Here is a 144,179-nt window from a genome sequence, read left to right as displayed (position 1 = left end):
CGGAGATACGGAAGGGTTGCCCAGCCAATAGGGTACAGCAGTTTGAATGCGAATTGGATAAGACCATGGATCAACTGGTTAAGAAGATCTAAGATACCCAGCTAACAAAATATAACCGAGATTTGAGACATTATCAGACCAAGAAAGTCTACCTAAGGAGAAATATAAGCAACTCCAATTTGAGCAGAGTGCCCTCCAGAATCTCAGTTTATTCTTTGACATCTCTTCAGCTTCAGCTGCCTCATATGGGGCTAGTGAGACCCATAGACTGCGGGATCATTCTTACCATCCCTATTAAAGACGTCTGATGAACCCATCCGAAGTGAATCTGAGAGACAATAAGGTGATCAATCTGAGCAATTATATACTCACAGATGTGGATCTCTCCCTGCTGGGCAATTGTCTATCCTTCTCACCCACACCAGGGTATGATACCTTTACTGCGGTGAAGGACTTGCACATCTTTGCTAGATCATTGCTGTTCAGGAGACATTTCTATGGTAACGATTTTCAACATCTTTTCCCTACAGAGGAGGAACAAGAGGCAATAAGAAATCTGGAAGAGCTGGAGATTGTACGTGATAATGAAGGAGGTACGATTCCTCCATCCTTCTGTGCACGTTCGTTAAGTTCCCTCCATTTACATTCCCGTCCCAGCATTGATTTGTTTGTTCGAGTGGTGACGGAAGAATTTCTAAAAATTCCTAAATTTGGTGGAAGAGATAATTTAACTAAGGAAGAAAGAGTCCGCCTAAAATTCCTTTAAAATTTACCAGATGTGGTGCTGAAGCCAGCGGATAAAGGTGGCAATGTGGTAGTGTGGCCCAAGCCAATGTATGAGAGGGAGGCTTTCCGACAGCTCAATAACATCACGTGTTATAGAAAGCTCACATATAATCCCCTTTCTGCATTCAGTGCAAAGCTTGACTCTATTCTCAAAAGGGCTACCAATGACGGCATTGTCACCAAGCAGCTGGCTTTGGTGAAGGAACCTACTATTCCCACGTTTTACCTTCTACCAAAAATTCATAAGGATATGACGTCACCGCCCGGCAGACCTATCATTTCTGGGAGGGGGAACTTCCTAGAGCACATTAATAGATGGATTGATTATTATCTGCTACCGCTAGTGCCCAGCCTTCCTTCCTTCCTCAAAGACACAGGAGATTTATTGCGCAAGGTCAATGGTTTGTGTCTAGAGAGTGATACACTATTAGCATCTGTTGATGTGGAGTCCCTCTACACCAATATTAGACATCATGACGGTATTCGAGCCGTCCGTTATTTTTTGGGTACTTCCACACTCTCTGTGGGATGCTAATCTGTTCCTGGGGCTGTGGGAGAGGGACATCTTCCTGTCTGACAAACAGGGGTCAATTGAGCGTGTCCTGTTTTGGGCACGTTACATTGACGATTTCTTCTTTGTCTGGCAGGGCACTTCCATCGACCTTCTGCAATTTATATCAGTCCTGAACAGCAATGATCCAAATGTGTGTCTTACCCTGGTGTGGGATCCTGAGAAAATTGATTTTCTGTATGTCACCATCCGGAAGGATAGATCTGGTATAATTCAAAACAATATCTTCCGTAAGAAAACGGCTACTAACAGTTTGCTTCATGCCTTCTCCTGTCATCCTGCTCACATGATTAAGGCCATCCCTGTAGGGCAATTCCTCCACCTACGCCGCATCTGTTCCATGGATGAGGATTTTGAAACTCGAGTGGAAGAACTCAAATTATGGTTTCTGGCACGGGGATAGAGTAGGCGAATAATCAAAAAAGCGTACCACCGTGCCAAACATTCTGTCCGTAATAACTTGCTATATAAAAATCCAAATAGTTGACCAAAAAAGGATGGTAAAACAAGATTTATTACATCTTACCATCCTCAACATGAGAGAATACGGCAAGCTATTAAAAAGGCTTGGCCCATATTGAAGGTTGATTCAACCATAAAAAAATTTCCCTCGGATAATCCATCCATTACCTTTAGGCGGGCCAGAAACTTGCATGACCAACTTACCCTCAGTCATAATATTTTTATTCAACCTGTGCTGACATTCCTTGACAGCGTTCCATTCAGGGGTGGTTGTGTCCCGTGCGGTAGGTGCATTGCTTGCCCCAACATTGAGCGGAGCATCTCTTTTGCAAACTCGGATGGTACAAAAATCTTTGATATAAAACCACGTATATCCTGTATCTCCAGGTATGTTATATATTATGCCACTTGTCCATGTGGACTAATATATATCGGGCTGACTACTAGACAACTTAAAGTTCCCATCGGAGAGCACGTGTTGGGGATACAGGCAGCATCTTTGTGCACGGAGGCTTCCACCCCGAAAACCTTGCCACACCATTTTAAGGAATTCCACCAATGTGCATTGACTCCCTTAACATTAATATTAGAGGAGGGAAGTTGTCCAAACGCCTGGCCCAGTTGGAGACAAGGTGGATTTGGACATTGCAGACTATCCACCCGAAAGGACTAAACGAAAATATGTCCTTCGCTCTCTTCCTGTGATCTCCGCCTGCTGTGCATCAGTGTGCGGCTCTGTTTCCTCACACATGTTTTTATATTTTTTTTAACATTTTTTCTTTCTCTTTATGTTTAGTATTATGAGTTGGCAAAATTCTTGGATAATGAAGAATCATTTTGAAATTTTTGAAGCCTCGTGTGGAGAGGGCGTCCAGCTTCGTCAGTCATGCTGCCTATGTATGGACTCATTATACCATGTACTTGCAGTATATTTAGTGTGTTAAAACATATAGTGATAATATGATGGAGGTTATATGATAGAGTTTAATTCGATTCTTGATTAGGATATTAAAATATACGGGAGGAAACAATTTCTCCACTATGTATAGTAAATACCAATAATAATTTTCTCTGTATCATACATGTAACCACATATATATATTTCAACTATAAGGGTGTAAATAGATGTGTATACAATATGTATTATTCTTCACCACTATGGTTCTTTTGGGCTATGATTTGCTATATGGGATGTTAATATGTGTTTGAGTTCTTCTCATATCTATCCTGCCCTAATTAATAATACAATATGATATACACAGCTCTCCGTGCAATTTGCTATATAATTATGGTTTTTGTATATGTGTCTGTTCATGGGCAGCTTAGATAGCCTTATTATCCAGTTTTCCCCTGTGCATCTTGGCTATACTATGAAGTGAATAGCTTCTTTACAGAGATTTAATTACTTTATGTTTTTACTCTGTTTGTTCGTGTGGGCCCTTCGTGTTGCCCTTATATAAAATGGCTGCTTTTAAATGTTGCTTTCATTGCGCATGTGCCTTTTGTTTCCTCTGTCTTGGCCAGCGTTACTTCCTCCAGACGCCTGTCACTGGATCACGTGGGGTCCCACGTGCTTCTGGTGTTGGCAGACAGAGGAAGCGCAGACCACAGCGGTACATATGGGCAGTGCGTCACATAATGAGGCACCTCCAGCCGGCGGCATATAAATATATGTCAGAAGCGCTCTCCCTCTATGCCTCCTGAGGAAGGAGCTCAGTGCTCCGAAACGCACGTTGGGGAGGGCTGACGGTTCTCCACTCCTGCACCCGTCAGGTATTTACTACGACTATTCATTCATGGCTTCCTTGGTATTTACCATTTACGTCTATTAGCACTAGCTTTGGCATGGCTATAATTTATGGGTTTAGCATTAATATGCTGATGCAGGGGTGGTTGGTCCTGAAAGCCTGTTTTTGATGCGTGAGTGCACTCATTGTCTCCCTCTTTTACTTCTGTACCTGTAGTACTTTTATATATTATATTTGTATTAATAAAGTTTACATTTTATATGGGACCTTATGACTGCTCTTTTGTTGTTTTACCAACAGTTGTTGCCTTCTCACCAAACTGCGTGCCTATTGTCCTGTATTCATCCCAGCCTTGTGCAAATCTACAATTTTGTTCCTGACATCCATAGACAGCTGTTTTGTCTTGGCCATGGTGGAAAAGTTGGCGTGTGATTGATTGAGTGTGTGGACAGGTGTCTTTTATACAGGTAATGAGTTCAAACAGGTGCAATTAATACAGGTAATGAATTAAGAGTGTGAGAGCTTCTTATAGAAAAACTAACAAGTCTGTGAGAACCAGATTTGATGCTGGTTGATAGGTGATCAAATACGTATTTAATGGAATAAAATGCAATTTCATTGTTTAAAAATCATACAATGGGATTTTCTGGCTTTTGTTTTTAGATTCTGTCTCACAATTGAAGTGTACCTATGATAAAAATTACAGACCTCTCCATTCTTTGTAGGTGGGAAAACTTGCAGCAAAATTGGCAAAGTATCAAATACTTATTTTCACCACTGTACAACATCGATGAAATGATGTAATCATTACAAAAATTATTATAGCACCTGGTGACCCAGATGTCATCATGATCACGTCAGATAACCATGGCAACGATTGGGCACCTGCGATGACTTTGCGAGGTGCAAATCGGAGGGCAGAGATAGCCCCCTCTCTTTTCGAAGGTGGTCGCTCACACACAACTCTTGTGAGTGCAAAATTGCCAGTGCGTACCCAGTATGTCTAAGGTCAAGAAGTCATTCCCAACTAGAATATACTGGGTATTTCCAAGATCATAAGGGGATAATTATCATTGATCACACAATTATTAATATAAAAATAGTGACAAGAGATTAGAGAACCTTTCAATGTTCGGTTCAGCGAACGTCCCGATGTTTGCCAAACAGTTCGTCGAACATACCCAAACAACATTTAATTAAATGGGAGACAAAACCAAATGCATAGACAACACCTTAAGTGAGGCCAAAAAGCTTCCCAAACAGCTTATATTAAGGGCACCAGGAAAAGTGGCATCAATTGACCCAGAGTACAAATAGCGCAGCATGGATGCATGGGACAAGACTTGGACCAGCATTTCTAGCTGAAACATTGATCATTAACTGGTGGATGAGTAACAGGTGTAGGCCTGGTGCTCAGACAACCCTGCCAAATTCAGACAACAAACATGAAGGATATCCAACTTGGAATACAAATATTTCAAAAAATTATGGGCAGATAAAAGGACAATTGGCATCAATTGACCCACAGTAGAAATTTGATAATGGCACAGCAGCAGTCAGCCATGGGCCATGCATCAGGAATCAGGCTCTGGGCTAGAATTTATACTTTTTAATTTAATTTTAAACAAAGAGGGACCGGTGAAAGCCTTCTTTCCTGGGATCCCTGATACGTCATTCTACAGATCAAACTGGATTTTTGCTCAGTCTCACTCAGGTGCCTCAAACATAATTTTCGTAAACAACTATTGGTAGAAAAATTTAAGGACAATAACTCAGGTAGTTGACTGATGAGTGATGATAATTTCACCCACAGTAGAAATTTTATAATGGCACTTCAGGAGTCAGCCATGGGCCATGCATGAGGTATCAGGATCTGGGCCAGCATTTAGAGCTTTGAATTGAAGCTTCAAGTAAGAAGATGTGGGTGAGGGACCGGTGTAAGCCTGCTTTGCAACAGCTCAAACTGCTTTTTTGCTTAGCCACACTGAGGTGGCACAAATATCAGCTTGGTAGGCCACAAATGTTATAAAAATTTAAGGAGAGTAACACAAGTAGTTGATTTAGCAATTCACCCACAGTAAAAATTAAAGAAAGGCAAAGCAGCCGTCAGCCATATGTCATGCATGAGGTATCAGGGTCTGGTCCAGCATTTATAGTTTTTAATTTAAGCTTAAATTAAGACAAGGTAGGTGAGGGACCGCTGGAAGTCTTTTTTTCTAGGATCTCTGATACCTCATGCAACAGCTCAAATTGGATTTTTGCTCAGCCATACTCAGGTGCCACAAAAACATCAGTTTCTTGGACTATTATTGGTTGAAAAAATTAAGGATAGTAACACAGGTAGTTGACTGATTATCAATTCACCCACAGTAGAAATGTTAGAATTGCATAGCAGCAGTCTTCCATGGGCCATGCATGAGTTATTAGGGTTTGGGCCAGCATTTACAACTTTGAATTGAAATTTCAATTAATACCAGGTGGGTGAGGATCGGTTTAAGCCTGCTGTGCTGAAAACCCAGATGCCTCTTTCAACAGCTCAAACTGCTGTTCTGCACAGGCACACTCAGGTGGCACAAATATCAGCTAGGTAGACCACTAATGTTAGAAAAATGTAAGGATAGTAACACAGGTAGTTGACTGAATGTAAGTGCAGGCCTGATGGTTTGGGAGCCTTACTGCTACAGGGAACACACATGAAGGAGACTAAACTTGGAGTGTAAACATTTAAAATAATTAGTGCTACACACCACTAAAGTGACATCAGTTTCCCCTAAGTAAACCACCAGATGGAGGCCCAATTTGGAGTCTCCATATTTGCAAATATTATTATCACACACCACTAAAGTGGCATCAATTTCCCCAGCATAGAAATAATATAATGGGCCTCTGACATTCCTTCCACTACAGGCAACACACTAGATAGAGACCAAACGGAGTCTCCATATTTCTAAAAATTATTGTCACACCTTTAAAGTGGCATCAATTTCCCCAGAGTAGAATAGTATATTGGTGCTCAGAGACTCTGACCACTACAGGCAACCCACCAGATGGAGTCCCGAGTTGGAGTCTCCACATTTCCCAAAATTATTGTCATACACCACTAATTTGGCATCAATTTCCCCAGAGTAGAAATAGCATAATTGTGCGCTGAGACCCCTCCCACTACAGGCAACCCACCAGATGGAGACCCAAGTTTGAGTCACCACATTTCAAAAAATTGTTTGTAACATCAGCAGCAGTAGCAACAGTATGCACAGAAGCCACGACAAAGGTGTCACAGAGTGCAATAATGTGAGATCAATGCATCACACTAAAAATGACACCATTGCCTAGTCTGCCCAGTCTGCAACCGGGGTGCAAAAGTCATTGGAGATCCATGACTTGTTCATCTTGATGAAGGTTAGGTGGTCTACACTTTCAGGGGATAGCTGGATATGCCTACCCATCAGGGTACCACCAGCAGTGCTGAAGACTTGTTCTGAGAGAACACTGGCTGCCGGGCATGGTAAAACCTACAAGGCGTGAGAGGCAAGCTCAAGCCACTAATCCATTTTTGAAGACCAAAATGCGAAAGGGTCCAAATTCCTCCTGATGGCATTGATGTTAAGCTCAAGATACTTATGCCCAATCCTCTACAGTCAATCACAATGTGTCAAACTTGTACACTGTTCTGCTGGAGCATAGGTTGGTCTCAAAGATGTGTGAAACGACACACAGAGATGACTTATGCCACTTACACTGCTGTTGCTAATGGTTTTTGCATTGATGACTTTAGGTTCCCAGGGTTGGAAGTCTATAACTGCGATGCACACTGTGTGCATCACTGCTGTTTTGAGGAAAACCACTCTTAAGATTGTCTATAGGCGTGTTTCAATACTTTAGCATGCACATTTTTCTTTTCAGGGGGGAAATATCTGGCAAAATTTTCTCTTGTACTGTAGATCTAACAGAGTGGCAACCCAATAGTGAGCACTATTTCTAATCCTAACAATAGGGGCATCATGTTGCAGATAGTGCAGCAAGAAGGTGCTCATGTGTCGGGGGCTTCTAAGAGGTAAAAGCCCATGGTGTGTTGGTGGCGGAGTAACAATCAAACTTGCTTCCTCCATCCCCTCCCACCAACCATGGACAACAGAGAGGGGATTTTTCTCCTCTTTGGCTCCTGACAGTTGCATGCCCATCACCTCTTTCTCCTCGTCCTCCTCCATTTATTCCTCGTTGTTCCTTGGTTACTGAACCTTCATTAACAGTTTGGTACCATGAGCTCCCCTTGATCACTGTATTCCACCCTCCCATGGCACTCGTCTGTGCAATGAGAGTCCAGATCCTTGAGAAATTGTTATCCCTTCCGCATCCTCCTCGTTAACCATCTTAGTAACCATTTCAAAACTGTGGAGGGTGCAGAGGTACTTCATCTGTGCCCACTCCTTAAGCATGATTCACACCACATCTGAACTGCATTGGCCCAGGCTATGAAAAAGGACATACTGCACTAGGGCTCGTTGCTGTTGCTACAGTCACTGCAACATGTGCAGAGTGGAATTCCATTGTGTCGGCACATCATAAAATAAATGGTTACCTAGTAGGCCGAAAGACCTCTGCAGTGATACAAGTCGATGACCTGCAGGGTGCAAACTGCGTAAGTGAGCACACATCTACGGTGCTTACTGCAGCAGCGCATCCAGGTCAGGATAATGATGGAAAAATTGCTATACTACCAGGTTGAGGACATGAGCCATGTAAGGCACATGTGTAAGGTTGCCCTGGCTTAGGGCCGCTATCAAGTCCGCTCCATTATCGCAGATGGCCTTTCCTAGCTCCAGGTTCAATGGAGACAGCCATTGCTTTAAGTCAGCCTGGATAGCTGTCCATAACTCTTGAACTGTGTGACTGATCTCCAAGCATAATAAGTTAAACACTGCTTGATGATTGCAGTGAGCCCTTGCTTCGCAGTATGGAGGTGGGTGGGATCCTCTCTGCACTGTTGGAACACGTGTCTCAAAAGGGGAGGGGTAGAGGCCCTAGAGGAGGTGGAGGAGCCAGAAGCAGGGAAGGAAGTGTAAGATACAGAGGTTGGTTCCGCAAGTCTTGGGAATTCCAAGACTTGTGGAGCAGCCCCTTGCCCACAAAGCCAACAGAGTCACCCAGTGCCCCGCAGGTGATTTTTAAGGCCCCTGCCCATGTTTGCTTATTCAGGTGTCAGTGGGGAATCGCACCCTGGCAGACATAGTTTTTTTCAGGGAATGGGTGATGTTGTCTGCAACATTTTGGTGTAGCGCAGGCACAGCTTTCTTAGAGAAGTAATGGTGACTGGGCAACTGATACTGGAGGACTGCGACGGCCATCAGCTTTCAGAAAGCATCTGTATCCACCAGGAAGAAAGGCAGCATTTCTGTGGCCAACAGATTGGAGATGGTGGAGTTCAAGCTGTTAGCTTTGGCATGTGTAGGAGGAAACATTCATTTACGTGACCACAACTGGGGGACTGGGGGATGACTGCTGTGATGAGGGAGGGTGAAGTAGTGTGAACAAGACAAACTGCTGAAATGTGAAGTGGAGGCAAAGATATTATGTTGGATTGAGAAAGATGAGGTGTGCTTGGTGAAACAGAAACAGCAGGCATCTCCACCTCCATAACAGCTGACAGGCTCTCATTCACCCCAACTGTAGAGGGTAAAGAAGATGGAGGTTCTGAGGTGAGAGACCTGTGTGAGAACAATTGCCACATTGGTGAAGGAAGAAGCAACAGATGTTGGGAAGGCCGGTGGTTAGCGAGGCCCACTAGTCCTACCTGGCGCTCTAGTCCGACACATCGCTGATCGGGTTGACAGATTACTGGGAGGGGCTGGTGAGGATCCAGCGGTCATGGTGCACATTGGCACAAATGACAAAGTTAGAGGTAGGTGGAAGGTCCTTAAAGATGATTTCAGGGAATTAGGCTGTAAGCTTAAAGCAAGGACCTCCAAGGTGGTATTTTCGGAAATACTTCCTGCACCACGTGCCACACCAGAGAGGCAACGGGAGATTAGGGAGGTTAATAAGTGGCTCAGGAATTGGTGTAGGAAGGAGGGGTTTGGGTTCCTGCAGAACTGGGCCAACTTCTCAGTTGGCTACAGGTTCTACGCTAGGGATGGGTTGCACCTCAATGGGGAGGGTGCAGCTGTGCTGGGGGAGAAAATGTCTAGAAGGTTGGAGGAGTGTTTAAACTAGGGACGGGGGGAGGGTATTCCTTTTATAGGAGGGGAAGACAGTGCAGATAGAGACCTGGGCACAAATAATGACATTGGGGGTGGGGTTAGAACAGTTAATAATTTAAGAAAGAATTGAGGTACAGAGAGATACATAAAGTGCATGTATACTAATGCCAGAAGCCTCGCCAACAAAATGGAGGAATTGGAGTTAATGTTGTTGGAACATAATTATGACATGGTGGGGATATCTGAGACATGGCTAGATGAGAGCCATGACTGGGCGGTTAATTTACAGGGCTATAGTCTGTTCAGAAATGACCGCACAAATAAGCGAGGGGGAGGCGTGTGTTTATATGTAAAATCATCCTTAAAACCCATCCTTCGTGACAATATATATGAATCTAATGAAAATGTAGAGTCCCTGTGGGTAGAGATAAGGGGAGGGGGAAAAATAATAAATTACTGATAGGGGTTTGTTATAAGTCTCCAAAAATAATGGAAGCAGCAGAGAATATCCTCATAAAGCAAATAGATGAAGCTGCGACTCAAGGAGAAGTCATTATTACGGGGGACTTCAACTACCCTGAAATACATTGGGGAACCGAAACCTGCAGTTCCAGCAAAGGTAATAGGTTTTTGACAACTATGAGAGACAATTACCTTTCACAACTGGTTCAGGACCCAACAAGAGGGGGGGCACTGCTAGACCTAATATTATCCAACAGGCCAGACCGCATATCAAATGTAAGGGTTGAGGGTCACTTGGGTAATAGTGATCACAAATTAATAAGTTTTCATGTATCCTTTAATAAGATGTCTAGTAGAAGGGTTACAAGGACACTAAACTTCAGGAAGGCAAATTTCCAACGGATGAGAGATGATCTTGGTGCAATTAACTGGGACGATATCCTGAGACATAAAAATGCACAAAGAAAATGGGAGACGTTTATTAGCATCCTGAAAAGGACCTGTACACAATATATACCGTATGGGAATAAAGATGCTAGAAATAGGAGGAAACCACTATGGCTAAATAGAGCTGTAAGGGATGCAATAAGAGATAAAAATAAAGTATTTAGAGAATTAAAGCAAGTAGGTAGTGATGAGGCATTAAATAAATTCAGAAAATTAAATAAATTCTGTAAAAAGCAAATCAAAACAGCAAAGATTGAGACAGAGAGACTCATTGCCAGAGAAAGTAAAAATAATCACAAAATATTCTTTAACTATATAAATAGTAAGAAACTAAAAAATGATAGTGTTGGCCCCCTTAAAAATAGTCTGGGTGAAATGGTGGATGAGGATGAGGAAAAAGCCAATATGCTAAATGACTTTTTTTCAACAGTATTTACACAAGAAAATCCCATGACAGATAACATGATCAGGGATAAAAATTCTCCATTAAATGTCACCTACTTAACCCAGCAGGAAGTACGGCGGCGTCTAAAAATCACTAAAATTGACAAATCCCTGGGCCCGGATGGGATACACCCCCGAGTACTGCAGGAATTAAGCACATAGATAGACCATTATTTTTAATCTTTAAAGATTCCATAATAACAGGGTCTGTACCACAGGACTGGCGTATAGCAAATGTGGTGCCAATATTCAAAAAAGGGACAAAAACTAAACTTGGAAATTATAGGCCAGTAAGTTTAACCTCAACTGTGGGTAAAATCCTGGAGGATTTTCTAAGAGATACTATACTGGAGTATCTGGAGAAGAATAACCTTATGACCCAATAACAACACGGGTTTACAAGGGACCGTTCCTGTCAGACTAATCTGATAAGCTTTTATGAAGAGGTAAGTTCTGGACTGGACCAAGGGAATGCAGTGGACTTTATGTACATGGACTTTTCAAAAGCTTTTGATACGGTGTCACACAAAAGGTTGATACATAAAATGAGAACAATAGGGATAGGGGAAAATATATGTAGGTGGGTTAAGAGCTGGCTCAGGGATAGGAAAGAAGGGGTGGTTATTAATGGAGCACACTCGGACTGGTTCATGGTTAGCAGTGGGGTACCACAGGGGTCAGTTTTGGGCCCGCTTCTTTTAACATATTTATTAATGACCTTGTAGGGGGCATAGAGAGTAGAATTTCAATATTTGCAGATGACAGTAAACTCTGCAGGGTAATCAATACAGAGGAGGACAATTTTATATTACTGGAGGATTTATGTAAACTAGAAGCTTGGGCTGATAAATGGCAAATGAGCTTTAATGGGGATAAATGTAAGGTCATGCACTTGGGTAGAACAAACAAGATGTATATTTATGTGCTTAATTGTAAAACACGGCAAAACAGTCACTGAAAAAGACCTGGGTTTATGGGTGGACGACAAACTCACATTTAGTAGCCAGTGTCAGGCAGCTGCTGCAAAGGCAAATAAAATAATGGGATGCATTAAAAGAGGCATAGATGCTCATGAGGAGAACATAATTTTACCTCTATATAAGTCACTAGTGAGACCACACTTAGAATACTGTGTACGGTTCTGGTCTCTGGTGTATAAGAAAGACATAGCTGAACTGGAGCGGGTGCAGAGAAGAGTGACCAAGGTTATTAGGGAACTAGGGGGTCTGCAATACCAAGACAGCTTATTACACTTGGGGTTATTAAGTTTGGAGAATTGAAGGCTTAGGGGTGATCTTATTACAAAGTATAAATTTATGCGGGGACAATACCAAGACCTTTCTAATGATCTTTTTACTCTTAGACCTGTGACGGGGACAAGGGGGCAATTTAGATTGTGAGCCCCATCAGGGACAGTGATGATAATATGTGCAAACTGTAAAGCGCTGCGGAATATGTTAGCGCTATACAAAAATAAAGATTATTATTAGCCTCTATGTCTGGAGGAAAGAAGGTTTAAGCATACTCACAGACGCGGATTCTTTAATGTAAGAGCAGTGAGACTATGGAACTCTCTGCCATATGATGTTGTAATGAGTGATTCCCTACTAAAATTTAAGAATGGACTGGATGCCTTTCTTGAAAAGTATAATATTACAGGGTATATACACTAGTTTCCTTAATATTGCGTTGATCCAGGGAGCTAGTCTGATTGCCGTATGTGGAGTCGGGAAGGAATTTTTTTCCCCAATGTGAAGCTTACTGTTTGCCACATGGGTTTTTTTTGCCTTCCTCTGGATCAACATGTTAGGGCAAGTTAGGATAGGATATGGGATGAACTAGATGGACTTAAGGCTGAGTTCACACGTGGCGTTTTTTTCGTGTTTCTGCGGCGGATTTAAACGTGCGATTTTGCTGTGAAAACGCGAAAAATAAGCATCCCATGCATTCCTATGGGATTCCGCAATGCTGTGCTAATGCTGTGGTTTTTACCGCGGCGGAATCGCTTCGCTGTAAAAACCGCAGCATGCTCATTAATTTTGCGGAATCGCGGCGATCCCGCACCCATAGGAATGCATTGTTCCGCTTATTTTCCGCATGTGGCAGTGCACACCATGCGGAAAGTAAGCAGAACATTTGCGGATGGTACCCACGGTCCGGAGGAGACTGTCCTCCGGGCTTTGGGTACCATATCCCTGTAAAAAATAGAATTTAAAATAAAAAATATTGTTATTCTTACCTTCCGGTGTCCTGCGCAGCCTTCCCGCTTCGTTCCCAGTAATCCTTTGCGAAAATGCCCGCGATGACGTCCGTTCTCGCTGGATCGCGAAGTCTCGTGGTCATTCGTGCGACGTCATCGCGAATTACCGCGAGACATCACGATCCCGCGAGAACTGACGTCATTGCGTGCATTTTCGCAAAGGATTACTAGGAACGGCTGCACGGGACGTCGGAAGGTAAGAATAACACCATTTTTTATTTTTTTTTTACATTTTATCTTTTACTACTGATGCTGCATAGGCGGCCTCAGTAGTAAAAAGTTGGTCACACTTGTCAATCACTATGTTTGACGAGTGTGACCAACCTGTCAATCAGTTCTCCAAGCGATGCTACAGATCGCTTGGAAAACGCTAGCATTTTGCAAGCTAAATACGTTTGCAAAATGCTATTTTTTCCGCGGGAAAATCGCGGGAATTTAAAATGCGATTTTCCCGCGGAATGGAATTCCGGAATTCTCGCGGTAATTTCCGTGAGAGTTCCGGTACATGTGCACATAGCCTAAAGTCTCCCTTCAACCTTAATAACTATGTTACTATGTTACATTTTAGTTCATTCTAGCTCTTTCTGGCCCTCATCTACAAGGCGTACCACTGTATAGCTGCCAAAGAAAGGGAGTTGTGTAGCCCGTCCAGTAACAGATGTTGTCAGTTACTCCTGCCTGCACCCCAATATTAGCTCAAACTATTTTGATTAGGAAATGGGGCTTCCTGATTTCTGACTGCAACACAGTATTGGCCCAAACAATTTGGATTAGGAAATGGGTCCTGGTGCCTGCACCCCAATATTAGCCCTAACGATTTGGATTAGTAAATGTGACCTCTTGAGTCCTGACTGCAACAAAGTATTAGTCCCAACGATTTGTATTAGGAAATGTGGACTACTGAAGAAAACCAGAGCGGAAAAGAAACCCCTTAAAAATAACTTTCATTAGTATTTATAAAAAACTACCAAAAAATATTTCTAAAGCAATAAAAAGGAGCAATAAAGGGTCTGATACGGGTTATCCCAGAGGGAATATACACTGGGATACAAAAACAAAGATACCACATAGGGTTTGGCGCTAGTTAGTAATACAAAAGGAAGCATCTAGGGAAGATAGATTTTGTGTTACCCTATATATCCCTTCCTAACAGCAGAGGTTGGCACTCTTTATAGCGAAATGACTCCCATGCTAGACGTCAACTGACCCTCCTTTACCCTCAGAAAGGATTTCCTAGCAAAGGCACCGCCAACACCTACATAAAGTGTTTAAAGTGCATACTATAGATATATGATCCTATGTGCCTAGTCCACAATGAGCCATGCAGGGATATGGCTCAATGTTTCAAGAGGAAGATAGACTCCCATAGAGATATGTTTCATACGTCTTTATATAAAGTGATCGCTATCTCAATATGATGTAGAGAGAAGACGACTAGAGTATTGTCCTAGACCAAAGACAAATAAGGTTGTATATTGAGACAGCACAAAACCTGTCAAACGGAGAAAGGTTTTTAACCCCTTTCCGACAGCGGGTGTAATAATATGCCGATGTCGGACACCCTCCCTTTGATGTGAGCTCCAGCGGTGAGCCCATATCTTTTCTGGTGCATGTCAGCTGCTTTGAACAGTTGACAATTGTTTCAAACAGCCGTGAGTGGAATCGCGATCCACCCACGGTTATGAACTTGTTAAATGCCACCGTCAAACTCTGACAGCGGCATTTAACATGCGCTTCCCGCAAGTGCGCCGGAAATCCACCCATTGGTGACCCACTTCACGTGATCGCGGGTCACCAATGGGTTGGCAGGTCAACCAGAAGTCTCCTGCAGACCTCTATGGTTGACATTGCTGGATTGCTATGAGCGCCGCCCAGTGGTCTGCGCTCATAGCAAGTGAGCAATTCTGCTACATACAAGCGATCTGATCATCGCCTGTATGCAACAGAGCCGATCGGGTTATGAAGAATGCCAAAAGTAAAAAAAAAAGTTTTTAAAAGTATTCCAAAAATTTAAAAGTTCAAATCACCCCCCTTTCGCCCCATTCAAAATAAAACAATGAAAAAAAATCAAACATACACATATTTGGTGTTGCCGTATTCAGAATCGCCAGATTTATCAATGTAAAAAAAGAATTAACCCAATCGCTAAACGATGTAATGAGAAAAAAAGTCAAAACGCCAGAATTATGTTTTTTGGTCACTGCAACAGTGCATTAAAATGCAATAACTGGCGATCAAAATATTGCATCTTCCCCAAAATGGTATCATTAAAGACGTCAGCTCGGCATGCAAAAAATAAACCCTCAGACAACCCAAGATCACAAAAAATAGAGACACTACGGGTATCAGAAAATGGCGCCTTTTTTTTTTTTTAACAAACTTTGGAATTTTTTTCACCACTTAAATAAAAAATATCCTAGACATGTTTGGTGTCTTTTGGTGTCTATGAACTTGTAATGACCTGGAGAATCATAATGGCAGGTCAGTTTTAGAATTTAGTGAACATAGTAAAAAAGCAAAACAAAAAACAATTGTGGAATTGCACTTTTTTTTGCAATTTCACTGCACTTGGATTTTTTTTCCTGTTTTCCAGTACATGATATGTTAAAACCAATGGTGTCTTTCAAAAGTACAACTCGTCTCGCAAAAAACAAGCCCTCACATGGCCACATTGACCAAAAAGTAAAAAAAGTTATGGCTCTGGGATCAAGGGAAGTAAAAAATAAAAATGCAAAAATGAAAATACCTCCAGTCATGAAGGGCTTAAAGACAGTATGGTCATGCAAAAAAAGACATAAATGGCATAGTATATGTACGCATGAAACACAGTGGATCTATATTAAGCATAGGTGCATGTGTAAAAACATGCCCATAATATAGGGCTACACTCACGTGAATGCAGCGTTCCACTGTTATATTCTGCCCGTGGCTTACCGCAACCATTTCCCCTGATAAACCCCATTTGGACTGTCAATAGGGGCGTAACATATCATGATGGGGTACCTGTCCCCTAGAGATAAGTGTAGCCCTTTTTATGGGCATGTTTTTACATATGCACCTATGCTTATTATAGATCCACTGTGCTTCTAGGATCATGCGTCATATTGAGATAGCTATCACTTTATGTAAAGGCATATGAAACATATCTCTATGAGACTTTATCTTCCTCTTGAAACATTGAGTCATATCCCTGCACAGTTCATTGCAGACTAGGCACATAGGATCATATATTTATAATATGCAGTTTAAGCACTTTATGTACAGTACAGTAGGTGTTCGTGGTGGCTTTGTTAGGGAGTCCTTTATGAGGGTCAGTCTACGTGGAGCGGGGGAGCCATTTCTATGTCAAGGGTGCCAACCTCCGCTGCTAGGAAGGGATATATAGGGTGAGGCCGGGGTCACACTTGCTGTAAACTCGCACGAGTCTCGCACCTCAACACCTGACACTGCCACCGGCACTCAAAAGCGGAGCATTTACCTGAATAGAAATGCATGCAGCCGCTCACTCCGGTCCTGAGTGCCGGCGGCAGTGCCGGGTATTGAGACGTGAGACTTGTGTGAGTTTCTCGCAAGTGTAACCCCAGCCTTACACACAATCTATCAACCCTAGATGCTTCCTTTTGTGCTACTAACTAGCACCAAACCCTATGCGGTATCTTTGTATCCCAGTGTATATTCCCTCTGGCATAGCCCATATCAGACCCTCTATTACTCCTCTTTATTGCTTAAGAATAATTTTTTGGTAGTTTTATATAAATACTACCGTATTTTTCGGACCATAAGACGCACTTTTTTCCCCCAAAATTTTGGGGGAAAGTGGGGGGTGCGTCTTATGGTCGCAATGCACGGTACCTGGTGCGCTGGTGGCAGCGGGCGAGGCTCTGCGGTGCGGGGGCCTCCGGGCTGCGAAGAAACGCCGGCGGAGCCGCCGCCCCTGCACCGGAGCACAGCCCGCTGCCACCACCGCACCGCAGAGCCCCCCTGCCCCAGCTGCCCAAGCCCACCTGCCTTAGCACAGCTGCCCCAGCTGCCCCTGCCACAGCTGCCCCTGCCACAGCTGCCCCTACCCCAGCACAGCTGCCCCTACCCCAGCACAGCTGCCCCAGCACAGCCCACCCGCCCCAGCGCAGCTGCCCCAGCACAGAGCCGCCGCCACCGCACGAGCCTGGACCACTGAATGACCCCTGTGACTACTTCTCCACCTGTGCCGGATCCCTTCCCAGGTAAGCTGAATTCGGACTGTAAGACGGACCCCCATTTGACACATTATTATTTTTTTCCCTATTTTCCTTCTGAAAATAAGGGTGCGTCTTATGGTCCAGTGCGTCTTATAGTCCGAAAAATACGGTACTTTAGTAAAAGTTATTTCTAAGTAGTTTCTTTTCTGCTTTTGTTTTCTTCCTACTAAGACCCTATAACATTGTTTTGGTTTTTCATGAAATGTGGAGTCCTACCTGCACAACACTATTAGCACAAACTAGTTAGATGCTAGAAGGTCGATTTCACACAGGACAGAATCCTATCCAACCATGTGACAACTTGCAGCAGCAGGAGCAGCTTCTCTGTGCTGCTACTGTGGCGCCCTCAGGAGTATGGCCGCCACAGTGGCTTTGCCTTCCTCCAGGGAGGGTAATGCCAGGCTTGGAAGCAGTGAAGGGTCTCTCTCGCAGTTAACCTATACATGCAACACAGTTCCACTCCAGGCCAGCAGGGGGGACTCTGAACCGGAATTGAAGGGAGGAGTGCTCTCTGAGGGCCAGGAGGAAGGAGTGTGCAGTTAGTGTGAAGAGGTCCATGTGTGCAGACGTGTGGAGAGAAGCTGGAGGTTGAGCTGAGGAAGGAGCGCTCGCTCACAGTGAGAGCACATGAACTGGAGCCTGGTCTGCACGGTTGTATGGATACTAAAGATCCTGCAACAGACACCAGAGGAGTAGGTGGCTGTAAATGCTCTACCCCATCTAAGACTCGGAGGCACAACAGCACGCAGTGAGCCAGGAGAGGAATAGCGGCTACAGCTGTCTGTCATACAAGGAGCGAGAGTAGAAGAGAATTTAGAGGAACTTCAGTGTAACTCAGTACTAGGAGTACTTCATTCAGATAAGCGCTAGGAAGGAGACTGCACAGCCCATCTGCTGAGAGAGAATCCCTGAGTTGCTTCCAGGCTAGCCTGCTCCAGTACCTTCCGTAATCAGGACCCTGGACTGCATTTATCAAGTAAAGGTACAGAAATTGCATCCCGCTGTGTCTTTGTCTGCTTCATACCCTTCCGGCACTGCTACATCCCCGTGCCAACCACATCTACACTGCCCTGGGACTACAGCTTCACCTGAGGGGAGCTTTTACATCTTTGCTGCACCACACCATCAGTCCCAGTGGATCTGCATGCAGCGTCGGCTTAACATCTCACTTGCCGAACACCACAGGTGGCGTCACAAACTATTCCATTAACTACATCCCACCATTCAAACTTCCCCTATTAATTGGGCGCCCAGGGCCACGGACCGGGTCACCGCAGATGTGACACATCCCGCTGACACCGGCCCGGTACCGAGTACTCCACAGCCCTGGAATGGCGACCCACTACACTTTATTATTTATTATTATTTATTTATTGTTATAGCGCCATTTATTCCATGGCGCTTTACATGTGAGGAGGGGTATACATAAAAACAAGTACAATAATCTTAAACAATACAAGTCATAACTGGTACAGGAGGAGAGAGGACCCTGCCCGCGAGGGCTCACAATCTTCAAGGGATGGGTGATAATACAGTAGGCGAGGGTAGAGCTGGTCGTGCAGCGGTTTGGTCGATCGGTGGTTACTGCAGGTTATAGGCTTGTCGGAAGAGGTGGGTCTTCAGGCTCTTTTTGAAGGTTTCGATGGTAGGTGAGAGTCTGATATGTTGCGGTAGAGAGTTCCAGAGTAGGGGTGAGGCGCGAGAGAAATCTTGTATGCGATTGTGGGAAGAGGAGATAAGAGGGGAGTAGAGAAGGAGATCTTGTGAGGATCGGAGGTTGCGTGCAGGAAAGTACCGGGAGACGAGGTCACAGATGTATGGAGGAGACAAGTAACTTCTTACACTTCTTACACTTACAAAATTGTGCCAGTATAAAAACATGTCTGCTTTTAATATGGAGAGGGACATGTGCCTTCGGCAGCCAATGACAGATGCCCTTGTGTTTGGACATTGTGGATGGTTTCTGCTGCCTGATTGGCTGCCGGAATGTGCTCACATTTAGTTAATTAATACAAAAATAAAATTACACTCCGCCCCTCCCCTGACCTATACACATGACACGCCCAACAGGGCCGTGGGGTACTTGGAACCGGGTTGGACAGTTCTTTGGGGAAGTCACGAGGCCATGACCTGAGTCCGTGACCCTGGCTGTGCCGTAAAATGGGGAATATGTACAGTGGGGCAAAAAAGTATTTAGTCAGTCAGCAATAGTGCAAGTTCCACCACTTAAAAAGATGAGAGGCGTCTGTAATTTACATCATAGGTATACCTCAACTATGGGAGACAAACTGAGAAAAAAAAATCCAGAAAATCACATTGTCTGTTTTTTTTTCATTTTATTTGCATATTATGGTGGAAAATAAGTATTTGGTCAGAAACAAAATTTCATCTCAATACTTTGTGATATATCCTTTGTTGGCAATGACAGAGGTCAAACGTTTTCTGTAAGTCTTCACAAGGTTGCCACACACTGTTGTTGGTATGTTGGCCCATTCCTCCATGCAGATCTCCTCTAGAGCAGTGATGTTTTTGGCTTTTCGCTTGGCAACACGGACTTTCAACTCCCTCCAAAGGTTTTCTATAGGGTTGAGATCTGGAGACTGGCTAGGCCACTCCAGGACCTTGAAATGCTTCTTACAAAGCCACTCCTTTGTTGCCCTGGCGGTGTGCTTTGGATCATTGTCATGTTGAAAGACCCAGCCACGTTTCATCATCAATGCCCTTGCTGATGGAAGGAGGTTTGCACTCAAAATCTCACGATACATGGCCCCATTCATTCTTTCATGTACCCGGATCAGTCGTCCTGGCCCCTTTGCAGAGAAACAGCCCCAAAGCATGATGTTTCCACCACCATGCTTTACAGTAGGTATGGTGTTTGATGGATGCAACTCAATATTCTTTTTCCTCCAAACACGACAAGTTGTGTTTCTACCAAACAGTTCCAGTTTGGTTTCATCAGACCATAGGACATTCTCCCAAAACTCCTTTGGATCATCCAAATGCTCTCTAGCAAACTTCAGACGGGCCCGGACATGTACAGGCTTAAGCAGTGGGACACGTCTGGCACTGCAGGATCTGAGTCCATGGTGGCGTAGTGTGTTACTTATGGTAGGCCTTGTTACATTGGTCCCAGCTCTCTGCAGTTCATTCACTAGGTCCCCCCGCGTGGTTCTGGGATTTTTGCTCACCGTTCTTGTGATCATTCTGACCCCACGGGGTGGGATTTTGCGTGGAGCACCAGATCGAGGGAGATTATCAGTGGTCTTATATGTCTTCCATTTTCTAATTATTGCTCCCACAGTTGATTTCTTCACTCCAAGCTGGTTGGCTATTGCAGATTCAGTCTTCCCAGCCTGGTGCAGGGCTATAATTTTGTTTCTGGTGTCTTTTGACAGCTCTTTGGTCTTCACCATAGTGGAGTTTGGAGTCAGACTGTTTGAGGGTGTGCACAGGTGTCTTTTTATACTGATAACAAGTTTAAACAGGTGCCATTACTACAGGTAATGAGTGGAGGAAAGAGGAGACTCTTAAAGAAGAAGTTACAGGTCTGTGAGAGCCAGAAATCTTGATTGCTTGTTTCTGACCAAATACTTATTTTCCACCATAATATGCAAATAAAATGAAAAAAAAACAGACAATGTGATTTTCTGGATTTTTTTTTCTCAGTTTGTCTCCCATAGTTGAGGTCTACCTATGATGTAAATTACAGACGCCTCTCATCTTTTTAAGTGGTGGAACTTGCACTATTGCTGACTGACTAAATACTTTTTTGCCCCACTGTATATGGGATTTAACGTGACGCCACCTGTGGTGTTCGGCAACGGATGGCCAACGCTGCTAAATGAAGACAGCTGGGGCTCATGGTGACGCAGCTGAGATGGTTCTGCTCCACACAGGTGGAGCTGGCCCCAGGGATACCGGTTCCATTTATGTCAGGCTTCGTGTACCTTGTGGTGCAGGACTCAGGGTGCTAGAGATCACTGGAAGACACAAGGGCTGTAGTTTTATTTTCCTTTACTTGATAGTTGATAGTACAGACTGGGGCACTGGTAACAGATCATAATGGAGAGCCGGGCAGCCTGGACGCAATTTTGGATACACTTGGCCAGGTAGGTACGGAGGCCTTCCTTCTGCGCTGTCCTCCCTTTTGCCTAACAGCTCATCCTCCTGCTGCTAACTGTCTCTCTCTGATTTAAAAAACAAACCATTGCCCGCATGGCAAGCAGCTCGAGCCTATCACAGGTGCCGCTCCTTTGTGTCGGCTCCAGGCTCTGGTATGCTGCTATGCCCTCGTCCCTTGCCCTCTGGATTTAGCTGCCAGGACTTCAGTACCCACGCAACCACGGACTCCGGTATCTGGTTCCTAGCGCTCAGCTCTGGGGCGAATTTAATCACAGCTTCATTCCTCAGGTTCTGCTTGACTTCTCTCCTACTGACACCTGGTAAAGGGTGATTAATGCTTCCAGGCATGACATTACTCCCTGTGAGGGAGGCAATGCCACTGTGGCAACCGGACTCTTGGGGTGCCAAATTCTCCCCTAGTGAAATTCAGTACTCCCGGACTGTGGAAACAAATTAACAAGTGAACAATCATAACTATTTACAAGATTTCAAAAATAAAAATTACAAAAACCAAAGCTCAAAAATAGTTCTGGTGATGATTAGTCCATGCATAATTGTCCATTGTTCATTCCTGAGCCATGTTGGTAACTATATTCAAGTATTGTCCTGGTCACAATGAGTCCAGTGACCCAATCGTCCAATAAATGAAGTAAAATAGGATTGCTCAAGAGTTCTTACAGAGTCTCTGTAGGCTCATATGCTTGAAAGATACGTACTTACATTACATATTTACATATCTTATTTACACAACCTACTTACATACGGAACCTTGCAGGGATTTGACCTAGGGTACTAAAGGTAGACCTTCGTAGCACTGGTACTGGTATTGTGCGCTCTCTATTGGCTGCGCTACGGGTGACTCTACGAGGCATGGATATACCTGATGTTCTACGACCACTGATGCTCACCGTGGGCATGACAGATTCGCTGCTGGAAGGTGGTGGATTCTCTTGCTCTGCTGCTGGTGTGGCATCTGCTGCTTGAGCCCACTGGTCTTCAGTCTGGTCTTGAGTTGCATCTCTTTCTGGCACTACTAGCTAGAGAAAGGTGAAAACGGGCACGACTATGGCCTGATTCACCCTTGTCCAGTTTGGGGGGAACTCGCCGAGTACTGTGCTGATTTTTTCCTCCACCTCTTCCACTGGCTGAGGAATGTCTTGGTCTTCAATCCTTTCCTTTTGTTGGTCAGGGCATGGTTTTAGATGATCCCTCTACACTGCCGCTGAGGTTTCTCCTCCATCTTTACTGATGAGGCACACCTTGGTGTTATCAAAGTCTGAAGGTAAAATGGTGTGTGGCTCAGCCTCCAACTGGTCATCTAATTTGTGAACTCGTATCTTCCTTTTCAGTACCTGTTCTCCAGGTGACAAGGGAACTGCAGGGGCGTGCTGATTATAATTTCTTTCCTGCCTCTGTCTTGCCTGGGACAAACTTTTCTCTACACATTCTTGCACCTTGTGATATTGTTGCTGCCGCTCCTTATCCCCGTCTGCATCTGGTGATGTCATCTCAGGTGTTAAAACTCAAATGTCCAATTCAATGGGTAACTTGCCCTCATCAGGTAGGTGGGTATACAGTTGGTGGAGTTCACCTGTATGTGGTTATATAAGTCTACCAAATCCGGTAATTTCTCTGGCCACAGGTTACGCTCTTCCAGGGGCAGAGTCTTTAACAGGTCTATTACTACCTGGTTCATTTTCTCGCATAACCCATTGGTCTGGGCCTTGGCTGGTAAGCACTCGTTCAGGGTAACCATGTGGGCAACAATAGGTTTGTTGAAATGCTTTGGCTGCTGTCTTCGCCGTCTGATCCTTCACCGACACTACTACCAAGAACCGGGAGTAGTAGTCTACTATGGTGAGGGCATAGACATAGCCTGACCGCTTTGGGGCCAGCATCACGTGGTCCAAGGCTACCAGCTCAAGTGGTTGTTTGGTGAGTATGAGCTGTAGGGGAGCCCTCTGGCTATCATGGTCTTTCCGTCTCCAGGTTGCATGGACCACATTCTCGACACCATTTGACACCATGCTTTCCTCATGCCAATCCAGTAGAATTGCTCACGTAGCAGGACTTCCAAATTCTTCCACTCAAAGTGTCCTGCTCCATCGTGGTATGCTTCTAAGACCATTGGCGCATCCCGCTTCGGTACTAACACCTGCCAGACCAGTTCATGTGTCCAGAAGTTGACGCTTCTCCGACACAGCTTCCCCTCATAGATGAACAGCTTGCCTTTCACCTTCCACAACTGTTGGGTCTCTTGTGGAGAATCTAGACCAGGGTGCGAATCAGCTTGTGCCAGCAATTCCTTTACTAGGTTGACTGCCAGATTGCTGTCCTGCGTTTCTGCCCATCCATGGTGGGGCAATGGGTTAATTGTTGCCTCTTGCACGGCATAGCGCTTGTCCCTCGTGCAGTGGGAGCACTGGGCCGCCCCAGGCGGTGGAAGGCTGGTAACTCGATTTCTTCAAGTTCCTCTGGGTCTTCTCCTCCATCCAGCAAGTTGGGCATCCTGGACAGCGCATCAACATTAGCGTTTTTATGCCCCGTCCAGTATTTGATGGTAAACTCGTAATTGGACAGCCGAGCCATCCATCGCTGCTCCAACGCACCTATCTTCGCTGTTTTAAGGTGGGTCAGCAGATTATTATCTGTATAAATGGTAAACTTCGCTGAAGCCAAGTAGTGCTTGAAGTGCTCCATTAATGCCCAGACTATGGTGAGAAACTCCAGTTTAAAGGAACTACAGCTGTCAGGGTTCCTTTCCGTGGGATGAAGCTTCCTGCTGGCATAGGCAATCACTCTCTGCCTTGCTGTACCTGGGACAGCACTGCTCCCAATCCCACGTTGCTGGCGTTCATATAGAGTATAAAGGGTTGGCCATAGTCGGGGTAGGCCAGGGCTTCGTCTTCCATAAGAGCCATCTTCAACCAAGTGAAGGATTCTTCTTCTTTTTTACTCCACTCGAATGGAGGACTAAGGTTCTTGGCCTTCTTGGACTGGCCTATTAAGAGGTCCTGCATAGGTGCCACTATCTTTGTGAAGCCCTTTATGAACCTTCTGTAGTAACCTACTATCCCGAGGAACTGATGTACTTCCTTGATAGTGGAGGGTCTTGGCCAGTCCTTGATCACGGTGACTTTTTCAGGGTCTGGTGCCACACCTTCGATGTTTACCATGTGACCTAGGTACTGCACCTTGGGCTTCAACAGGTGGCAATTGGACGGCTTTACTTTCAGGCCAAAACCAGATAATGCCTCAAACACCTTGGCCAGGTGCTCCAGGTGGTCTGGTGGTCTTCATACATCTTTGAGTAGACAATGACATTGTCCGGATACAACAAAATGGTTTCGAAGTTTTTATGTCCTAGGCAGCATTCCATTACAATACATTCATTCTTGGACAATGATGGAACTGCAGTGCGCCATGTTCTTTGACTTCTCTAGTGCTTTCATTACCTTACAGCCGCTCTTATTACAAAATAAGTTGACTGATATGGAAGTGGATGAGGGGGTGGTGAACTGGATAAGCGACTACCTGACAGACAGGCCGCAGTTTGTAAGGATGGGGGAGGTGGTATCTGCCGGTGTACCCTCAAGGTACAGTACTGTCGCCCTTCCTCTTCACATTGTATACAGCTGTCTTTCAGTATAAATCTGACTTCTGTCACCTCCAAAAATTCTCAGATGATTCAGTGATTGTAGGGGGCATTGTGGTGGAGCTGGGGAGGAGGAATATAGAAGCGTGGTTTCTGATTTTGTGGATTGGTGCCAGACTAACTGTCTAGAACTAAATGTAAAGAAAACCAAGGATATGGTGATGTGTTATAGAAGGAAAATGGATGATTACTTACCGATAACTATTGCTGGCCATGAGGTGGAGATGGTTGAGAGCTACAAATATTTGGGGGTTCACCTTGACAGCAAAAATGCTGGAAATGTTCTACCAATCCGTGGTAGCAAGTGCCATCTTTTTGCTCTCATTTGCTGGGGCAGTAGTGTACGAGTAGATGACGCGAATAAGCTCAACAAACTTATCAAGAAGGCAAGTGTAGCTGTTGGCTTCTATCTTGACTCTTTTGATGAGGTAGTGGAGGATAAGATTCAAAAGAATTGCAAAGCTATAATGAACAATAATACACACTCACTATACGAGCTGTTCTTGAATTAGAAGAGCACATTCAGCAGCCGTCTAATCTTACTAAGGTGCAAGAAGGAGAAATTCAGGAAATCGATTGTGCCTACTGCAATGGGGATGTATAACAGTTCACTAAGGGTGAAAGATGGTTACAACCTAGGGCTGGCACACTAATGGAAATGATCAGCGATTGGTGTACCTTGTTTGTTATGTACTGTGATTAGTCATGTGCAAGATCTGTGTCTAGAAATTACTCTATGTAATGCTGTTTGTAATGTAGTAATGCTGTTCGTAATGTTTTGTTTGTAATGCTGTTGTAACGCTGCTGTGATACCATAATTTCCCTTGGAATCAATAAAGTGTATTGTGTCGTATTGTATCGTATTATCCACTGGAGCGATCCCGATGCATTGCAGAGCCCGAATGGCATGCAGTTGAACTTGCAGAGGCCCATTTGTGTCATAAACGCTGTCTTCTCTCTGCTTCTGCCACAGGAACCTGCCAATACCCACTGGTGAGATCTAAAGTGGAGAAATAGTTAGCGGATCTCAGTGCAACTAATGATTCCTTAGTTCGTGGTAATGGATAGGCATCTTTATGTGTAATGTGGTTAATCTGCCTGTAGTCAACGCACATCCTCATTGTACCATCTTTCTTTCTAACGAGGACTAAAGGAGCTGCATAGGGGCTGCAATTATCTCTGATTACCCCAGCCTCCTTCATCTCCTGTAACATACCCTTGGCACATTGATAGAGAGCTGGGGGTACAGGCCGGTACCTCTCTTTAATGGACAGATGATCTCAGGTGGGGGTATGGTCTTGGACCCTTTTTACCTGCCAAAGTCTAAAGGGTGTTTACTAAAGACCCGCTCATATTCTTGAACCACCGGGTAAACCCCTTGCTTTTGGTGTGAAGGGGTGGAGTCAGTACCTATGTGTAGCTTCTGACACCAATCCTCCAGCTGCCCCTCAGAGCCATTGTCCTCCGCCTGGTCAGTTGGAAGCAAGGGTTCCATGGCCTTTATTGCATTATTACTGACAGTGTACAGTAAATGGACTTCTTTCTCCTCACAAATCAGGATGCGTATCGGTACCCTCCCCTTGTGGATATCGATTACCCCTCTGGCTGTCAGGATGGTGGGTCTACTATCAGAATACATGGGTTCTACCAGGGCCTGGTAATCTTGACCCCTGAGGTCTATTGCTACCCTACACCAAATCAACATTCTGCTTCTAGGGGGTATTGCAATGGGGAATGGATCACTTACTCTGACACTGCTGATTTCTTCAAAAGCTCTAACTGTTGTCTCTGCATCAGGGCTCTGATTTCCTTTCGCAGTACACGCTGATGACTGGAACTGGCGGTCTCGGCTACCTGTTGTCACAAAACAATAATTTCTCCAAAACAATTCTCTATTACATATTACATTCTCTATTGCATATAATCCTACCCTGGTATGCTCATCCACTCAACTTTCCTGCCTTGTTTGTCTATATTAATTGCATATACTATCCCTGGCATTGCACTGCTTACTCATCTTTTTGTATCCATAATGTATTCATTCCTCTTGTGTCTTCCACGCATAATAATAATAATAATCTTTATTTATATAGCGCCAACATATTCCGCAGCGCTTTACAGTTGAACAGTTTCAAACACAACAGTCATAAGTAACAACGTTAACAATACAATAATTAAAGCGAAATAAGACGACCCTGCTCGTGGAGCTTACAATCTACAATGAGGTGGGGGAGATACAAAGCACAGGTTTGTATTTACAATGATGTATTTACAATGACGGTCCAGCCATCTTCAGGGGGTGGGGGTTAGATGGAGATAGTGACTGGGCTACACACACACAAACATAACATGACTTTGATTACTGAATGTGATAGGCCGCTCTGAACAAATGTGTTTTGAGCGAGCTCCTAAAACTATGCAAATTGTGGATGGTCCTAATATCTTGGGGTAGAGCATTCCAGAGGATTGGCGCAGCACGGGAGAAGTCTTGGAGTCGGGAGTGGGAGGTACGGATTAGGGCAGAGGTTAGTCGAAAGTCATTTGCAGAGCGCAGCGGTCAGTTAGGCCGATAGACAGAAATGAGGGAGGAGATGTAAGGGGGTGCCACACTGTGGAGAGCTTTGTGGGTGAGAACAAGTACTTTGAATTGTACCCTGTAATGAATTGGCAGCCAGTGTAACGACTGGCGAAGAGCGGACGCGTCTGAGTAACGATTAGCCAGATGGACAACCCTGGCTGCTGCATTAAGGATAGACTGGAGAGGGGAGAGTCGAGTGAGAGGGAGGCCAATTAATAGAGCATTACAGTAGTCCAGGCGGGAGTGGATCAGGGCGACAGTGAGAGTTTTTGTTGTTTCCATGGTGAGAAAAGGGCGGATTCTAGAGATGTTCTTTAGGTGTAAGCGGCATGAGCAGGCAAGAGATTGTATATGGGAGGTGAAGGAGAGATCGGAGTCGAACATAACACCCCGACAGCGCGCCTGCTGTCGGGGTGTTATTATGGTGCCACCCACAGAGAGGGAAATGTCAGATTTAGGGAGGTTAGTAGATGGTGGGAGCAGAAGAAGTTCAGTTTTGGAGAGGTTGAGTTTCAGATAGAGAGCAGACATGATGTTGGAGACTGCAGACAGACAGTCAGTGGCGTTCTGTAGTACAGCGGAGGTAAGGTCAGGGGATGATGTGTAAAGTTGTGTGTCATCAGCATAAAGATGGTACTGAAAGCCAAATCTGCTGATGGTCTGTCCAATTGGGGCCGTATAGAGAGAGAAGAGAAGGGGGCCAAGGACTGAGCCCTGAGGTACCCCAACAGTGAGAGGAAGAGGAGATGAAGTGGAGCCAGAAAACAGAACACTGAAGGAGCGGTCGGAAAGATAGGAGGAGAACCAGGAAAGAGCAGTGTCCTTAATGCCTAGTGACTGGAGCATAGAGAGCAGGAGAGGATGGTCAACAGTGTCGAAAGCTGCAGAAAGGTCGAGAAGAATGAGCAGAGAATGGTCACCATTACGTTTTGCTGTCAGAAGGTCATTGGTCACTTTGATGAGTGCAGTTTCTGTCGAATGTAGGGGGCGGAAACCGGACTGTGAAGGGTCTAGGAGGGAGTGAGTGGAGAGGTAATGGGTAAGGCGTGAGTATATCAGGCGTTCCAAGAGTTTAGAGATGAAGGGGAGATTGGAGACTGGTCTGTAGTTGTTTTTGCAGGATGGGTCGAGGGTGGGTTTCTTTAGTAATGGAGTAATGATAGAGTGTTTGAAGGAGGAGGGGAAAATGCCAGAGGAGAGGGAGAGATTAAAGATTGTAGTTAGTTGAGTTGTGACGACTGGGGAGAGAGACTGGAGGAGATGTGAGGGAATGGGGTCGGTTGTGCATGTAGTCGGACGAGAAGAGGAGAGGAACCTGGAGACTTCTTCTTCTGTGATGGGAGCAAATGTGGAGAGTGAGCCAGGGGAAATGCAGGGAAGGATGGGAGTCACTGAACTTGGTGATTGGGAGCGGATTTCCTGACGGATATTGTCTATTTTCTCTATAAAGTGGGAGGCCAGGTCATCAGCGCAAATGTCTGTGATAGGGGCTTGTGCTTTTGGCCTGAGGAGGTCAATCCCTATCCCCTTTTTTATCACCTCTGCTTAACTCTGAACATGTGGTCTGGGCACTCACGCCCACAATCCCCCTCACAGCTGATCCCTCTCAATTGCACGTACATTCAGAGCCATGAGACTGACCAGACGTGTCTGACCAGGCTTATTTCAAATTTCATATTTCAAATTACAGATCTCTCATTACAATACTCTGAATTAGACTAGAATTGGATTGGAATTTGACTGTAAGGTAAAGAATATTTAACCACCATAATGTTTTGGCTTCTTTTCACTTTCACCCCCATATTACTTACTTTCTTCCTATCTCCTGCAATCCCCCCACCCAGTAAGGAACTAGTAATTTCCTCCTCCATCCTCCCCAGCCATCTCGCATTTTCTTTAGAACTGTTCCTCCACATGCAATCCTTTTTCCCCAGACACATGTGGCACCACTGAGGCTCAGTCGCCACAGAGGTACTGCACCTTCTCTTAAGGTGTAGTGCCCCACTGCCTAGGAAAGTTGGGAACTCCTTTCCACACTCCAACATCTGCATTCCACACACAGGATAGTTCAGTAGGTCCGTCTAGCAGCTTCAGGCTGGGGGTAGCGGAGCACCCTTCGTGGAACCCTGCTTCGTAACACGAGATGTGCTGGGAGGTGGGTGGAGTTAGTATAAAAGAGAGGGAAAGTTGAGGATTGTAGGTCAGTCTGGGGTGAGTCCCAGAGAAGTTCAGTTCTGAAGTTAGTTTTGAGTTCAGTTTGAGTTCAGTTAGAAAGAGTGCTGCAGCTGCCTCAGTGATCTGAGCCAGCTGGCACGGGAAAGAGAAGAGAAGGAGAACGACGTAGACCTGCAACCTCAGCTTCCATAAGAGAGAGAAGCAACATTGCGGAACGAAGGAGTAGGAGAACAGAGAGGAGCTGTGGGTCGGAAGAGGAACACTGCCTATAGGTTCTCAGCGCAAGGCCGGGGCCCGGTCCCCGAGGTTGTATGGACACTTATGGTTCTGCAGCAGACACCGGTGGAGTAGTTGGCTGTAAATGCCCTACTCCCATCAAAGACTTGGGACACAACAGCAACTGGATAGAGAGCCAGGACTTCTGAGAAGGGAGTCCCCGATAGAGGCTACAGCTGTCTGTCATACAAGTGAGGTTCTAGGAACATCTGACAGGAGGAATTCCAGAGAACTACGGTACTGGAGTTCTTCACACTAAAAGGCACAATAGAGGAGTCGTTCAGGAAAGGCACATGTTGGCGGAGTGTTGGAGAGGAGAACCCTGACTTGCCCGGGAGGTTGATTGAGTCTCTACCCCAGAGGACACGGCACAGAGGCAGGCACCAGTGGGTACCACAAACTGTGAGTAAAGCGTTGAAACTACAAACCCTGGTGTCCTCCATTCATTCATCGCTAACACCTCCAGCACCGCTACATCTGGGTAACAGCATCTATACCATTCTGCGCCTCTCCTCGTCTATTGCACCTACACTGCCCTGGGACTACAGCTCCACCTGTGGGGGGCTATACCATCTTTGCTGCACCACACCATCAGTCCCAGCGGATCTGCATGCAGCGTTGGCTTACGATCTCCCTTGCCAAACACCACGGGTGGCGTCATGAACTATTCAACTAAACTTCAACACCATTAACATCACCGCCATTGATATTGGGCGCCCAGGGTCACGGACCGGGTCACTGCTGCTGTGACACATTCCCCCTGACACCGGCCCGGTACCAGGTACCCCGCTGTCCTGGGTGTGAGGGCGACCCACACACACGGCCACATCATGTCCTATCCTGCTCCCACTTTCTAACACTCTGTCTGCTACTCCTCATTGCTGGCGACATATCCCCAAATCCTGGCTCTCCTCAACACATCCCCACACTCACTTCTAACACCCTGCCATGATCCTCTACATGTTTTCGCAACCATGATGACCTTATAACCATTCATCCAGCCCCCACTCCCCCGGTGCCCCTACCTGGAGCTCTATGGAACGCACGCTCTATCTGCAATAAACTGTCGTTTATCCATGACCTTTTCATCACCAACAAACTCTCCTTCCTTGGTATCACCAAAACCTGGCTCACCCCCTCTGACTCAGCCTCTCCAGCTGCACTTTCTTATGGCAGATTCCATCTCTCACACCCCTCGTTCCACCAACAAATGTGGTGGAGGAGTTGGCTTGCTCCTCTCCAATACCTGCTCCTTTACCCCAATTCCTCTACCACCCTCCGCTACTCTTCCCTCATTTGAGGTTCACTCCATCTGTATCTACTCCCCCTCCAACCTCCAGCTGGCTGTCATCTACCGCCCCCAGAACTAGCCATCTCAACCTTTCTCGACCACTGTACCACCTGACTACTTCATTTCCTCTCTGCTGACATCCCCACTATCATCATGGGTGACTTCAACATCCCTATTGACGCTTCCACCCCAACAGCCTCTAAACTTTTATCGCTCACTGCCTCCTTTGGCCTCACTCAATGGTCCTCCGCGGCCACTCACAAAGATGGTCACACGCTGGACCTTATCTTCACACGCCTCTGTTCCCTTACTAATCTCACTATCTCACCCCTCCCCCTGTCTGACCACAACCTACTGACATTCTCTTCCATCTCCTCTTCTAGTGCACAACCACCACTCCACAAACTCACTCACCCTCACAGAAATCTCAACACCTCAATTTACAATCACTCTATGAGTCCCTCCTCCCTCTTACAGACATATCCTCACTTCATGACACAGATTCTGCTGCCACCTTTTATAACACTGCAATAACAGCAGCACTTGATTCGGCCGCCACCCTCACGCACAGCAAAACTTGTACAATCAACAGACAGCCCTGGCTGACCAGCTTCACCAAAGAACTGAGACGGGCTTCCAGGGTTGCTGAGCGGAGATGGAAGAAATCCCGCTCTGCCGAACACAACCGAATACAAGCAGTCCCTCTCCAGCTTCAAGTGCACGCTCACTGCCGCAAAACAAACTTACTTCTCATCTCTGATATCCTCCCTGTCTCAGAACCCTAAGCAGCTTTTCAACACTTTCAATTCTCTACTTTGTCCCCCAGCACCTCCTCCTTCTCCTCCCATTACCGCTGAAGACTTTGCCTCTTTCTTTAAGCAGAAAATTGATACGATCAGAGAAAGCTTTGGCCCACAACCCCCAACGCCCCTCTTAGCTGCTCAGCCTTGTTCATCCAAAACCAACTTCTCCACCATGACAGAAGATCAGCTCTCCACTCTCCTATCAAGATCACACCTCACCACTTGCATGCTTGACCCGCTCCCGTCCCACCTCATTCCTAACCTCGCCACAGTCTTCATCCCTACTCTAACACACGTCTTCAACCTCACTTACAAATGGTGTGTTCCCCTTATCCTTCAAACATGCTTCGATCACACCCATCCTCAAAAAGACCTCCCTTGACCCATCCTCTGTATCTAGCTATCGCCTGATATCTTTTCTCCCTTATGCTTCAAAACTACTGGAACAGCATGTCCATCTTGAACTGTCCTCCCACCTCTCCTCCTGCTCCCTCTTTGAACGCTTACAATCAGGCTTCCGACTGCATCACTCAACTGAAACTGCTCTAACTAAAGTCACCAACTACCTACTGACCGCCAAGAGCAAGCGTCACTACTCTGTCCTTCTCCTGGACCTGTCTTTTGCCTTCGACACTATGGACCATTCCCTACTGCTACAGATTCTTTCATCTCTTGGTATCACAGGCTTGGCCCTATCCTGGATCTCATCATATCTAACAAACCAAACATTCAGTGTCTCCCTCTCCCACACCACCTCCTCACCTCATTCCCTGTCTGTCGGTGTTCCTCAGGGCCCAGTTCTAGGACTCCTACTCTTCTCCATCTACACCTTCGGCCTGGGATAGCTCATAGAATCCCACGGTTTGCAGTATAATCTCTATGCCGATGACTCGCAGATCTACCTATCTGGATCTGACCTCACCTCCTTACTTAACAAAATCCCACAATGTCTGTCTGCTATTTCAGCTTTCTTCTCTGCTCGCTTTCTAAAACTGAACACGGACAAAACAGAATTCATAATCTTTCCCCCACCTTACTTTACCCCATCCACCAGACCTATCCATCAATGTCAATTGCTGCTCACTTTCCCCAGTCCCGCATGCTCGGTCCCTCAGGGTGATACTCGACTCTGCCCTCTCTTTCAAGCCACAAATCCAAACTCTTGCCTCCTTCTGTCATCTCAAACTCAAAAGTATTTCCCGGATCCGTGCATTCCTTGACCATGAAACCACAAAAACACTAGTGCACGCCCTTATCATCTCCCGCCTCGACTACTACAACCTCCTACTCTCTGGCCTCCCCCTAGCACTCTGGCACCACTCCAATCCATCCTACACGCTGCTGTAATGCTAAAGGCATTACGGTTGCTGCAGCTGTGCCCGCCGCTGGATCCTCTCCTAGATTAGGCATCTCCTTCCCTCCTAGTGAACCTCAGCCAGGCTCTGGGTATCATTACCTTAGTAAGCGGCTGCTCCGCAGGTGAGGAGGGATTGAGCTTCCAGGGGTTTCCAAGTCAAGGCCTCCTGCTTTCTGCACGCCATGTGGTGTAGTAATCCTGGCTATTATTCAGTTCAATAAAGTCTATGGCACACATTACCTGGTAATACTGGGCTATGAAATCCTGTTCCTGATACCAAAATGACATGCTCACCAGGACAGTGGGGTACTCAGAACCGGGTCGGACAGTTCTTTGGGGAAGTCACAGGGCCGTGACCTGATTTCGTGGCCCTGGCTGTGCCGTAAAATGGGGAATATGTATATGGGATTTAACGTAACGCCACCTGTGGTGTTCGGCAACGGATGGCCGATGCTGCTAAACGGAGACTGCTGGGGCTGATGGTGATGCAGCTGGGATGGCTCTATTCCTCACAGGTGGAGCTTGGCTCCAGGGCTACCGGTTCCGTTTATGTCAGTCGTCGTGTAACTTGGGGTGCAGGACTCAGGGCGCAAGAGATCACTGAAGGACACAAGGGCTGTAATTTCTTTTCATTTACTTGATGGTTGATAGTACAAACTGGGGCACTGGCAACAGATCATAAAGGAGAGCCGGGCAGCCTGGAAGCAATTTTGGATACACTTGGCCAGGTAGGTACGGAGGCCTTCCTTCTGCGCTGTCCTCCCTTTTTCCTTGCTGCCTAACAGCTCATCCTCCTGCTGCTGTCTCTCTCTGTTTTAAAAAACAAACCAATGCCCGCATGGCAGGCAGCTCGAGCCTATCACAGGTGCTGCTCACTTGTGTCGGCTCCAGGCTCTGGTATGCTGCTGTGCCGCTGGGTATTAGATTGGGCCAGGAGACCTGCAGTCCTCTGCCCTTTGGATTTAGCTGAGACTTCAGTACCAATGCAACCACGGACTCCAGTATCTGTTTCCTAGCACTCAGCTCTGGGGCGAATTTAATCACAGCTCCACTCCCCAGGTTCTGCTCGACTTCTCTCCTGCTGACACCTGGTAGAGTGTAAAAAGATGAGTTGAGAAGGAGTCAGTTGTGTGCAGTGCCTTTTAAGGCCGGAACTATCAGAGCTGTCACCACTATTGGCGGGGGAGATTTCCTCTAAAAAGGAGAGACCTTTCTGTCAGACAGCAGGGGGCGTGGGGTACATAAGGAGACCTGGGTGCGTGGGTCAGACTTGGCGGGAAGGCAACAGGAGACGGTTGACTCCCTGTCCTCTGCTTGCACTGACAACTCCACTTTTCCCAGACCTCCATGTGCTGAACTGGAGACTTCTCGTGATGCTATTAAGTTACTGTCCATACGTGCACAGTTGGATACCCCTGTTTTACCCGAAATACAGGACAAACTGCTTAGAGACTACTCCGAGAGACCGCGAGCTGATGCGGCTTGTACACATGCTGAGTCACGACCCGTGCCCGGCGCCATTTCTGAGGAATCCAGAACTGTTTCCACGTTTCAGCGCACCCAAGTCAAGCAGGACAGAATCCATAAGCATTGACGGGTGGCAGTATTAATTTTTTCTCTGTAGCAGAGCCAGAGACTTTGTGCATCATTTAAGACGCCGCTGGGATACTTTCCAGCCTTCCCCTTGCCAGAACTGCAACCGATAAGTTGTCCCATTTTCTTTGTATATTCTTTGTCTGATTGTCTTTACCTCCCTGCGTAGAGTAATACTTGTTATTGATTGTTTAGTAAATCCTGGTTAACCCCTTCTCTGTCTCCGGTTACTCACTGCATCCCACGAACTGTTTGTTCCTTACAAGGTGACCCCTCCTTGCTTCCAGGCATGACATTACTCCCTGTGAGGGAGGCAATGTCACTGTGGCAACCGGACTCCTGGTGTGCCACACATACCTCCTCCAATCATAAAACACATCCCCCCCAGCTATTCATACAGAACCACTATACTAACCAAAGTCCTAAAAAAACTTACTGGAAATGCGATCATTTACCGAACAGTGCCCAAAATTTGCCAACTTTGAGGGTAAATACTCAGAAAAACGAACACGAATCCGAATGAGTTACGTTCGTTCCGAATTTGAGATTGGCGAACATTTTCCGAACAAGTTGGATCATCTCTAATGGTTCATTTACAAGGACCCACTGGCAGCACGATACGATGCAAATGGAATGCTCAATGCAAGAAAATTGTGCGATGCAGTGCTCATCTTGTGGGAATGTGGCCGGTAGTATGCTTATCGCTAGAGTTGCGCGAAATGAGTCGAAAAAATTCAAAAGTCGCCGACTTTCGCCAAAGTTGGGTTTCATGAAACGAAACCCGACCTTAGCGTGAGGTCGGTGACCATTGCGCCAAAGTCACGTTTCAAAAGATGCTTTTGCGCCCTTTTTCAGCCAATCAGGAAGAACGGACACTGTGGGCAACGTGATGACATAGGCAGCGGTTACCACCATGTTTGTGAAGGGCATGCAAGTGATTGGCTTGCTTTGTGTGGCGTCACAGGGGGTATAAAAGGGCGTGCACGCCGACCGCCATGTTACTTATGCTGATCTCAGAATAGGGAGAGCTGCTGCTGATGATGATTCTGTAGGGAGAGCATTAGGAAGGGAAGAAGATTCCAAAAACTACTTCTGCTGCTAGCGATTTTGCCTGTACAACACACCAGTTACTGTGCAGTGCAAGGGGAGGCTATATTTTGGTGCATCAGCTCTGTTGGTTATTAGGCTGCCTTTTAAGGCTCCCTGATATCTGCATTGCTGTTTTCACACTGCTGAGCAAACTGCTTTTTTCAAAGCAATCCAAATTTTATTGTTTTGTCCTGGTGAGCTACTGAGCGTTCATTTTTTCACACACCGTACAGCGGTGTACGCTCCTCACACAGTACCGTGTACCGACTGGTATCACGGCCAAATTGAAGCTAAGTGTGTGACTCTGTAAGGAAAAGCCGAGGAGTTTGTCCGTTCTTACAGACCTACACTCTAGGGAGATTCCAATTCTGCCCAATTCTATATACACCTTGTAGTTACTCCAATCTACAGTGAGATTCAAATTCTCACCAATACTCTATACAGCTTCTGTCTTCTCATACACAAGCCAATTTCTGCCTGTCACATTGCGGTGTAATCTCTACTGGGCCTGAGACAATAGTTCAGCGTCCTCCAATCTACAGTGAGATTCAAATTCTCACCAATACTCTATACAGCTTCTGTCTTCTCATACACCAGCCAATTTCTGCCTGTCACATTGCGGTGTAATCTCTACTGGGCCTGAGACAATAGTTCAGAGTCCTCCAATCTACAGTGAGATTCAAATTCTCACCAATACTATATACAGCTTCTGTCTTCACATACACCAGCCAATTTCTGCCTGTCACATTGTGGTGTAATCTCTACTGGGCCTGAGACAATAGTTCAGCGTCCACCTATCTACAGTGAGATTCAAATTCTCACCCATACTCTATAGACCCTTTACCTTGTTTTACAGTACCATATAGTTGTTGTTATTTTGGGTACCTTTTTCAAAAAAATGAAGAAGTATGGTGGAAGAGGCCGTGGAAGTTGGCGGGGGTTGCCAGCTGGTCCTGATGGTGATGTTGGTGGTGGTGCTTCTGCTGGTTGTGGCAAAAGCACAATAGCACCTAAGGCAGGAGGTGGTGAGCCGGCGTCATTGTCTGGCTCCACAAGGCCTCGTAGGCTCCCTTTTCTGGGAGTAGGTAAACCGCTTTTAAAGCCAGAGCTTCAGGAACAAGTTTTGGCATACATTACTGACACAGCCTCCAGGTCTATCGCCTCCTCTTCTGAAGTTTCAAAAAATGCAAGCACTGAGTTGTCAAGTGCTGGCTTCTGGTCAGGAAGAACCCCTTTCCTTGTGTCCTTCACCCCCACCAAAAGTGAATGATGCAGCAGGCCACACTTCACATTAGTCCATGTAGCTCTTTCTATCATACCATGCCTGGGTTATCAAGTCAAATCATGAATTCCCAAGTCCAAGATGAATCAGACATGGAGTGTGGGTGGCCAGCCAGGGCAGTGGGGTTAATCGGTACCGGACCGGTGTCACACAGGCATGTGTCACGGTGGTGGTGACCCGTTCCGTGGCCCTGGGCATCCATGCAAAGGGGTGAATTACGTTTATAGGTGAATGATACTTGATGCCACCTGTGGTTTCTGATTAGATTGCTTAGCGCTGCAGTGTCGCTTCTCTGGGACAGATGTTGTGGTGCAGCTAAGATGTAGAAGCCCAGCACAGGTAGGGCCGTAGTCGCAAGGCAGATGAAAGAGTTGGTAGATGGTGTGCAGTGCAGGATGTAGCAGAGCCGTGCGCCAGGCGCAGGAGAAAGATGACAGACACAGTCGTGCAGTTCCTTTACCTGTACTTGGTAAGTGCCATCCAGGACCCAGAGCACAGATGGAGAAGGAGTTGGTCAGCCTGGAAGACAATTTTGAATTCTCTCTCTGCAGATAGGTAGTGTGGCCTCCGTTCTAGCGCTTATCTGAGGTACTCACAGTGCTGAGTTCAATGAAGGTCCCCCTGTTGACTCTCTTTTGGAACTTTCTCGTATGGCAGGCATCCGTAGCCTTATCCTTCTGGCTCCCACACGTCGATGCTGGGGCTTCCGAGCCTTAGTTGGATACAGAGCATTTACAGCTGCTACTTCCTCCGGTTTCTGCTGCAGGAATGTCAGTGTCCCTACAAACTCGGAGACCGGAATCCGGACCATGCGCTGCAGCTAGGAGTGAGCCTTAACTCTGCTCATCCTCCAGCTCCCCTTCTCACGTCCACACACTTCCCCTTCCCTGCACAGAGTGCCCTAACTTACCTCCTCCTGACCACAGAGAGCAGCTCCTCAGCAGTCAGGTTCAGAGGTCTCCCTGCTGGCCTGGAGTGGGAAATGTGTTGTTTGTTGGCTGAACTGCTAGAGAGATCCTTCGTTGCTCCCAAGCATAACAATACACTCCCTAGGAGGAAGGTAATGCCATTGTGGCGACCGTACTCCTGGGGATGCCACAAGTGCACTGATGCCCAGCCACTGCTAGATGATTCTGCTGGTACATTGACCCAGACCACTACATTGCCCTCACACTCTACAAAGCCAGAATCTGACCCTGAGGAAACTCAGGTTCCCCTTCCCGCATACTATACCACCTTACAAGGTGACAAAGAGGAAGGTGCCGATGAAAGTGCAGGTTCCTTGAGCAGGTGTGGGGGGCATACTCATGGGCGACGGCACTGGCACAGGGCCCCTCATAGTACGCAAAAGTGTCTCTGCCGGTGGGAGGACCCGCCGTCAGACACACTGCCATACACCGCTGTACTATGAGGGGCCCTGTGCCAGTGCCGTCGCCAACGAGTGGGCCCCCCCTGCTTGCTCCGGATCACAGCACTTGCAAAGTTGAAATACTTACCTCTCCCTGCTCCACCGCCATGACGTCTTCCGCGTGTTCTGACAGTCATATTCTGATGAGAGAGCGCAATGACATCACGTCTGTACGCCCTCTGCCTAAACAGCCAAGTGCAGTGAGATGGAAGATGGGGTCGACAAGGAGTCCAGACTAGTACAGGGATTCCCTAGCGAGGAGACTTATTTAATTGTTTTCAATGTTGGGACAGCAATTTTTGGGGAGCACTATACTCTGGAGAATGATATATGGGGCACACCATACACTGGAGCATTCCAAAGGTGGACATCAGACACTGGAGCAGCATTTACAGGGCCCATTATACACTGGATCATTAGAAGTGGGGCCCATTATATATGGAGCATTATTTGGGCCCATTATATATGGAGCATTATTTGGGCCCATAAGACAGTGGAGCTTCATCCATGGGGACCAACATATACTGTAGCATTATGTGGAGCTCATCATATACTGTTTCAAACATTATATGGGACCAATGATTCTGTATGGAGAAATATATGGGCCTCATTACTCTGTACAGCGCACTATGCGGTGCCCATAATACTGTATGGAGTAATATACTGTCCGTTTTTGGAGCTATTGGAGAATTTAAAATCGATATCAGTCATGAGATGTAAAAAGTGAAGTATGTTTCATTGTACTATACCGCTATTTCTCTACCATATCGGAGCATCATGAGTTGTGGTATGTGTTAAAGGGGCGCTCTTTGGCCCAGGGAACACGAAAACCTGGAGCCAGCCCTACCCCTCCACAACTTTAGCCAAATAACCCCCAGTTTTCAGTGCATAACTATTATTATGAAGTAAATTAAGGTTGACAAGCTTTAGTAATAAAAATTGATGTTTTTGCCATTCTAATGGGCACTGTAGGTGTGTTTAATGTCCTCCACTCCCTGCCGACTTTGCTTCCCCATTGACTTGCATTGGGTTTCATGTTTCAGTTGGCCTATGACTTTTCACGATAACCGGCCGATTTCGTTCTACCCGACTTTTGAGAAAGTCGGGTTTCATGAAACCCGACTCGACCCGAAAAAAGGCAAAGTCGCTCATCTCTACTTATCGCATTCTTGCAGTAACATGACTGACCAGTCTCGCCGACAACACCGAAGATTCCTGACAAAGCACGCTGTGTGTGATGTGAGAATTCAGAAGTTTTTTGTAACAAGATGCAGATGCTCATAACAAACCTGGAAGACCTCTTTAATAGTTGCAATGCTACGCACATCTAAATCTTTTAAAGGGACAGACAGAATGAATGTTCAAACCAAGTACAGATGCTTCAAGGTGGAGCCAAACATTTAGGTGCACCTTCCCACATGTTGTTTTCCATCTATCTCTGCCTTTCCCTGGCTCTGTGAAGTCAGAGTTGTCAATCAAAGAATGGGGGGGGGATATAAAGGGAAAACAAGCAGGTGGGAAGCTGTATAGAAATGAATGGTCTCGCCATGAAGAACTGAGTGGCTGAACTTGTTTTTCTGTGCTGTCAAAGGTCTGGTTTTTACAAGTGTGGCAGAGGATTGTGACAATAGGTCTCCACCTTACCAATAGACTGTGATAAAGGATGCCATTATATGCTAATTCATGCTGTGGGAAGGAAATCCCAAAATCCACAGAGGTGAGACTGGCTGTCTACAAGCAGGAGAGAATCATACAGCTGTAGCCAACTTAGGTCTACACAAGTCCTCAGCACAGCTCAGGAGGCAACTTAACCAGTGGAAACTTACTTGAGTGGACTATGTTTGGTAAGTATCATCATACAATCAACTAAAGGTTTAGGACTTTTTCACACAATGCGTTTTTGCTGTGCTTTTATCCTCACTTTTTTTTCTAAATATAGTATTTTGCTGTACCAGCAAAGTGACTGAGATTTTTTAAATCTCATGCATTTGCTACCTATTTTATTCTGCTTTGTGTTTATCACTCACTGAAGGGGATAATAATAATAATAATAATAATAATAATAATTTTTATTTATATAGCGCCAACATATTCCGCAGCACTTTACAATTAAGCGGGGACATGTACAGACAATAAATTCAATACAAGTTAAGACAATTCAAACAGTGACATTAGGAGTGAGGTCCCTGCTCGCAAGCTTACAATCTACAAGGAAATGGGGGGACACAGTAGGTGAGAAATGCTTGTTAATTCAGGTCTGGCAATTATAATAGGGATTTTCATATAAAGCTGCATGATCCGGTCATCCGAAAGGGATGAAAAATTTATCAAAGACTCCTATTTTATACAGCACTTTAGGCTGGTTTCACATTCGCGCTTTTTAAGCGCACGCACGGCCGGGGGTAGCTCCGCCCCCGAGCCGGCTCTCTGCCCGGCGTGCCCGCCCCTTCCTTGTAGCGCCGCCTCCTAGCGCACAGCGGCGCCTGCGATCGGCGCACCCTATCTTTAGCATAGGGTGCGCAGATCGTGCACAGGCCGTGCGCTAGTTGCGCTTTGACCTGCGCTGCGCACTTTTGACGGTGCGCCGTGCGCGCCAAAATCCGAAAAGTTTGATTTTGGCGCGCACCGTCAAAAGTGCGCAGCGCAGGTCAAAGCGCAACTAGCGCACGGCCTGCGCACGATCTGCGCACCCTATGCTAAAGATAGGGTGCGCCGATCGCAGGCGCCGCTGTGCGCTAGGAGGCGGCGCTACAAGGAAGGGGCGGGCACGCCGGGCAGAGAGCCGGCTCGGGGGCGGAGCTACCCCCGGCCGTGCGTGCGCTTAAAAAGCGCGAATGTGAAACCAGCCTTACCTGACGAGAGAGGTGCTATTAGTGCAGAAATGTCTGCTGCAAATACTTAATGTGTGCACATGCCTTTTTTAAACTTATTTGCTACTAGCTGAAGAGCCCAGCGTTGCCTGGGCATAGTAACCAACTGTGGGTAGTTATAACAAATTATAGTGATTATATTGCACTTAAAAACCGTGCATCTAATCCTCTCCTATGTGATACTGACTGCTGAGCCGTGTATCTAATCCTATTCTGTGTGATACTGACTGCTGAGCCGTGTATCTAATACTATTCTGTGTGATACTGTGTGCTGAGCTGTGTATCTAATCCTATGCTGTGTGATACTGACTGCTGAGCCATGTATCTATTCCTATCCTGTGTGATACTGTGTGCTGAGCTGTGTATCTAATCCTATGCTGTGTGATACTGACTGCTGAGCCGTGTATCTAATCCTATCCTGTGTGATACTGACTGCTGAGTCGTGTATCTAATCCTATCCTGTGTGATACTGACTGCTGAGCCGTGTATCTATTCCTATCCTGTGTGATACTGACTGCTGAGCCGTGTATCTAATACTATTCTCTGTGATACTGTGTGCTGAGCCATGTATCTAATCCTATCCTGTGTAATACTGTCTGCTGGGCCGTGAATCTGGGTTGCCCCTTACACCCAGGGCAGCGGGGTACTCGGTAGCGGGCCGATGTCAGGGTGGAAGGTGTCACAGCAGCAGTGACCTGGTCCGTGACCCTGGGCATCCAATATCATTGGCGGTGATGTCAATAGTGGTAGAATAGTTTATTTAGATAGTTCGTGACGCCACCTGTGGTGTTTGGCAAGCAAGATGTTAAGCCAACGCTGCGTGCAGATCCACTGGGACTGATGGTGTGGTGCAGCAAAGATGGTGTAGCTCCCCACAGGTGGAGCTGTAGTCCCAGGGCAGTGTAGGTGCAAATGGATGAGGAAAGGCGCAGAATGGTATAGATGCTGGTACCCAGGTGTAGCAGTGCTGGAATAACTGGAGGACACCAGAGTATGCGGTTCCAAAGCTTTACTCACTGTTTGCAGATCACACAACTGCCTGCCTCCGCACTGTGTTCTTCAGGTCAGGGCCCCAGCCAACCTCCAGGCAGGATAGGATTCTCCCCTTCACACTCCGCCAACATGTACCTTACTGAACGACTCCAATGAGCCTTTAGGTGCGAAGCACTCCAGTACTTAGTTACCCTGGAATGCCTCTCTCTAGGTGTTCCTAGTCTCTACTTGTATGACAGACAGCTGTAGCCTGCTTTGGGGACTCCTCTCTGTGTCCTGGCTCACTATCCAAGTGCTGTTGTGTCCCAAGTAGAGTTGAGCGACTTTGGTCGGATCGGGTTTCATGAAACAAAATTTGTTTCAGATGAAACTCGTCCGACTAGGGCAAAAAAAGTCGGAGTTTCGTCCGAAACCCGACCCCAATGCAAGTCAATGGGGAATAAAAGTCTGCATTGAGTGGATGAATTTCATCCGCTCAATGCCGACTTTTATTTCCCATTGACTTGCATTGGGGTCGGGTTTCGGACGAAACTCCGACTTTTTTTGCCCTAGTCGGACGAGTTTCATCTGAAACAAATTTTGTTTCATGAAACCTGATCCGACCAAAGTCGCTCAACTCTAGTCCCAAGTCTATGATGGGAGCAAGGCGTTAGTGGCTCACTATTCCTCCGGTGTCTGTTGCCGGACATAAAGATCCAATCAACCTCAGGGACCGGGCCCTGGCCTTTGCGCTCTCTGGACTGGAAGGGTTCTCTCTCTTTCTCAACCTGCTTCCCACCATCCTTCTATTCTCCTTCGTTCCGATCTGTTCTATCTCTTATGGAATCTGTAGTCTCCAGTCTACGTCTCTTTCTCCTTCTCTTCCTTCCCGTGCCAGCTGGCCCAGTTTACTGGGGCAGCTGCAGCACTCCTTCCTCCATCCCTTCTTCCAGGGATCCCCACTCCTCACCCAGTGGCTGTCCTCTCCTACTCCGCCTGCCTTCTTCTGCAGACTCCCTGACTGACTGACTTGAAATCCTACACCTTCCCTCTCTTTTATATCTAACTCCACCCGACTCCCCAGCACCTCTCGTGTTACGAAGCCAGGGACCACAAAAGGCACCCTAAGACCTTTCCAGCATAAAGCATGGATGGGTCCCTGCTGAACTATCCTGTGTGTGGGGTGCAGGTGTTGGAATGTGGAAGGGAGTTCCCACCCTACCTGGATTGTGGGGCACCACACCTTAGGAGAAGGTGCAGTACCTCTGTGGCGACTGAAGCCTCAGGGGAGCCACATATCTAATCCTCTCCTGTGTGATACTGACTGCTGAGCCGTGTATCTAATCCTCTCCTGTGTGATACTGACTGCTGAGCCGTGTATCTAATCCTCTCCTGTGTGATACTGACTGCTGAGCCGTGTATCTAATCCTCTCCTGTGTGATACTGACTGCTGAGCCGTGTATCTAATACTATTCTGTGTGATACTGTGTGCTGAGCCTAGTATCTATTCCAATATTGTATGCTGGGCCGTGTATCTAATCCTCTCCTGTGTGATACTGTCTGCTGAGCCGTGTATCTAATACTATTCTATGTGATACTGTGTGTTGAGCTGCGTATCTAATCCTATCCTATGTGATACTGTGTGTTGAGCTGCGTATCTAATCCTATCCTGTGTGACCAATCAACAAGGAGAAAGGTCCTCCAATAAGAGTAAAAATATATTTTTATTCAGACATATAATACAGAGTAAAACAGAGACGGCAAACCATACTTGAAATGAAATAGCAAAAAAAAACCAAGCCACTGGGTGAAGGACAATCATTCATATATAATTATAGAAAATATGTAATTTCCCAAACGAATATTTGGAGGACCTTTCTCCTTGTTGATTGGTATCTAGTTTCACGGTCCTCCGTGTTATACGGTAACTCTTATTCTTGAATGGCCTATCCTGTGTGATACTGACTGCTGAGCTGCATATCTAATCCTCTCCTGTGTGATACTGACTGCTGAGCTGTGTATCTAATCCTATTCTGTGTGATACTGACTGCTGAGCCGTGTATCTAATCCTATCCTGTGTGATACTGGGCTCCCCCTGCAGTCTGTGTCAGAGGGTGGTCTGTGTTGACACGGTAATAAATTGTGTTATTTCCAGCTCTACAGAAGGACGATAACACCATAGAAATGATAAGAATAATGGGCATCAGTTACCACAACTGTCTACAAAGAAAACTGTTGCTGATAGCAACCAATCACAGCTCATTTTTCATCTTTTAAACAGCTCTGGAGCAGCATGGCGAGTTTTGAGTGGCGACTTTTGTGTTTCGACTTTTATGTGGCGAGGTTGGTGTATGTGTGGTGAAATGTGTGCTGAGGGTGGTATGTGTTTTGAAGCACGTGGTAGTGTGTGGTGCATTTTGGGTGTGTGTGTGTTCATATCCCCATGTGTGGTGAGTATCCCATGTCAGGACCCCACCTTAGCAACTGTACGGTATATACTCTTTGGCGCCATCGCTCTCATTCTTTAAGTCCCCCTTGTTCACATCTGGCAGCTGTCAATTTGCCTCCAACACTTTTCCTTTCACTTTTTCCCCATTATGTAGATAGGGACAAAATTGTTTGGTGAATTTGAATGCGCGGGGTTAAAATTTTGCCTCACAACATAGCCTAGGACGCTCTCGGGGTCCAGACGTGTGACTGTGCCAAATTTTGTGGCTGTAGCTACGACGGTGCAGATGCCAATACATACATACACTTTTTCCCCATTATGTAGATAGGGGCAAAATTGTTTGGTGAATTTGAACGCGCAGGGTTAAAATTTCACCTCATTAATTTTTTTTTTTTTTATTGCAGGGAATCTTAGTATCGTTTATTGATAATTCTGGTTTCCAATATCTCCATACAAGTCTCATCTTACCGCAAAAGGCTCGTTCACATGACCATATTTTTGGTGGAAGTGCTGACAGTGGAAAAGTGGACAGTACTTGTATCAACATTATTGAATGTGTCAGTGCAGATGAACAATTTATTTCACTGACCATTGGAAAAAAAAACCCCATGGCATATACTGTATATGTGTAAAAAGGGGGAGGAGGGGAAAAAAAATAATTCTTCTTTTTTTTTTTTTTTTTTATTTAAATACCCTCAAATGAACCTACCCTAACAATTTTATACCTTTTTTTTATGCTTTTCACTAAATTAACTCTTTATTGCTCCAACATTAAAAATCTTATTCTATAGGAGGGTGTCAAATTCTTAGATAAGTACAACTGCTCATTATCTGAAGGAATGGATGAGGTGAGACTGAAAGAGTGACAACCAACACAGGGAAGGCAGAGCGTGAGGGCGCCCTGGGTCCCCTGTTAAGAGGGGCCCACCCAGAGCTACGCTACCCTTAAGCCTATGTGCACACGTAGTTGGAAGTGCTGCAGATTTTTCTGCACGGATTTTGAAAAATCCGCAGGTCAAAATACCTGCGGTTTAGCCCTGTGGTTTCACACCTCACAATGGTGAAGGTGTGAAACCGCAGCGGAATCCGCACAAAGAATTGACATGCTGCGGATTGTAACCTGCAGCATGTGCACTGCGTTTTTGGTATTACCATTGAAAACAATGGTACTGTACAACGCAGCAGAAACTGCTGCGGACCCGCAGGGCCAGAAACGCTGCGGATCTGCAGCAGAATCCGCATCGTGTGCACATAGCCTAACTACCAACCGCTATGTCCAGCTATCGCCCAATATCATTGCTTCCATTCGCTTCCAAACTCCTGGAACAGCATGTCCACGCTGAACTTTCCTCCGAACTATCATCTAACATGCTCTTTGACAATCTACAATCTGGTTTCCGCCCCCATCACTCCACTGAGACAGCCCTGACCAAAATTACTAACGACCTACTTACAGCCAAATCAAATGGACAATACTCTGTACTCCTGCTTCTAGACCTGTCCGCTGCATTTGACACAGTTGACCACTGCCTCCTACTACAGATCCTCTCCTCCTTCGGCATCAAAGGCCTTGCCCTATCCTGGATCTCCTCATACCTTTCCAACCGCACATTCAGCGTCTCCCACTCCCACACCACCTCCTCATCCCACCCTCTCTCTGTTGGAGTCCCCCCAAGGCTCCGTTTTAGGACCCCTACTCTTCTCAATCTATACACTTGGTCTGGGGCAACTCATAAAGTCCAATGGATTCCACTACCACTGTTAGCAGCGGATTAATCAGCGTAACATCCAGAGTCAGCAACACAGAATGTAGATTTATTCATATCCAGGTTGAACAGCTTACAGCATGAAATGTGATCAGTCTGGTATCTGCTGTGGCTTGCAGCATGGGAGCATTACAACAAGAAAGGAAGAGAAGGAGGGGGCATCCTGTCTGTTTTTTTTTTTTTTTTGTCACTGAACTTTGTTAACAATCTCACTATGCACAATATATAAAACAGTACAGTAGTAGTTGTTGCAATACATACAGATCAATATGCATTATTCCAACACCCCCACTCAACAACTGCTTATCCAAATGTCTGACATTCATCTTTTGTACAGCAGCTACAGCTAACAAAGCTCTGAACGTGGTCTGTTTAGCGACTGGAGCAAACGTAGCATCGTAATCTTCGCCATACTTTTGAGAATATCCTTTTGCCACCCACCTTGCTTTAAATCTGTGGACTTTACCTTCAGAATCATATTTGGTTTTGAAGACCCACTTGCACTTGATTGCCTTTTTGCCCTGTGGCAGCTTGGTGAGTTTCCAAGTTTGAAGTTGATGAAGCGATTTGATTTCCTCATTTGCAGCATTGATCCACTTTGTTCTTTCATGGACAGGTAGTTCTTGCATTTCATCCCATGACTGCGGCTCAGATTCAGGTAGTGTCTTGACGTATGATAGACGTTTAGCTGGTATGCCTCTGTTTGATCTTTAAGATTCACCTGATTTTTCTGTTGTTCCTTCAGTGGTTGAAGAATCCAGCCAGACCTCTACATCCTCCTTGTTATTGTCTTGTAATTGTGACTTCAGCTGGACTACTGGTGTGATGTCACAAAACTTGGGGGACACAAAGTTCTCATCAATCACTACATCTCTACTTATTGTGACCTTGTTTGTTTCTGGGTGTAGAATCCTATAACCTTTCTGGGTTTCACTGTAGCCTACCAGGATCCCTTCCTTAGCGTGAGATTCCCACTTAGTTCGCCTTTCTTTGGGAACATGTACAAGCGCTTTACTTCCGAATATTCTTATGATGTAGTTTTGGCTTTCTGCTGTTCCATTGCTCAAACGGAGTTTTCTCTGTAGCTTTACCTGGTAGTCTGTTCTGAAGATAGCAAGCTGTCATGATTGCTTCACCTCAATATGCTGTGGGCAGATCTGCATCAAACAACATACTTCTTCCACTTTCACAGAGTGTTCGGTTCCTTCTTTCTGCGACACCATTTTGCTCAGGATTGTACAGTACAGTGGTCTGAAATAGGATTCCATTTTTCTTTAAAATGCTCTGTGTCTCATTACTTGTGTATTCAGTCCCATTATCTGCACATAGAATCTTTGGCATTCTCCCAAATTTATTATATACCTCAGCTAGATATACTTCAAGTTTCTCTGGAACTTCTTTCTTGCTGTGAAGCAGATGGACAACTGTATATCTTGAATGATCATCAATAAATGTGAGAAAATATCTCTTCTTCCCAGGAGTCTGAGTGCTCATTGGACCACAGACATCTGTATGTATTAAATCTAGTGTCTGTCCTGTTCTTGTAGTACTTCTCTTAGGAAAAGCTTTTCTAGACATTTTCCCTTTGATGCAGCTAGTACATTTCATTATCTGGTTACCGTATATACTCGAATATAAGCCGAGATTTTCAGCCCAAAAAATTGGGCTGAAAGTCCCCCTCTCATCTTATATTCGAGTCATATACAAAGGGGGTCAGAGGGGGAGGGGGGGGGGCGGGGGTGTCAGGTCATACTTACCCGTCCTGACGCTGTGTCTTGAGCCCCTAGCTTCTCCCCGTGCTCTCTCTTCCTGCCTTCAGCGGTCACGTGGTGCCGCTCATTAAAACTCATGAATATGCGCATATTCATGAGTTTTAATGAGCAGTACCACATGACCGCTGAAGGCAGGAAGAGAGCGCGGAGAAGCTGGGGGCTCAAGACACAGCGTCAGGACGGGTAAGTATAGCGATACTCACCTGTCCTGCGTCCATGGCTGCTTGCTGCTGTCTGTCATCGGTCAGTGACTTCAGACAGCAGAGGGTGCGGTGACGTGGTTAGTGCGCGCCGCGCCCCCTGCAGTCTGACCGTCACTGACTGATGACGTGCAGATAGCGGTGAGCAGCCATGGACGCACGACAGGTGAGTATCTCAGGTGCCAGCAGTGACACCGGCACCTGACACCCAGCGACGGAGAGGTGAGTATGTCTTTTTTTTTTTTTTTTATTTTTTTTATTTTTACATGCAGCAGCATGGGGGCAGCATATGGGGGAACAATCTATGGAGCTTCTTATGGGGGCAGCATATGGGGGAATAATCTATGGAGCTTCTTATGGGGACACCATATGGGGGAATAATCTATGGAGCATTTCCCACCCTAGGCTTATACTCGAGTCAATAAGTTCTCCCAGTTTTTTGTGGCAAAATTAGGGGGGTCGGCTTATACTCGGGTCGGCTTATACTCGAGTATATACGGTACATAGATCAATTGTAATTTCCTCAGCTAGTTGCTTTTGAACTAACTTCCTTATTGCTTCTGGGTCTCTGTGTGCTAGGCGCCTATGCCATACATGAATGCAGTTATTGTGCCTTTCTTCCTGAGCAGTATACACACACTCTTTGCATTTAAGCTGGTAAAGTTCATTTGTGATTTTTTTTTTTCCTTCTGCTAGTGTGTGGGCCTCTTTTGAGATGATGCAGCTATCATGCTTAAATGTAACTTCATTTCCTTGTTTTGTGAGTTTCTTCACAGATAGTAAATTACTCTCAAGACTAGGTACATAGAGCACATCCTTTACTGGGATCTTCTTGCTTTGTGTTGGTGAGATTTGACAATCAATATAACCATCTCCTATACCTTGTGAAGTCATGTACTGACCATTAGCCATAATCACTTTCTCTGACTTACTTTGGTTAAGCTTAGAAAAGAAGTCCCTGTTATTAGTCATGTGACTAGTTGCTCCAGAGTCTATAACCATGCATGCTCTGATGTATTTACACTGACAGTAAATGCAGTTTCAGTATTCACAATCATTTTCTGCAGACACAGCACTTTTAACCCTTTGAAGACTGCTTTGCTTTGTCAGATGATTCATTCTAGCTTTCCAGACTCTGCAGTCGGCTTTCAAATGTCCTGATTTCTTGCAAACAAAACATTCACGTGTTTCTTTTAGGTGCTTTCTGTTATCATTTAGATTTTGTCTGTAAAGCAGATTCTGCATCGCATGTCCTGCTGTTTACACCTTCCGCTTTCTGCTTATATTCATCTATGAGCTTCCCTCTGACATACTCCAATGTAAGCTCATCATCTGGGCGCGCATCTAGTGCGGTTACAAGCGTGTCATAGTTTTCTGGAAGACCACTAAGCAGTAATGTGGCTACATGAAAGTCCTTCAAATCTTCCCCAATGCCTCTCAGGCGTTCTACAATCTCTAGAATGCTTGTTATGTAGTCCTGCATATCCTGGCCATTCTGTAGTTTAGACTGATACAATTTTCTCATGAGATAAAGCTTATTGCTTAAATTTATCCTCTCATGCACCTTTTGCAGCTGCTCCCACATTTCTCTTGCAGTTTCACTTTTACACACATGCACAATCTGATCATCATCTATACTGAGTGATATGGTACTTTGTGCTTTCTGATCCATCTCTATCCACTCCTGTGATACTGGGTCAGGTTTAGGCTCCTGTGTGTATTTCCACGTACCTTCTCTTATCAGCAACATTTTCACTTTAAATTTCCAGGATTGATAATTCTGGTTAGTGAGACTTGGTACTGTAAACTTCATGGAGTTGCTGCTGCTGGCGGCCATCTTTGCTGTCTTCCTTTCTTTTCTTTTCTCTGTGCTCTGGGGATCTGGGACTATAGGACTCTGAGCCCATAACCTGTTAGCAGCAGATTAATCAGCGTAACATCCAGAGTCAGCAACACAGAATGTAGATTAATTCATATCCAGGTTGAACAGCTTACACCATGAAATGTGATCAGTCTGGTATCTGCTGTGGCTTGCAGCATGGGAGCATTACAACAACAAGAAGGGAAGAGAAGGAGGGGGCATCCTGTCTGGTTTTTTTTTTTTTTTTTTTGTCACTGAACTTTGTTAACAATCTCACAATATGCACAATATATAAAACAGTACAGTAGTAGTTGTTGCAATACATACAGATCAATATGCATTATTCCAACAACCACCTTTATGCTGATGACACTCAGATCTACCTCTCTGGCCCAGACATCACCTCTCTGCTTTCCAGAATCCCAGAGTGTCTATCAGCCATATCCTCCTTCTCCTCTCGCTTCCTCAAACTCAATGTAGACAAATCTGAACTCATCATCTTTCCGCCATCTCACAGATCTTCTTTACCTGACCTAGCTATAACAATTAATGACATCACACTTTCCCCAGTGCCAGAAGTCTGCTGCCTCGGAGTAACCTTTGACTCTGCCCTGTCCTTCAAACCGCACATCTAAGCTCTTTCAACCTCCTGTCGCCTCCAGCTCAAAAATATTTCCAGAATCCGCCCTTTCCTCAACCCTCAATCTATTAAAATGCTTGTGCATGCCCTCATCATCTCCCGCCTTGACTACTGCAACATCCTTTTCTGTGACCTCCCTGCTCACACCCTCGCACCTCTCCAGTCCATCCTTAACTCTGCCGCCCGACTAACTCATCTCTCTCCTCGCTACTCCTCCGCTTCTCCCCTCTGTAAATCTCTTCACTGGCTTCCATTCCCTCAGCGTATCCAGTTCAAATTACTAATTCTGACCTACAAGGCCATCTATAGCCTGTCTCCCCCATATGTCTCTGAACTAATCTCCCAATACCTTCCCTCACGTAATCTCCGGTCCTCCCAAGACCTCCTTCTCTCCTCCACACTTATTCGCTCCTCACCCAACCGCCTCCAAGGCTTCTCCCGAATAGCCCCTATTCTCTGGAATTCTTTGCCCCAACAAGTCCGACTATCAACCACATTTGGATCCTTCAGACGGAACCTGAAAACCCACCTCTTCAAGAGAGCCTACAGCCTGCAATGACCCCACTACCTCCTTCTCTCTCACCACTACCGGTGATATCACCTCAACCAACACCGGAACTGCTGCAACCCACCAACCTACTGTCTCCTTCCCCACCGTCCTGTAGCATGTAAGCCCGAAAGGGCAGGGTCCTCTCTCCACTCTGTATCAGTCTGTCATTGTTAGTTTGTTTACTGTAAGTGATATCTGTAATTTGTATGTAACCCCTTCTCATGTACAGCACCATGGAATCAATGGTGCTATATAAATAAATAAATAAATAAATAATAATAATAACTATGTTGGACAGCGTACTGATACGGTTAAGCCCTGTGGTGGAGCAGATGTTTCCTTCCACTAGCTCTTTGCTCTGTAGACTACTTGTCTCTTTAAGCCTGCAATCTTCAGAACAGTGGACAAACGCGCAGGACATCAGAGTCCCAGCGAGGTAACGTCGTTCCATTGGGATTCTAATGTCCTGTGTGTGCTGGCGCGATGGCGGTGTTAGGGTCTGTGCACATGTTGCGGATTCTGCTGTGGATCCGCAGCGGATTTGGCCCTGTGTATCAGCAGCAGATTCTGCTGCATTGTACAGTATCATTAAAGTCTATGAGAAATGAAAAATGCTGTGCACATGCTGCGGATTATCTGTGGATTTAAATCCGCAGCATGTCAATTCTTTTGTGCAGACCCGCAGTGTTTTTACACCTGCTCCATTATAGAAATCCGCAGGCGTCAAAACGTAGGTGAAATCTGCAAGCTAATCTGCACTAAACCTGCGTTTTACCTGTGGATTATTTTACCCGCGGATTAAGCCAAATCTGCAGGCTAATCCGCACCGTGTACACATACCCTTAGGCTATGTGCACACACTGCGGATTCTGCTGCGGATCCGCTGCAGATTTGGCCTCTGCGGATCCACAGCAGTTCTGCAGACAGTGTACAGTACAATGTAAGTCTATGTGATTTGCATTCTGCTGTGCGCATGCTGCGTATTTTCAACTGAGCAAAAGCTGAGGTTTTGAATCCGCAGAAAGAGAATTGACATGTCGACTTTCTGCGGATTCTGCTGCGGTTTGCCACCTATTCCATTGTCCAGGTGTCAAACTGCAGGGGAAAACCGCTGGCCAATCTGCAGGTCATTTTAGCTGCAGTTTTACCTGCGGATCAACAGATGTGAATCCGCAGCATGTGTGTGGTGCCCCTGAGGGTTCAGTCACCACAGAGGTACTGCACCTCCTCCTGAGGTGTGGTGCCCCACCATCCAGGTAAGGTGGAGACACCTGACCACGCTCCAACACAACACAGTAGTGTAGCAAAGCACACTTTGGTGGCTCCCTGCTTGGAACACAAAGCGTGCTGGGAGGCGAGTTTAGTTTGCACCAAAAGAGTGGGAAGAGTTAAGGACTTGGTCAGTCTGACAGAGGGAGAGGAGGAGAGAAGATCCCCTGAGTGGGATGGAGGGAAGGAAGTGCTGCAGCTGGCCTCAGTGACCTGGGTCCGCTGGCACAGGAAAGGGACATTGATAGAAAGCCTGACTCTCTCCATAAGAAGGAAAGGATTTGTACGGAACATGAGGAGAAGAAGGTAAATAAGGACTAGGGTTAGAGCAGAACCCTTCCCAAGTTCACAGCGCAAGGCCGGGGTCCGGTCCCTGAGGTTGTATGGATACTAATGGTCCTGCAGCAGACACTGGAGGAATAGAAGTTGTCACCACTTTATTCCCACACCAGACTTGGGGGCACAACAGCATCGTGAGTGAGCCGGGACTAGGTAGTAAAGAGTCCCCGAAGCAGGCTACAGCTGTCTGCCGTACAAGTAGAGTTCATAGGAACATCTGACAGGAGGAACTCCAGTTTAACTCAGTACTGTGAGTACTTCACTCTAGGCGCTAAGAGGGAAACGTTCAGAAAAGGCACATGTTGGCGGAGTGTTGGAAAGGAAGACTTCATCTTGCCTGGAAGTTGGCTGAGCTCCTGACCCGGAGGACACGGCATGGATGCAGGCCCTTGTACCACAACAGACTGTGAGTAAAGCTTTGGAACTACATGCCCTGGTGTCCTCCACTTATTCCTGCATCAACCTACTCTGCATTGCTACGTCCCCCATGCCTGACACAGCACCATCTACGTGTCACTTCACCTACACTGCCCTGGGACTACAGCCCTGCCTGTGGAGGGCTATAACATCCTTGCTGCACCACACCATCAGTTCCATAGGATCTGTCTGCAGCATCGGCTTAACATTTTCATTGCTAAATACCACAGGTGGCGTCAAGAATCATTCATAAACTTTAATCAACATAAGCACACTGAACTTTTCCCCTTTTACAATGGGCGCCCAGGGCCACGGGCCGGGTCCCAGCTACCGTGACATCTCCCATTGAAGCTCATCGGGCCCGGTACCGAGTACCCCGCCAGCCCTGGGAGGGCGACTCATGTGCACATAGCCTTAGTCTGCTCGGGCCTTGCTGGTGGACTCATCAGGATCCTAGACTAGTGAGTATATGATATGGCTGTTTTTTTTAATTATAACTTAAAACTTTTTTGGGCCACTATACAGCATGGAAGCTAATGTGGGGTTTATCTTTCAGTTTTGGGGGCTATTGGGGGGCCATTATCTAGCACTGAAGATGATGTAGGGGGGCCATAATACAGTAGGGTGACCGGATCTCATATGGGGGGGAAAAAATGTCAGAATCTTGTTCGTCTGGACCCCACAAAATGATTCCCCTTTCCAGATATTGAGAGAGCCAAAATTTGAGCTCGATCAAACGACGTTAACCCATGCCGCTCGTCGCTCAAAGTTTGAAAAAATCCAAATTGAGGTATTTTAAGATTTAGGTATTTTGCATAGTCTGTTAGACTATAAAGAATGTGACAACAACATTGCAGAAATAGTCCTGACCAAATTTTCAAACCATTTGTGGTATTTGAATGCAGAGTTGGTGGGATTATCGTTTTTTGATCCCACCATTACAGACAATGAAAAGTTGTTAATGGCTAATAAATTGCTCAGTAGCACAGATGAACCATCAGAGCACGCTAACCTACATGAGTTGATAATTTTACATAGTTATCTAATCTATTCTAGAGCTTTTGTTAAAGTAGTTTTTGAAACGTCAGAATATAATGCTCGGCATTTGCTTACAACTTGCAGGACATTGCTTTTGTTCTTCATCTTTTGTCAGAAGGTCATTAAAGTCGGTTACTTCCTACCTCTCTTAATTTTTCTTTCCTAACTTTTGGATTTACAACCCTAGCGTGCTCTGATGGTTCATCTGTGCTACTGAGCAATTTATTAGCCATTAACAACTTTTCATTGTCTGTAATGGTGGGATCAAAAAACGATAATCCCACCAACTCTGCATTCAAATACCACAAATGGTTCGAAAATTTGGTCAGGGCTATTTCTGAAATGTTGTTGTCACATTCTTTATAGTTTAACAGACTATGCAAAATACCTAAATCTTAAAATACCTCAATTTGGATTTTTTTCAAACTTTGAGCGACGAGCGGCACAGGTTAATGTCGTTTGATCGAGCTCAAATTTTGGCTATCTCAATATCTGGAAAGGGGAATCGTTTTGTGGGGTCCAGACGGACAAAATTCCGACATCGATTTTTTTTTTTTTGCGGTCACCCTATTATACAGTTTGGAGCTTACTGTGAGGGCCATTATACAGCTGAGGGTGAGTATGGGGACTACTGTGGGGTGCTATTAAACAGTTAGGAATTCTGTGTAGGTAATTATGCAGTGGGCTGCTCATACTATGCATAGAGGATCTGTGGGGGTATCATGCTGTGGGCCCACAATACTGTGTATAGGGGTGCTGTGTAGATGTCCTTCTCTGTATAAAGAATCTATTGGCCCACTATATGGTGTATTGAGGATCTGTACAGTGGGGGACTCGGTGGAAATTATTAAATACTGAGTGGGTACTTGGGAAACATTATTGTCATAGGAACACTCAGCGTATTATGGCCGTCAAAAGGGCAAAACGTGAACTTTTTTTTTTTAATATTGGGGCACTTGCCCTGAGCATTAATATTTTCTATGGGGCAACTTTGCGATCTAGAGGGCACGAAGGAGGCATTATTACTATGTTAGGATCACAGCGGTGGACATTATGTGAGGCACGATAACAGTGCTCCTAATAGCAGGTGCAGTAATGGAGACATTTAGTGTTGGGGTATCAGTAGGGAAGGGAGGTAAAATGTCATCTGTAACTTACACTTGATTAGTGTACAGTTATATATAGTATGTTCTGCTGGACTGATATCTACCACTGTCACCATATGGTGGTAATATCAGTGTGTTACCATATTTGTAATGAAGGTTACCCGCTGGGGGTGCTTTCAGATGTCCCCCCCCCCCCCCACCCTGAGCTAAACACCTATCCACCTATCTACACATCTGCAAAGCATGAAATGGCTGTCATTATCCAGTTAGATCAGGCATATGGTATATGCAATAGATAAAGAGAGCAAATAAGGTAGGTTTGGTGAAATGTTCAACTACTGTGAAGGTATAGGAGACCTATGACTCCTATGCAATTCACAGAAATAGCGGAGAAGTTATATGGGTAATGGCTAATTTTCTGAAAGTTGGAGCCTTCATTATGATTTGGTTGTTAAAGTATTCCTAAAGCTTCAACCTAGTAAAGTCAAAGCCTTATCTCTAAGGTATGAGTAAAAGACTTAATGTAAAGTTTAACTCCTTCACGCCGCCTCCCATTTGTTTCCTTTTTTTTTTTTTTCCCTTCCCCCATGTTCACAAAATGCTAAAACTGACCTGCCATTGCGATTATCCAGGTCATTGAGTTTGTAGATGCCAAACATATACTGTAGGTTGTTTGCTGACATTTTTTATTGACACCATTTTGGTGTGCATATGATATTTTGTTTGCCTGTTATTGCATATAATGCAATGTTGAGGCCACAAAAAAAATAATTCTGGCGCTTTGATTTTTCTGCGCTACGCCGTTTACGGATCGGATTAATTTTATCTTGATCACGTGATCTCTGAACATGGCGATACCATTTTTTTTTCTTTTTTGAATGGGGGGTGATTTAAACTCTTTACATTTTTGTAGTAACTTTTTTAACTTGTTTTAATAGTCCCCCATGAGAGACTAAAAGTTGTGATCATCCGATTGCTTGTGCTACATGGAGCAGGGCTGAAGCCCTGCTCATTGTAGCAGAAATGTTCATGGCAATCCGGCAGTGTCAACCACATGGGCCTGCTGCAGACCCTGGATTGTCATGCCAACCCATCGACGAACTGCGGCCAAATGACATGGGCGGGATTAGTGATCACATTAAATGCAGCTGTCAGATTGACAGTGGCATTTCATATGAACAGCTGCGGGTGGATCACGATTTCACCCACGACTGTTGGGGGGCACATGTCAGCTGACATGAGCCCACATCAAAAGGATACACAAGACATGAGCAGTACTGTACTGCGCATGTCGTGAATGAGGTTAATACATTTAGGCTATGTTCCCCCAATGAGATTCTGGGTAAGTTTTTGATGTTGCAAACTTTCTGCACCAACTAAGTAAATTGAGTTACTTGCAACTTTTTTTTTTTTTTCTTGGTTTTGGTCTCCTGTTGCTATGTCATGTTTTAAATTGGCTTTTGTTTTTGATTTCTTATATTTGGCTTAGACAAAATCTTTTTTGATGGTCATATGTGGATTACATGCCTTCCACCATGAAAACGCACTAAAAACACGTGATTTTTTTTTTTCCCCCCGCATATAAACTTGGTCTACCCGAAGTTGACACGTTGCAGATATGAAACATGCACCGCAGGTCAATTAGCATTGAATAAAAAAGCAGTCGGCATAATAGTTCTATAAATCTTGTCCACTTTGCTGGAATTGTAAGACGCTGTGTTTCGACATGACAAATGCTCATCAAAAACTCATTGTGGGCACATAGCTGAAGGCTACATTTCCTTAATGAGTATTTGGTGAGATTTTAATATTGCAGATTTTCTGCACCAATTCTGTACATTAGGTTACCTGTGTGGGTTCTAATTTTTTTTTTTTCTTTCTTTTTTCTTCCCGTCCCTAGCAGGACAGACTCATTGAGGTGCGCGTCGGCGCGAAAATTACCTTGGGAGCTCAGTGGGATTGACAGGGATCAATCTCTACCCTTCCCTCTGTGAAGGCACTCCAGGCTTATACCTCACTGGGTTAGGGGTCCCTCAGCCAGATTAGTAGAGTGGGATGTTGCTCCTGATGCCACTTCACTCTGCAGAGGGTTCTTGGCACAAAGCTGCAGTTTCCAGCTGAACTTCGGGGAATGTGCATTCCAGCATGGAATGCACTTCAGATCGGGATGCCTTTTGATGACGCTTGTGAGTTTCAGCATGGAACAAACTTGCGGTTAAAAGGGGAACCTCTGATTTGGACGGTGCAGTGTGCATTCCAGCGTGGAACTTGGGGATATTCAAAGGGTGGCATTCCTTAAGTATCTGGGATAAGGTAAGACCCTATAAAAGAGTAATTTAAGGTGTGTTGGACATGCACTATTCTGACCATGGATATTAATCGTAATCGTTCAGAGGCGCCATCCAAGCAACCCCTGGGCAGTGTAAGTTGATCACATTGCCTGTTTAAACTCTCCTGTCTCAAAAAAAAAACAAACTCTCTCCTGTTTCTTTAAAAGTAGGACAGCGGAGCCCCCTTATGATCCGGTTTCGCCTCTCAGAAGAAACCTAGGAGATGTCTGGCTTGTAATGTTAAAATAACAGATGCACATAAGAAACCATTGTGTGGATTGCATTACAAAGATCCTTTAAAGAGGAACAGTTGTCATTTATGGCAGATATGCCATCCATGATCAGGGAGGAGGTCCAGAGCACAGTATCTAGTCTTATGCCACCCCAGAAGGTCCAGAATACGTCGTCATAAGAGAGCTAGATGGGAAATGGAGGAATCGTTAGACAAGGAAGCGTATTCTTGCTACTCTGAGCAAGACCTAGAGGCACTAGAAGATATTTCCCAAATTACCTCTGAAGGAAAAACGCAGGTATTACTTACCGGTAATGTGTTTTTATGAAGCCAATGACAGCATCCAACTAGAGAGGGGATCCACCCGACAAGGAGAGGGAACCTTTAAGATAAAAAGGGTGTCTCCTCTCTCTCCGCATCAGTGGTTTACAGAGCTTGAGAGGACCTCCGGTTAGTGCACACAGCACATATATACGTTCTAACTATTGCTTTAATTATTATCAGTTTCATAGGAGTGAGTTGATACTATCTACAATGACCCACCAACCAAAGGGTGAAAAATCAGTAATGGGAGGGAATATACAGGTGCTGTCATGGGCTTTGTAAAAACACATTACCGGTAAGTAATACCTGTGTTTTCCTAGCACCCATGACAGCACCCAACGAGAGAATTACAGAGAATTAATCTTTTAGGGAGGAACCACAGCTTGTAGAACCCTTCTCCCAAATTTCAAAACAGAAGAGGCAGAGAAATCTAGTCTATAGTGACTGTGGAAGGTGATGACCATGTAGCCGCCTTACAAATTTCTTCGATAGACACATCTGCCCTCTCTGCACAAGAAGCTGTCATCGTTCTTGTAGAGTGGGCTGTAAGATCACTCAGGATTGGTGTGTCTGTATACACATAGGCCAGTTTGATCGCCTCCCTTATCCACCTGGATAGGGTACTCTTTGAGGCTCCCATCCCTTTTCTAGAACCCTGGAAGGAAATAAACAAAGCCTTATCCTTCCGAGTGGATTCTGTCGCCTGTAAGTAATGGAGAAGGCATCTCCTAAATTTGGTGTATGGAACTGTTTCTCCCTATCATTTTTAGGGTCAGGGCAGAAGGAGGGTAGGGATATGTCTTGTGATCTATGAAACCTTGATGTCACGCGGCGGCCGCCGCGCACTCCTCCTATCCCTTCTCCCCGACCGCAGCTTACCCGCTCGCCGGTGGCCTCCTCGCCACGGTGTCGGCTGCCTCGGGCTTCTCCGCGGTCCCTCCTGGCTCCTCTCCTCCGCTCCTGCCCCTCCTCCTCGGCTGGCGCGCGCACACACTATGCCCGGGCGCACGCGCGCCTCCTGTTCCTCCTGAGGATGCGTGCCTTCCTCTCCTGCACTGAGAGGTCACGACCCAGAAGGCCTCTGATACTTCTCCTATATCAGGCCGCCTCTTCCTGCTGGCGGTGCCTGATTATCACTTTGCTTCGTTAGTGATTCTGGCCCGTTCTCCTATGTATGCTCCTGTGTCCTGTCTGTCTGTAGCTCACCTGCCTTTTCCACTGTCCTCTCTCCTAGGATCGGGAGGTCCGTGGTCGTGTCCCGTCCAGTCCTGTTCCCGCACCAGTGTCCTTCTGATCGTGCCTGCTGTCCCCGTCTCGCTTGTGTCCCTGACCTGATCGCTATCCGTCTTCCTGCTCCAGAGGAGGTCCCCGCCAGCATCTCCGGCCTGTGGCCGGCCTCTCTATACATTCCCTGGGTACCAGCTGCCGTGGTAATAGTTACCCGCGGGCTAGCCCCAAACAATCCCTGTATAGGGGGTGGTCCACCTGGTCAGCTCGCCCCCGGGAGGTTCGTTGCCACGGTCTAGCGGGTCCACCCCAGGAGTACCTAACACTTGACACCACTTTGGGTAAGTAGACTGGGTCAGGTTTCAAGACTATCCTATTATGCATTACGACCATAAAGGGAGGATCCGCTGAGAGGGCCTGTATGTCTCCGATCCTATGCGCTGACGTCAGGGCCATCAGGAGTATGGACTTCAACGTTATCAATTTTAAGGATGCCTCCTCTATTGGATCAAATGGGGTTTTGGTCAGGGCATTCAGTACTAGGTTCAGGTCCCATGGAGGGACTCTACCGGGGCTGGTCTGGCCCTAGAGCAAGCCTTGATGACTCTAACCAACCGTTGGTTACCTGCTAAATCAGAGTGCTCCCAGCACTGATAACTGCACTTTTAATGTACTTAATGCCAAACTCTGATCTCGTCTTCACTGTAGGAATTCTAGGATTTTCTTCAGGGGCACCTTCCCTTTTGGACAACATCCCATGGAAGATTGAAATCTCTTCCAAGTCCTACCATAAATCCTCGTTGTGATTGGCTTCCTACAGGCCAGTAAGGTGGACATTAAGCTATCTGAGAATCCCTTACCCTCTAGCACTGACCTCTCAAGTTCCAGGCTGTCAGTTGCAGTCCAGACACCTGAGGATGAAGTACCGGCCCTTGAGTTAGAAGGTCTGGGATCTCCGGAAGGACCCAGGGATAATTGACCTACTCCTGAGCCAAAAAAAAACAAGCTATCTTTGGCCAGAAGGGGGCTATGAGGATGAATCTTGCCCCATCCTGCCTGATCTTCCTGAGGACTGCTGGTATCGGGCACATCGGGGGAAAAGCATACAATAGGGAAAAGTTCCACCTGATCTGACAGGTGTTTACCACGTAGGGGTTCTCCCTGGGGTTCAGGGAGCAGAATCTTTCCAGTTTGGAATTCTGGAAGGTGTAAAACAGGTCGATCTCTTGTCCTTCCCTTTGATATGGCGGGCTGATAACGACAGAATGTTTGCCTCTACCCATTGGAAGATTTGTCTGACTATGTGCAGTAGGGTGTTGGACCGTGTGCCGCCCTGAAGGCTCAGATATGCTACTGTGACCTGATTGTCCGACAGTACTTTTACATGATGGCCCTGCAGGAATGGTAATAGAGCCTCTAGCGTTTTCCGCACTGCTAGCAGCTCCAACATATTCGAAGAGGCTCCCTCTTCTAGCCCTGACCATGTACCTTGAACTAGGTGACTTCCCAGGTGCGCCCCCACCCCCATGGGACTGGCATCTGTGGTTACTACTCTGGAGATGTGAGGGATCCAAGGTACTTCTTCTTGAATGGTTCTTAGCTTTAACCACCACTGGAGCGACTGAACAACTAGTTGTGGCAGTACTAGTGTATAGTCTAGTTGTTCCTGCAAGTGCCACTGACTTTCCAGGACAAACTGCTGTAAATCTCTTGAATGGATCTGGGCCCCTTTCCCCGCAGGAATACATGAAGTCAAGGATCCCAGGATTGACATTGCGCCTCTGAGTGTCAAAACTGGATTTTTTTTTTTTTATTGTCCAGGAGATAATGGTGAACAACTTCTCCTTCTCCTCTTCCTTCTTCCGGCACATCATCACATGCGACTTCCGGTCTCCCGGCATGCCATTATGACTACTTCCGGTTTTCCGACTGCGCTGTGTATCGCGGCCCGGGACGCAGACCTGTCGGTCCCCAGTTGGTGCTAGGGCCACGGTCACCCACCGCTAGCGGCCCGAACCCCATCGGGCCCCCCTGAGGCGCTTCCAGCGTCACCAGCGGCGGCCGAAGCAGAGTCGGTGCCCTGCTGCTACCAACCGGCCCAAGTCTGGGTGAATATGTCTTCTGCAGCACGCCGCTGCTGCTGTCGTCAGGTAAAAGGCTCTGCCCTACAAGGACAAGAAACCAATGAATCATAGAATTCCACACAATGGTGTGGAAAGAGGAGCTGCCCTTTTTATCTTAACCCCTTTCCTACATTGGACGTAATATTCCGTCCATGTGACCTTGGACCTAAGTCCCATGGACGGAATATTACGTCATAGCGATCAGCGGCGCCCACGTGGTGAGTGCCGCTGATCGCAGCCGGGTGTCAGCTGATTATCACAGCTGACACCCGGCACAATGTGTCAGGGACGGTCACGGACCGCCCCCGATACGTTAACCCCTTGCACACCGCGATCAAACACGAGGGGGCTCCCTCCGTGCTTCCCTGAGCCCCCCCACAGCAGCGCTGCTGCGGGGGTCTCTTTCCCTACAGGTCCCTGGATCCAAGATGGCAACAGGGACCTTCGAGGGCCTGTAGGGAGCTGACTTCCTCAGTGCCTGCAAAGCGCAGGCATGAGGAAGTCTACGTCTATGCCTGTGACAGATCGCTTATCTCTCACATCACAGATCAGCAATCTGTCACAGGACAGTTATGTCCCCCCTGGGACAGTGTAATAAAGTTTAAAAAAAAAAAAAAAAAAAAAAGTGTAAAAATAATTTTAAAAAAATTGCCAAATAAATTCATTTTATGGAAATAAAAAAAAAACAATAAAAGTACACATATTTGGCATCGCCACGCCCGTAACGACCTGCCCTATAAAACTGTCCCATTAGTTAACCCCTTTAGTGAACCCCTTAAAAATTAAAAATAAAAAACGAAGCAAAAAATTATGATTTATTATCATACCGCCGAACAAAAAGTGCAATAATGCGCGATCAAAAAGACGCATATAAATATCCATGGTACCGCTGAAAACGTCATCTTGTCCCGCAAAAAACCGAGCCGCCATACAGCGTCATCAGCGAAAAAATAAAAGTTATAGGTCGCAGAATAAAGCGATGCAAAAATAATAATTTTTTTATATAAAATAAAAAGACATAAATGAGGTATCGCTGTAACCGTACTGACCCGAAGAATAAAACCGCTTTATCAATTTTGCTGCATGCGGAACGGTGTAAACGCACCCCCCCCAAAAAAAATTCATGAAACGCTGGTTTTTGTTCATTCTGCGTCCCAAAAATCGGAATAAAAAGCGATCAAAAAATGTCACGTGCCCGAAAATGATACCAATAAAAACGTCAACTCGTCCCGCAAAAATAAGACCTCACATGACTCAGTGGGTCAAAATACGAAAAAATTATAGCTCTCAATATGTGGTGATGCAAAAACTATTTTTACAATAAAAAGCGTCTTTTAGCCTATGACAGCTGCCAAACATAAAAACCCGCTATAAATAGTAAATCACACACCCCCATTATCACCCCCTTAGTTAGCAAAAAATAATAAAATTAAAAGAAAATGTATTTATTTCCATTTTCCCATTAGGGCTAGGGCAGAGATTAGGGTTAGGGGTGTGTTGGGGTTAGGGTTGGAGTTAGAATTGGGGTTTTCCACTGTTTGGGCACATCAGGTGCTCTCCAAATGCAACATGGCGTCGGATCTCAATTCCTGCCAATTCTGCGTTGAAAAAGTCAAATGATGCTCCTTCCCTTCCAAGCTCTGCCATGCGCCAAACAGTGTTTAACCCCCACATATAGGGTATCAGCCTACTCAGGACAAATTGCAAAACAACTTTTGGGGTCCAATGTCTCCTGTTACCCTTAGGAAAATAAAAAATTGGGGGCAAAAATATCATTTTTGTGGAAAAAAAACGATTTTTTTATTTTCACGCCCAGGCATCATAAACTTCTGTGAAGCACTGGGGGGGTTCAAAGTTCTCACCACACATCTAGATAAGTTCCTTGGGGGTCTAGTTTCCAAAATGGTGTCATTTGTGGGGGGTTTCCACTGTTTTGGTACATCAGGGGTTTTCCAATCGCGACATGGTGTCCGATCTCAATTCCTGCCAAAAACGTCAAATGGCGCTGCTTCCCTTCCAATCTCTGCCATGCGCCCAAATAGTGGTTTACCCCCACATGTGGGGTATCAGCGTACTCAGGACAAATTGCACAATAACTTTTAGGGTCCTGTTACCCTTGGGAAAATAAAAATTGGGGGTGAAAAGATCATTTTTGTGGAAAAAATATGATTTTTTAATTGTACCGCTGTACGTTATAAACTTCTGTGAAGCCCTTGTGGGTTCAAAGTTCTCACCACATATCTAGATAAGTTCCTTGGGGAGTCTAGTTTCCAAAATGGGGTCACTTGTGGGGGGGTTTCCACTGTTTAGGTACATCAGGGGCTCTCCAAACGCGACATGGCGTCCGATCTGAATTCCAGCCAATTTTGCTTTGAAAAAGTCAAATGGCGCTCCTTCCCTTCTGAGCTCTGCCATGCGCTGAAACAGTGGTACCCCCCACATATCAGGTATCAGCGTACTCAGGACAAATTGCACAATAACTTTTGCAGTCCAATTTCTCCTGTTACCCTTGGTAAAGTAAAAATATTGAACCTGAAGTATTTTTTTTTTGTGAAAAAAAAGTTAAATGTTCATTTTTTTTTTTTTTTAAATATTCAAAAAACTCCTGTGATGCACCTAAAGGGGTAATAAACTTCTTGAATGTGTTTTTGAGCACCTTAAGGGGTGCAGTTTTTAGATTGGTGTCACTTTTGGGTATTTTCTATCATATAGACCCCTCAAAGTGGCTTCAAATGTGATGTGGTCCGTAAAAATAAAATGGTGTTGCAAAAATGAGAAATCACTGGTCAACTTTTAACCCTTATAATTTCCTAATAAAAAAAAAAATTTTGGTTCCAAAATTGTGCTGATGTAAAGTAAACATGTGGGTAATGTTACTTATCAAGTTTTTTGTGTGCTGTATCTCTGTGATTTAAGGGCATAAGAATTCAAAGTTGGAAAATTGCGAAATTTTAAAACTTTTCGCCAAATTTCCACTTTTTTCACAAATAAACGCAAGTTATTTGAATGAAATTTTACTACTAACATGAAGTACGATATGTCACGAGGAAACAATGTCAGAATCACCAGGATCCATGGAAGAGTTTCAGAGTTATTACCTCATAATGGGACAGTGGTCAGAATTGTAAAAATTGGCCCGGGAGTTGACTTGCAAACCACCCTTGGTAGTGAAGGGGTTAAAGGTTCCCTGTCATTGTGGGGTGGATCCCCTCTCTCGTTGGGTGCTGTCATGGGTGCTAGGAGTAAAGTACTTGTCTGAAAATACAGACTATTTATTAAGAGCAGTACGGAGTACCATGAGAATCGATGATACGTGGGTCGCACTCAGTACAAGACAATGTTCGGAGGGCTGGGAGCACAGGCATTCGCAGTCAATGAACATACAGGTGCATCTCACAGAATTAGAATATTATCAAAAAGTTAATTTATTTCAGTTGTTCAATACAAAAGTAAAGCTCATATATTAGTCATTACAGAGTTATGTATTTCAAGTGTTTATTTCTGTTAATGTTGATTATGGCTTACAGCCAGTGAAGACCGAAAAGCCATTATCTCAGTAAATTAGAATACTTTATAACACCAGCTTGAAAAAAAATGATTTTAAAATCCAAAATGTTGGCCTACTGAAATGTATATTCAGTAAATGCACTCAAAACTTGTTCGGGGCTCCTTTGGCATCAATTACTGCATCAATGTGGAGTGGCATGGAGGTGATCAGCCTGTGGCACTGCTAAAGTGTTATGGAAGCCCAGGTTGCTTTGATATTAGCCTTCAGCTCGTCTGCATTGTTGAGTCTGGTGCCTCTCATCTTCCTCTTGACAATACCCCATAGATTCTCTATGGGGTTAAGGTCAGGTGAGTTTGCTGGCCAATCAAGCACAGTGATACTGTTTTAAACCAGGTATTGGCACTTTTGGCAGTGTGGACAGGTGCCAAGTCCTGCTGAGAATGAAATTTCCGTCTCCAAAAAGCTTGTCGGCAGAAGGAAGCATGAAGTGGTCTAAAATTTCCTGGTAGACGGCTGTGCTGACTTTGGTCTTGATAAAACACGGTGGACCTATACCAGAAGATGACATAGCTCCCCAAACCATCATTGATTGTGGAAACTTCACCTATCTATGGGTTATTGTCAAGAGGAAGATGAGACACCAGACGCAACAATGCAGACGAGCTGAAGGCTAAAATCAAAGCACCCTGGGCTTCCATAACATCTCAGCTGTGCCACAGACTGCCTCCATGCCACGCCATATTGATGCGGTAATTGATGCAAAAGGAGCCCCGACCAAGTATTGACTGCATTTACTGAACATACATTTCAGTAGGCAAACATTTCATATTTTAAAATCACTTTTTTTCAAGCTGGTGTTATAAAGTATTCTAATTTACTGAGATGATGACTTTTGGGTTTTCATTGGCTGTAAGCCATAATCCTCAGCATTAACAGAAATAAACACTTGAAATATGTCACTCTGTTTGTAATGACTCTATATAATGAGTTTCCCTTTGTGTTGAAGAACTGAAATTAACTTTGTGGTGATATTCTAATTTTGTGAGATGCACCTGTATTAAAGCAATGATCCTGGAGGCACTGAAAAAAGACCTGTCGTCCCCCAGAGATCTAAAGGCCCAGCTGCCATTTGACTCAGAGGAAGTCGAGGTTTGGAAGGAGAACCAAAAAAACTGACAGTACCATGGCCAGAGTGGCAAAGAAAACATCAATACCCTTTGAGGATTCATCATGCCTTAGGCTGGTTTCACATTTGCGTTTTTTAGCGCTGGAGAAAAACGCATATGTGCGCATGCGTTTTTTTCCCCTATATTTAACATGGGTGCGCATACCTGCGCGCTTGTAAGCGCATGTATGCGATTTTCATGCGCTGCGTTTTTTTGGGGTGTGCGTTTGTATTTTCCAGACGCAGCATGTTGCATTTTTTGGCCCTGCAAAAAAGCGCATGCGCACGTTTTGCGCTAAAAATGGCCATTATAGCCTATGGATGCGCATATGTGCGCACTGGCATGCTCATGTATGCGTTTTTTTGCATATGCGTTTTTTTTTTTTTAACCATGGAATTTAGGGGTTTGGGTTAGAGTTAGGGTTAGTTAAGGGGGTTTAGGGTTAGGGTTAGGGTCAGGGTCAGGGTTAGGGTTGGGGTTTGGGTCAGGGGTAGGGTTAAGTATGGTTGGGTTAGGGTTAGGGTTAGGGTCAGGGTCAGGGTTAGGGTTAGGGTCAGGGTTGGGGGTTAAGTATGGTTTTGTTAAGGGTCAGGATTAGGGTTAAGTTTGGTTAAGGGTTAGGGTTAGGGTTAGGGTTAGTTAGGGTTTAGGGTTTGGGTTAGGGTTAAGTATGATTTGGTTTAGGGTTAGGGTCAGGGTTAGGGTTAGTAAAGTCATGGTTTGGGTTAGTGTGAGGGGCCACCTAATGCTGGGAAAAAACCGCAAACACGGTAAAAACGCACTAAAAACGCATACAAACGCATAAAAACGCTGCGTTTTTTTTCATGCATGCTCATAAAAATGCTTGAAAAAAACGCAGCAGTTGTATGCGTTTTTTCAATGCGTTTTTTTGCGGGAAAAACGCGCTGCAAAAAAAAAGCAAGTGTGAAACTAGCCTTAGTGATGACATACAGTGGGTACGGTAAATATTCAGACCCCTTTAAAATTTTCACTCTGTTTAATTGCATCCATTTGGTAAATTAAAAAAACAAAGCATTTTTTCTCAATGTATACTCTGCACCCCATATTGGCTGAAAAAAAGATGTAGAATTTTTTGCAAATTTATGAAGAAACTGAAATATCACATGGTCATAAGTGTTCAAACCCTTTGCTCAGACACTCATATTTAAGTCACATGCTGTCTATTTCCTTGTGAGCATCCTAGAGATGGTTCTAATAATTCATTGGATTCCAGCTGTGTTTAATTAAACTGATAGGACTTGATTATTAAAGGCACACACCTGTCTACATAAAAGCTCACAGTGGGTCAGACCAAATGAGAATCATGACTTCAAAGGAACTGACAATGGAGCTCAGAGACAAAATTGTGGTAAGGCACACATCTGGCCAAGGTTACAAAAGAATTTCTGCAGTATTCAAGATTCCTAAAGTCTTTCTAGACCTGACCGTCCAGCCAAACTAAGCAATCGGCCTTGGTGAGAGAAGTAAAGAAGAACTCCAAGATCACTGTGGCTGAGCTCAACAGATGCAGTAGGAGAGATGGGAGAGAGTTCCACAAAGTCAACTATCGCTGCAGCCCTCCACCAGTTGGGTCTTTATGGCAGAGTGGCCCGACGGAAGCCTCTCCTCAGTGCAAGATATATGAAAGCCCGCATAGAGTTTGCTAACAAAAACACATGAAGGACTCTACCCACCCCCGACTGTTAGAAAAAATATATTCTCTGATCTGATGAGACAAAGATGGAACTTTTGGTGATAATTCTAAGCGGTATGTGTGGAGATAACCTGGCACTGCTCATCACCTGCACAATACAATCCCAACGGTGAAACATGGTGGTGGCAGCATTATGCTATGAGGGTGTTTTCAGCTGCAGGGACAGGACGACTGGTTGCATCTGAAGGAAACATGAATGGGGCCAAGTACAGAGATATCCTGGATGAAAACCTCTTCCAGAGTGCTCTTGACTTCAGACTTGGCCGAAGGTTCACCTTCCAATAAGACAGTGACCCTAAGCACACAGCTAAAATAGCAAAGGAGAGGCTTCAAAACAACTGTGACCATCCTTGACTGGCCCAGCCAGAGCCCTGATCTGAACCCAATTCAGCATCTCTGGAGAGACGTGAAAATGGCTGTTCACCATCCAACCTGATGAAACTGGAGAGGATTTGGAAGGAAGAATGGCAAAAGATCCTCAGATCCATTCCAGTTCTTCAGGGGATGTCACAGCAGCAGTGACCCGGTCCGTGGCCCTGGACGTGCAAAGAAATAAATATGGGAAAAGTTATAAGGGAAAGTTCGTGAACGGGGTGCAGTCTTCACACTTTACTCACGGTTTTTCAAGTTACAGTTCCCAGCCGGGGTGCTGTGTCCTCCGGGTTGGTGATCCAGCCAGCTCTCGGGTAATTTGGGGTACACTTAACCAAAACCCACTTATGTTCCTTCTCCAGTCATCTCTCTGCACTGGCTCCCACCTCTCCTGCCCTGCGCCTCACATACAGTGTCCCAAGCCAGCAACCTCGGATCCTGTTGGGCGACGATCTCCTGGTCCTTTACCCTATGTGGCTGCCTTTTCAGCGAACGTGTGTGGAGTTGATAGATACTACAACCTCCGGTTTCCTAGCTGGGTCCTACAGTCTCTCCACTAGTCTGGGGCCGGTCCCCCAACTGTGACCTTGTCCTTCCACCTGACTACAGTCGGTGTGGATTTGGGCGCCATGGGTGAATTCTTCACTTCCCTGGCCCCTAGGACCCCTTCTTACTCTCTCTTGTCCTGGGACGAGCTTCTCACTCTCCCTGTCCCTTCCACCAACTGACTTGTCTCTACCCTCTGTCACTAACTCTAACTCCTCCACTTTCTCCACCCACACACTCTACCCAGCTCCTCCCTGGCCTGGAGAGTTCTAGTGTCGGGTGCTAGTGTGTGGGTCCCAGGCAGTGCCCCCTCACACATCTACTTTTACATCAGCATAATTTTTTAAACTTTTTTTTTTCTCGTTAGGCAATTATAACGGTTAAAAGTTGACCAATGACTTTTCATTTTTACAACAAAAAACAAATGTTAGGTGGTTCTCCCCCCCCCCCCCCCCCCCCCCGAAAAAAAAAAAAAAAATACACTTTTGGGTACATTCTATCATATAGACCCCTCTAATAGACTTTATTCTAAGAACTGCACCCCTCAAGCTGATCAAAACCACATTCAAAAAGTTTATTAATCCTTCAGGTGCTTCACAGAAATTACTGGAATGTGAAAGGAAAAAAATGAGCTTTTTCTTTTTTTTCACAAGGGTAAAAGGAAAAAAAACAACCCAAAATTTGTAATGCAATTTCTTCTTGACATGCTGATACCCTATATATGGGGAAAGCCACTGTTTATTCACATGACAGAGCTTGGAAGAGAAGGAGCGACATTTGCCTTTTTCAAAGCAAAATTTGCTGAAATTGAGGTTCGACACCATGTTGCATTTGGAGAAACTCTGATGTGCCTAAACAATGGAACCCCCCCTCTCTACACGTGACCCCATTTTGGAAACTAGACTCCTTAAGGCACTTAAACTTTTGTGGAACTCTTGGGGGTTTAAAGTGCTCACCACACATCTAGATAGTGTAGAAGTAGAAAATTGTAGAAAAAATTCAGCATTGAAGGGGATATTGTAACAAAGGTGCACAAGAAAGAAACGGCAGCTAATTCAGTTTTACACTAATAGTGCACACCCTGCCCATACGAAAAAAAAAGTTTACATTTTAGTCAACTGGTTAGGTTATGGAAAATTAATAGTGGTGATATCATTTTTGAAACACAAATGGATGAATTAAAATCACTGTTTCTCAAAAGGGGATATCCTTCTTCCATTCTAAATTCAGCACATGAACAGATAATGAATTTATCTCAATCTGATTTATTGCATGGGACGTACAAAAAACTCATAAAAGAAGCAAAAAATGAGACTAGTGCTATGGGAAAAAATTTCTTTAGTTTTAAGCACAGTACTATAGATGGAATTATACGTGCGGCAATCAGAAAAAATTGGCACGTGTTACGGTCCGATAAAGATTTAGAAGAGATCAGTGCCTCATGTCCTTATTTCTCTTCTAGGAGAACACATAATCAATCAGATTTGTTAGTGCATACTCGATTGTTGCCTGCTAATAAGAATTGGCTGAATAAAAACCTCCCTCAGGGTGTGTGCACACGCTGCAGATCCGCAGAGGATTAGGCCCTGCGGATCCTCAGCAGGCTCTCCTGCGGTTTACAGTACCATTCTAATCAATACAAAGCACCTAGCTTTGCAATTTTTTTCATCTTGATGACACATGATTACATATAGGAGAACGTGCATCCACTCCTTCGCCACATTTTTCTTATACAAACGTGGATCAGCTTGAGATCTTTTATATCCTTCATCCATCAAAACTTTATTTATTTTCAAGTTCCAAGCTCTTGCCGACTGCTAAAGTCCATAGAGATTTTTGCATTTGGCAAACAAGGTGCTCTTCAGCCTTTTTAATATAACCGTCAGGTTAGCTCATGTACAACTCTTCAATGTTACAATGTAGGACAAGGCCCCAAAACTGCATCATTTCAACTGCGTCTACAGGAGTCATTAGAAAATTGATGAATCTTGGTTTTGTGCCAAAAATTAATGAGCGTACAAATTAGTTTGGCCCATCATGAGGTTAACAAAATTCTAAGAAAAAAAGACTTTAAAAAGAGGAGGATTTTTGTAATGACTTTATTCAGTTGTGTGTAAGAGTGCTTGGTGTGAACTTTAAAAAGCAGCAACCCGTAAGAGAAAAAAAAACTGTGTAAAACAGCAAGCAGGAGTGCTGAGTGAACTGCCTCACTAATCAACACTCTGTGGCTGCTGGATGTGCACATGGAGGTGGGGTGGAGAGGGGGATTGGGGTGGATGAGGAGAGACCAGGCAGGGATCGAAAACCAACTCAAAATACGGTCCGTAGTTTACATGCGTAATACGGATGAATGACCCCTAAATAGTTCTCCGTATGTCATCCGTAAGCAAGGTGTTGTTGCTTATTTTGCGCATGTATGCATCCGTATGTAATCCGTATGGCATCCGTATGCAATCCGTATGGCGAGATTTTCTCGCAGCCTTGCAAAATGGACATTTAACGGTTTTGAGGCCTGGTAACTATTTAAATCATTAGCCTGCACCCTATTTATTGCCTCAGGAACAGGTGGCTGCCACCATTCTGTCCATTTGTGACCTTGCCTTCACTAGGGGTGTTGCTGTAGTATGTGCAACATGGCACGCAGTCTGAGTTTCAACACAACTGAGCAGGTTCTCTTCAACTGGCTTTTGTCACGCCGCTTTGGCCAACCATACCCAGTGATAGTGGATCCGCGGAGGAGGAGACGCATGTGGGTCCATCCACTTTTGAGGCAACGACTCACAAGAGGTCATTTTCACCGCCTCTGTTCTTCTATGCGGGAGCATCCTGTAAAATTCTACCAATACTGTCGCATGAGCCTTGCAACATTTGATCGACTCTTGGAAACAGTGCGCCCTGGGATAACCTTTCAGGACACAAGGATGCGCAAAGCTATATCTGCAGAGGAGCGACTTCTACTCACAATTCGGTATGTACTACACAACCACATTCTCTATGTTCATAATGTGTTGGCCAAAGTATGTATTTTTGGCTTATTGGACTGTTTAATGCCCTCATCTTAAATCTTCCTTTTCTGTTGTTCTTCAGCTTCCTATCCACTGGCCTGTCTTATGCCGCCCTCCACCATGAGTTTCTCATTGGAAGATCTACCATTTCTGGCATAGTCAGGTCAACATGTATTGAAATCTGGACAAGACTACATCAAGTCGTCATGCCCGAGCCCAGGATGGAAGACTGGTTGGGGATATCAAGGGACTTTGAGGAGGAATGCCAGTTTCCAAATTGTATTGGGGCCCTTGATGGCAAACATATCCGGGTGCGTAAGCCTCCGAACTCTGGCTCCCAATTCTTCAATTATAAACAATACTTTTCTGTTGTATTGTTGGCTCTGGCCGACCCTCAATACAAGTTTATAATTGTTGACATTGGGGCCTATGGAAGGACGGGAGACTCTCGAGTCTTCAATACTTCCATTATGGCTCGGCGGCTACGCACCAACCAGTTGGATCTACCACCACCACGCCAGCTACCAGGCTCCACTCAAGAATCAGTCCCTTATGTCCTTGTGGCAGATGAGGTGTTTCAGTTAACACGCAATGTCATGAGGCCATATCCCCGGCGCAACCTTGACCACAGGCGCAGAATTTTTAACTTGTGTCTATCACGTGCTCGGCGACTGGTGGAGTGTTGCTTTTGTATTCTTTGTGCCAAATGGCGGGTACTCCAGTCTGCCATTCAGCTGAGTGAACAAAATGTTAATGAAGTAGTTAAAGCCTGTGTGGTTCTTCATAACTTCACCAGGATACATGATTGTTCCTCCTCTGCTGGTGTTGTACGTAGGCCGGACAATGTGCGTAGGGTGAGACCACCTATCAACCCTCAACGTAGACGGCTCAAAGTGCGTGATATTTTCACTACTTACTTCGTCACCTGAGGGGGAAACTTCATGGCAAGAGCATGCTGTATCTGTTATAATTTTTAGTTTTATGTGTGTCTAAATATATATATTTCTACCCCTTCTGATTCTATGACTGTTTAATTGCATTGGTAAGCATATGTTAGTATGCTGACATGGTTTTTCAGAATTGAGACAGAGACGTAAACTGTAGTAGACAAATTTTTACTTTTGCCTTTTTTTTTTTTTTAAAGGCAAACATATTATTGCCATATGATAACTTGAGCAATGGGCCAAATTGGCCTTTTTGCAGATGTGAACATTTTTAGTAAAATACAATTTTCACACATATCCAAAAAAAACAGAATGCAAGAACAAAATTGCTACATTAGACATTTTGAATCCAAAGGAAAAAAGAGGTGGTCTCCATCATCAAAATTATATAAAAAAGATAACTCCGTTATTAGGAAGGTTTTCAAATCATATTAATAAGCCACCATGACAGGCAAGGCTACTTATGCGTTTCTGACACATATTACATGTCTGTAAAAAAGACAATATTTTACCGCGCTATACTGGGAAAGTCAAAGGATCAAAATAGACTACTCACTTGATAATGCCTAGAAAAGGCGTGCTGCCCTTATTCAAATAGTCACTTTTTTGGCAGCTAAATATATTCCAAAATCAAGGCGAACAGCCTCAAGAACATCACGCTCTCTCTATGTATTATCAAGTGAGTAGTCTATTTTGATCCTTTGACTTTCCCAGTATAGCGCGGTGAAATATTGTCTTTTTTACAGACATGTAATATGTGTCAGAAACGCGTAAGGTAGCCTTGCCTGTCATGGTGGCTTATTAATATGATTTGAAAACCTTCCTGATAAATGTGAGTTTTATCTTTTTTATATCATTTTGATGATGGAGACCAGCTCTTTTTTCCTTTGGACTGGGATTTAGAGCACCAGTTGAACCACACTGGACATCTCCTGGCATCAGACCGCTTATGGACTCTGATGTACGGTATGCGTAAAGAATTTGCATGTTTTTATGCTCTTATAAATTGTGGAAAGTTGGGGAAGGAGAAGGCGGAAGAGCAGCCTGTGGTTGCTGCTGGCTACTTTGGCCAACATCGCCCTGTGTGGGGGCATACTGTTGCCCATGATGTGGGTAGTGTCCTTCCTCCTGGGATTGTTGGGGGTACTGGCTAGAGTAATGATGAAGAGGGGCATGTTGTTGGCTCGGGTAGGCCCGTGTCTCATACCCACCAATATAGCCATGTCATCCCCAACCAGGTTGGGACCAGCCTCCAACACTGGGTGGGAAAAAGTGGCCATATTGTTGGCTAGAGGCAGACATATGTTGCTGGTGTTGTAAAGGTTTGGTAGGGGGAGGAAGGGGGTGAGGTGTAGGCCCACGTCTTTGAGGATCCTCAGAGCCTGCTTGAGCAAGCATCTGTGTGGGTGGTCTCATGCGCATTAGATTTCGGGGGGAAAGCTGCCAGCTGTCCAGATATTCAAACAGCTCATATGGGGTATTGGGGGGTGTGCTTGCATCAAGCAGGATCTGAAAACATCCTCGAATACGGAGACTCACCTCACGGGAAAGGGCACGTAGATAAAGGGCCAGGCTACGTGAGTATGCCTCCTCCCCATCATCTGTATTCACTGTAGCCAGATAGTTGAGGACCCCTGTGTCCACATTGGTCTGGGTATCTTGGGCAGGGATCTGGCACCTTCTTCGTCCTTGCCGGGATGTTACAGCAGGCTGTGGGGAGCCCCGGATCTGGCCAGTTGGGCTGCTGCTCATGTTGCCCTGCTCCTCCAGTATGGGTGATGGTGCAGCAGCAGACGGTCCTGGTGGTGGGGTTTGTGGCGCAGGCAATGGGTTCTCCTGAGAGGATTCTTCACCCATGCTTCTTGTAGGGGGAGAAGATGGGCCAGCCACCTCATCCCCTACAGGATCAATGATGGGCTCTGTATCTAAGCCCGTTCCTCTATCCGTAAGGTTGGACTGAGTTCTGTTATGAAATAGAACAGAGCCAAAAATACACTAATATTTTTGGCCCTGTAAAGCAGGGCTGTGGAGTCGGAGTTAGTTTTGGTTGGAGTCGGTAGAAATGTACCGACTCCGACTCCAGCTTTAAAAAAATGTATTAATATTTCATAATTGAACTTTCATATGAATTTTATAAATGTTACTCAAATATATATGTTCTATCAAACTATGAACAACAGTGATAAGCAGTTCTGCTGGAGATAGAGACATTTCTTACTTCTTGTGTGTCACTGTTCTCCACTGCCCTTATCTAACCTTATACTTGGTTAACCTCATGCTGCCCCAACCCCCCTACTTACAATGTATGAAACTGAAAGTGAAAATGTGTTGCAAATTCTTAGTAGTAAAGCTCCTCCTCTAGACTAGATCATACTAGGTGTGCGTCTTCCAAGCATCTCACAGCTGCCTGCTACTCAGAAGAGGAAGACTGTAAGAAGTATTATCCTTTCAACAAACTTTGCATCAGTTAACTGTGAGTACATGAGGAATAATAACAGTATTACTGACCACTATATCAGTTGTATGACCTGGCAATAATTTTGTACAATTGTTTTTAGGAAAAACAATTGTCATTTGGATTGTGAATGCAGAATTAAAAACCTGAGAATGTCAAAGAAGCATCACATTAAATCAGCTGTATTTGAACATTTCACCATCACTCAAGATAGAAAACATTATGTCTGTCAGTGTATGACAAATGATCCAGATGAAAACAAATGCTGTGAAGCCAAGATGAGTGCATATTCAGGCAAAGATAAAAATGCTCCTACCAGAGGTTCTAATCTAAAGACATTTACAGCGCTTTCATCCAGAAGTACTGAAAGCAGTGGATGAGAAAGACTGCATCCAAACCAATGAACCAGTGCCCAGCTCTTCCAGCCAAACAAAGGAGCAGAGAACTTTGCAGCCATCAGTTGCAAGATATTTTGTCAGTGACAAAGTTACTGTGACAATGACAGTAGATACATTTAAAAAACAGATCATAGAGCTTGTTGTAAAGGATAGTGTGCCTATTTCATTATTTTCACGACCAGCTTTTGTGTCTGAATGGGGAAATGGCCCGCAAGCTTGGTGTTTCTCTGGAGAGAGAGAGTATTAGAAAATTAGTAATCGAAGAAGCTTTTAAACAAAAGGAAGAACTTAAAAAAACTCTCAAGGGATGCTTTTTGTTTCTTAAAATGGATACCTGCACACGTCAGAGTGAACTATTTTGCCATCAATGTCTGATTTGTTTGTGACAAAAATGAAATAGTTACCAAGACATTGGCAGTAAAAGACACCAAAGCTCCTCACACCAGTGAGTTTCTCCAGGTCTTGGTGGAAAAGGTTCTGCAAGACTATGAACTTAAAAAAGAGCAAGTTCTTTCTGTCGTAACTGACAATGCTTCAAATATGACAAGTACTATTAAGCTAATGAATGAGAGTAATGATGGTGACCAGCAGCTAGAAGAACATTCTGGGTCCACAGACACAGAAATGTTTGAAATAGAGGAACACAGTATTGTAACTGAGGAGCAAACTGAAGTTGCTTCAGATGAACAGCAACATGATAGTTTAGATGATCTTGTTGAAACTGTGTCAATATGTTCTTTCATTCATCACATGCGCTGTGTTGTGCATACGCTACAGCTGGCTATAAGAGACAGTCTGCAAGAAGGACATGCTGCTGCACTGATTAGCAAGGTGAGAAAATTGGCTACTGTTGCCAGAACCCCTAAAGTTGACTCAATTTTGAAGAGACGTGCTGGAAAAGGGGCAATTATTGATCAAGCCACACGATGGGGCAGTACTTAATGATTCAGCGCTTGGTTGAACTGAAAACCTTTCTTGTAGACATGGCTAACCCTCAACTGACGCTAAATGAAAGTCAGTGGAATCAGGTGACTGAGCTGGAAAAATTGCTAGAGCACCCATTTACAGTGACTAAAAAATTACAAGCAGAGGACTTAACTCCAGGTATTTTCTTAAAGGAGTGGAAGAACCTGATGTTTTGCCTGTCCCAAAGAAGAGGGTTAATTGCAAGTGGCATTGCTACATCAATGAAACGGAGAGAGGAGCTACTATTACAAAATAACATTCTTTTGGCAGCTGTTTATGTAGACCCAATGCATCGGATTCTTCTAGATGATCAACAGCTAAGTAAAGGAAAAGAAGCTCTGTTTGAAATAGCAGTAAGGATGAAAGGGTTGCAGAACAGTCAGGAGGAACAAGAAGAATTTGGTCGTCCTGCCACATCTTCACCCTCATCATCAACTGATGAAGAATTTAATTTCGAAAAATATTTGGATCACAAGGACCGTGCAAAGCGTTCCCGCATAGAAGAAGAGTCATCCCCATCAAGGAACACAGCCAGTACATTTCAGCAGAATTTTTCATGTGCACTAAAAGAAATTGAGAAATTTGACCGTTCATCAAAAATAACAGTGCAACAAGCGATTCCTCTGTATCCTGACATTGTCAGAGATGTTGCCCGAGTGGTTACTGCTTTGCCACCAACACAAGTTAGTGTAGAGAGGTTGTTCTCTGCTCTCAAAATAATTAGATCAGATTTGAGGGCATCCATGAAGGAGGATCTGACAGAGGCAATACTTTTTCTGAGGACAAATTTATAGATTTCTTCTTATTAACTGTATAAAAGTGTTTATTGCATATTTACTTAGTTTAGAAAAGTTTATAAAAGTTATTTGCTATATTCTAATTGTATTCTAATGTAGTTTTTGCTCTAAGTGGTCTGATTACTTATATGATGGTGAGAAACTGAATAAGCACGATGTTTAATATTTTACAACAGTAAATTTGTTGTTATGAATTGGCGATTTATGCCGGAGTCGGAGCCTGATAAAATCCAGGAGTCTGAGTCGCAACTGTGACTTACCGACTCCACAGCCCTGCTGTAAAGTATCAGTGTAATGTGGTGTGAGGTATCTACTTACGGCCTCATATCCAGAATAGGGGCGAGGAAGGAGAAGCTGTCATAATAGATGTATTTTCGTTTGACGTAGCCCGCATCACCACTCCTGGACCGCTGATGACGTTTCCGGCTGTACTGATCGCAGATGCTGTGCCAGCGTCTCATCACATCTTCCACTGCAATGTGACAGGAAATATTCTCAATTTAACATATTTGATCGGTCAAATTTGCTACCAGTAGTCTAGGCATGTGGCCTTCTGGGGTGTGCTTTCTACCCAGGGGGGCATATCTAATTGGGGCATCCAGGCCAGATACACAGGGTCAGAATAGTTCATGTATCAAGTAACTACACTTAGTAACTTGGTTGGCTAAGAGGATGTGGAGCTTGTGGCCTGGGCATAATTATGGCAGTGTCAAACCATGTGTCACATCAAAATCTACCCGCCTCATGAGGAAAAAAGTACAAGCACAGGAAGGGGGGGCTGATTCTATATGCATTTTTTTGATGTGAGGTAATTTTAATCATTTTTTGGCTTTGTACTTACTCAGTTTCTGCTGCTCCTCACGTGGCCGATCACCAAAATCATGGAACATCTGGTAACATATATGCGCCTCCATGACTCCTCCTTTCTTGCCCGGTTCGCATAATGGGCATCATGTTGGTCCCAGAGTTCTGGCCGCTCCTGCACCAGTACAATGAGCATCTCCACATTTAGGAAATATGGCGCCATGACGCTGCTGTACTCCGTGGAGGCGTACTTCCTGGATGTCTGGAGCGCTTTTTGAGCTCCTTTGCATGTCTAGGCTTCCTGATAATGGATTAGCCCATTTCCTGTCACCAGCCAAAAGACCTGCGTATTTCTCGCAAGTCACACGTGTGGTCCGTGTGTAATCCGTATTTTTTGCACCAATAGACTTGCATTGGCATACTACGGGCGTAGTATGCTGACAATCGCAGCATGCTGCGATTGGCACGGACCGTAGAATACGGATGAGAAATATACGGCTGTTGGGAGCTACCCCATAGAGAATCATTGGTCCGTGTGTAATGCGTGCTTTTAACGCCTCTCACTCGTCCGTATTCCTCTCTTGTGTGACTCCGGCCTCACAGTTGTAGTCTCTCCTTTCTTCTGTGAGGGTGGATGTGGAAAGCAGGATTGGGATGGAGGAAAGATCAGGCAGGGATCTTCTTAAAGATATCTTGTCTTCTCTCCTTTCTTCTGTTATTTCTTTTCTTAGTAGAGGTGATCAGTTATGGTGTCAAAGGCTTTTGTGGCACCAGAAGTCCCAGCACAGCTCAGATGGGGTGACCACCTTGCCATAATCCTCAGCTACTGTGAGGATGTGCAGGGCGGTCACAAAATGGTCACATCGCTTCTGTGCCTTATGACTGGTGTTATCGACGATGACATCGATCTGAGCTGGACCTGGTGATGCTGGCATTGCCAGGCACTAGCCTAGGATCAGTGTTCTTACAGCTTCAAATCTAGGCAAGTCACCGCACGGTCACACCGCAGCTGTGCCCTGTGATTGGTGCGATCGATGTAATCGCCAGTCGGAGCAGGTCCAGGCTAATGAGCAGCCATTCATAGCAATCGTGGTTGTGGGAGGGTGGCGACACCCCCACCCCCGGGTGATAACAGTCTACCCAGAGGTAAGGTGGCACCGGAATTTTAATGCAATCCCTGCGACTTCAGCTGCAGTGTTGTGTAAAATGATGTAATAATCTGTCCCTGGTCAAATAGGCCCAGGGCATATGGACGGACTATTACGTCAATGTCAGAAAGGGGTTAGTTTTCCCAAGGGGCCACATGAGACCATGACTCTTGTGAAGGGCCAAACCAAGAGGCTGAAACCGATTCTGCTCAATATTACTATTTTAAATTTTTAGATTTAATATTGTATAGCTTAAAATTGAGCAAAATTGAAGTATGCTCACACCCGCCTATATACACTTTATGAGCCGGTACACAGCCCTCTTGTATAAATCATAAGCCCCCACATAGTCATTCTATATACGATATGAATCCCCTATAAATAGTATGAGATCCCCCTCTTATATACATTATAAGCAGTCACAAAACCTCCTATGTACAGCACGAGCCCCCACATAGCCTCTTAAATACAAACATCCCCTTTCTCCCATGCCCATCCACATAGGAGAGATGGGACAAAGGTCGTGTGGCTACTAGCCTCGAAGCTAGCCACCAACTCCTGCTCCTCCTTAATTCCCCTCGGCTTCCACCTCCTCATTGTTGCCAATCCATGCTGAGCAGATGAGATGAGGCTGGGCTGGATGCAATCTGTAAGTCTTCCTCTATCTCCCATCTGGTCCGCATGCAAATTCTAATATTTAATTGTGAGCAGCAACTGTTTAACTAGGCATAGAAGCAGGATAGTTGCATTGACTATAGTGAGCAGCGATGACGCCATCTTTGTGGTGTTGTCAGTGTTGGAGAACCATACAAATGTCAGACATCCATGACCACTCTTGAGTTATGTGCAGAGACTGATTATAATGCCGACAGGTGGGTTGTACCTGGTGCTCAACCACTGTCCACTTCTGCTCACAAAGCCTTGCCAGCATGTGTAGTGTGGAGTTCCAGCACATCATGACGTCGCACACCAGTCAGTGAGTTGGCACTTCCATACACTACCAAAGTGGCAGTAGCCCAAGCCAACTTGAAAAATGGGGTCTGATGTGGCGTACCTTGACCAGAAGCTCTGTCAAACCTGGGTATGATTTCAGAAACTGAACTACAAAATTGAGCACATGTGCAAAGCACGGTACATGTGAGCTTGCCAAACTTCACAGCTGCCACCAGGTTATGGCCATTATCACACACGACCATGCCTGTTTGGAGGTTCAGCGGAAAAAGCCACAGATCTGATATTTCTTTAAGCAACTCTGCCCTGGTGTACATTTTGTCTCTTAAGGGCATGTCACACTAAGTGATATCGCTAGCAATATTGCTATAACTTGTGACGTTATAGCGATATTGCTAGCGATATCGCTGTGTGTGATACTTACCTACAACCCGCTCCCCCGCTGGTTATCGCTGATCGCGCGGGAACGTCCAGGACTGTTTCTCGTCGTCAGCTTCCTGCTGTGACGACGATCGACGCGTGGAGCTGGGCGGGAGGACGCAGGATCGCCTGGTGTGACGGGTAAGTAGCGACCCCCATCCCCAGCGATGTCGCTAGTGAGATCTGCCTGTGTGGCAGCTCACTAGCGACCACTTGGTGATGTACCAGCGATCCTGCCCGCGTCATATCGCTGGTCGGGATCGCTGGTACATCGCTAAGTGTGACAGGGCCTTTAGACAAATTTGCTTTAGCAGAGCCTGTCTCAACTTCGCTGAGGCAGAGCTTCCACATCTGAGTTGGAGGAGGAGGAGGAGCAGGAGTCTGGTACAGGAACTGCTGTAGTAGGTGAAAGAAACCCTGATAGAAGTAGAGCCAGCAATCCTTGCTGTCAGGAGCACATGCGCCATGCCAGGGTGTGACTCTGCCCCACCTCCGCAATGTTCACGCAGTATGCCATCAGGGAAATGTAGCGTCCCTGGCCACAAGCGTTTATCCACTTGTTAGTTAAGTGGACAATGCGACTATGTGCTCTGGTGATGTTCCTGGATATTTGCTGGTACCAGGTGAGGACACTACAGCAGGAGAAAGTAGCGGCTCGAGACAAAGTACCAATATATGGCCGCCATGAGTTGGTGGAAATCCTCCTTTTCTACCACCCTGAATGGCAGCAATTCCACAAGTTCCCCATTTAGCATTTGGGCCTGTGAGTGGGTGGCTAGGAACTTTTTTTTTTTTTTTATTCCAAGGCCTGGGAAGGGACAGCTGAATGCTGGGTTGGGACAAGGATTGGAAGTCCCTGATAAGCCAGAATATGCAAGACAGGAGTCATCTGCCCCAGTGTTTTGAACAAGGGATTGGCAAGTTCCTAGCACAGGGGAAGAAGCAGTATTGTCATCAACGATTGATGGCATCAATCGTTGGACTCAGGCGTTCGGCACACCGAGTTGGGTGCTTAGATAACATGTCCTGATCATGCTGGTGGTGGTTAGTTTCTTGGTGGTTAGGCCCCTGCTGATCTTTGGCATGGCACAGGTTGTAAATGGCCATTTTGTTTGTCTTAGAACTCTTTGAAGAAAAAGTACCAGATTGGGTAAGACCTAATTAACGACTGTCTGCGCTCTGCAGAACAGTTGCGTGCCTTCTTCCTCTGGTCTCCCCACTGCTTCTTGACTGTTTTTGGTGCTGACAATCATCACCCCTGCCACCTCCCCATCCCCCCTCAGTGCTGCTGGCCTCACTCTGCATGCCATCTTCCCTGATCGGGTCAGTGACTGTCATCCACCTCGTCTTCCGCTGCTGCACCCTAGTCCTCTTGACTTGGTGACTTGACGACAACAAGCCGACATATTGGCAACTATCTCCTCATCTTTCTCCTTAGAACAGCCACAAGATGGCAGTGGGAAACAGCAAGTTTGGTCCTTCACTAAACAGCATATCCTCCAGTCCCTCTTGGAACATGCAGGGTGAGGGGTCCCGATCAAGAAATGATGTTGTAAAGAGCTCCTCGGCGTGACCTAGTATGGGATCACTAGCCTCCTGGGACACAACATGGTGGGAAGGAGGATAAAGTGATCCAGACTTTAGGCCAGTGAGACTGGACCATGTGGAAGACTGTGGTGCTGCCTAGCTAGCTGGAAGCATTCTGCTATCCAACTGACCACATGTTTACTGCTCTGGCTTCAGAAGTGGTGTGCTGTGCCTCTCTGCAAAGTGGGAGAGGAATCCATGTGTCTTGGATGGGCGTGTTTCTTGTGTTCCAGCAAAACTTATTTTAAGTTTTGTGCTGTTTTCATACTAAAGTTTAATTCTTAAAGACACGTTTATATTGGAGATACAGAGAAAATAATCCAGACAACAGAAGCAATGAAAACATAATTGGCATAATTAGGATATCAGGACCATCTAGCATACCTTTTTTAATATTCAATACTTTATTTTTTTTTTTTTGTATGTGGAGGGGAAGCTTGACACCAAGTTTATGAATCCCAGCATGATTTGTCAGGAGGAAAAAGTGTGCTTTGAATCCAAAAAATTATTAGAAATTACTTCTTTAAAATAAAAACCATGGCAATGGCAAAGTTCACATGGCAACATATAGTTGCGCTTTTTAAGTGCTCGAGGCATCCTTTATAAAACTTTGCATTGTCAGGGTCCATTAATTATGCACATTGACACTGCAAACGCTAGAATCTGCACCCCCTACTTGTATCACTACCCAATAATAATTGTCTCATTTCAGGGAAAAAGGCAGCTGTGTCAAAGGGGGACACTGGCAGCAGTCACCAAAATTGCTGGGACAGCAGTGCTGTGGCAGGTGTGGTCATTACTGAATCACCCTTCCTGGAGCAGGATGGCATCAAGGAATAGGGGTGACAAACAGTGGTAAGTCACCACGGCACTACCTCCAGATAACATCCTGTTTTAGGAGGGGGTGATATACATATTCGATCTTGGCATCCTGGAAATTATTCCAGAAAATGAAATATTTCTCCCAAAAAATTATTGCAATTACACGTGTTAAATTACTTTTGTGTATTGTAACAAAACCAACCAAAAAAGGCAAATTGGGTAGAATTTCACGCAAAACCCCAAAAAATGAGCCTGACAAAATGGTTGGTCACCTATCCAAAATTGTGGGTAAACAACTTGTTTTAAGGAAGTGATGCACATTCAAACTCACCTGTGGCAAGTAACAGGTGTGGGCAATACAGTTAGGTCCATATATATTTGGACAGAGGCAACATTTTTCTAATTTTGGATCTAGACATTACCACAATGAATTTTAAACAAAACAATTCCGATGCAGTTGAAGTTCAGACTTTCAGCTTTCATTTGAGGGTATCCACATTAAAATTGGAAGAAGGGTTTAGGAGTTTCAGCTCCTTAACATGTGCCACCCTGTTTTTAAAGGGACCAAAAGTAATTGGACAATTGACTCCAAGGCTATTTCATGGACAGGTGTGGGCAATCCCTTCGTTATGTCATTCTCAATTAAGCAGATAAAAGGCCTGGAGTTGATTTGAGGTGTGGCGCTTGCATTTGGAAGGTTTTGCTGTGAAGGAAACATGCGGTCAAAGGAGCTCTCCATGCAGGTGAAACAAACCATCCTTAAACTGCAATAACAGAAATAAACCCATCCGAGAAATTGCTACAACATTAGGAGTGGAAAAATCTACAGTTTGGTACATCCTGAGAAAGAAAGAAAGCACTGGTGAACTCATCAATGCAAAAAGACCTGGGCACCCACGAAAGACAACAGTGGTCGCAGAATAATCTCCATGGTGAAGAGAAACCCTGTCACAACAGCCAACCAAGTAAACAACACTCTCCAGGAGGTAGGCATATCAATATCCAAATCTGCCATAAAGAGAAGACTGCATGAAAGTAAATACAGAGGGTTCACTGCACGGTGCAAGCCACTCATAAGCATCAAGAATAAAAAAGCTATACTGGACTTTGCTAAAAAACATCTAAAAAAGCCAGCACAGTTTTGAAAGAACATTCTTTGGACAGATTAAACAAAGATCAACCTCTACCAGAATGATGGAAAGAGAAAAGTATATCAAAGGTGTGGTACAGCTCATGATCCAAAGCATACCACATCTGTAAAACACGGCAGAGGCAGTGTGATTGCTTGGGCATGGCTGCCAGTGCCACTGGGTCACTAGTGTTTATTGATAATGTGACACAGGACAGACGCAGCCAAATGAATTCTGAGGTATTCGGAGCCATACTGTGCGCTCAGGTCCAGCCAAATGCAGCCAAACTGATTGGTCGTTGTTTCATACTACGGAAGGACAATGACTCAAAACATATAGCCAAAGCAACCCAGGAGTTTATTAAAGCAAAGAAGTGGAATATTCTTGAATGGCCAAGTCAGTCACCTGATCTCAACCCAATTGAGCATGCATTTCACTTTGTTAAAGACTAAACTTCAGACAGGCCCACAAACAAACAGCAACTGAAAACCACCACAGTGAAGGCCTGGCAGAGCATCAAAAAGGAGGAAACACAGCGTCTGGTGATGTTCAAGACTTCAGGCAGTCATTGCCAACAAAGGGTTTTCAACCAAGTATTAGAAATGAACATTTTATTTACAATTATTTAATCTGTCCAATTACTTTTGGTCCCTTTAAAAACAGGGTGGCACATGTTAAGGAGCTGAAACTCCTAAACCCTTCATCCAATTTTAATGTGGATACCCTCAAATGAAAGCTGAAAGTCTGAAATTCAACTGCATCTAAATTGTTTTGTTTAAAATTCATTGTGGTAATGTCCAGAACCAAAATTAGAAAAATGTTGTCTCTGTCCAAATATATATGGACCTAACTGTATGAAAATCACACCTGAATCTAGTTAAAGGGATAGGTTGACTGAATCTTTGCATTGTGTGCCACACTTTGCATGGAAAACAGAAAGAGAACTGTCTGAGGACTTGAGAACGAAAAAATATCACCAATCTCAATATTACAAGTCCATCTCCAGATCTGTTGGTGTTCCCTTGTCCATGGTGCGCAACATAATTAAAAAGATTTACCACCCATGGCACTGAACCTAATCTCCCTGGATGTGGATGGCAGAGAAAAATTGAAGGGTTTTAATGCAGGATAGACCAGATGGTGGATAAGCAGCTCCATTCAAATTACAAATTAAAACTGTCCCTCAGGCTTAGTTTGCACTGACGCTGATGCGCCCTCTGACATTTGAATGAAATGAAACACTATGGTAGGAGATTCGAAAGGACATCACTGCTTGCACAGACAGACTGCAGTTTACCAAAATGTATGGAAGTAAGCCAAAAATCCTGGGTAAACACTGTGGGAGTGCCTTGTGTAGAGATGAGACCAAAATGGAGCTTTGTGGTAAAGCATGTTCTACTGTCTATCGAAAATGGAATGGGGCCTACAAAGAAAACAACACTGTACTTGCAGTACAATATGGTGGAGGTTCAAAGATATTTTGGTGTTTTGCTGCCTCTGGCACTGGGTGCCTTGACTGTGTGCAAGGCATCATAAAATCTGGAGACTATCAAAGCTTGCTTAATAGTTATAGGAAGAAATTGGCATAAATAACTGCAATCAAAGGGTGTGCAACCAAATGTTAGTTCGAGTTTTGTCCTGCCTATTTTGGGGGTTTTGAGTAAAATTATGTTAAATTTGTTTTGTAATTTTCTGAGAGAAATGCTTCATTTTCTGGAACAAGTTCAAGGGTGCCAACACTTCTGTCTATTGATGGATACAGTGGCATGTAAAACTTTGTACACCCGTGGTCAAAATTAATGTTATTGGGATTGGTTAAGCAAGTTGAAGATAAAATGATCTCTAAAAGGCCTTAAGAGGACGTATTTACTGTGTATTATTTCTTGCCTAAAATACACTTTTTTTTTTTTTTTTTTTTTTTTTATTTTAAAAGCTACAAACAGGGGGTGTCTTGAAGCAGTCATCACCAACAAAGGCTTTTGTATGAAGTACTAAATTTCAGAAAGGTTGTGCAATAACTTTCCCCTGTGTAACGTCTCATTATTACACTTACTTTATGGACTTTATGGTTTGATTTCTTGTGTGGATTAGATGGACTGTTGCCAACATCTGGTGAGAACTTCATGTCAAGAGTAACTTTAGGAAACTGATGTGTTCAATACTACTTTCACCCTCTGTATGTGTAAGAAATGTATATTATGTGTATTTTCTCTGCCTACACACAGCTAACAAACACAAGGTCAACTGTGTACAGGAGCTACACAACGTTTTGATTGCAACATAAATCATGCCGCCAAATATCACTCTATACCACTGATGCATCGTAGCTCCCTGATCCACCATTCAATTCAGCTGTTTAAGCGTTCTTTCATTTGTCATGCCTTTGCTGCCTTGCATTTTGCACACAGAGGTTGAAGGAGGAGGGAGACTGCATGACGTCAGCTGAAATGTTACAACTAGTTCTTTAACAAAACGGGAAAAGACTTGTTGGAATTTCATCAGATCTTCTAAAATCAGGTGTGAGGATGGTCACATGTCAGTGTATTTGGGCTATGGACCAGAATGCGGGTAGTGAGTATATTATAAAATATCAGCATTCTGCAGCCTAGGTACACACACAATAATAAAAAAAGTAAAAACATGGACAACCCTTCAAAGATAGAATTCCCTTTATATACCTCTAAGTATGTGACAACCTCTATTTAAAGCTTATCGATACTTAGACAATAAGCTACATTAAGGAAATCAATTGCTAACTTTTTATTTTAATGTGTTCTTTCAGAATTTAATGAAGCGTTAAAAACTAACAATGATTTGCTTGGTTTCAGGACTTTTTGATCTATCAACTGACAGCTGTTGAAGAGCTTGACTTCATTTCACCGGTTTTTGTTTTATTTTTTTTTCCCTCAACTTGGCCTTGTGACTTTCATTGTCAACCTATTGCATGCCATTTTAAGTATTTATTTTGGAAAGATTGGAAACTCTACAAAAAATAACTTTGCAAGATTATCTTTCTACTAAAGCTGACTTTTATACATATATTTAAGTCACTGGAAGAAAACCTGAAATATTTTAAGTTCTCTAAAGCTTGGTGAGTATCGCTAGCAAAAGAAGAAAATGTTCTCAAAGTGTGCTCATGCCATAATACGAAGTGATGAGCGAACATGCTTGGATAACATCTTATCCGAGCATCTGGGAGTGCTCGTATATTATGTTTGCGTGGCTGTATGATTTGCAGTTTTTATCCTGAACACATGGGGATTCCCTAACAAATGTGTTCAGACTAACAGCTGCAAATTATGCAGCTGCAGGGACTCTAAAGGCCCCGTTACACGCATCAATGTCCCAGCGATCCCACCAATGATCTTACGTGGATGGGATCGCTGGGACATAGCTGATCGCTGGTGAGCTGTCACATAGACAGACCCACCAGCGATCAGGACCAGTGAGTAAGCTGGTTTCCAAGGTAAACAGCAGGTATCTAAGAGCTGCGCGGCTCTTAGATACCCGCTGTTTACCTTGGAAACGAGCTCCCAGCGTCACTGATCGTTGGTGTCTCGCTGTCACATGCAGCGATGCGCACTGGCCAGCGGGAGACTAACGATCAAAAAATGGCCTAGGACGTTCGAGCGCGATCAGCGATGCCCGCCAGGGGGGCCGGTCGCTGATACATGTCACACACAGTGATATCGCTGGCGAGATCGCTGTGGCGTCACAAAATCAGCTATCTCGCTTGCGATCTCGCTGTGTGTGACGGGGCCTTAACATAATATCCAAGCATGTTCGCTCATCACTAATCAGTCCTTTTATAGTATTAGCCATGCATTAGGCTTTGTTTTTTCTGGGTTGTGAGGATAATTTGGCATAATGAACATTTGAGAAACGTCCCACTAAAGCTATACACGTGATAAAAATTGTAAATTTTGCTTTTATTCTGCAGATCGCAATCTATCTAATCTCACTTGACTCACCCTTAAACTGCATGAATGCTAGGCTATGTGTCCACGGTCCGAATATGAAGCGCTTTGGATGCAGCGGAAACCCAGCTCGGCCCAAAGCACTGCCCCCTGTTGTACATGTGGTGATGCCGCATGTGTTCATTGAACACATGCGGAATCACCGCATCCTATTCATAGATGGTTATTTATCTTGCGGAGACGGAGCGTCTCCAAAATAGACATGCTGTGGTCTATAAAGACGTGCACGCATAGTGGAGATGGGATTTCATAAATTCCCCTCCACTATGCTGTAACATCTGGACGCTGTGGATTGGATGCTGCGGCTGTTCGCAGCGTCCAATCTGCAGCAAAAACTGAAGGAATGTGCCCCGTGGAAACATACCCTTACAGGTGAGAAAGATGACAGCGGTTTTTGGTTCATCTTAAAAATAAATTGGAAATTGAAATTCCATCTGACAGATCCTTGATATTAGAAGATATTAAACCACAATGGAATACTAAAGCAAGGTAATGCAATGACAATCCTGAAGTGTTGTGCGCATGATCAGTAAATTTCAGTCTATATTTGCATTTTTTAAAATTTTTTTGCAGCATGTCAATTCTCTTTGCGGTTCTGCAGCGTTTTGACTAATTGACTTCATTTGAGTCAGTCAAATCTGCAGCAAAAACTCTAGTGTAAAAAGGTTTGCGTCTTTGCTGCCAAAAATACTGCGAATTGTAAAAGGAGATATCAGAAGGTGTGTGTCTGCGTGGTGACATCTGATGGGACTACTACTCCCATCCGGTTATGTCTGTCACTAGTGATGAGTGAGTATACTCCCTGCTCGGGTTTTCCCAAGCATGCTCAGGTGTCCTCCAAAGTATTTTGGCGTGCTCGGGGATTTAGTTTTTGTCTTATCTGCATGATTTGCGACTTGTAGACAGGCTGCATACATGTGTGGAATGCCTGTTTGTTAGGGAATTCCTACATGTTTTCAGCCTGTCTACAAGATGCAAATCATGCAGATAAGATGACAAAAACTAAATCTACGAGCATGCCAAAATACTCGGAGGACACCCAAGCAATGAGTATACTCGCTCATCACTATCTGTCACATATATAACAGACAGCATGAGCTGATGATGGTAGAATAGTCCCATCATCTGGCACCTGTGTTTAAATGTAAAAAAAAATCAAAACATTTACATAATTACATACATATTCACAAACCATATACAAACTCGCCGAACACCTAATCCCGACGCCCATGTCTCCTGCAAACAATCGAAACTAATAAACCAACATATACTCATTTTTCTGCCGTAGTCCATTTAATACAGTGTCCCATGGCGATCTCACCCGGCCGTCGGTGATACACTGACAGGAGGTAATCGCTCCCACAGTGTATCACTGCACTGCCATGAAAGTTCATCAGCTGATCAGCTCTTGTACTCTCGCTTGTGGCACCGCTGCATGAAAAAACTCACACAGCGGTGCCGTAAGTGAAAGCACCGGAGTTGAAGACTCCATTGAACGCTCACAGCAGCACAGTGATACACTGCAGGAGTGATTTGATTTACCTCCTGTCAGTGTGTGGCTGGGTAGAGAGGTCACGTCTACAGAAATGGCCAGAGTGAGCCTCCCATAAGAGGCGTGGGCGGAGGCCAACATGACGGGGGGGTTGGAGGGTTTAGTGGGGGGAGCCGATATTAAGGCGGGGGAGTTACAGGGTATATAGGGGATGGTTGGGGCGTTTCCCTCCCCTGTTCCCGCTCTTCCACCCAAGAAGCAGTCACACTCACCCAGGATGTCAGGAGTGGATCAGGCCTTGGAGCGGTTGCGGGTCGCAGCCCTGTCGCAGCCTCTGGGCTGGCTTGAAGCGCAGGTGGCCAGGATAATCCCAGGTACATCGACCCCGAGGTCTGGGTACATCGACCCCGCCGGAAGGGAGGGAGTGCCGATCGAGGCGGGTGAGGCCTCCTGAGCGGCTCTCACCCGATGCAGCTCCCCGGGCCTCCCGGGACCCTCCAGGTCGGGCGACGCACAATCCACCCTCCAGCGCGTCCTGGCCTGGGAGGAATCCTCAGGCCCGGCGACGCCCTGCGGCGGTGACTAGGCCTCCGCCTCGCTCCCGGCTGGGGGCAGAACCAGCACGCGCTGAACAACGCAATCGCCCGGCTTCTTCGGGGGCCGCGGCGGTAATGTGCACGCCGCGCGGCCTGCCTCTCCCTCCAGTCTGATGTCGGCTGTCGGCAGAGTGGAGGCCTGCCGTACAGCAGGGCTGGTGACACCATCCCCCAGCGGCGTTGGGGCATTGCATTTTGCGGGGGGTCGCTGCTGCGGAGGCACCGCAGCTGGGCCCGCTTCGGCTCATGGATCCGGGAGTTCCAGGACTTCAGGGGTGGTGCGAGCGGCCTGCAGCACTGCAGGGCAGGCGCTGGCTACTCCCACAGACGGAGGCAGGAGGAATGTTTCAGACCCCCAGGCACCACGGGGGGCCATTGATGCCTCACTCCAGCAAGATGGGACACTGACAGGAGCCTTCAGCGGGGTGTCACAGGCGGCATCGTTCTCCGGGGTCCAGCAATCTGGATCCCCCCCAGGGGCTCAGGCCTCCCACCCTGATTCTTCCCGTGGGGAGTCTTTGGGGTCAGCAACTCGCCGGTGAGGCTGTCATCGTCAGGCGTGACGTCCAGGATGCATCTGGGGATCCAGGCTTTCCGGCTGGAGGGCACACAGCCCCCTCGCAGCCTGGTGAGTATGCTTCTGTGTCCACTGTTTGTCACCCACTTTTGTCGTCTTCGCTGGTAGATGGAGGGCCGCTGGCAGAATCTATTGGTGTTGGGGGTGGGTCAGGGTCGAGTGGTTTAGCTACGGTGGGGGGTGTGAGTGATATGCTTGCCGATGTACGTAATCTGCTGTCACACTTGGAGCGGGGCTTTGTCGCGCCATCACCGATAGCAGCTTGGGTTGGGTCGCAGGCCGGGGGGTCTTCTGGTCAGAGTGGGTTAGAGCCGGCTGTCCGCGCCGTCGAACCTGTATCGGTGCAAACCGAAAAGGAGAAGGAGTGTCGTGTGCATTTGGACGACCAAGCGCATGGTGAGGTGTGTGTGTATGCTTCGAAGGCCCACTAGGGACTCATTTAAAGAAAGGGGTGAAAGGGCGTATTTGGAATGATGAGTATGTTGAAATATTTTCTTTGTTGCCTCTTGAGAAATTTAACCTGGATAAGAGCAAGAAAGAGGATAGCAAGAAGGAGGAGGAGGAAAAGCGCAGGTGGCGTCTGATCCCTCAGACATTTGTAAACTGGCAGCAAGCTTTTGCCATTTTGGCAAGCATCATTGGGGGAAAAAGCCCCGGACAACTGCTCCGCGCTGTTTTGTTACCTGGACGCTATAGGGGAGACTTGCAGAGTGTATGGGTTCAGGCGTGGCTGAGGTATGACGAGCAATTCTGGCAGAGGATGGACGTGCGTCCAGCTATTCGCTGGGACCAGAAAGATATTGGATTGTGGATGCGTGTGATAGCCCAGAACAAGTTTGGGAGCTCCATTCATGGGGGGGCTGGGAGCACCAGCCAAAGTAGTAGCAACTCCAGCGCTACAAGTGGAAGCGGGCAAGGGCAAACAGGGACTCATAAGGTGGGGGTGTTCTGGCAATTTAACAACGGCCAGTGTAAGTTTGGGACAAATTGTAAATTCAAACACCTCTGCTCCAATTGTAATGGCGCCTCACATGGAGCGTCCAAGTGTTTCAAGAAAGGGGAGCCTAGAACCGGGGGCAGAAATTCGCAAGGGGGAGACTCCAGTGAATCTGGAAAGAATGGTCCCCTATCTAAATAGGTACCCGGATAGGGATAAAGCGGCGTTGCTGTATGCGGGATTTAAGGAGGGTTTTCTTATCCCTTGTCCTCCGTTTGATATTCCGCTAGTTTTGAAGAATTTGCGTTCGGCTCTGTCGCATGCCGCGATTGTTTCGGAAAAACTTGAAAAAGAAGTTTCATTGGGCCGTATAGCTGGCCCTTTCGTTTCCCCTCCTTTTCCGGATTTGGTGGTTTCCCCTTTGGGAGTCGTTCCGAAGAAAGAGCAGAATAAGTTTCGGCTTATCCAGCATTTGTCCTACCCATGCGGGAGGTTGGTCAAAGATGGTATTGATCCGGAGATCTGTTCGGTGGTATACTCCTCGTTTGATGAGGCGGCTCGGTGGGTGCGAAAATGTGGTCGTGGAGCCCTTATGGCAAAAACTGACGTTGAATTCGCTTTTCGTCTTTTACCGGTTCACCCCAATAGCATGAAGCTGCTGGGTTGTTTTTGGGAAGGCAGGTTTTTTGTGGATAGGTGTTTACCTATGGGATGTTCGTTGTCCGGTGCATATTTTGAGGCCTTCAGTTCCTTTCTTGAGTGGGTCATGCGCGACGTTTCCGGTTTCGAATCCGTTATTCATTACTTGGATGACTTTTTGTGCGTCGGTCCTGCGGATTCATCGCGCTGTCACAGGATTTTGAATGTCAGAGTGGGTTGCGGACCATTTTGGAGTCCCTTTGGCGCCTGGAAAAATGGAGGGTCCTAGTACGTGTTTGCGTTTTTTGGGGATCGTCATCGACACTGTGGAGTGGGAGTTCAGGCTGCCCGAGAACAAGCTAGTGGATTTGAGGACTGAGTTGGTCCGAGCGTGCTATTTGAGAAAATAGCGTGATCTCCAGTTGCTGTTGGGGAAGCTTAACTTTGCTTGCCGTGTTATGCCGATGGGGCGAGTTTTTTCACGTAGGCTGGCTAGCGCTGCTGCTGGGGTTCGGGCCCCCCATCATTTCGTCAGGTTGTCGTCGGAGCTGAGGGCAGACTTGGCGGTTTGGGAGTCCTTTTTGGAGGAATACAACGGCCGCTCTTTGGTAATGGCGGAGGTTGTAGGGAACGATGCACTGGAATTGTTTACAGATGCGGCTGGCGGAATTGGTTTTGGGGCCTATTTCAGAGGACAATGGTGCTCGGCTCAATGGCCTGATGAGTGGATTTCGGCTGGCCTGGTGCGCAACATCATGCTGTTGGAGATTTTTCCAATTCTTGTGGCTGTGCATTTGTGGGGACGGGATTTTAGGGACCGGCGAGTGCGTTTTCAATTGCGACAACATGGGCGTTGTGAGTGCGATTAATGGCCTTACCGCATCGTCCCCTACAGTCATTCGAGTTTTACAACAGTTGGTGCTATTATGTTTGTCCTTGAATGTGCATGTGACCGCGACGCATGTGCCTGGTATCAGGAATGAGATAGCTGACTCTCTATCTCGTTCGCAGTGGGATCATTTTCGTTCTTTGGCTCCAGAAGCAAAGATCGAGGGGTTAGCCTGTTCGGAAGTGCTGTGGAAGGTGGCTTATGGGCCACAGAGTCGCTGATTAGATTTTCCTTGGCTCCAAAAGCATGGTAGGCCTACCGGGCATCGTGGCGGATGTGGGAGGAGGTCCTTACGGCCGGCCAGGCCAGCGGGTCTGGGCTGAATCAGGAGGGAATTTTGTTGTTCTGGTTGGGGCACGGTGCTACTGAGGGTTGGTCCTGTGCGAAAGTCACATGCTTATTGGCCGGTTTGTCTTTTGGTTTTCGCTTGCACGGGAGCAGGGATTTGACAAAGACATTTTTGGTCAAACAGGTAACATAGTAACATAGTTATTAAGGTTGAAGGGAGACTTTAAGTCCATCTAGTTCAACCCATATCCTATCCTAACTTGCCCTAACATGTTGATCCAGAGGAAGGCAAAAAAAACCCCATGTGGCAAACAGTAAGCTTCACATTGGGGAAAAAAATTCCTTCCCGACTCCACATACGGCAATCAGACTAGCGTGGCAAAGGGTTTCCGCCATTTCAAAAGCGGGGGCGATTTTAAGGCGGCCTGTATCTTTTAACTTATTAGAGCAGTTGGGCCGTATTTTGGAGTCGGTTTGTTCTTCGTGCTATGAGGTTTTGTTTCGTCTGGCTTTCTCGTTTGCATTTTTTGGGGCCTTGCGGGTGGGGGAGCTTGCTTCCCCAAACAATGAGTCGATTGGTGGCCTATTGACCAGGGATGTTGTATTGACCTCACAGGGTGTTGAATTCTGGCTGCAATGGTCCAAGACGGACCAGTCCGGAAAAGGCCGCAGAGTTGTGCTGGGTTGCGTGCCTGGTTCCTCAATGTGCCCCGTTCATTGTTTGCGGAGTTTTGGGGAACATTGTCCCAGCTTGAGCGGTTCCCTGTTGTGCTACGTTGATGGTGGCAGCTTGTCTCGGTACCAGTTTGGCGCTGTTTTTAAGAAGTCCATTCGGTTGTTGGGTCTGGACGATTCCCACTTTGCCTCTCATTCGTTTAGCATAGGAGCGGCGACCGAAGCGGGGGTCTGGGTCCCGCTTCAATACAGCGTATTGGTGGGTGGAAGTCCAATCTGTACCGCAGTTACATTCGGCCTTAGCTTTGTGGGGGGGGTTCGAATTGATCATGGGGATGGGGAGGTGGCTGTGTGGGCTGCTGTTAAATTATTCTTCAAGTATATTTTGATGTTAGTATAGCATTTTTGTTTCAGGTGCTGAGCCGCTGCTGGTCTGGATTTTTGGTCACTCCTTCGTTTATTGGGGAGCGTTGCGAGTGAATGTCAGGAATGAAGGCAGACAGCTGGGGTTTCCCAGGACCGTGGCGGTGGTGCGGTGGCTCGGCTTCAGGGGCCTGGTGTGGCGAAGGGTGTTGCAGGAGATACACGAATGTGCCCGTTTGGACCGTGCACCAGATATTCTCGTTCTGCGCGCTGGGGGTAACGATCTGGCGGTTCGGCCTTTTCGGGAATTGGTTAAGGATATTAAGCAGGATTGCTTGAGGTTGTGGTTGCTGTACTAGGGGGTCACTATCATGTGGTCTGAGATAGTTCCGCGATGGCGGTCGATGAGATCCTTGGTGAAGGTCAATAGGGTGCGGATAAAAGTCAACAAGGCGGTGTCTTTTGTCGTTAGGAACGGGGGAGTGGCCGTGCGGCACTTGGACTTGGAAAAGGGCGAGGGCGACTTTTGGTTGGCGGACGGTATCCATTTAAATGCAGTTCCGATATTTGGGCCCTCGGCCTTCAGTACGGCATAGAGAGGGCCGTAGCATGGCGGGTTGGGGGGTCTCAGGTCATTGAGGTGTTCAAGGCCCCCTCGTTGTGGCAGTTTTGGAGGAGGGGGGAGTCCTTGAAGTCGGTTGAAATTGGTTTTGGAGACTCGGTGTATAGGATCTCATCCATTAAAAGGTATGTTGGTGGTGATCTGGTGAAAGGTGGATGGTGAGTTTTCCGTCAGAAGGGGGCGGATCTCCATGTAGTTTGTGAACAATATTTCTAGGTGTGCTGGTACTCCTGAACCTGTGGGATAACTGCTGGGAGCAAATTGATGGGGTTTGTTCACAGCATTTTGAGCTACTTCACCAAGATCTTGTGGCTTTAAGGACCCCTCCTTCAGTGTTCAAGTCATTGTACTTATGTTATTTATAATACAGTGTTTATTGTTTGTTGGTTTAATAAAAGGCTGCTGTGGCCATATAAATTCCAAAGATAAAATATTAGTGTCCGTGTTTTAGTTTGCGCCGGTATGGGGTTTTTATATTCATGCGGGGTAAGGGGATGTGGAGATGCTCGGTCTCCCCTGAGGTAAACTACTTGACAATACCAACATCAAGGAGATCACCGTGGGACTCTCAGTATTAGGCTGGAGTCACACTGCCGTATTTCTCATGCGATAATGGCATCGCACTATACGGACGGGACGGCACCTCTCCTGAGCATGACGGCGTGATGGATTACTATGCAGCTGTCAAGCTCAGGTCAGGAGTGCCGACAGCCAGTGCAAGTTTAACGATGCAATTCTCATACGAGAAATACGGCAGTGTCTCTGCCCTTATATGGACTGTCAGACCGGATAGTATTATATGTTGGTTTATTTTTTGATTGTTTGCAGGAGATGAGGGCATCGGGGATTGGGTGTTCAGTAAGTATTTGAAATAATCACACAGACTCCTTTATTGAATCTAAATTTACCATAAAGGACTTTTTTACCCTTTGCCACAACAGCACCCACTTGAGAGAGGGATCCGCCCATAGGAACAGGAAACCTACAGAAATAAAAGGGGCGGTCCACCTCTCCTCCTCAGTTCGGTTCCTGTAGGAACCGAAAGACCAACAGAGACGAAAGTACCTGGACCAGAGCATGCTGCCTGTGCGGTGTCCGTTGAATGGCAGGGGCTGTAGTCCAGAGGCAGCGTTGGGGAAGTTCTGTCTATCGGCCTCCCTCCTCGTCTGACAGCTATCCGTGAGGTCTGGGTGCAGGGAGTCTGGTCTCACGTGGTGTGTGGTCGGGTTCCAGGTGAGGCTGTCCCGCTACATGTGAGGAGCAGAGGGAGTGGGGGTTTGGGAATCAGCTGCCCCGCTCCTCCATTAACACATAAGGTCAGCATGCATTCCACAGTGGAACTCAGAAGTGCAGTACGAGAAAGGCAACAGGCTGGTTTCATAGATCTTGTGGGGCACAGGAAAGGAAATCATTGGCAGTAATGCTGCATTCCTGATGGGATGCCGCTTCCCTCCACGGTGGTCTCTCGGCGTTACCAGCGTCTCCTGTTTTTCTAGCAGGTATGGAGCTGGCACAGGTAAGTGCACGATGGAATGCTGTGTTGATGGCCTAGGCCTCTAGGCTGATGCTAGTCTCATGCCTTTGTGCCGAAGCTGGGCCAGGAGCCTCATGTGCTGAGGTGGGTTTTCAGATATACGCTGCTAGACCTTGGACCTCTAGGCTATAGTAAGGCCATACGTCCAGGATGCAACTCATGATTTGAATTCAGTTAGTTGCATGAATCTTTTGACTAGGCTTCAGAGTGACTTTGGTGAAACATGTTTTCCATTGTTTTCTTCAAAAAACAAACGTTTCACTTTCTTTACAACTTAAGTACTCTGTCCATAACACATGGCGTTAATGCAGAAGATTGTTTCCATGAAGACTTCTCTCCAGCTGCAGCTCATTAATTGGCTCCTTTGGGTGGGGTCAGTCTGACAATTGAGATGTACTATTGTGTGGAGGTTTATCCGGAACGCTGAGAGATTGCTCTCTTGGGTGTAACTGTGGGCCTTGTCTCTTGTTTTGGCACCTCCGAGCATGGCCGTTCTCAGTGCCTCATGGTGTCTCAGTGCATCATAGTGTCTCTAGGCATCATAGTGCCTCTAGGCATCACATTGCATTATACTGCTTCTGTGCATCATGATGTGTCATTGCAACTGGGCTTAGCCAAAGGAACATTTATACTTGGATTAGCCTAATAATTTAGCATTTCTTCTGTTTGGAACAGAACTCAAGTGTGCTACTGCCTTGAGTGCTAAAGGCAAGTCTCTTTCATAGTTAACTTTAATGGAAGTCTGTTGTATTATGTTTACCAAAGATGGCATCACTGCAATTTGTACCTTGTGGTGATTCAGCAGCTCTGTGTAATGTACCAAAGGATCCCATACTCGCTACTCTTTCAGCAGTCAGGGCTCCTATGATAAGAGAATCTGTATCCAGGACTCTTGCAGTTGAGAACCTATAGTCCCACTGCCTCGCAGTAGATAATTGCCCTCTGTGATGGGAGGAAACCTGCTGTCCACTAACTAGAGTGGGGTTCCTCCCACCATGGCAGTCTGGGTGTATAAATATCACTCGTATAGAGGTAGTTTCAGATAATCTCTTGTGTAAAGTGGTTTTTACCAGCAGTCCCACCACCACTTGTTTTCATCATTTCCAGAGTCCAGACTCTGTGTCTTTCATCAGTAAAACAGCATTCCAGTGTCTGTCCTGCAGGTCTTCTTGTAGTGTAGTAAGCTAGTCAGTAAACAAGGTTTAATCTGAGCCCAGGAGGACTGATGAAGCAACAGTCCTGTGTTAAGCATGTGCAGCCGATTACTGGTCTGTACGGTCCTCAATGTGTTGTGGCTGAGGCTATCTCCATACTTTAGGCTAGTTTCACATTTGCGTTTTTTTTCGCGGTAATTTAGCGCTAATTAGCACATGCGTTTTTTTTTTCCTATACTTTGCATGGGATGCGCTTATGTGCGCATACACATGCGTTTGTACGCGTTTTACCGCGCATGCGTTTTTTTGCGGTATGTGCTCGGGCGCACAAAATGCAACCTGTTGCATTTTTTGTGCGTCCGATTTGCCTCAAAAAAACGCATGCGCGCGCAATGCGTTTTTTTACAGCAAGGCACCCATTATAAGTCTATGGTGAGCATATGTGCGCATTGGCATGCTTATGTATGCGTTTTTTGCACATGCGTTTTTTTTTTTTAACATTAGTTTAGACAATGGAATTTAGGGGTTTGGGTAAAGTTAGGGTTAGGGTTAGGGTCAGGGTTAGGGTTAAGTATGGTTTGGTTAAGGGTTAGGGTCAGGGTTAGGGTTAAGTATGGTTTGGTTAAGGGTTAGGGTCAGGGTTAGGGTCAGGGTTAGGGTTAGGGTCAGGGTTAGGGTTAAGTATGGTTTGGTTAAGGGTTAGGGTTAGGGTTAGGGTTAAGTATGGTTTGGTTAGGGTTAGGGTTAGGGTCAGGGTTAGGGTTAAGAATGGTTTGGTTAAGGGTTAGGGTTAGGGTTAGGGTCAGGGTTAGGGTTAAGTATGGTTTGGTTAAGGGTTAGGGTCAGAATTAGGGTTAGGGTCAGGGTTAGGGTTAGGGTTAAGTATGGTTTGGTTAAGGGTTAGGGTTAGGGTCAGGGTTAGGGTTAAGTATGGTTTGGTTAAGGGTCAGGGTTAGGGTTAGTAAAGTCATGGTTTGGGTTAGTGTGAGGGGCCACCTAATGTTGGAAAAAAACGCAAACGCGGTAAAAACGCATACAAACGCTTAAAACCGCTGCGTTTTTTTCATGCATGCTCATAAAAATGCTTGAAAAAAACGCAGCAGTTGTATGCTTTTGTATGCGTTTTTCAATGCGTTTTTTTGCGGGAAAAACGCGCTGGAAAAAAAAGCAAGTGTGAAACAGGCCTTAGCTGGGCAATACTTTTTTTTTTTCTTTCTAAACCTATTCTGGGGCTGCAGTGTTTATAATTATCTATTACAATAACTGAAATTCACTGCCGGTATCAGCATGGTGGGACTGGGGAGGAATGGGGCTGGGCCGCGCATGTGCAATAGACCGGGAAGCGCTCCTGCCCCGGAAGTGGGGGAATGACTTCCAGGGCTGAAATGGAAGAGGCAGTAAATATAAAACCTGGCAGTGCTAGAACCACTGATGTGCTGAGAATGCGTTTCCCAGAAAAAAAAGATGGTGGATGCCCTTCAAGCTCCATGGCGGATCGAGCTGGCGTATGCCTTTCCTCCAATAATACTGTTGCCACAAGTCATCCGGAAAATCAGGGAGGAGTAGGTGAGGATAATCTTAATTGCACCATTCTGGCCCAAAAGGCCATGGTTGTCTTGTCTGCAGACCATGATATTATCAGACCCTTGGGTTCTCACTTCAATCCTCAATCTGCTCTCTCAGGGACCATTCTTCCATCCTCAAGTGGAGAGCCTCTACTTGACAGCTTGGAACTTGAAAGGCAGCCCCTGAGATCAAGGTTTTTTTCGGAAGGGTTAGTTAATACACTCCTATAGAGCAGATGGCAATTTGCCACAAAGATTTACACCAAAATATGGAGGAAATTCCTAGAGTGCCATACAACCTCTAACTCTCCGGACGTCCTAGAATTTCTACAAAGAGGCCAAAATCTCTTCCCATCTGTCAATACACTAAAGGTCCAGATATCTGCTCTAGGGGACCTTTTATGGTTATGACATAGCAGGAGACAGGTGTATATCACGGTTCATGATGGCCTGTGAATGCATTAACCCGGTTCACATATCTAGGGTTCCCCCCGGGACTTAAACCTGGTCCTGGATGCCCTAACAGGGCCTCTCGTTGAATCATTAGATTCTGTGTCACCAAAATACTTGTCACTAAAAACAGCCCTTTTAGTGTCCCTGACATCTGCCAGGCAGCGCTATTCATATTGACATTCCAAGATAGGCTGATATTGAAGCCAGAAGCCTTGTATCTTCCAAAAGTGGCAGGAAGATTTCACAGATCACAAAAGATCCTTCTTTAGCGATCTCATCTCTCCAGAACTGGAAAAATTCCACACCCTAGATGTGAGGAGAGTAGTTTTAAATTACATCGAAAGGTCTAGGAGTTGGAGGCAGTGTAGGGCTCTGTTTTATATCCTTTCAGGGCTGCAGAAAGGGGTACGGAGTCACGAGAGGCACCTGGTCCCAAAGGATCAGTGACGCAATCTATCTGGCCTACTCCGTGAAAAATGAAAATCCTCCAGAGGGTATAAGGGCACATTTCGCTAGAGCTATGGCATCCTCCTGTGGCAGAAAGAGGGACATCTCAATCGAATCCATATGTAAGGCAGAAACTCGGTCAACTCCATCCACGTTCTATAATCACTACAGACTCTATCTCTCATCTTCTTCTGACCTAGCCTTTGGCAGAGCTGTCCTCAGCATGGTGGTCCCTCCCAGGTGATGGTCTCTGAAAGTCTCTCAAGTGGGTGCTGTCATGGCAAAGGGTAAAAAGCCGGATTACGTACCAGTAATGCTCTTTTAATGAGTCCATGACAGCACCCACTCACTACCCTCCCTAAATTAGATGTAAATAGGAGCACATAATGGTTGTATATAGAATTGTGTATAGAATAGTATATAGTAGAATATAGTTCCTAGATATAAAAGATTATATTGCATTTTGCCTAATATTTGCGCGGTTCCTCTAATACTCTGAAATCCAACTGAGGAAAGGCGGACCGCCCCTTTTATTTCTGTAGGTTTCCTGTTCCTATGGGTGGATCCCTCTCTCAAGTGGGTGCTGTCGTGGACTCATTAAAAGAGCATTACCGGTAAGTAATCCGGCTTATTATGGGTGTCTGTTTTATAAAATATCACTATGGGGTTAATTGGGGTGTCTTATTGACTCCTCTCCATTACTAACCTGTGGTTTTTAGCCTGGGGGCTGCTAATATCCATGACCCCTTCCCAGGCTATTAATATCCTCCCGCAGATCTCTGCCTAGCCTCTGCTGGTTGGGTTGTGTGTGTTTTTTTTTTTTTTTTTTTTTTTTTTTTTTGTTTTTTTTTAATAGGGATCACATGTCATTATTTTTTTTTTTTCCTGGGGTTACCCTGTAAACTAGCCAGTAAAGGCTAATCAAACAGCTGTGAGCTGATATTAATTGCCTTGGAACCTTTTTATGCCTTCTGGCTCCTTCCCAGAATATTAACATCAGCCCTCAGCACTGCTGCCCTACCTCTGCATGCCAGCTTCCTAGTTTGAGTTGGTGACTTCATCATCCACCAGTGCACACTCATCCTCCTGACTTTGTGTCTTAACAACATGACTTGGTGACAACGGTGTCTCCTCCTCCTTATCCCAAATTTGCTGTCCCCCTGTCATCTTCTTGTGGCAGTGGCTGTTCTAAGTTTTGTGCATCACTAAACAGCATGTCCTCCTGTCCCTCTTGGCGCATGCAGGTTGAGAGGCCACAGTAAAATGTTTTGGTAAACCTCTCCTCAGTGTTCTATTGTGATGTCACTAGTCTCTTGGGACTCAACATAGTGGGAGGAAGGAGGAGCAGGGTGAGGATTAAGTGATCCAGACTTTATGCTTGTGAGACTGGACTGGTTGGAAGACTGTGTAGGGCTGCTTAGCCAGCTGGAAGTATTATCTGCCAAATAACTGACCACCTGTTTGCACTGCTCTGTCTTCAGAAGTGGTGTACTGTGCTTCTCTGCAAAGTGGGAAAGGAATCCATGTGTCATTAATGGGCGTGTTTCTTGTGCTCCAGCATCAGGCGTAGTTGCACCTACCCCACGTAATCTTGGCATCTGTATGCACCATCATCAGCACTTTCACATCCCTTCATGCACGCCTTGTGCATTCTGTAATTGCTAGGTCTCTTAAACCAAGGTTATTTTTGATAAAAGAAAAAAATTGGTCACTTGCACCAATCAAAATGGTTTCAGTTTACCATAATGTAGAAGAATGCAAGTGTATAAATGACAGGCAAATTCAATCCAGAAAAATGTTTTGATGCTTTTTCTGTAATACAGATCACAGAAATGTTCACAAACCATGTAATACGGTGTCTGAGAAATGGAGGCCTACAACATTTTTAAAAGCTTTTGCTAACTGAGTTCACAGAAATTTACTCCACACTATGGAATGGTGTGTGTGACTGAGAAATGTAGCCCAGGAAAATGTTTCAAAGATTTTTGGGTCTGTTATATAACACAAAGGACTTCCAAAGCACAATACTTAATGGATGATAATATATTGCATTTTTCCAACCCCCACAAGAAAATAGCTGCAGATTGTTATTGTCGTGGTATATTACCATGTATACTTGCGTATAAGCTGAGATTTTCAGCCCATTTTTTAAGGCTGAAAGTCCCCCTCTCGGCTTATTACTCGAGTCCTATGCGCCAGGGGGTTGGTGGGGGAGCCAGGGGTGTCAGATTATACTTCCCTCCCCCCCGGCGCGTCTCTGCAGCCCCCTGCTTCTCCCACGGTTTCTGGCGCCTTCCTTCAGTGGTCACATGGTACCGCTCATTAAAGTCATGAATATGTGCATATTCATGACTTTAATGAGCTGTACCACGTGACCGCAGAAGGAAGGAAGAGTTGCCGGAGACCGTGGGATAAGCGGACTGCAGAGACCGCGCCAGGAGGGGGTAAGTATATACGATATTCCCCTGTCCCCATTTCATCGCTGAGCGCTGCTCTGTCCTCTATCTGTGATGTTCAGGTCAGAGGGCGCGATGACTTATTCAGTGCGCTCCGTGTCCTCTGCCTAACAGTCACTAACAGAAGGACCTGGAAGATAGAGCGGCGCACAGCGGTGTAACGGGAACAGGTGAATATCGCAGGTGCAGGGGGCCTGAGCCAGCGGTGACACTGGCACCTGTCCCCCATAGCGTGCCGGTGTCCCGGCCTGCTCAGGACACAGCCACCTGGCCCCCAGCGTTGAGAGGTGAGTGTGTCTTTTATGTTTTTTTGCAGCTGCAGCAGCATATGGGACCTATTCTATGGAGCACATCTTATGGAGCAGCATATGGGGCATAATCTATGGAGCTTCATATGGGGCCATTATTAACCTTTGTGCAGCATTATATGGGGTGTTTTTTTGTATGGAGTTTCTTATGAGGCCATTGTTAACCTTTGTGTAGCATTATATGGGGCTCCTGATTCAATATGGATATTCAAAAACATTTAACCTACTGATGTCTCAATTTTACTTTTATTGGTATCTCTTTTTATTTTTGAAATGTACCAGTAGCTGCTGCACTTTCCACCCTAGGCTTAAACTCGAGTCAATAAGTTTTTCCCAGTTTCTTGCGGCAAAATTAGGGGGGTCGGCTTATACTAGTGTGTGTGTGTGTGTGTGTGTATGTATGTATTTATGTATGTATGTTCAGTGGACTGCACATGTGTAATCCCTGTCTACAGACTGGATTCTGTCATTCTTCTTGCTCCTGCGATGCCCTTTCCCTCCCTAGGCTAAATGCAGGTTGTATGTGCTGTGAGTACTATGGTTCAGCTGCAGCACCAGTATCGACACTACAGGCTTTTGATTCATTATAATGTGCACACACACCTAGACAAGCGCTCTCTCCCTCCAATACGAATTGTCACAGAGCTGTGCAATAGTGTCAGTGTGCTGAGCTGGGTAGCACCTCTTTAATAACCCCTGAGTAGAGTTGAGCGACTTTGGTCGGATCGGGTTTCGTGAAACCCGAATGAAACAAAATAAGTTTCAGATGAAACTCGTCCGACTAGAGCAAAACAAAGTCGGAGTTTCGTCCGAAACCCGACCCCAATGCAAGTCAATGGGAAATAAAAGTCGGACGAAACTTCGACTTTTTTTGCTCTAGTCGGACGAGTTTCATCTGAGACTTATTTTGTTTCATTCGGGTTTCACGAAACCCGATCCGACCAAAGTCGCTCAACTCTACCCCTGAGGTAACATGACCAGCCAATCACAGTAATGCCACAACAAAGATGGCTACGGCATTACAGTGACACATTTCTTGCCGTGTAATGAGCACATCTGAGCCCTGCAATAGTCGAGTGATGGCAAAGTATCACCAACCACTTCTGCTCATCCCTAGAGTATATCACTGAGGTCTTCTAGGTCTGTATCAAACTTTTTTCTTTTTTTTTTTTTTAGCCCTGCCATAATTTTGTAGTGGTATATAAACATAGGATAAGGTTGGTAAGCTGGCAAAAGTCAACAGCCCACTTAAAAACCATGCACTGAAAGGCTTGCCATGAATTTTAAATGAAAAACTGGTCCAAAAATGATCTTGGTCACTTGTGATCACACAGACCAATGTATTGTTGTTGTTATTCCATGGTGCTTTACATGTATGCAGAAGGCTGACTTTAGTAACAGAATGATGAGGTTACTTCTGATAACATAATGCGTGGCATGACATATGTTCAACAATGTTAAATGTCAACAATCTTTTTTTGATAAAAAAAATTCAACACATCCAAAAAAAAATAGTTAATTGGGTAGTAGATACACATCTGAAAATCCAGTTCATGCAACAGGCCTCTGTACTGATGTGACATATACAGAAGTTAAATTTGACTTAAATTGATTTGAAGAAAAAAAAACGGTAGACAGTCCATGTTATGTCTGGATTTTGTGGACTTTTTTTATTGTATAAACCATTATTCCCCACTTGAATGAAAAAAAAAAAAAATTAAACTCAGTACAGTTGCCCATGACATGCAGGCCTACAGCCACAAAGCACTGGAGGTGAACTATCTTCCCCCTAACAATCCTCAGTTAGGAGAACGCATTACATTAGACTGTTGGGCAAATCTGTCAATCTCTGGTTATGGCGAACTTGAGTCTAGTGTCTATGGATGCCGTAACTACTATGTAAAGGGTATGTGCTGGCACATGCCGTATTTTTAGAGATCTCTGAATCCTACAAGTTTTTTTCAGGCGGAAGATTATTCAGGACATGCTGGCATCACTTTTTTTCCCATATTTACGGTAAATTAGTATAAGGACTCTGTTGGCCATGAATAACTGTTCAAATTAAGTACAAGGGTTCAGTGTTTCATGATGTGGCTAAACATTTAAGTGCACCTCCCCAGCTTTTTTTTTGTTTTTGTTTGTTTCCCCTTTTCCACCAGCCCATTTTCTTTCACTGAAAGCTTCGGCTTCATATATCCAGAGACAGGTGGACATAGAATTCGCACAGGTGGGAAGCTGCACTTAAATGCACCAAGTACACGAACAGTTATTCACTAATTTTAACCACTTGGCATTTTTAAAAACCTGAAGTGATTTAAAAGCAGCTCAAAAGACTGAACATATGAACAACTATTCATCTTAAAACTGCAGTGCATATGTTCATTCTTTTTTGTTTAGCACTTTTTCAGGTGGGTTACATCTTGAATAGATGTCATGTGATCATACTTGGTCAGGCTTGGCAGTATGGGACATGACCACTTAATGTGCATAGGGCAGCATGAATGCCGAATGCGGCCATGATAACAAGCAAGCTTAATCAGCATCTCAGATTAAGGGTGAAGTAAAGGCCCCGTCTCACTAAGCAATCTCGGTAGCGAGATCGCTGCTGAGTCACAACTTTTGTGACGTAACAGCGATCTCACCAGCGAGATCGCTGTGTGTGACAGCGATCAGCGAGCGGCCCCCCTGCCGGGTATCGCTGATCGCTGGAAGAAACCTCTGGACATTTCTTTGGTCGCTGGTCTCCCGCTGGCCAGCACGCATCGCTGTGTGTGACAGGCGGGAGACCAGCGATCAGGTGTAAAAAAAAAAAAAATAATAAAAAATATAGTTATTCTCACCTTCTGACGTCCTGTTCAGCCATCCTGCCTCTCTCCATGCTCCGGTCCCAGTGATCCTTTGCACGAATGACCGCGAGACTTTGTTATCCCTCGAGACCGTGACATCTCGCGGTCATTCGTGCAAAGGATCACTGGGACCGGAGCGTGGAGAGAGGCAGGATGGCTGAACAGGATGTCGGAAGGTGAGAATAACTATTTTTTATTTTGATTCAATTTTTACAGCGATGGCAAGCGATGCCGAGCGCTCGGCATCGCTGTGCTGATCGCTGGTGAAGCTGTCTGTGTGACAGCTCACCAGCAATCACATAGCGACTTACTAGCGATCCTGACACCTTGATATCGGTGTCGGGATCCCTGGTAAGTCTCTTAGTGTGACGGGGCCTTAAGACTGGTGTATAAATCAGACTGAGATTGGAATACAGTGCAATGATTGGCAGGAGGCTCACATGAGCGTGACTGCTGCAGAGAAACGCATGAATTTGTCATTCTAGGGTCAGGCGACCCATGGCCATTCTGTGCACTGCAATACAATCTTGGTCCGATTTATAAGGCCATTTGACTTCACCCTAGGGTGGATTTCAGGTGTGTGTATGTGTAATGAAAAAAAATAAAAAAATAAAAATATATAATTATTTTTTTTTAAAAAGTGCTTGCTGCCTTATAGTGCATTAAAATAAAAAGTAATGTGTAATTGTAATTCTAATGCAGCAGGACAAATATCAGCTATACAATCACTGATAAAATACATGAAATCTATTGCTGCTGCTGGCACCTCTCCGAACTATGAACTTGAATCTATTTGCAGACTAACATACTCCTTTTTCTAAGCTGCAGTTGTACAACACATTAAAGTCTAGACTATTTGTTCAGTGTTACTGTCATGGCTCATTTTCTGGATTCAATCTAGTGACCTTTTTGCTACGTTGTCGGTTTCCATCTCGGCTAGTTTAGTCTTTTTTGCAAATGCTGATGGATTCTTTTTGTCTTGGTTTTCCTTTCTTGGTTGGCTTCTATCTCTCTTTAGTTACCTTTCACTTGCCTACCTTGCTGGCTATACTTCAAATAGAATGGTGTTTGGAGTTCCAGCTCCTCAGCTAGGGGTTTACCTTGTCTTGTAAGCCCCAGTTTTTTCTTGCTGCAAACCTGTGAGTTTTCTTTTCCAGCACCCTTCCCTTCTCCATGTTTGGTCAGGGAGGAGATAGCGTATAATATATATATATATTTTTATTTCTTATGTATCCCATTTATATCCTTTGATCAATGTGTTAATTTCTCACCCTGGGTACTAGTGTCTCCCTGCATGCTTTCATCTAGCTTTTGTTGGATCTGAGGAAGTGTATTTAGATGTGAGTCTAGAGCCTTTTCTAGTCTGTATATGGACCATTTAGGTACAGCTGCAGCTTCTCTTTGGTAAATATTTCCCTTTGGAGAAAGAAGGATTTAGTTCAGCTCACCCCTCATTGATGCTGCAGCAAGGACACCACTCCACTTGGACATCTTGAAATGCTTCAAGATTCTGAGTCTAAGAGCGTATACCGCTCGAAATGCGTACAGAATCTCCTGGGCACTCTGTGCGGCTATCCTATGTCAGGGTAAAAACTGCAATGATGACTATAGCAGCCATGCTTGTATTTTAATGAAACAAATTAAGAAAATGCTGGATTTTACTCCTTGAGCTGGACTTTCCTTTTTCTATGAAATATTTCCCTCCTTGGTCACCTGTGTGAATGTGTGAGCATGATCATAAGTTTTATTGCTTTCTCTCCTTATCCCTACTGATTATGTGAGCTCTGACCTCCCATCACTATCCTAAATCACTTAAGGGGTGTGTGCACACGCTGCGGATTCTGCTGCGGATCCGCAGTGGATTTGGTCTTGCGGATCTGCAGCAGTTTCTGCTGCGGTGTACAGTACCATTATAATCAATGGAAAACAAAAAACGCAGTGCACACGGTGCGGAATTTTCCGCGGTTTCAAATCCACAGCATGTCACTTCTTTGTGCGGAATCCACAGCGGTTTCAAATCCACAGCATGTCACTTCTTTGTGCGGAATCCACAGCGGTTTCACACCTATGGTTATGATTAAGGGCGTCTAGCCAGAAACGCGTAAACAATGTTCTGTTGTCTGAACAGCACTCAATAAATCACCAGAGCACTTCAGCTGGATCACTTCTTCTTTTATGGTTTCACACCTACTCCATTGTCCAGGTGTCAAACCGCAGGGGAGAAAACCACAGGCTAATCCGCCGATAAACTGCAGGTCTTTTGACCTACGGATTTACCTGCAGACTTTGCAAAATCCTTGCGGACAATTCCGCAGCAGAATCCGCAGCGTCTTCACACACCCAAAAATAAAAATGGCTTCTGCATTCCTTACTACAGCCCGTGTAAAGGCTGTGATGGTCCCTTTAGATTGGCTGCATTTTACCATGTCGTTGGATAACTACAAGGCATTATGAGGAGGCCAGGGCCAGTGAGGTCCTTTTGAGTAATCTTCATCTTCACAATATGTAAAATGACAGTCTTTTTTTTCTGTGAGCTCAATTCACATCAAATCCATTTGCTCATCTAATTTCCTACTCTATCATCATCAAATATTAATTTGTATTCAATTTCCAGGCAATTAAGTGTTAGATACAAAGTAACATTTTCCTAGTGTTGCACTAATGAAAATATGTACAGTACAAAAACTGATTTCAACAAAATACCACTGACATAAAAGTGAAAATGGCAAAACAAGTTTCACAATGGCCCCATAGTAAATATTAAATTGGACTTCCTATTATGGTTCTTGTAAGTCAATTGACAATAGGACTTGACCAATCATACTAGTTTCTCAGTCTTTGAGGACCCCATAGCAAGTTTACGGCCTTGCTATATGGAACGTACTGCCTTGTGGTCCATAGCAAATTTTCTTTTTTCCAATTTCTTTCATTTTGAGAGCAGATTTTATGAAATTTTGCAAAACTGCCTAACTCAAGTTTTTTGGTTTTTTTTGCTTCGTCAGTAAAATCAATGTTTTACACCTATAATGTTTTAGTATGTAAATATTATTTTTCTTTTTTACAGTTCGTGTTGCTGAAAAGATGTCCTGCTCATTAAAACAGATGTTCATTGCCTGCAATGTATTGGTGCTCTTTTTCATCCTTCTCTTATATCTGCTACAACCCAAGGATTCTAAAACAAGCTACCTTCACAACATTGCCATCGGACCCTTAATACCATTGCAGGATAACAAAACCTTCATTATCGCTCCGTATTATGATCCCAGAGAATCCAGTTTAATAAGAATACTTGCTATAGTCCATCACACAGTAAACAACTTTTTCTGCTTGTTCTACTGTAAGCAATTTGCTTATGTACATGCTATGGCAGAAATTGATATTGTTCAGGACAACTTGGGGTTCCCTTATGAGACTGCAAATCTTCTATGTGCAAATCCACCAGAATGCAATTATACCTACATGTCTGTCTATACAAACCACTCAAAAGACCTAGGCCAGCTTCCAGTGTTTAGGATCTCAAAAGATCCAATGGGGCCATTTTCTGCTAATTTTACGGTTTGTATCTCTGCCTTGTTTGGGAAGTTTGATAACGCTTTGCAAGTGATTCAGGCTATTGAAATGTATAAATTACTTGGAGCTTCTAGAGTCACCATCTATAACATGAGCTGTGGTGACAATGTAGACAAGGTTTTGAGATATTACACTCAAGAAGGTGTCGTAGAGGTAATACCCTGGCCAATAAACAAATATCTGAAAACCTCCCCAAAATGGAAATATGTTAAAGGACTCGACAGTGAAATTGGCTACTATGGACAAATTGCTTCTTTAAATGACTGCATGTACAGAAATATGTTTAAAAGTGAATATGTTCTTCAAAACGATATTGATGAGATTATCATTCCAGTAAAATATTGGGACTGGCCAACTTTAATGAGGAATCTCCGAAAGCAGTATCCATATACAAGTGTCTTTCATTTTTACAATCAAATTTTTCTATCCTCAAAGCAAGCATCTGGGTTCAATTTATGGAATCAAATCCCTGGAGATAATATCCTTGAACGTTTGTATAGAGAACCTATTAATAACATGACCACCACGTCACCAAAAATTATCATAAATCCACGAAAAGTCAATCACACGTCAATCCACTCTGTTATACAGGCTACTGGTGATTTGACATATGTTTCTAGAAGACATGCTATTCTATTTCACTGTAAGGAAAAGCGAAACAAGGCGATTCTGGAGAAAGACTGGATCAAAGATGGCATAATTTTGAGGTACAAGTCATCCTTGGTGCCTAAAGTCAATACAGTTGTTCAAAAACTTTTCCTACAGCGCTAGCTCAGATATAAGAGAATGTTGGAAACTAAAAGTTCTCCAGTTTTTGGTTTTTCATACTAACTACTTCTATGCAAAAATGTGTTGTATTCAAAGTTTTTAATATTTCTTCTATGATGGAAAATAAAATTGTTATGACTACTTTTACCAGAGTAGATTTCCAAAGTTTGTGATTCGCACAGCATCTAGTTGTCGGTGATTAAATCTATGGGTAGTATGTGTTTAGTGTTTTTTAGATGGATTCCAATTGCAATCTACATAAGAGAAAAAAAATTAATGTATGCTCTGCAATAACAAACTCAGTAGGTGTTTACCCTCCTTGGCTTCAGATTCTGCCAATCGCTGTGCTCTGTTAATGCATTGAGCTCAGTCATGCAAGCTAGAGTTGATGGTACAAAGTGTTGTCTAAAGTTTTTAATTAGGTAAAATGCCTGTAAATTACAATGGCGCACTATAAAGCTGTCCAGATCCATTGGATCTGAATTTCAGTGTTTGTGAGCTTCTCCCATATTTGAGCTTTCTCTGCTAGAAGCCTGGCACAGATGTGACCACTGGCACAACAATCATGTTTCCTTAAGTCCTGATCATTTAGAATGAAAGTAACCCATTAAATGGTGCTATTCTAAAAATAAGAAAACCAAAAAAGCACAAATTGGCCTGGTTAACTTTTTAAGGGTCTGGACATTTTTTATATTTTGATCCTTTATTTTTTTTTTTCTCTTCCAAGAGAAATAACTTTTTTTTTTTTTTTTTCAGTCTACATAGCTTTGAGGGGCTTCTGTTTTTGCAGGATGAAGTGTAGATTTGAATGTCTCCATAAAATGTACCAAAAGATGTGAAGGGGGAAACAGTTGGGTAAAATTATGTATAGAAAAAAAAACAGCCTTGTTGTGTTTTTTTTTTTTTTTTTGTGCAGTAAAAAGTAACTGGCAAGATGGTTCTTCAGGTCAGTATGATTGCAGCGGGAAAAGCATGGTTTCTGGGGATTTTTTCCTCCGTGTTTCAAGTACCACAGGAGTACAGACTGTGGTGTTTTGTGCCTTCATTGTTACTGTGACTGGCATAAGGAATAAATGTCTTTACTAGGATAGATAGAGGAGGTATTGTGATCTGGGAGGTATAACATGGCAACACTACTGAATGGCTGCACTCGGTCAGGTGGGTTTTAAGAGAGCCAATAGGAGGAGAAATGGCTCATTAACGTGTGCAGTTTAATGTATTAGCTGACCAAAGGTCAAGAGATGTAACTAGTGATGAGCGAGTATAATCATTAATCGAGATTTCCAGAGCATGCTTGGATGTGCTCGGAGATTTTGTTTGTCGCCGTAGCTGCACGATTTGCGGCTGCTAGACAGCCTGAATACAAGTGGGGATTGCCTGTTAGGAAATCCCCACATGTATTCGGGCTGTCTAGCAGCCATAAATCATGCAGCTACAGTGACACAAACTAAATCTCTGAGCATACCCAAATACTCGGAGATGACCCGAGCATGCTCTGGAAATCTCAAGTAATGAGTATGCTCCTCAGTAGATGTGATTTAAACACCTGTAAGGATGTGCAGGAAGAAATCGGCTGTCTTGCTTTGTAAAGGCCAATCAAGTGTGCCAGAGTGGACTATTTTTTATTAGCAATTATCAAAGATGGAACAAAAATAAAGTCAAGCACAAAAATTTGGAGCATATAAAGAAAAATGTGAAAAAAGGCCAATAAGAATGTAGTAGATGAAAAATATTTTTATTAGACTAGATAATGGTAAATAGCGGAATCAAATAGGCGCACATTTTTTAAATATAAAATTAAGCTCATAATGAGGGAAAATATTGCAACAAATGTCCAGAGTGAAGTGCCAAGCAACTCAATATATTCTAAAATTAATAGATAAAGTAAAATGGCAGCAACAGTGTACAAAAAATAAATGTCAAAGTGCTGAGGTGCAGAAGTAACAAAGATAAAAATGAATATTATAGGCACAAAGTGTTAACAATACTAAATTGTATAGTACAGAGTGCTACAGTGCATACACAACAGTAGGGTCATGAATAGAGTTGAGCGATACCGTCCGATACTTCAAAGTATCGGATCGGAATGGATTGGCCGATCTTAAAAAAAAGTATCGGTATCGCCGATTCCGATACCGGAAGTCCCATTCAAGTCTATGGGACTTCCGGTATCGGAATAAGAAAAACCCTGTTTTTGCCTTGTACAGCCTCTCTGGGGTCTGTACGGGCCTTTCGGGGGGCTGTGCCGGCCTCCCAGGGGGTCTGTGCAGGCTCCGGGGGGCTGTGCCGGCCTGCCGGGGGGCTGTGCCGGCCTGCCGGTGGTCTGTGCAGGCTCCGGTGGGCTGTGCCGGCCTGCCGGGGGGCTGTGCCGGCCTGCCGGTGGTCTGTGCAGGCTTCGGGGGTCTGTGCAGGCATCGTCCGATGGGACTACAAGTCCCATCGGGCGATGCCTGCTACCATGACAGTGATTGACACATTAGCCAATGATGGGACAGTAGTAGTCCCATCATCCGGCTAATGTGTTGAATGTAAAAAAAAAAAAAAAAAAATTACATGCTACATACATACAACATGCATACTACATACATGCTACATTCATACTACATACATGCTACATATATACTACATGCAACATACATACTACATATATACTACATGCATGCAACATGCATACTACATATATACTACATGCAACATACATACTACATATATACTACATGCATGCAACATGCATACTACATATATACTACATGCTACATACATACTACATATATGCTACATACATACTACATGCATGCTACATACATACTGCATGCTACATACATACTACATATATACTACATGCATGCTACATACATACTGCATGCTACATACATACTACATGCTACATACATACCACATATATACTACATACATACTACATACAATACATTCATACAATACATACATAGACATACAGTACATATAACATAGAGTAACATACTTACCAATACTTGTCACATTGTTCCCCGAAGCCATTGTCTTTTACGGAATAAATATTAACTTAACAAACCACAAAAATACTCACCCACGATCCGAAGCAGTCCACGAGTGTGTCCCACGACGATCTTGGGTAGAGGACTGCAGCATCAGCTGATGTTGCCGTTCTCTACGGGCTGCAGGAATCCAATGACGGAAGGTAGGTATCCTTCCGCACTGTATTCCTCCGCCACTTAAAAAAAAAAAAAAGTCCCTAGTCTCACTTTATGCCATTGCTGTGTGGGAATTTCCCACGCAGCAATGGCATAAAGTGAGACTAGGGACTTTTTTTTTTTTTAAGTGGCGGAGGAATACAGTGCGGAAGGATACCTACCTTCCGTCATTGGATTCCTGCAGCCCGTAGAGAACGGCAGCATCAGCTGATGCTGCCGTTCTCTACCCAAGATCGTCGTGGGACACACTCGTGGACTGCTTCGGATCGTGGGTGAGTATTTTTGTGGTTTGTTATGTTAATATTTATTCCGTAAAAGACAATGGCTTCGGGGAACAATGTGACAAGTATTGGTAAGTATGTTACTCTATGTTATATGTACTGTATGTCTATGTATGTATGTATGTATGTATGTATGTATGTATGTATGTATGTATGTATGTATGTATGTATGTATGTATGTATGTATTGTATGTATTGTATGTATGTATTGTATGTTATTTTTTTTTTTTTTTTTTTTTAACATTTAACACATTAGCCGGATGATGGGACTACTACTGTCCCATCATTGGCTAATGTGTCAATCACTGTCATGGTAGCAGGCATCGCCAGATGGGACTTATAGTCCCATCGGACGATGCTTGCACAGACCCCCGGACATCAGCACAGCCCCCCGGCAGGCCGGCACAGCCCCCCGGCAGGCCGGTACAGACCCCCACAGGGTGCACAGACCACCGGCAGGCCGGTACAGACCCCGGGCAGTCCACACAGCCCCCCGGCAGGCCGGCAGAGACCCCCGGAAGGCCCGAAATGACGGCGCATCATGATGCGCGCACACACCGCGCATCATGATGACGTCATTTCGGCTGTCAATCAACTTTGAACTTCTGATTCCGATGCCGACTTCCGATATTGAAAAAATATCGGAAGTCGGTATCGGAATTCCGATACAGCAAGTATCGGAATGCTCAACACTAGTCATGAATACAAGGTTCTCATAAAGATAACATGCATATAAAAAGGTAATAAAGAAATGTCAAAGGGGCATTGTTACCTAGAAAACTTGCTGCCAGGTACCTACGCGCGTTTCGGCGCTAGCATTCTTCCAGGGGCCATGGTTCATGTTTTCTAGGTAACAATGCTCCTTTGACAACTCTTTATTACCTTTTTTTATATGCACGTAGTTAAAGTGGGGACTCCTGTGTTCTTGCTGTTTCTTATTTAAATTAAAAACGTGGAGTCTCCCCGTATTTTTGACAACCAACCTTGCTAAAGCAGACAGCTGGGGGCTGGTATTCTCAAGCTGGTAAGGAGCCACGGATATTCCCCCCCCAGCCTAAAAATAGCAGCCCGAAGCTATTAGATGAGCCAATTCTGGTGCTTTGCCCGGATCTTCCCACTTGCTCTGTAACAGTGGCAAGTAGGGTAAAAGTTGTGGGGTTGATGTCACCTTTGTATTGTCCGGTGACGTCAAGCCCACAGCTTAGTAATGGAGAGGCATATAAGACACCTATCCATTACTAATCCTATAGTTGTATTGCAAATAAGTACACACAGCCAGAATAAACTCCTTTAATAGAAATAAAACAGTGTTCCATTTTTTTATTTAATTGCCTAACCTCAGCGAAGCACTTATTCTCCTGTAATGAAAGTAAAATTAAATAAAATGCCTTACCTGTCCATCGTTCTGTCCCACGCCATAACACATGACTGGGGGATAAACAGTTTTCAACCTGGACTGTGCCTAGATGCGTCCATCCAGGCTGAGAACCAATGAACTGCTGTGAGTGCAGCCTCAAAGACCGGTGGTGACGTCATTGAGGTTACGTCCAGTCACAGAGGCTTCGATTCCAGCTGGGCTGAACTGCGGTGACCTCTGTGAGATCCCTGCTAGCACGGTGAGAATTTATTTACAGCACAGGAGTGGCTAATAAAAACTCCCATCCACCGCTCCTGCTCTCACTGTAATTAGCGGTAGCAGGTGTCAGATGATGGGAGCTATTGCTTTAGGATGTTCATGCCTACACAGTGCAATGTGTAACTCCCTACAGGAACCAAGATCATAATTTATCTTGACGATGACCTCACGTGAGCTGGCCTGTGGGATGTCCTCAGCCCTTAAGGTTTTTATGAAAATCCCAACTTATTCAGATGCCCGCATAAGTTTAAAATTGCCACCTTATAACTTATTGGAATTTTACTATTACCCAGTCCTCAAACATGACATGGTTGCTGACAGTAATTTGGCATTATGGACAAAAACCAATAAGTACAGTCATGAGAAAACATGCATATTCTTCACCTATTAACCCCAAGGCCAAAAATGTATTGTATGTCCCATTACTACCTGATCCATGCAAACTTAGGAGGGACAGTGTATTTCTTGTAGACAAGAGTTCTTGCACTTCTGTGTAAACACATGTACCCTATTGTTCCATGAAAAGATCTTTTGTCTAATTACATGTCCATGCTAAATCTTTCTCACAAAAGGCACCTTCTTTCTGTTTCCTGAGCTTTGTTTTTTAATTAGAATAGTGATGAGCGAGCGTGTACATTACTCGCTTGAGCATCAGTGTGCTCGGGGTGCTCATTACTCATTGAAAAATTGTGATTGACTGGCTGCATAGCATTCTCATGTCTATATAAGACCTGTGACACCATACTCTGCACACCCCATCCCGGACATAGACAGTGGTAAGAAGAGGTGTTAATGAGAGAGGGACAGAATTGTAGCTGCATATTAGTCAGGGATTCAACCACATTTATATTTCTGTGAAGTTCAACAGTCCTCCTTAGGACTAATTATAATACTTATTAATAGTCCTGTTAGCAGCACTTAGGAAGAGGTTGTGCTGAAGGGATCAGGTAGGACAGGATAGGGTAAATTGCAGGTCCTTTATGCTGCAGCCTGCAACTGATATGAAAACCCCTTCACAGGGCTAATTGTGCATCACAAGCATACAGCCGAACTTGGTTAGATCTTAATCATATATTGACACTGCAGTCTCATACGTCCATCGCAATTGGGCAAATTTGCTTGGCAATGTAATACTGCAATTTTTTGAGCAGAAAAATTTGATACCGTGTTTAATGTGCTAAAGTTGGACTTCAAAACCCACCCAAAAAAGTGCTAAAAAAATTGCATTTCTATATTTATACTGCATTCTGATACGTCCGTTCTGAGGTGTGCAAATTTGTCTGGCGTTGTAATACGGACTTTTTTATTTATTATTTTGGCGCTGTGAAATTTTATACTTCATTTAGCGTGCTACAGTTGAGCCTCAAACCCCTCCTCCAATAAAAAGAAATTTGTTAAAATCAAAATGCTTTATTTATACCGCAGTCTACTGCATCTGTCTGAGATGTGCAGATTTGGCTGGCATATTAATGCAGCCTGTGGTTTTTTTTTTTTTGAGCTGTGATATTTTATGCAGCATTTATCATGCTAGAGTGGCACTCAATAGCTCCCCCCAAAAAAAAAGTTGCTAAAAAAATTGCTTTGCTTTATTGATATTAGTCTTATATGTCCATCAGTAGTATGACTAAATGGGCCTGATGGTGCGTGCAGAGTCCTAGGATGTGAGCAAGGTAAAACTGTGCCTGCCGCAGGAGCACAACAAACTCACTTCATTTCGATCAAGCTTCCTGTCCCACTCGGGGCTGGTTTTAGACAAAGTGGGGCCTTGTGCAAAAGTTTAAAGTGGGGCCCCAAATGCTCACATATAAACCAAGCTAAACAGAGGAGAAAAATAAGCTACTACTAATTGAAAAACTGTGCATACTGCTAATTAATATTTAAAGTGCATAAACGTAAATAAAAATTAAACAATAATTGAAATAAAATACTACTAAAATACAAAATCCATCATGTCTATACAACAAAATAGTGAATTATAAACTAATCAAAACAACAGTGAAATATATAATAGGATACTAATAAAATAAATATAAAGGATCATATATTACAAATAAATATATCATACAAGACTACTAAAATTGTGTAAATTGAAGAATAATTATAATTAAGAATACACATACATTCTAGATATACTTTAACCAATTATAAATATCAAACAGACACTTATACTCAGAATATATATATATATATATATATATATATATATATATATATATATATATTTAAAAACAAGGGAAGACAGTGATAAAGCATTCCTCAAAATGTCCAGGAAAACCGTAGAGATCATGGAATGAAGAGTCAAAAATGTCCACAAAGATGTTCTGACATCCACATCTTGTGAGGGAAAAAAACTTCCTGTAATGGTTCCTTACTACATAAATAAACAAAGTTAAAACCAACATAAAAATGCACAAACATAAAACAGGCTAAAATACGGTAGAAAAAGAAATTAATATAGGGACCTTACAATTATAAAAATGCATTAAAAACATTGAGACCTTGCAGGGCCATAGTTCCTAATAGATATATCCATTTGCTCTCCCTCTGCGCTAAAACTTTTCCAAGATTACTCTTCCCCCCCCCCCAAAAAAAAAAAAGCCCAAATGCACTTACTTGATCAATAGCTTGAGTTTTGAGACCAGTTGGATCACAATTATGAACTAATCTAAAGGACCTTTGCAGGGTTTTCAAAGCATTAATATCCTCAATCTCAGCTGACTTTTCGATGTCCCTTACATGTTCTCTAGTTCTTATTTTCAATTTTCTTGTGGTTGGGCCCATGTAGATTTTATCACAGGGACAGCGAGCATGATAAACAACTCCTTTAGAAGCACAGGTAAGCATTTTGCGTATTTGATACTCTGAGAATCATGACGGTTTTAAATGTCTAGCATTTAAAATGATTACTACAAGCTTTACAAGAATTGCATGGAAAGAAGCCATTGAATTATGACTTCAATGTTTTAGTTGGGACAGCAGAATAATGACTGCACACTAACAGATCTTTTAATTTCTGGAGCGTCTCAGTACCATTAATGAATAATAAGCTAAAATTGTCTTTAAAATTGGATCCGCTTGCAATATACCCCAATGTTTCCACATAATTGCCACCAATTCCAGCCATTGTTTATTATATCCTGTAATAATTCTCACATGGTTAGCAACTATTGCCTTATCATTTTTCCTACTACTGTACAGTAACTCTTCTCTAGTAAATTTTGCAGCCTTTTTATATCCCTCCCTCCCTCTCAAGGGGAGAGAAGGCATTGTACAACATACGTGAAAAGCACTTTGGGGTGTCCTTTCAGGCCTTGTACCTGCCTGAAATCCTCCCTCACCTGTCGTGTAAGAGCTGTGCCCTCCATTGTGCTTACTTAACTTACTATCAGGTCCACTTGGTTTGTATACCTGTTTACAACCATTTTAGGGGCACCTCTCCTGTTTGCCTTGTTAACATATGCATATCAGGGTTGAGGGGATGATCTATGGCTGGTATTTCATCTGTCTAGCTTGTAATTCTGTTTTTTAAACCTTTTTGAATCACTAAATTGCCATTTTAACATATTTAATATACTTATAAAACTTTAATATGTTCACTTGCCAACTTCTACTTCTCCAGTTTTTCCCATTTTCATAATGCAGGCACACATACAATACGTACCTCTCCTCCTCATTCTACCGCTGCTCTGGTTTCTGCAGCGCGTCTTATCAGCTCCTCCGATGGCACAGCATTGCGCATGATGATGTGATGTCATTGCGCGTCTGCTGAGTCAGAAGCAGAGGGGGAATGATGGGAGAGGTAGCGTCATCTGATGCTCTCTCATCCATCACTGCTTTCTTTCAACTTTTTCAACTGTATCTGTGTCTATGATAAGTTGAATGTATGAGATGCAGGGAGGGGGGCATGGGGACAGGCCCCTCTTACTCATGAGCCCCATAGTGACTGCATGGTGGGGGCCCCTGTGGGAGTGGGGGCTTTAGGCCGCTGCCTAGTCTCCCTGCTCCTAACACTGGCCCTGGTCCCATTTTGTAAGGGGGTGCTGTTCTGCCCATTCATGTGCAGCAAGACATTTCTTAAGTGCTGTTCCAGCTATGGCCATTAAATGTCATAGAGTCCCTTCTCTTTCCTATTCATGTGTTTAGAATCCTCTTTCCCTTTAATGGTTAATCTGTTCAGAACCGCCCTTTCATCCTTCTCGGATCAGCAACATGTAGCCATTTCTTCCAGATCTCTGAGGAACTCACATGTGCTCATCTTCCTGCAAGATCACTGCTTGTATCAAGCAGATTCTGGTGAGGTTTTAATGCAGATATGTAATATATGTTATGCACCTGTGTTAGCCGGCCATAGTGCATGCCCCATGATATTTGCAATGCAGTTTTAGTTCCTTAATAGTGTTGAGCGATACCATCCGATACTGAGAAATATCGGACCGGATTGGATCGGCCCGATACTCAAAAAAGTATCGGGCATCGCCAATTCCGATACCGGAAGTCCCATTCAAGTCAATGGGACAGAAATATCGGAATTAAAAAAAGAAACCCTTTCTTTACTTGCACATCCAGTTGGGGAGGGGGGAAGAGTGTGGGCGGACACTGTGCGTGTCTGTATGCAGGCGGGGTCTGTGTGGGCCTGCCGGGGGTCTGTACGGGCCTGCCGGGGGCTTGTGCCGGCTGCCGGGGGTCTGTACGGGCCTGCCGGGGGCTTGTGCCGGCTGCCAGGGGTCTGTACGGGCCTGCCGGGGGCTTGTGCCGGCTGCCGGGGGTCTGTGCGGGCCTGCTGGGGGTCTTGTGTGTGTGCAGGCATCGTCCGATGGGACTACAAGTCCCATTGGGCGATGCCTGCTACAATGACAGTGATTGACACATTAGCCAATGATGGGACAGTAGTAGTCCCATCATCCGGCTAATGTGTTGAATGTAAAACAAAACAAAAAACATACACACTAGATACATACTACATTATACAACATTCATACATACGACATACATACTACATATATATACAACATTCATACAACATACTACATACATACTTCATATATACTACATTCATACAACATACATACTTCATATATACTACATTCATACATACTACATTCATACTACATATATACTACATTCATACACCATACATACATACTACATACATACTATATATACTACATTCATACAGCATACATACATACTACATATATACAAAATTCATACAACATACATACAGTACTTCATATATACTACATTCATACAACATACATACTACATTCATGCAACATACATACATATACTACATTCATACATGCTACATACATATATACTACATTCATACAACATACATACTTACTACATACAACATACATACTACATACAATACATACAGTACATATATCATAGAGTACATACTCACGAATACTTGTCACTTTGATCCCTGAAGCCAGTGTCATCTGTGGAAAAATATGAAAATAACAAACAACCTATATACTCCCTGATCCGCAGAAATCCACGAGTGTCCCACGCCGCTCTCCCGTGGAGAACAGCAGCATCAGCTGATGCGACCACTCTCTACGGGGCTCCAGAAATACAATGACGGGAGGTAGGTATCCTTCTGCACTGTATTCCTCCGCCACTGTAAAAAAAAAAAAAAAAAAAAATAGTCCCTACTCTTACTTTTGGCATTGCTGTGTGAGAAAGTTCCCACGCAGCTTTTGCCATAACATGAGACCAGGGACTATTTTTTTACAGTGGCGGAGGAATACAGTGCGGAAGGATACCTACCTCCCGTCATTGTATTCCTGGAGCCCTGTAGAGAGCGGTCGCATCAGCTGATGCTGCTGTTCTCCACGGGAGATCGGCGTGGGACATTCGTGGATTTCTGCGGATCAGGGAGTATATTGCTTGTTTGTTATTTTCATATTTTTCCACAGATGACACTGGCTTCGGGGATCAAAGTGACACGTGATGGTGAGTATGTACTCTGTGTTATATGTACGGTAAGTATGTGGTAAGTATGTGGTAAGTATGTGGTAAGTATGTGGTAAGTATGTGGTAAGTATGTGGTAAGTATGTGGTAAGTATGTGGTAAGTATGTGGTAAGTATGTGGTAAGTATGTGGTAAGTATGTGGTAAGTATGTGGTATTTTTTTTTTACATTCAACATATTAGCCGGATGATGGGACTACTACTGTCCCATCATTGGCTAATGTGTCAATCACTGTCATTGTAGCAGACTTCGCCCGATGGGACTTGTAGTTCCATCGGACGATGCCTGCACACACACTAGAACCCCAGCAGGCACGCACAAGCCCCCGGCAGGCCCGTACAGACCCCCGGCAGCCGGCACAAGTCCCCGGCAGGCCCGTACAGACCCCCGGCAGCCGGCACAAGCCCACGGCAGGCCCGTACAGACCCCCGGCAGCCGGCACAAGCCCACGGCAGGCCCGTACAGACCCCCAGTGGCCGGCACAGACCCCCGGCAGGCCCGTACAGACCCCCGGCTGTCGGCACAGACAGTGCATCATGATGACATCATTTCAGCAGCCAATCACAGCCACAACAGTGGCTCATTGCATTATGGAGACTTCCGATTCCGGTATCCGATATTGAAAAATTATCGGTACTCGGTATCGGAATTCCGATACAGCGAATATCGGCCGATACTGCAAATATCGTGTATCGGAATGCTCAATACTGTTCCTTAATGTTCTTGCTCTGCATCTAGTTATATGCATTTTCTGTTCAGTTAGCACAATAGTAGCAGCCAAAGTTTGTTTCACTGCATTGTATGTTGTATTGCTCAGCACTCTGTATCATTATAATAATAATAAACTTTATTTTTATAGCGCCAACATATTCCGCAGCACTTTACATTTCAGAGGGGATTTGTACAGACAATAGACATTACAGCATAACAATAATCACATACAGTAGATTATAACAAATACCAAGAGGAAAGAGGGCCCTGCTCGCAAGCTTACAGTCTATGAGGAAAGAGGTAGACACGAAAGGTGGGTGGTAACAGTTGCCCTGATTGTATGGACAAGCCATAATGTTAAGTGTGTAACAGTACAAACACAGAGGGCTAATGGATGCATAAAGCATGTGGGAACATGATGCGGGAAATCTGGTTATGGTAAAACTTTTGGCTGTGCCACACAGGGATAGATTAGGTTAATGTGTTGAGGCGATAGGCCAGTCTGAATAAATGCGTTTTCAGGGCACGCTTAAAATTGTGGGGATTGGGGACTAATTGTATTGACCTGGGAAGTGCATTCCAAAGAATTGGCGCGGCACGTGTAAAGTCTTGGAGACGGGAGTGGGAGGTTCTGACTATTGAGGATGCTAACCTCAGGTCATCAGCAGAACGGAGGGCGCGGGTAGGGTGGTATACTGAAACAAGGGAGGAGATGTAGGGTGGTGCTGAGCCATGGAGGGCTTTGTGAGTGAGGGTAATAAGTTTATACTGAATTCTGGAGTGGATGGGTAGCCAGTGTAATGACTGGCACAAGGTAGAGGCATCGGTGTAACAATTGGTGAGGAATATGATCCTGGCTGCAGCATTCAAGACAGATTGGAGAGGGGAGAGTTTGGTAAGAGGGAGACCGATTAGAAGAGATCATTGCTTTACTGTTGTGATGGTACCTTGTATTGCTGCTGTTGTTAATATCTGCTAGTACTGACATACTGCATTGCTTGTTTCCTTATAGTTTTTACCCAAAATCATCCACATCTATATTTCTGATCTCATCCACAATATTGTACAACAATCTCTGATTCATCCACAATTGTGTCCAACAATCTCTGATCTCATCTACTACTGTGCTCACTAATCTCATCTGCTATACCATCTATCATCGCCCATTGTTGTCCATATCATCTCAATAAACATAGACTTAAGCACCCAAACAGTCTTTTACTGGGAGTGGATGAAGGGTTTAGCCATATGCTGAAATCCACACAGTGTCACACATGGAGGAAGGCAGAACAGGTGCAGAATACCACTCTTGAAGACAGACCAGTGTGAAAAGGTTGTTGGATGGATGGCAGATATTGCTTCCAGTTACTTTCCCAGCACCGCCCTGTCTTGGACATGATTCGTTCTCAGTAGGTGTGATACTGGACCACCTTGATCCTGCTTCCTCCAACCATGCTGAGTGCCCAGAGACAAGTGATCCCACACTTGGACACTCTGAAGAGCTGTTCACATTTTTATTTATAGATTCTGGCCTCTCGCCCTGCTCATTCCAAACGGGACATGAGGAGATTGCATGTAATGATGCTCCAATATTTGAGCAGACACACTCACATGAAGGCGACAGTGGGAAAATGCAATTACTGTTGCAAGAGCTGGATGATGATGAGACATAATTGACAGCAAAGGGTATTGTTAGGTTAGAAAGTCAAGAGTAAGACAAGAGTGCGGAAGTGGAAGATGAGGTGGTGGATGATAAAGTCACTGACCCAACCTGGGAAGATGACATGCAGAGCAAAGACCGCAGCACACAGGGCGAGGGAACCACAGCAGGCAGGAAGAAGTAGTGGGGCTGCCAACATCAGCAGAGGCAGCACAACTACCAGCCTGACCACCACCAGCATGCTCAGGCACATGCAAGCAAAGCACCCGACTACTTGGGCCGAACGCCAGGGTCCAGAAACAGTGTCTGCATGTGACTCCACTGCCTCTTCCCCTGTTCTTCGGGCACACCAATTCCCTGTCCATGATGTAAGAGAATATGCCTCCCACTCAGCACCTGTCATTGCACACTTACAACCATCGTCAGAAACCATGTTCCATGTCTTTGTCCCAGTGCAATTTTCAGTTGTCCCCACCCCAATCTTTAGAATGCAAGCGTAAAAACGCAGACACCCACCAACAGGCTACAATGCTAAAAAGCCACATTTCCTAACTGCTTGCCCTGTAAATGTTGCCATTTAGCCTTGTGGCGACATAACCTTTCTGCAATGTCATGGTGGCAGCCGTCCCTTGGTCCTCAGCCACCTCTGTTTCTTCTGGTGTGCTGTCCCCACCTTACACAAGCACGTGTCCTATAACATCAGCCATGGCCTGACTAATGCTGTGACTGGGAAAGTCCACTTAACCACAGGCATCTTTACAAGTGCTTGTGGCCAGGGAAGCTACACTTCCCTGATTGCACACTGGGTGAATATTGTGGAAGTTGGGACCCAGTAGGACCCTGGGACGAAACACATTCTTCCTACAATGAGGATTGCGGGCCCTGGTTCAATCACACCTCCGCGGAGTTGTTGAAAGGTCTAACAGACCAGACTTATCTGTGGCTTTCACCCCTGAACCTACAACCAGGCATGGTTGTCTGTGACAATGGCCATAACCTGGTTGCAGCTCTGAAGCTTGGTAACCTCGCACATGTATCATGCCTGGCCCACGTTCTCAACTTAGTGGTTCAGCGGTTTCTCAAAATGTACCCAGATCTCCTTGAGCTACTTTTGAAAGTATGCTGTGTGTGTGCCTATTTCCGTAAGTCTGCTACAGCTGCTGCCGCCCCAGCAATGCTGCAGCAGTATTTGCAACTTCCAGCTCATTGACTGGTGTAGAATGTCATCACGCATTGGAACTCAACATTGCATATGTTTGCAAGGGTTTGTGAGCAACAGAGGGCAATAGTTGAATATCAGCAACACCAGGAACGTCAATATTCCAGTCAGCCTCCGCACGCACATAAGAGCTGATGAATGGGCATGGATGTTTGACATCTGTGTGATTCTCCAAAATTTTGAAGACTCAACAAAGATGGTGAGCGGCGATGACACCATAATCCATGTCATCATCCTGCTTCTCTGTCTACTGAAAAGCTAATTCCTCACAATTAAAAAGGAGGCTTTGCAGATGGAGCAAGTTGAGATGGAGCAAGAAACTATACTGGGTGATGCTATACAGTCCAAATGTCACGCTGGGTGAAGGATAAGTAAGTGCACACAATGGTAAGAAGGAAGGGGAAGCCCAAACACTAGGAAAGAGGGGAGTGGAAACCCCAAGGCAGATCTAAAATCACCATGTCTGCCCTAAATGTCCTTATATAGGTTCTGTATCTATCGCCTGCCTGACTCTAGCGATAGGCTTTACGAAGGGAGAGTACGGGGTGAGCACTAGTCAGTCCCCACTAAAATAAGGACAGAGAGGGTAGATGGATGAGGGGGCACCACTTAGCTTGAGAAGACAACCAAGATGTCACACCAGCAATCCTCTAAGAGTCCTTAGGTCCTTAGGAAAGATACTAACCAACTGTTAGAACTTTCAACAAGACTGAGGCAAGTATGAGCTAACACCAGTAGACATGAGGGAATATTTCAATATTCGGTTCTGGCTCCATTTGCCGAATTTGCAAATATTCACCAATTAATTCGGTGAATATTCGCCGAACATTTCCAAACGCCATTATAGTTAATGGGAGGAAAAAATAAATGCATGCACAACTCCTTAGAACGGACCCAGATGCTACCAAAACACATCAAATGAGGGACAGACACCAGGAAAGTGGCCTCAATTCACCCACAGTACAAATTGCAGCATGGAACTGCAGCAATCAGCCTGTCATGAGGTATCGGGGTCTGGGACAGCATTTACAGCTTTACAATGAACGTCACACTAAGACGAGGTGGGTGAGGGATTGGTGTAGGGCACCTTTGCTGGGAGCCCTGATAAAACATTCAATACCTCTACCTGCTTTCATGCTGAGCCACACTCAGGTGGCACAAATATCAGTTTTCTAGACTACCATTGTCAGAAAAATTTAAGGATACTAACACGGGTAGTTGAGTGCAAGGAAGTGAAGGCCTGATGGTCTCGGAGGTCTACTGCTACAGGCAACTCGCATGAAGGAGACCTAACCAGGAGTGTTCACATTTTCAAAAATAATTGTAAGACAACAACAAAGTGGCATCAATTTCACCACAGTAGAAATAGTAGAATAGGGACCGACAGGTCTTTCACTACACCCAATCCAGCAGATGGACACTCAACAAGGAGTGTTCACATTTCCAACAATTATTGGTGGACACCACCAAAGTAGCATCAATTACACCACAGTAGAAATAGTAAAATAGGGACTAACAGGTCTTTCACTACACCCAACTCAGCAGATGGACACTCAACTAGCAGTGTTCACATTTCCAAAAATTATTGGCAGACACCACCAAAGTGGCATCAATTACACCACAGTAGCAAAAGTAGAATAGGGACCAACAGGTCTTTCTCTACATCCAATTCAGCAGATGAACATCCTACAAGGTGTGTGCACATTTAAAGAAATGAAGGCCTTAAAACACAGAAGTGGCATCAATTTCACCACAGTAGAAATAGTCTAATGGGGACCAACAGGTCTTTAACTACACCCAATCCAGCAGATGGACACTCAGCAAGGAGTGTTCACATTTCCAAAAATTATTGGCATACACCACCAAAGTGGCATCAATTTCACCCCCAGTAGAAATAGTAGAATAGGGACCAACAGGTCTTTCTCTACACCCAATCCAACAGATGAACACCCTGCAAGGTGTGTTCACATTCAAAAAATGATGACCTGCCACCACTGAAGTGGAATAACTTTCACAAGAATAAAAATAGTATAATTGGGACTGACACGTCTTCCACTACAGCTAACTCAGCAGATTTAGACCAACCATGACTGTTCACATTTCCACAAATTTGTGTTAACATAGCAGCAGCAGCAGTAGCCACAGAAGTGACACTAATGATATCACAGAGTGTAGTTACGTGACATTAATGCATCACACTAAAAAATGCAATATCACCTAGTCTGTACAGGCTGTGACTGGGGTGCAAAATTCCTTGGAGATCCATGACTTGCTCATCTTAATAAAAGTTAGGCGGTCAACACTTATCCATCAGAACACCACCATCAGTATTGAAGACACGTTCTGAGAGAACGCTGGCTGCATGATAAAACCTCCAAGGCAAGTGAGGAGAGCTCAGGCCACTCCACCATTTTGGAAGACCAAAATGTGAAAGCGTCCAAACCCTCCCTGATGGTATTGATATTTAGTTCTAGATACTCCTGCACCATCCTCTCCATTCGTTCACCACATGTAAGACTTGGACTCTGTTGTGCTGGTGCATAAGTTAGTCTAAAAAAGGGTCAAAGAACTCACAGAAATTGCTTTTTCCACTTCCAACGCTGCTGCTGCTATTATTTTGGTATTGACGAATTGACGACCCGGAGGTTGGAAGTCTACAGCTGTGATGCGAACTGTGTGCTTCACTGCTGTCTTGAGGAAAAGCTCTCTTAAGGTCGTATACAAGTGTGTTTTGATACTCCAGCATTTGCAGGGCCATGTCTAGGGCGGGAATCATCTGGCAAAATTTGGTTTTATAACTTGGGTCTAATAAAGTAGCAACCCAGTAGTCGGCATTATTCCTAATCTTTATTATACGGGGATCATGTTGCAAATAGTGCAGCAAGAAGACACTTATATGTCAGGCTCCACCATGAGATCCGAGCACATGCTGTGTTCGTGGCTGGGTAACAATGTGGCTTATTTCCTCCATTCCCTCCTGCCAACCCCAAAGAACAGAGAGGGGAGGATTATCTTCTTTATCCTACACTTGCATCTCCCATCACCTCTTCCTCCTCCATTTGTTCATCGGATCTAGCACCCTCGATAACAGTTTGTCTGTTATCATCACCAGCCCCCCTCAATTGCAGTACTCCACCCTCCCTTGGCACCTGCCTGTGTGACAACAATCTTGAACTTTGAGACAATGTTATCCCTTCTCCAGCCTCCTCAGCTTCCTCCTCTTCTTCTGGGACCACCATCTCCTCCCGCAGGCTATTCAAAGTCTGCTCTGGCATATAAATCACTGGAATACTGATGCTGTTGACGCTAACCATCTTAGTAGCCATTTCAAAACTGTGCAGAAGGGTGCAGAGGGCCTTAATCTGTGCCTACTCTGTAAACATGATATGCACCACCTCCATACTTCGTTGGCCCAGGCTATGAGACCTGACATACTGCGTCAAGGCTCATTGCTGCTGCTACAGTTGCTGCAACATGTGCAGAGTGGAATTCCACCATGTCGACACATCACATATCAACCTGTTATCTGGTGTGGACAAAGACCTCTGTATCGATGCAAGTCAGCAGAGGGGTGCGAACCGTAGAAATAAGCACACAGCTTACGCGCTTTCTGGAGCATGTGACCCAGGTCAGGATAATGGCTGAGAAAACGCTTCACCACCATGTTGAGGACGTAAGCTTGACTCGCCATAGGGCCCCAACAAGTTTTGCACCGTTATCAGACACAGCCTTTCCTGGATGCAGGTTCAACAGAGACAGCCATTGATCAAATTCAGCCTGAAGAGCTCTCCACAACTCTTCAACTGCATGACTGTGATCATCAAGGCATACCAATTTTAAGACTGCCTGATTGCTTTGAGCCCTGGCTGCGCAGTACGGAGGTGGTGGGGATTCACTATGCACTGATGTAACGTGTTTCTCATGAAGGCAGAGATTGAGGGTGCAGGTGGAGACCCTAGAGGAGATAGAGGAGGCAGAAGCATTGGAGGAAGTGTTAAATGTAGAGGTTTGGCCAGCAAGCCTTGGGGATTCCAAGACTTGTGGAGGAGCACCTATCCCCACAGCCACCAGAGTCACCCAGGGCCCAGTCTGTGAAATGTAGTGCCCTTGATGAAATGCACCAAGGCAGAGATTTTGTCGAGGAACGGGTGATGTTGTCTTCTAGGTATGTGTGCAGGCACAGCTTTTTTAAAAAATAATGGTGACTGGGTAATTGGTACTGGGGGACTGCGACAGCCATCAGCTTTTGGAAACTGTCAGTATCCACCAGGCAGAAAGGCAGCATTTCCCTGGCCAACAAATTGGAGAAGATGGAGTTCAACCTCTTAGCTTTGTCATGCATAGGAGGAAACAATCTTTTCCATGACCACAACTGTCAGTAGCTTGGAGGATTCCCATTCAAAATAAAACATAACCTTTAATAATTCATTAAAACCTGAGACATCACATAAACAACACAAACAGACATAATAGTGCTCGTACGTATCAGTGCTCATTTAAAAAATGGTTCGGTCTCACCATTACTCATGGACATAGACGCCCCGGCGTATTTTTCAGAGGTCCCCTGCTGGGTATTCGGGTCCATATAGCAGCACAAGACAGCGTGTGGAAAAGGAGGTTAAAGGGTTACAGGTGTGCAGTTTTCCCTATCCTCCCCGTCGTGCCCAGGTATTACTCCTGCCCTTACAAGGTCAGGCCCCAAATGGACCCTATAGTGTCACCCCCTGTCGTCAGAAGGGGTATTTGCTCCCTACGAGTTTCCTCCCCAAAAACGGGGATTCATCAGGGGAGTTAAACAAATAGATATAAGGGGGTTTAAATATATTTGTCCATAAAGAAAAAGAGAAGGCCCCGCAATGGCTGGGTGCCTCAACTAGCAGAGAGACTGTCCATATCACTGCCAAAAAGTAAGTCCCATGGATAGATGGTGTGGTTTCCTTAAATACACCATCCTACACACAAGTCCCACCCCCGGCGTTTAGCCTCACCTGAGGTAGTCAGATCAATGGCCAGTAGGGAAAGTATATACAAGAAGCCCATTCATTGGTATAATAATGAGAGGTCAGTGAACCCTCCCCTATGTTCTCTTATATTTACTAAGAATCTTCCCAAGCTCAAAAATTGACCAACACAGCAATCACTTTTCAATTCAAAACATAAATTATCATGTCTCGATATATTTCTCAGAATAGGGCACCATTGTATAAGGCCATAATTATAAATTAATCCTGATATACAGATATGATGTCCCTCACAATGGGGTATTTGTGTCAGATTAATCCCCTGGGGCATAGACGCCGCTTGCATCGCAGTAAATTCACACAGTGAGATTTCCAGGGTGAAGGTGATCGCGGATACCGTGATATATCATCTCTATGAAGTAAGCTCTGCTACAGTCACGGTAAACCCGCTTAGTAAGGTCACTCAGCAGTGGTCACACTAAGCTCACATGGTGAGGACTCCAAACAGAGGACAATCGCTGATACCGCGAAGTGTCACCCTTCGGTGGTGAACGCCACTATAATCGCGGCAAGTTCACACAGTGAGATCTCCAGCTGGAGGGTGATTGCAAAATACCGCGATATCTCATCTCCGGGTAAATTAGGCATCTCCGTTGTGACCGCCCTGTGGGGCAGACCAAGCATAATTAGTGGGGCAGACCAAGCCTAATTAGGACGCCACAGTAGTGCCGTGATTAAAAAGATATATAGCTTACAATTAGGTCATATGCCCTTTTTTTTTTCTTTTTTTCTTCTTTCTCCCCTCCCTTCCCTCCGCCCAGTGGGGTGGATCAGGCCAAATCTAGCGATAAGTCACTTTGAATTAAGCCCTGTACCTCTGTTTGTCACCCTATGGGGCCGATCTAACATGATCATGTAAATATAACCACAGCCCACTTCAAGTCATATAGCGAGCTCATAGTACACAGCGCATGGGGCAAAAGAAGGGGGGCATATATGATCAAAGAAAAATATAAGAGACTACATATATTGCAATCTATATGCTCAGTACAGATAAGAAATTCCTGTCAGTGATTGATTAGGTAATCTCATGCATAAAGGAGATCTTTTAACCAATTAATGCTCTGTATATATCCAATGTTCCCCTTCATGGCATAGGTCTTAAATAGTGTTAGCAATCCCACAGATGTAACACATTCATTCTACCTCGTAGGGAAAAAAAACCAACTACAACCCATATTGCTGATTCCCCATAGGTATCAATGGTGCATACCATATACATTGCATGGAGAAAGTGGTGATCTCCAGATAAACGGTAGGATCAAATCAGGGGACAGACAGGAATGATTACCAGCATTGTTGAAGATAAGTAGGGGTCAGAAAACCATCAACAGACATTTAGGCAGTGCATTTAATTAAAGCTATAGGTATATTCATAGTCATTCCTAGTTATTGCCTCCATTTCCACAAGGCTCGGAACGTTAATCATAGACACACAATATACATAAGAGATGATATACATCTCATCTAAGGTCTCATTATAGATAAAGAGAATCCTGTTTTGTGGCTGGTCCCAAGGGTAAGGGTACCGGAAAAAATTCTTGAGGTCTAGGGGCTATTTCATATTATATTCATATTAGATTAATGTCAGTGAAGGTACACATAGCTGAAAGAAGGTACTCTCAAAATAGGCTGGATGTTATAACAAATAATCGAGTTTGAATATCGGAGAGTAAAGGGAGAGGGGGGAGAGGGAGGGGGGGGATTATAGAAAACAACCAAAATTGAGCTGCTCATTTAGACCCCGAGGATGGCATGTGTCCAGGGAGAAGATTTACCTCGCTTCTCTCTGCAGTAGGATCCTATCAAAGTCTCCCCCTCGGGGAGGTACTTTTAATTTGTCGATACCCATAAAACAGTTTACTCCCGTATTTCCCCCATGTGGTCCATTGACGTGTCTCAATATTGGGATATCCCTCCCATTAAGATTAAGACGGAACTGTTCGGATGAGGCCGATTATAAAACAAAAGCAGATGATTTGAGACAGAGGTTTATATCCAGGGGATACCCGGACCGGGTCCTAAGGGAGGCTTACAAACATGCTAGTCAGCAACAAAGAGCAACATTACTAACACCCCATGAGAGAGATACAGAGACACGTCAACCCATGAGATTGATTTGTTCCTTTGATAATGGGGCCCCATATATCAGAGATATCATTAAGAGGCACTGGGATGTGTTAAAAATGGATGAGGATTTAAATGATGTGATCGGGGTAAATCCCCAAATCACATACAGGAAGTGCAGAACCCTTAACGATCATGTAGTGCATAGTCATTTTGTCCAACCCAAGGTAAAAACATGGCTATCGACTAAACCGACAGGTTGCTACAGATGTGGGAACTGTGTTGCATGTGAGTCTATTGAGGTGGGTAAGGAGTTTTGCAACAGTAATACACGGAAGACCTACCAGATAAAAGACTTCATCAATTGTAAAACAAAGGGCATCATTTACAGGGCCTGCTGTGACTGTGGGATGACCAATATTGGCAAAACAATCAGAGAATTCAGGAGACGGGTTGGGGAACATCTGGGAGATATCCGTAATGGGAGGGATACCCCAATATCAAGACACATCAATGGACCACATGGGGGAAATATGGGAGTAATCCGCTTCATGGGTATCGACAAATTAAAAGTACCTCCCCGAGGGGGAGACTTTGATAGGATCCTACTGCAGAGAGAAGCGAGTTGGATCTTCTCCCTGGACACATGCCATCCTCGGGGACTAAATGAGCAGCTCAATTTTGGTGGTTTTCTATAATCCCCCCTCCTCCCTCTCCCCCCTCCTCCCTCTCCCCCCTCTCCCTTTACCCTTCGATATTCAAACTCGATTGTTACTAGCTATGAACCCGTTCTATGCCCTGGTGGTGGGCATTTTTATTGGTATATGGTCTCCCATCCTGGTATGTGCTGCACCCCTCATCCCTATCCTGGTATGTATGGTACCCTCACCCCCCAATCCTGGTATGCATGGTACCCCCTCATCCCAATCATGGTATGCATGGTCCTCTCACTCCCATATCCAGGTACGCATGGTCCTCTCACCCCCCTATCCTGGTATGCATCGTCCTCTCACCCTCTATCCTGGTATGCATGGCCCGCTCACCCCCCAATCCTGGTATGCATGGCCCCCTCACCCCCCTATCCTGGTCTGCATGGTCCTCTGACTCCCATATCCTGGTATGCATGGTTCTCTCACCCCCCTATCCTGGTATGCATGGTCCTCTCACCCCCCATCCTGGTTTGCATGGTCCTCTCACCCCCCCACTATCATGGTATGCATGGTCTTACCCAACAATCCTGGTATGCATGGCCCTCTCACCCCCAATCCTGGTTTGCATGGTCCCCTCACCCCCCAATCGTGATATGCATGGTCCCCTCACCCCCTAATCCTGGTATGCATGGTCCCCTCACCCCTCTTTTCGTGGTTTGCATGGTCCCCTCACCCTCCTTTCGTGGTATACGTGGTCCCCTCACTCCTATTTCGGGGTATGCGTGGTCCCCTCCCCCCTATCCTGGTATGCGTGGTCCCCTCACCCTCTATCCTGATATATACATATTAGTCCTTATAACTAAACACCAACCATGGGTACATTCCTCAAAGGCAAATTAACACTAAATGCCACAGATGAAAAAAGAAATGGCACAAGGAATGTGGAGTACAAAATGGAAACAATTTTATTTATATTTGAATTCATATATCATACAATCACATATAGATGCCTCAAATTATCAAAAAAATCACTGGAAACATGGACCACGAAAAATCACTACATTATCCAATACATAAACCAATAATTTGTGCTGAAAATGGCATATAATACCCATACAGTCATATGTTAAAGTTTGGGCACCCCTATTTATGTTAACCTTTTTTCTTTATAACAATTTTGGTTTTTGCAACAGCTATTTCAGTTTCATATATCTAATAATTCATGGACTTATATTTCTGGATTCAAATGAGGTTTATTGTACTAACAGAAAATGTGCAATCTGCATTTTAACAAAATTTGAACGGTGCAAAAGTATGGGCACCTCAACATAAAAGTGACATTAATATTTCGTAGATCCTCCTTTTGCAAAAATAACAGCCTCTAGTCGCTTCTTGCAACTATTAATGAGTTCCTGGATCCTGGATGAAGGTATTTGTGACCATTCCTGTTTACAAAACAATTCCAGTTCAGTTATGTCTGATGGTCGCCGAGCATGGACAGCCCGCTTCAAATCATCCCACAGATGTTCAATGATATTCAGGTCTGGGGACTGGGATGGCCATTCCAGAACATTGTAATTGTTCCTATGCATGAATGCCTGAGTAGATTTGGAGCGGTGTTTTGGATCATTGTCTTGCTGAAATATCCATCCCCTGCGTAACTTCAACTTCATCACTGATTCTTGCACATTATTGTCAAGAATCTGCTGATACTGAGTTGAATCCATGCAACCCTCAACTTTAACAAGATTCCCGGTGCCGGCATTGGCCACACAGCCCCAAAGCATGATGGAACCTCCACCAAATTTTACTGTGGGTAGCAAGTGTTTTTCTTGGAATGCTGTGTTTTTTAGCCTTCATGCATAACGCCTTTTTGTATGACCAAACAACTCAATCTTTGTTTCATCAGTCCACAGGACCTTCTTCCAAAATGTAACTGGCTTGTTCAAATGTGTTTTTGCATACCTCAGGCGACTGTTTGTGGCGTGCTTGCAGAAACAGCTTCTTTCGCATCACTCTCCCATACAGCTTCTCCTTGTGCAAAGTGCGCTGTATTGTTGACCGATACACAGTGACACCATCTGCAGCAAGATGATGCTGCAGGTCTTTGGAGGTGGTCTGTGGATTGTCCTTGACTGTTCTCACCATTCTTCTCTGCCTTTCTGATATTTTTCTTGGCCTGCCACTTCTGGGCTTAACAAGAACTGTACCTGTGTTCTTCCATTTCCTTACTATGTTCCTCACAGTGGAAACTGACAGGTTAAATCTCTGAGACAACTTTTTGTATCCTTCCCCTGAAAAGCTATGTTGAATAATCTTTGTTTTCAGATCATTTGAGAGTTGTTTTGAGGAGCCCATGATGCCACTCTTCATAGGAGAATCAAATAGGAGAACTACTTGCAAGTGGCCAACTTAAATACCTTTTCTCATGATTTGATACACCTGGCTATGAAGTTCAAAGCTCAATGAGGTTACAAAACCAATTTAGTGCTTCAGGAAGTCAGTAAAAAGTAGTTAGGAGTGTTCAAATCAAGAAAATAAGGGTGCCCATAATTTTGCACCGGTCAAATTTTGTTAAAATGCAGATTCCACATTTTCTGTTAGTACAATAAACCTCATTTGAATCCAGAAATATAACTGAGTCCATCAGTTATTAGATATATGAAACTGAAATAGCTGTTGCAAAAACCTAAATTGTTATAAAGAAAAAAGGGTAACATTAATAGGGGTGCCCAAACTTTAACATGTAACTGTATGTAAGACCGCTAAAAATCCATATTGTAATAAATGCCCAACTTGACAATTTACATCCTAATCATAGTACCTGGATTTTACTAAAGCGGATCATGTTCTAACAGCCTTAGGCTATGTGCCCACGTAGCATTTTAAAAAGCTCACTAAAAACCGGACTCCTTCCCAGAAATCGCGCGTTTTTTTCCACGCGATTTCACCTCGATTTTACCGAGATTATGATCGTGATTTTGCCGCGAGTTTCGCGTGCGATATTCAAGCACTTTCCAAGCGATTTGAAGCAGCGCTTGGAAAGTGATTGACAGGTTGGTCACACTCGTCAAACATAGTGTTTGACAAGTGTGACCAGGTTTTTACTATTGAGGCCGCCTATGCGTTAAAATAAAAATATGTGTTAAAATGCTAAAAAAAATAAAAAAATCGGGGTATATTTACCTTCCGGCGTCCCGCGCTGCCATCCCGAGCCTCCGCGTTCCCAGTAATGCCTTGCGAGACCTGTGATGACGTAGTCTCGCGTTGCTATAGTGATCTCGCGAGACCACGTCATTACAGGGCCTTGCCGCAAGGCATTACTGGGAACGTGAGGCCCGGGAATGCAGCGCGGGACACCGGAAGGTAAATATACCTCGATTTTTTTATTCTTTTTTTTACAGGGCTATGGTACCCAGGGCCTGGAGGACAGTCTCCTCTCCTCCACACCGTGGGTACCAACCGCACATGAGACGCTTAGCTTCCCGCATGGTGGGCATAGCCACATGCGGGAAGTAAGCGATTCTCATGCATTCCTATGGGTGCGGAATCGCGGCAATTGTTTGCGATTCCGCATAAAAGAATGAGCATGCTGCGATTTTTTCCGTGATGCGATTCCGCCGCGGAAAAAAGCGCAGCATTAGCACAGCATGTGCGGAATGCCGTAGGAATGCATGGGGGCGTTCTGTACACGATTTTTAAACGTTTTTGCGACGAAAATCGCGGCAAAAACGCTTAAAAATCGCTACGTGGGCACACAGCCTAAAGGGTAAGCCATAATGATGATACCGAACGTTTTTGGATCTTTTAGCCACAATGAGAGGTTTTTCTGGTAAGATCTTTGTCAAAATAGGGCTGTTTTCGCCCCTTTGATTGGTCACCGGTAATTTAAAGGCACTTCCAGCCTTCTTGTGGTCACACCCCCGGAAGAAGAAGAGGCGAAACGCGCATCGGGGTAGATTGCGGTGACAGCGTGGTCACATATATACACAGCTATCGCTAATTTTACGTTCGGTAGCATCATTATGGCTTACCCTTTAGGCTGTTAGAACATGATCCGCTTTAGTAAAATCCAGGTACTATGATTAAGATGTAAATTGTCATGTTGGGCATTTATTACAATATGGATTTTTAGCGGTCTTACATATGACTGTTTGGGTATTATATGCCATTTTCAGCACAAATTATTGGTTTATGTATTGGATAATGTAGTGATTTTTCGTGGTCCATGTTTCCAGCGAATTTTTTTGATAATTTGAGGCATCTATATGTGATTGTATGATATATGAATTCAAATATAAATAAAATTGTTTACATTTTGTACTCCACATTCTTTGTGCCATTTGTTTTTTCATCTGTGGCATTTAGTGTTAATTACCCTATCCTGATATGTGTGGTCCCCTCACCCCCCTTTCCTGGTATGCTTGGTCCCCTCACCCCCCTTTCGTGGTTTGCGTGGTCCCCCTCACCCCCATTTTTGTGTTATGCATGGACCCCTCATCCCCTGTGGTCCCCTCACCCCCCCTTTCCTGGTATGTGTGGTCCCCTCATCCCCCTATCCTGCTATGTGTGGTCCCCTCACCCCCCTTTCCTGGTATGCTTGGTCCCCTCACCCCCCTTTCGTGGTTTGCGTGGTCCCCTCACCCCCCTTTTGTGTTATGCGTGGACCCCTCACCCCCTGTCGTCCCCTCACCCCCCTTTCCTGGTATGTGTGGTCCCCTCACCTCCCTTTCATGTATGTATGGTCCCCTCACCCCCTATCCTGGTATGCATGGTCCCCTTTCCTGGTATGCATGGTCCCATCTCCCCCCTTATCCTGGTATGCATGGTCCCCCTCACCCCTATTAAACTACACACATACAAAAAAAAAACTTTTATACTCACCATTCTTCCCTGTGTCCAGCGCTGTCACGTTCTGCCGGAGTACGTGCATGGCCATAGCGCTGTCTGGCGCCATATTGCTGAAGACACACTGCAAATGTGTCTTCAGTAAAATGGCGGCGGATCGCGCTATGCGCATGCGCGAGTCCGGCCGCACTCCTGCCTCGGTCTCCGGCCGAAGAGAAGTGCCGCGGCAACGCTCCTCCCGGTCAGGTAAGTATGTAAGTATGGCGCCGGACATAGCGGTATGCAGTGTATATGTGTACCGCCTTCTCCAACGCCATACACACTCCTCACCGCGGGATGCCTCATTCTGTCTGGAGCCAGACAGCGCAGGCGTGTCACGCTTGCGCAGTCTATAAAGGCTTCAGACAGAGTGACGCTTAGCCCGTTATATTATACATAACATCCAGCCTATTTTGAGAGTACCTTCTTTCAGCTATGTGTACCTTCACTGACATTGATCTAACATGAATATAATATGAAATAGCCCCTAGACCTCAAGAATTTTTTCCAGTACCCTTACCCTTGGGTCCAGTCACAAAACAGGATTCTCTTTATCTATAATGAGACCTTAGATGAGATGTATATCATCCCTTATGTATATTCTGTGTCTATGATTAACGTTCCGAGCCTTGTGGAAATGGAGGCAATAACTAGGAATGACTATGAATATACCTATACCTTTAATTAAATGCGCTGCCTAAATGTCCGTTGATGGTTATCTGACCCCTACTTATCTTCAACAATGCTGGTAATCATTCCTGTCTGTCCCCTGATTTGATCCTACCGTTTATCTGGAGATCACCACTTTCTCCATGCAATGTATATGGTATGCACCATTGATACCTATGGGGAATCAGCAATATGGGTTGTAGTTTGTTTTTTTCTTTCCCTACGAGGTAGGATGAATGTGTTACACCTGTGGGATTACTAGCACTATTTAAGACCTATGCCATGAAGGGGAACATTGGATATATGCAGATCATTAATTGGTTAAAAGATCTCCTTTATGCATGAGATTACCTATGCAATCACTGACAGGAATTTCTTATCTGTACTGAGCATATAGACTACATATATTGCAGTCTCTTATATTTTTCTTTGATCATATATGCCCCCCTTCTTTTGCCCCATGCGCTGTGTACTATGAGCTCGCTATATGACTGGAAGTGGGCTGTGGTTATATTTACATGATCATGTTAGATCCGCCCCATAGGGTGACAAACAGAGGTACAGGGCTTAATTCGAAGTGACTTATCGTTAGATTTGGCCTGATCTACCCCACTGGGTGAAGGGAAGGGAGGGGAGAAAGAAGAAGAAAAAAAAAAAAAAAAAAGGCCATATGACCTAATTGTAAGCTATATATTTTTTTAATCACGGCACTACTGTGGCGTCCTAATTAGGCTTGGTCTGCCCACTAATTATGCTTGGTCTGTCCCACAGGGCGGTCACAATGGAGATGCCTAATTTACCCGGAGATGAGATATCGCGGTATTTTGCAATCACCCTCCAGCTGGAGATCTCACTGTGTGAACTTGCCGCGATTGTAGTGGCGTTCACCACCGAAGGGTGACACTTCGCGGTATCAGCGATTGTCCTCTGTTTGGAGTCCTCACCATGTGAGCTTGGTGTGACCACTGCTGAGTGACCTTACTAAGCGGGTTTACCGTGACTGTAGCAGAGCTTACTTCATAGAGAGGATATATCACGGTATCCGCGATCACCTTCACCCTGGAAATCTCACTGTGTGAATTTACTGCGATGAAAGCGGCATCTATGCCCCAGGGGATTAATCTGACACAAATACCCCATTGTGAGGGACATCATATCTGTATATCAGGATTAATTTATAATTATGGCCTTATACAATGGTGCCCTATTCTGAGAAATATATCGAGGCATGATAATTTATGTTTTGAATTGAAAAGTGATTGCTGTGTCAATTTTTGAGCTTGGGCAGATTCTTAGTATATATAAGAGAACATAGGGGCGGTTTCACTGACCTCTCATTATTATACCAATGAATGGGCTTCTTGTATATACTTTCCCTACTGGCCATTGATCTGACTACCTCAGGTGAGGCTAAACGTCGGGGGGTGGGACTTGTGTGTAGGATGGTCTATTTAAGGAAACCACACCATCTATCCATGGGACTTACTTTTTGGAGGATAGGGAAAACTGCACACCTGTAACCCTTTAACCTCCTTTTCCACATGCTGTCTTGTGCTGCTATATGGACCCAAATACCCGGAAGGGGACCTCTGAAGAATACGCCGGGGCGTCTATGTCCATGAGTAATGGTGAGACCGAACCATTTTTTAAATGAGCATTGATATGCCGAAGAACTATTATGTCTGTTTGTGTTGTTTATGTGATGTCTCAGGTTTTAATGAATTATTAAAGGTTATGTTTTATTTTGAATGGGAATCCTCCAAGCTACTGACATTTAACCCCTGAGGGTTGTACATGTGGTATTAAGCATTCTTTGCCACAGCTGATCTTGCCATGATCACAACTGGGCTGGCTGCAGTGCTGTGAGAGGGCAGAGTACGGTGAACCGGACAAACTGTGAACCATGAGAGAGGTGCAGGCGGAGATGTTACTGTGGATTGAGAAACTTGTGGTGTGATTGTTCTCTGAGATCAGTCAAAAATAGCAGGCATGTCCGCTTCTATTACGCAGCCTTACTGTATGATGTTAATAACAGAACATTTTTTTGTGGCCTATGTATCAGGCCTCTCTAACACACTAGATGCTACTATTTTTCAAGTCAGGTCCCTTACTGTATGACGTTAATAACAGAAGAATTTGTTTGTGGCCTCTGGATCAGGCCTCTGCAAAATAGATGCTACAAAATATTTTTCAAGTCAGGTCCCTTACTGTATGACGTTAATAACAGAAGATTTTTTTTGGTCTGTTAGGGTGGTTTTTAAGTCACACCATCAAGTATATTGGATGTCAAATGTTGTGATTGCTCAAGCAAGTGATGGACTGAGACAGAGACAAGGCGTATCAGCATAAGAACCACAAAGTTTATTCAATCAGATCCTGCCCTTATTGAAGAATGGATACGAGAGGACTCCATTTTCCAAACCAGCATTCCAGCCAATTTGTGAATGGGTTGTCGATGGCAGAATTTTCGGCTAGATCTTCAGATAGTGATGTAAGACCCTCCAATGCTTTTGTGATGATTCCATCTGGGGGCTGTGTTATTTGGAATAAAAGTGCAACAGTAAGTGCCAAACATTTTACAGACTCCCCCATTTTCTGCTAGCAACATGTCTAAAGCCATTCTATTCTGGTATGTCATTAACAAAAGTTGGGTCTAATTGTTCAGCTATCCCCTTTATTGCATCCCTAGTGTAGTTTATGAACCTTTGTTGGTTATAGTAGATGTAATTTATCCAATCCACATTTTTATTTAGTGTAGCCCACAAAAAAAACTGATTCAAATCCTGCTGTGATCTGGTTCCTAGCTTTGTACTCGTCCGGTACCCCTCTAGGAACCCATATATTATCTATGTAGAGTCTTGGATCAAAAGATCCAACAGGAGATGACTTTTAGTTTCTGTGTAGAGTTCCAGCATTCATTTTACCCCTTTGTATCTCTTCTGATGAAATTATTTAAAATGGCATGAGTACCTGAACCAATACACAGCTGCCTATCCAATTTGCCGGTAACTGGGGCCTCAGCTTCAGGTCCCCATGTAACCATATAACACTTCTTGCTGCAGTCTGATCCTGAAACCATTTAGCTTTATAACCACTTGTATCTGTGTCTATGGGGATGGTGATTTCACAAAACTCTGAAGTTAGATTTCCTACCGATATCCCCACTCCTGTACCTTTTGTGGTGTAATGACCACTGTGTCCACTAGGGGGCACTGTGTGGATTTCCCAGGAGAACGGATGAGTGGCAGAATCCTGAAGGATAGTTATGTATCTCAAAGTGGGTGGCTTTGAGATGGAGACTTGTGTATGTGTGATCAGCAATATCATTGCTGAGGTGTTGTTTCTAAGTATAAGAGAGAAGTCTTCAGGTAACTAGAGAGATGGGCGGGTTCTGGTTACCTACAAATCCACCCAGGGGTGTGTCTGATAACACCTATAGTAAAAGGCTATGTGAGTATGTGAAGGACCTGTGATGAGGTCATAGCCATGTGACCCAGTGGGCGTGGCTACAGACCATATATGGTGGCCAGGGTAGGTCACCTGGTGTGAATGCTGGGACCTGATTGGTCCAGTTTGGAAGGTCCTGTGAGGAGAAGGATCTCCTCGCTAACAGCCTGTGGAGCGGCTGTGTGAGCATTGGCGATGTGTGCCTGAGAGCTCCCTGGAGGGAACTAACGTATGCGATGGTGAAACCGCATAAGGAACCCTGACGGGTGAGATAATGATGAGGCTGAATAGCCTATATAACGGACACTATGCTGATATGAACTTTGTGGTGCTTCCTTTGGTTTATGCTGAATAATAAACCTCACGGACTGATATGGTTTTATGGAAAACCCATACCGGATGTGATTTATTTGCTGCCAAGCGAGTGTCCCCCAACCTTGAATGACAGCGCTACCTCACACTTTCCTTTGGAAAAAAGTGTAGTTACCTGGGTATGCGAAAACCTTAGGAGGTACTTGATCAGTTTTTACTATCGGGTACAGGGCTTAGAGAGCCTGACACAGAGTATTATCAGTAGGGTCATACAAGGCTAAAATACATTGTAAATCTGTTTGGTCTTGCTCTGAAAGTCTGAGGGGAATTGTCCCTAAATGGGGTCTGGCAGTTGCACATGCAATACAGTTGGATTTATTTTTTTGCTCTGCCGTATATTTCTATGTCTACCTTCTCCTCTTAACTCACTTCTGCCACTTCACCAAATACTTTGATTTTTCTATTCCTGACTTTTTGGGGCCTTCTCCCTTGCTTTATACTCTTTTGAGTGGGCGTATACCTTATGTCATCTCTGTGCTATGCACATGTCAAGACTTGTTATTGCAACTAAGTGGAATTGATTATTACAGGTAAAACATTACTATCCTTCAGGTGGAATTCCATTTCAGGCAAGGAGCAAATAGGCTTTTATTATGTAGTCTTAAATGTCAGCACATTTGGTCTAATCACCATAAGGCTAATGAGCCTTTTATTAGTTTTATTGATTATTTCTAGCACCAGCACTGATAATTAGTCACATTTGATCAACACAGTGCTTATTATCAACTAGCTGAAGAGCCCGGCGCTGCCCGGGCATAGTAACTAACTGT

General features: G+C 44.8%; 1 protein-coding gene across 4 annotated transcripts; it reads left to right on the top strand.

The window, feature by feature from the left end:
* Nucleotides 1–40,705: 40,705 nt before the first annotated feature.
* LOC141047559 (uncharacterized) lies at nucleotides 40,706–142,082 on the top strand. Of its 4 annotated transcripts, none has more exons than XR_012219833.1 (3): nucleotides 40,757–41,088; nucleotides 88,291–88,553; nucleotides 141,840–142,082. XR_012219833.1 is itself a non-coding variant. In XM_073542661.1 (3 exons), exon 3 carries the CDS (start codon nucleotides 110,362–110,364, stop codon nucleotides 111,619–111,621), a length of 1,260 nt encoding a protein of 419 aa, XP_073398762.1. In that variant the 5' UTR covers nucleotides 40,760–41,088; nucleotides 88,291–88,553; nucleotides 110,345–110,361; the 3' UTR covers nucleotides 111,622–111,765. The 4 variants fall into 4 exon arrangements, 2 of the variants coding, with proteins under 2 accessions (XP_073398760.1, XP_073398762.1); XM_073542661.1 differs by lacking the exon at nucleotides 141,840–142,082 and adding an exon at nucleotides 110,345–111,765 and having other exon boundaries at nucleotides 40,760–41,088; XR_012219834.1 differs by lacking the exons at nucleotides 88,291–88,553; nucleotides 141,840–142,082 and adding an exon at nucleotides 45,940–46,325 and having other exon boundaries at nucleotides 40,706–41,088.
* The last annotated feature ends 2,097 nt before the right edge of the window (nucleotides 142,083–144,179 follow it).

The sequence above is a fragment of the Dendrobates tinctorius genome, unplaced genomic scaffold (genome assembly GCF_039654945.1).
Source record: "Dendrobates tinctorius isolate UK_male_01 unplaced genomic scaffold, ASM3965494v1 ptg000128l, whole genome shotgun sequence".
Classification (NCBI taxonomy): Eukaryota; Metazoa; Chordata; class Amphibia; order Anura; family Dendrobatidae; genus Dendrobates; species Dendrobates tinctorius.
The sequence above is the reverse complement of the archived record's forward strand: the minus strand, read 5'-3'. Positions and strand labels throughout refer to the sequence as shown.